General features: G+C 39.0%; 5 protein-coding genes across 7 annotated transcripts; 1 reads left to right on the top strand and 4 right to left on the bottom strand.

Annotated features, from left to right (window-relative positions):
- Nucleotides 1-65,780: 65,780 nt before the first annotated feature.
- On the bottom strand, nucleotides 65,781-74,675 carry LOC119204112 (ankyrin repeat domain-containing protein 33B-like). Its single transcript, XM_037457227.2, has 5 exons — nucleotides 73,657-74,675; nucleotides 71,675-71,804; nucleotides 67,539-67,679; nucleotides 67,204-67,367; nucleotides 65,781-67,100 (listed from the first exon to the last, which is right to left on the bottom strand). Exons 1-5 carry the CDS (start codon nucleotides 74,149-74,151, stop codon nucleotides 66,453-66,455), a joined length of 1,578 nt encoding a protein of 525 aa, XP_037313124.2. The 5' UTR covers nucleotides 74,152-74,675; the 3' UTR covers nucleotides 65,781-66,452.
- Nucleotides 74,676-78,736: 4,061 nt separating this feature from the next.
- Nucleotides 78,737-100,886, bottom strand: LOC119204060 (E3 ubiquitin-protein ligase MARCHF6-like). Of its 3 annotated transcripts, XM_037457225.2 has the most exons (27): nucleotides 100,775-100,886; nucleotides 100,600-100,685; nucleotides 99,924-100,023; nucleotides 99,574-99,647; nucleotides 99,343-99,486; nucleotides 98,888-98,960; nucleotides 98,462-98,642; nucleotides 97,012-97,234; nucleotides 96,311-96,372; nucleotides 96,117-96,149; nucleotides 95,503-95,554; nucleotides 95,315-95,373; nucleotides 95,151-95,231; nucleotides 94,973-95,041; nucleotides 93,334-93,408; nucleotides 93,029-93,163; nucleotides 92,819-92,938; nucleotides 92,105-92,205; nucleotides 91,815-91,952; nucleotides 90,195-90,387; nucleotides 90,009-90,078; nucleotides 89,715-89,896; nucleotides 89,491-89,625; nucleotides 88,603-88,692; nucleotides 87,509-87,641; nucleotides 81,184-81,319; nucleotides 78,737-81,034 (listed from the first exon to the last, which is right to left on the bottom strand). In XM_037457225.2, the coding sequence occupies exons 2-27, from the start codon at nucleotides 100,616-100,618 to the stop codon at nucleotides 80,965-80,967; spliced, it is 2,748 nt and encodes a 915-aa protein (XP_037313122.1). In that variant the 5' UTR covers nucleotides 100,619-100,685; nucleotides 100,775-100,886; the 3' UTR covers nucleotides 78,737-80,964. The 3 variants fall into 3 exon arrangements, with proteins under 3 accessions (XP_037313122.1, XP_037313119.1, XP_037313121.1); XM_037457222.2 differs by lacking the exon at nucleotides 78,737-81,034 and having other exon boundaries at nucleotides 81,045-81,319; XM_037457224.2 differs by lacking the exon at nucleotides 78,737-81,034 and having other exon boundaries at nucleotides 81,045-81,319; nucleotides 96,311-96,369.
- Nucleotides 100,887-101,092: 206 nt separating this feature from the next.
- Nucleotides 101,093-103,057, bottom strand: LOC119204154 (ATP synthase subunit C lysine N-methyltransferase-like). Its single transcript, XM_062557516.1, has 4 exons — nucleotides 102,517-103,057; nucleotides 101,975-102,112; nucleotides 101,792-101,842; nucleotides 101,093-101,700 (listed from the first exon to the last, which is right to left on the bottom strand). The coding sequence occupies exons 1-4, from the start codon at nucleotides 102,799-102,801 to the stop codon at nucleotides 101,479-101,481; spliced, it is 696 nt and encodes a 231-aa protein (XP_062413500.1). The 5' UTR covers nucleotides 102,802-103,057; the 3' UTR covers nucleotides 101,093-101,478.
- A 93-nt stretch (nucleotides 103,058-103,150) lies between these two features.
- Nucleotides 103,151-112,421, bottom strand: LOC119204096 (neuropilin and tolloid-like protein 1). The gene is made up of 10 exons (XM_037457226.2): nucleotides 112,288-112,421; nucleotides 112,021-112,086; nucleotides 111,483-111,617; nucleotides 111,135-111,383; nucleotides 107,068-107,109; nucleotides 106,824-106,951; nucleotides 105,952-106,180; nucleotides 105,448-105,561; nucleotides 105,223-105,367; nucleotides 103,151-104,195 (listed from the first exon to the last, which is right to left on the bottom strand). Exons 1-10 carry the CDS (start codon nucleotides 112,313-112,315, stop codon nucleotides 103,697-103,699), a joined length of 1,635 nt encoding a protein of 544 aa, XP_037313123.1. The 5' UTR covers nucleotides 112,316-112,421; the 3' UTR covers nucleotides 103,151-103,696.
- Nucleotides 112,422-114,784: 2,363 nt separating this feature from the next.
- LOC119204138 (cysteine-rich secretory protein LCCL domain-containing 1-like) lies at nucleotides 114,785-127,053 on the top strand. The gene is made up of 15 exons (XM_037457229.2): nucleotides 114,785-115,007; nucleotides 115,660-115,966; nucleotides 119,907-120,025; nucleotides 120,471-120,603; nucleotides 122,599-122,714; nucleotides 123,234-123,334; nucleotides 123,508-123,675; nucleotides 123,783-123,843; nucleotides 124,099-124,165; nucleotides 124,558-124,688; nucleotides 124,828-124,871; nucleotides 124,954-125,026; nucleotides 125,490-125,559; nucleotides 125,806-125,939; nucleotides 126,155-127,053. The coding sequence occupies exons 2-15, from the start codon at nucleotides 115,706-115,708 to the stop codon at nucleotides 126,204-126,206; spliced, it is 1,530 nt and encodes a 509-aa protein (XP_037313126.1). The 5' UTR covers nucleotides 114,785-115,007; nucleotides 115,660-115,705; the 3' UTR covers nucleotides 126,207-127,053.
- The last annotated feature ends 17,126 nt before the right edge of the window (nucleotides 127,054-144,179 follow it).

The following is a 144,179-nucleotide window of genomic DNA, read 5'->3' as shown; positions in this document are numbered from 1 at the left end:
GCTTACACTGTTTCTAACAAGCAAATGACCTTGTTTCATCAGTATCATTATGGTATGAAGGATTAGGTATAGTTTTAGAAGCTGATTCACTCAACTACGTTTTGACCATTTTTGTTACTTTTAAAGGGTTTGCAGGAGGAGAAAACTGCTAAAACGGACTGTAAGAGGAATACTTTAACTTAAACTGTTTCTATCAAGCAAATGACCTTGTTTCATCATTATAATTATGGTATGAAGGATTAGGTATAGTTTTAGAACCTGATTCACTCAACTACATTTTGATCATTTTTGTTACTTTCAAAGCTTTTGCAGGAGGAGAAAACTGCTAAAACGGACTGTAAGAGGAATGCTTTAGCTTAAACTGTTTCTATCATGCAAATGACCTTGTTTCATCATTATTATTATGGTATGAAGGATTAGGTATAGTTTTAGAAGCTGATTCACTTAACAACGTTTTGACCATTTTTGTTACTTTTAAAGCTTTTGCAGAAGGAGAAAGCTGCTAAAACGGACAGTATGAAGAATGCTTTAGCTGACACTGTTTCTATCGAGCAAATGACCTTGTTTCATCATTATCATTATGGTATGAAGGATTAGGTCTAGTTTTAGAACCTGATTCACTTAACAACGTTTTGATCATTTTTGTTACTTTTCAAGCTTTTGCAGGAGTAAACAGCTAAAAACGGACTGTAAGAGTAATGCTTTAGCTTACACTGTTTCTATCAGGCAAATTACCTGTTTTCACCATTATCATTATGGTAAAGGATTAGGTCTAGTTTTAGAACCTGATTCACTCAACTACGTTTTGATCATTTTTGTTACTTTCAAAGCTTTTGCAGAAGGAGAAAACTCCTAAACAGACTCTAATGAATAAAGCTTTGGCTTACACTGTTTCTAACAAGCAAATGACCTTGTTTCATCAGTATCCTTATGGTATGAAGGATTAGGTATAGTTTTAGAAGCTGATTCACTCAACTACGTTTTGACCATTTTTGTTACTTTTAAAGGGTTTGCAGGAGGAGAAAACTGCTAAAACGGACTGTAAGAGGAATACTTTAACTTAAACTGTTTCTATCAAGCAAATGACCTTGTTTCATCATTATAATTATGGTATGAAGGATTAGGTATAGTTTTAGAAGCTGATTCACTCAACTACGTTTTGACCATTTTTGTTACTTTTAAAGGGTTTGCAGGAGGAGAAAACTGCTAAAACGGACTGTAAGAGGAATACTTTAACTTAAACTGTTTCTATCAAGCAAATGACCTTGTTTCACCATTATCATTATGGTAAAGGATTAGGTCTAGTTTTAGAACCTGATTCACTCAACTACGTTTTGATCATTTTTGTTACTTTCAAAGCTTTTGCAGAAGGAGAAAACTGCTTAAACGGACTCTAATGAATAATGCTTTGGCTTACACTGTTTCTAACAAGCAAATGACCTTGTTTCATCATTATCATTATGGTATGAAGGATTAGGTATAGTTTTAGAAGCTGATTCACTTAACAACGTTTTGATCATTTTTGTTACTTTCAAAGCTTTTGCAGAAGGAGAAAACTTCTTAAACGGACTCTAATGAATAATGCTTTGGCTTACACTGTTTCTAACAAGCAAATGACCTTGTTTCATCATTATCATTATGGTATGAAGGATTAGGTATAGTTTTAGAACCTGATTCACTTAACAACGTTTTGACCATTTTTGTTACTTTTAAAGCTTTTGCAGAAGGAGAAAGCTGCTAAAACGGACAGTATGAAGAATGCTTTAGCTGACACTGTTTCTATCGAGCAAATGACCTTGTTTCATCATTATCATTATGGTATGAAGGATTAGGTCTAGTTTTAGAACCTGATTCACTTAACAACGTTTTGATCATTTTTGTTACTTTTGAAGCTTTTGCAGGAGTAAACAGCTAAAAACGGACTGTAAGAGTAATGCTTTAGCTTACACTGTTTCTATCAGGCAAATTACCTGTTTTCACCATTATCATTATGGTAAAGGATTAGGTCTAGTTTTAGAACCTGATTCACTCAACTACGTTTTGATCATTTTTGTTACTTTCAAAGCTTTTGCAGAAGGAGAAAACTCCTAAACAGACTCTAATGAATAAAGCTTTGGCTTACACTGTTTCTAACAAGCAAATGACCTTGTTTCATCAGTATCCTTATGGTATGAAGGATTAGGTATAGTTTTAGAAGCTGATTCACTCAACTACGTTTTGACCATTTTTGTTACTTTTAAAGGGTTTGCAGGAGGAGAAAACTGCTAAAACGGACTGTAAGAGGAATACTTTAACTTAAACTGTTTCTATCAAGCAAATGACCTTGTTTCATCAGTATCATTATGGTATGAAGGATTAGGTATAGTTTTAGAAGCTGATTCACTCAACTACGTTTTGATCATTTTTGTTACTTTCAAAGCTTTTGCAGAAGGAGAAAACTGCTTAAACGGACTGTAAGAGGAATGCTTGAGCTTAAACTGTTTCTATCAGGCAAATTACCTGTTTTCACCATTATCATTATGGTAAAGGATTAGGTCTAGTTTTAGAACCTGATTCACTCAACTACGTTTTGATCATTTTTGTTACTTTCAAAGCTTTTGCAGAAGGAGAAAACTGCTTAAACGGACTCTAATGAATAATGCTTTGGCTTACACTGTTTCTAACAAGCAAATGACCTTGTTTCATCATTATCATTATGGTATGAAGGATTAGGTATAGTTTTAGAACCTGATTCACTCAACTACGTTTTGATCATTTTTGTTACTTTCAAAGCTTTTGCAGAAGGAGAAAACTCCTAAACAGACTCTAATGAATAATGCTTTGGCTTACACTGTTTCTAACAAGCAAATGACCTTGTTTCATCATTATAATTATGGTATGAAGGATTAGGTATAGTTTTAGAAGCTGATTCACTTAACAACGTTTTGACCATTTTTGTTACTTTTAAAGCTTTTGCAGAAGGAGAAAGCTGCTAAAACGGACAGTATGAAGAATGCTTTAGCTGACACTGTTTCTATCGAGCAAATGACCCTTTTTCATCATTATCATTATGGTATGAAGGATTAGGTATAGTTTTAGAACCTGATTCACTCAACTACGTTTTGATCATTTTTGTTACTTTCAAAGCTTTTGCAGAAGGAGAAAACTCCTAAACGGACTCTAATGAATAAAGCTTTGGCTTACACTGTTTCTAACAAGCAAATGACCTTGTTTCATCAGTATCATTATGGTATGAAGGATTAGGTATAGTTTTAGAAGCTGATTCACTCAACTACGTTTTGACCATTTTTGTTACTTTTAAAGGGTTTGCAGGAGGAGAAAACTGCTAAAACGGACTGTAAGAGGAATACTTTAACTTAAACTGTTTCTATCAAGCAAATGACCTTGTTTCATCATTATAATTATGGTATGAAGGATTAGGTATAGTTTTAGAACCTGATTCACTCAACTACATTTTGATCATTTTTGTTACTTTCAAAGCTTTTGCAGGAGGAGAAAACTGCTAAAACGGACTGTAAGAGGAATGCTTTAGCTTAAACTGTTTCTATCATGCAAATGACCTTGTTTCATCATTATTATTATGGTATGAAGGATTAGGTATAGTTTTAGAAGCTGATTCACTTAACAACGTTTTGACCATTTTTGTTACTTTTAAAGCTTTTGCAGAAGGAGAAAGCTGCTAAAACGGACAGTATGAAGAATGCTTTAGCTGACACTGTTTCTATCGAGCAAATGACCTTGTTTCATCATTATCATTATGGTATGAAGGATTAGGTCTAGTTTTAGAACCTGATTCACTTAACAACGTTTTGATCATTTTTGTTACTTTTGAAGCTTTTGCAGGAGTAAACAGCTAAAAACGGACTGTAAGAGTAATGCTTTAGCTTACACTGTTTCTATCAGGCAAATTACCTGTTTTCACCATTATCATTATGGTAAAGGATTAGGTCTAGTTTTAGAACCTGATTCACTCAACTACGTTTTGATCATTTTTGTTACTTTCAAAGCTTTTGCAGAAGGAGAAAACTCCTAAACAGACTCTAATGAATAAAGCTTTGGCTTACACTGTTTCTAACAAGCAAATGACCTTGTTTCATCAGTATCCTTATGGTATGAAGGATTAGGTATAGTTTTAGAAGCTGATTCACTCAACTACGTTTTGACCATTTTTGTTACTTTTAAAGGGTTTGCAGGAGGAGAAAACTGCTAAAACGGACTGTAAGAGGAATACTTTAACTTAAACTGTTTCTATCAAGCAAATGACCTTGTTTCATCATTATAATTATGGTATGAAGGATTAGGTATAGTTTTAGAAGCTGATTCACTCAACTACGTTTTGACCATTTTTGTTACTTTTAAAGGGTTTGCAGGAGGAGAAAACTGCTAAAACGGACTGTAAGAGGAATACTTTAACTTAAACTGTTTCTATCAAGCAAATGACCTTGTTTCACCATTATCATTATGGTAAAGGATTAGGTCTAGTTTTAGAACCTGATTCACTCAACTACGTTTTGATCATTTTTGTTACTTTCAAAGCTTTTGCAGAAGGAGAAAACTGCTTAAACGGACTCTAATGAATAATGCTTTGGCTTACACTGTTTCTAACAAGCAAATGACCTTGTTTCATCATTATCATTATGGTATGAAGGATTAGGTATAGTTTTAGAAGCTGATTCACTTAACAACGTTTTGATCATTTTTGTTACTTTCAAAGCTTTTGCAGAAGGAGAAAACTTCTTAAACGGACTCTAATGAATAATGCTTTGGCTTACACTGTTTCTAACAAGCAAATGACCTTGTTTCATCATTATCATTATGGTATGAAGGATTAGGTATAGTTTTAGAACCTGATTCACTTAACAACGTTTTGACCATTTTTGTTACTTTTAAAGCTTTTGCAGAAGGAGAAAGCTGCTAAAACGGACAGTATGAAGAATGCTTTAGCTGACACTGTTTCTATCGAGCAAATGACCTTGTTTCATCATTATCATTATGGTATGAAGGATTAGGTCTAGTTTTAGAACCTGATTCACTTAACAACGTTTTGATCATTTTTGTTACTTTTGAAGCTTTTGCAGGAGTAAACAGCTAAAAACGGACTGTAAGAGTAATGCTTTAGCTTACACTGTTTCTATCAGGCAAATTACCTGTTTTCACCATTATCATTATGGTAAAGGATTAGGTCTAGTTTTAGAACCTGATTCACTCAACTACGTTTTGATCATTTTTGTTACTTTCAAAGCTTTTGCAGAAGGAGAAAACTCCTAAACAGACTCTAATGAATAAAGCTTTGGCTTACACTGTTTCTAACAAGCAAATGACCTTGTTTCATCAGTATCCTTATGGTATGAAGGATTAGGTATAGTTTTAGAAGCTGATTCACTCAACTACGTTTTGACCATTTTTGTTACTTTTAAAGGGTTTGCAGGAGGAGAAAACTGCTAAAACGGACTGTAAGAGGAATACTTTAACTTAAACTGTTTCTATCAAGCAAATGACCTTGTTTCATCAGTATCATTATGGTATGAAGGATTAGGTATAGTTTTAGAAGCTGATTCACTCAACTACGTTTTGATCATTTTTGTTACTTTCAAAGCTTTTGCAGAAGGAGAAAACTGCTTAAACGGACTGTAAGAGGAATGCTTGAGCTTAAACTGTTTCTATCAGGCAAATTACCTGTTTTCACCATTATCATTATGGTAAAGGATTAGGTCTAGTTTTAGAACCTGATTCACTCAACTACGTTTTGATCATTTTTGTTACTTTCAAAGCTTTTGCAGAAGGAGAAAACTGCTTAAACGGACTCTAATGAATAATGCTTTGGCTTACACTGTTTCTAACAAGCAAATGACCTTGTTTCATCATTATCATTATGGTATGAAGGATTAGGTATAGTTTTAGAACCTGATTCACTCAACTACGTTTTGATCATTTTTGTTACTTTCAAAGCTTTTGCAGAAGGAGAAAACTCCTAAACAGACTCTAATGAATAATGCTTTGGCTTACACTGTTTCTAACAAGCAAATGACCTTGTTTCATCATTATAATTATGGTATGAAGGATTAGGTATAGTTTTAGAAGCTGATTCACTTAACAACGTTTTGACCATTTTTGTTACTTTTAAAGCTTTTGCAGAAGGAGAAAGCTGCTAAAACGGACAGTATGAAGAATGCTTTAGCTGACACTGTTTCTATCGAGCAAATGACCCTTTTTCATCATTATCATTATGGTATGAAGGATTAGGTATAGTTTTAGAACCTGATTCACTCAACTACGTTTTGATCATTTTTGTTACTTTCAAAGCTTTTGCAGAAGGAGAAAACTCCTAAACGGACTCTAATGAATAAAGCTTTGGCTTACACTGTTTCTAACAAGCAAATGACCTTGTTTCATCAGTATCATTATGGTATGAAGGATTAGGTATAGTTTTAGAAGCTGATTCACTCAACTACGTTTTGACCATTTTTGTTACTTTTAAAGGGTTTGCAGGAGGAGAAAACTGCTAAAACGGACTGTAAGAGGAATACTTTAACTTAAACTGTTTCTATCAAGCAAATGACCTTGTTTCATCATTATAATTATGGTATGAAGGATTAGGTATAGTTTTAGAACCTGATTCACTCAACTACATTTTGATCATTTTTGTTACTTTCAAAGCTTTTGCAGGAGGAGAAAACTGCTAAAACGGACTGTAAGAGGAATGCTTTAGCTTAAACTGTTTCTATCATGCAAATGACCTTGTTTCATCATTATTATTATGGTATGAAGGATTAGGTATAGTTTTAGAAGCTGATTCACTTAACAACGTTTTGACCATTTTTGTTACTTTTAAAGCTTTTGCAGAAGGAGAAAGCTGCTAAAACGGACAGTATGAAGAATGCTTTAGCTGACACTGTTTCTATCGAGCAAATGACCTTGTTTCATCATTATCATTATGGTATGAAGGATTAGGTCTAGTTTTAGAACCTGATTCACTTAACAACGTTTTGATCATTTTTGTTACTTTTGAAGCTTTTGCAGGAGTAAACAGCTAAAAACGGACTGTAAGAGTAATGCTTTAGCTTACACTGTTTCTATCAGGCAAATTACCTGTTTTCACCATTATCATTATGGTAAAGGATTAGGTCTAGTTTTAGAACCTGATTCACTCAACTACGTTTTGATCATTTTTGTTACTTTCAAAGCTTTTGCAGAAGGAGAAAACTCCTAAACAGACTCTAATGAATAAAGCTTTGGCTTACACTGTTTCTAACAAGCAAATGACCTTGTTTCATCAGTATCCTTATGGTATGAAGGATTAGGTATAGTTTTAGAAGCTGATTCACTCAACTACGTTTTGACCATTTTTGTTACTTTTAAAGGGTTTGCAGGAGGAGAAAACTGCTAAAACGGACTGTAAGAGGAATACTTTAACTTAAACTGTTTCTATCAAGCAAATGACCTTGTTTCATCATTATAATTATGGTATGAAGGATTAGGTATAGTTTTAGAAGCTGATTCACTCAACTACGTTTTGACCATTTTTGTTACTTTTAAAGGGTTTGCAGGAGGAGAAAACTGCTAAAACGGACTGTAAGAGGAATACTTTAACTTAAACTGTTTCTATCAAGCAAATGACCTTGTTTCATCATTATAATTATGGTATGAAGGATTAGGTATAGTTTTAGAAGCTGATTCACTCAACTACGTTTTGACCATTTTTGTTACTTTTAAAGGGTTTGCAGGAGGAGAAAACTGCTAAAACGGACTGTAAGAGGAATACTTTAACTTAAACTGTTTCTATCAAGCAAATGACCTTGTTTCACCATTATCATTATGGTAAAGGATTAGGTCTAGTTTTAGAACCTGATTCACTCAACTACGTTTTGATCATTTTTGTTACTTTCAAAGCTTTTGCAGAAGGAGAAAACTGCTTAAACGGACTCTAATGAATAATGCTTTGGCTTACACTGTTTCTAACAAGCAAATGACCTTGTTTCATCATTATCATTATGGTATGAAGGATTAGGTATAGTTTTAGAACCTGATTCACTCAACTACGTTTTGATCATTTTTGTTACTTTCAAAGCTTTTGCAGAAGGAGAAAACTCCTAAACAGACTCTAATGAATAATGCTTTGGCTTACACTGTTTCTAACAAGCAAATGACCTTGTTTCATCATTATAATTATGGTATGAAGGATTAGGTATAGTTTTAGAAGCTGATTCACTTAACAACGTTTTGACCATTTTTGTTACTTTTAAAGCTTTTGCAGAAGGAGAAAGCTGCTAAAACGGACAGTATGAAGAATGCTTTAGCTGACACTGTTTCTATCGAGCAAATGACCCTTTTTCATCATTATCATTATGGTATGAAGGATTAGGTATAGTTTTAGAACCTGATTCACTCAACTACGTTTTGATCATTTTTGTTACTTTCAAAGCTTTTGCAGAAGGAGAAAACTCCTAAACGGACTCTAATGAATAAAGCTTTGGCTTACACTGTTTCTAACAAGCAAATGACCTTGTTTCATCAGTATCATTATGGTATGAAGGATTAGGTATAGTTTTAGAAGCTGATTCACTCAACTACGTTTTGATCATTTTTGTTACTTTCAAAGCTTTTGCAGAAGGAGAAAACTGCTTAAACGGACTGTAAGAGGAATGCTTGAGCTTAAACTGTTTCTATCAGGCAAATTACCTGTTTTCACCATTATCATTATGGTAAAGGATTAGGTCTAGTTTTAGAACCTGATTCACTCAACTACGTTTTGATCATTTTTGTTACTTTCAAAGCTTTTGCAGAAGGAGAAAACTGCTTAAACGGACTCTAATGAATAATGCTTTGGCTTACACTGTTTCTAACAAGCAAATGACCTTGTTTCATCATTATCATTATGGTATGAAGGATTAGGTATAGTTTTAGAACCTGATTCACTCAACTACGTTTTGATCATTTTTGTTACTTTCAAAGCTTTTGCAGAAGGAGAAAACTCCTAAACAGACTCTAATGAATAATGCTTTGGCTTACACTGTTTCTAACAAGCAAATGACCTTGTTTCATCATTATAATTATGGTATGAAGGATTAGGTATAGTTTTAGAAGCTGATTCACTTAACAACGTTTTGACCATTTTTGTTACTTTTAAAGCTTTTGCAGAAGGAGAAAGCTGCTAAAACGGACAGTATGAAGAATGCTTTAGCTGACACTGTTTCTATCGAGCAAATGACCCTTTTTCATCATTATCATTATGGTATGAAGGATTAGGTATAGTTTTAGAACCTGATTCACTCAACTACGTTTTGATCATTTTTGTTACTTTCAAAGCTTTTGCAGAAGGAGAAAACTCCTAAACGGACTCTAATGAATAAAGCTTTGGCTTACACTGTTTCTAACAAGCAAATGACCTTGTTTCATCAGTATCATTATGGTATGAAGGATTAGGTATAGTTTTAGAAGCTGATTCACTCAACTACGTTTTGACCATTTTTGTTACTTTTAAAGGGTTTGCAGGAGGAGAAAACTGCTAAAACGGACTGTAAGAGGAATACTTTAACTTAAACTGTTTCTATCAAGCAAATGACCTTGTTTCATCATTATATTATGGTATGAAGGATTAGGTATAGTTTTAGAACCTGATTCACTCAACTACATTTTGATCATTTTTGTTACTTTCAAAGCTTTTGCAGGAGGAGAAAACTGCTAAAACGGACTGTAAGAGGAATGCTTTAGCTTAAACTGTTTCTATCATGCAAATGACCTTGTTTCATCATTATTATTATGGTATGAAGGATTAGGTATAGTTTTAGAAGCTGATTCACTTAACAACGTTTTGACCATTTTTGTTACTTTTAAAGCTTTTGCAGAAGGAGAAAGCTGCTAAAACGGACAGTATGAAGAATGCTTTAGCTGACACTGTTTCTATCAAGCAAATGACCTTTTTTCATCATTATCATTATGGTATGAAGGATTAGGTCTAGTTTTAGAACCTGATTCACTCAACTACGTTTTGATCATTTTTGTTACTTTCAAAGCTTTTGCAGAAGGAGAAAACTGCTTAAACGGACTCTAATGAATAATGCTTTGGCTTACACTGTTTCTAACAAGCAAATGACCTTGTTTCATCATTATCATTATGGTATGAAGGATTAGGTATAGTTTTAGAAGCTGATTCACTTAACAACGTTTTGATCATTTTTGTTACTTTCAAAGCTTTTGCAGAAGGAGAAAACTCCTAAACAGACTCTAATGAATAATGCTTTGGCTTACACTGTTTCTAACAAGCAAATGACCTTGTTTCATCATTATCATTTTGGTATGAAGGATTAGGTATAGTTTTAGAAGCTGATTCACTTAACAACGTTTTGACCATTTTTGTTACTTTTAAAGCTTTTGCAGAAGGAGAAAGCTGCTAAAACGGACAGTATGAAGAATGCTTTAGCTGACACTGTTTCTATCGAGCAAATGACCTTTTTTCATCATTATCATTATGGTATGAAGGATTAGGTATAGTTTTAGAACCTTATTCACTCAACTACGTTTTGATCATTTTTGTTACTTTCAAAGCTTTTGCAGAAGGAGAAAACTGCTTAAACGGACTGTAAGAGGAATGCTTGAGCTTAAACTGTTTCTATCGTGCAAATGACCTTGTTTCATCATTATCATTATGGTATGAAGGATTAGGTCTAGTTTTAGAACCTGATTCACTTAACAACGTTTTGATCATTTTTGTTACTTTTGAAGCTTTTGCAGGAGTAAACAGCTAAAAACGGACTGTAAGAGTAATGCTTTAGCTTACACTGTTTCTATCAGGCAAATTACCTGTTTTCACCATTATCATTATGGTAAAGGATTAGGTCTAGTTTTAGAACCTGATTCACTCAACTACGTTTTGATCATTTTTGTTACTTTCAAAGCTTTTGCAGAAGGAGAAAACTCCTAAACAGACTCTAATGAATAAAGCTTTGGCTTACACTGTTTCTAACAAGCAAATGACCTTGTTTCATCAGTATCCTTATGGTATGAAGGATTAGGTATAGTTTTAGAAGCTGATTCACTCAACTACGTTTTGACCATTTTTGTTACTTTTAAAGGGTTTGCAGGAGGAGAAAACTGCTAAAACGGACTGTAAGAGGAATACTTTAACTTAAACTGTTTCTATCAAGCAAATGACCTTGTTTCATCATTATAATTATGGTATGAAGGATTAGGTATAGTTTTAGAAGCTGATTCACTCAACTACGTTTTGACCATTTTTGTTACTTTTAAAGGGTTTGCAGGAGGAGAAAACTGCTAAAACGGACTGTAAGAGGAATGCTTGAGCTTAAACTGTTTCTATCAGGCAAATTACCTGTTTTCACCATTATCATTATGGTAAAGGATTAGGTCTAGTTTTAGAACCTGATTCACTCAACTACGTTTTGATCATTTTTGTTACTTTCAAAGCTTTTGCAGAAGGAGAAAACTGCTTAAACGGACTCTAATGAATAATGCTTTGGCTTACACTGTTTCTAACAAGCAAATGACCTTGTTTCATCATTATCATTATGGTATGAAGGATTAGGTATAGTTTTAGAACCTGATTCACTCAACTACGTTTTGATCATTTTTGTTACTTTCAAAGCTTTTGCAGAAGGAGAAAACTCCTAAACAGACTCTAATGAATAATGCTTTGGCTTACACTGTTTCTAACAAGCAAATGACCTTGTTTCATCATTATCATTATGGTATGAAGGATTAGGTATAGTTTTAGAAGCTGATTCACTTAACAACGTTTTGACCATTTTTGTTACTTTTAAAGCTTTTGCAGAAGGAGAAAGCTGCTAAAACGGACAGTATGAAGAATGCTTTAGCTGACACTGTTTCTATCGAGCAAATGACCCTTTTTCATCATTATCATTATGGTATGAAGGATTAGGTATAGTTTTAGAACCTGATTCACTCAACTACGTTTTGATCATTTTTGTTACTTTCAAAGCTTTTGCAGAAGGAGAAAACTCCTAAACGGACTCTAATGAATAAAGCTTTGGCTTACACTGTTTCTAACAAGCAAATGACCTTGTTTCATCAGTATCATTATGGTATGAAGGATTAGGTATAGTTTTAGAAGCTGATTCACTCAACTACGTTTTGACCATTTTTGTTACTTTTAAAGGGTTTGCAGGAGGAGAAAACTGCTAAAACGGACTGTAAGAGGAATACTTTAACTTAAACTGTTTCTATCAAGCAAATGACCTTGTTTCATCATTATAATTATGGTATGAAGGATTAGGTATAGTTTTAGAACCTGATTCACTCAACTACGTTTTGATCATTTTTGTTACTTTCAAAGCTTTTGCAGGAGGAGAAAACTGCTAAAACGGACTGTAAGAGGAATGCTTTAGCTTAAACTGTTTCTATCATGCAAATGACCTTGTTTCATCATTATTATTATGGTATGAAGGATTAGGTATAGTTTTAGAAGCTGATTCACTTAACAACGTTTTGACCATTTTTGTTACTTTTAAAGCTTTTGCAGAAGGAGAAAGCTGCTAAAACGGACAGTATGAAGAATGCTTTAGCTGACACTGTTTCTATCAAGCAAATGACCTTTTTTCATCATTATCATTATGGTATGAAGGATTAGGTCTAGTTTTAGAACCTGATTCACTCAACTACGTTTTCATCATTTTTGTTACTTTCAAAGCTTTTGCAGAAGGAGAAAACTGCTTAAACGGACTGTAAGAGGAATGCTTGAGCTTAAACTGTTTCTATCGTGCAAATGACCTTGTTTCATCATTATCATTATGGTATGAAGGATTAGGTCTAGTTTTAGAACCTGATTCACTTAACAACGTTTTGATCATTTTTGTTACTTTTGAAGCTTTTGCAGGAGTAAACAGCTAAAAACGGACTGTAAGAGTAATGCTTTAGCTTACACTGTTTCTATCAGGCAAATTACCTGTTTTCACCATTATCATTATGGTAAAGGATTAGGTCTAGTTTTAGAACCTGATTCACTCAACTACGTTTTGATCATTTTTGTTACTTTCAAAGCTTTTGCAGAAGGAGAAAACTCCTAAACAGACTCTAATGAATAAAGCTTTGGCTTACACTGTTTCTAACAAGCAAATGACCTTGTTTCATCAGTATCCTTATGGTATGAAGGATTAGGTATAGTTTTAGAAGCTGATTCACTCAACTACGTTTTGACCATTTTTGTTACTTTTAAAGGGTTTGCAGGAGGAGAAAACTGCTAAAACGGACTGTAAGAGGAATACTTTAACTTAAACTGTTTCTATCAAGCAAATGACCTTGTTTCATCATTATAATTATGGTATGAAGGATTAGGTATAGTTTTAGAACCTGATTCACTCAACTACGTTTTGATCATTTTTGTTACTTTCAAAGCTTTTGCAGAAGGAGAAAACTCCTAAACGGACTCTAATGAATAAAGCTTTGGCTTACACTGTTTCTAACAAGCAAATGACCTTGTTTCATCAGTATCATTATGGTATGAAGGATTAGGTCTAGTTTTAGAACCTGATTCACTCAACTACGTTTTGATCATTTTTGTTACTTTCAAAGCTTTTGCAGAAGGAGAAAACTGCTTAAACGGACTGTAAGAGGAATGCTTGAGCTTAAACTGTTTCTATCAGGCAAATTACCTGTTTTCACCATTATCATTATGGTAAAGGATTAGGTCTAGTTTTAGAACCTGATTCACTCAACTACGTTTTGATCATTTTTGTTACTTTCAAAGCTTTTGCAGAAGGAGAAAACTGCTTAAACGGACTCTAATGAATAATGCTTTGGCTTACACTGTTTCTAACAAGCAAATTACCTTGTTTCATCATTATCATTATGGTATGAAGGATTAGGTATAGTTTTAGAAGCTGATTCACTTAACAACGTTTTGATCATTTTTGTTACTTTCAAAGCTTTTGCAGAAGGAGAAAACTCCTAAACAGACTCTAATGAATAATGCTTTGGCTTACACTGTTTCTAACAAGCAAATGACCTTGTTTCATCATTATCATTATGGTATGAAGGATTAGGTATAGTTTTAGAAGCTGATTCACTTAACAACGTTTTGACCATTTTTGTTACTTTTAAAGCTTTTGCAGAAGGAGAAAGCTGCTAAAACGGACAGTATGAAGAATGCTTTAGCTGACACTGTTTCTATCGAGCAAATGACCTTTTTTCATCATTATCATTATGGTATGAAGGATTAGGTATAGTTTTAGAACCTTATTCACTCAACTACGTTTTGATCATTTTTGTTACTTTCAAAGCTTTTGCAGAAGGAGAAAACTGCTTAAACGGACTGTAAGAGGAATGCTTGAGCTTAAACTGTTTCTATCGTGCAAATGACCTTGTTTCATCATTATCATTATGGTATGAAGGATTAGGTCTAGTTTTAGAACCTGATTCACTTAACAACGTTTTGATCATTTTTGTTACTTTTGAAGCTTTTGCAGGATTAAACAGCTAAAAACGGACTGTAAGAGTAATGCTTTAGCTTACACTGTTTCTATCAGGCAAATTACCTGTTTTCACCATTATCATTATGGTAAAGGATTAGGTTTGTTTTAGAACCTGATTCACTCAACTACGTTTTGATCATTTTTGTTACTTTCAAAGCTTTTGCAGAAGGAGAAAACTGCTAAAACGGACTGTAAGAGGAATACTTTAACTTAAACTGTTTCTATCAAGCAAATGACCTTGTTTCATCATTATAATTATGGTATGAAGGATTAGGTATAGTTTTAGAACCTGATTCACTCAACTACGTTTTGATCATTTTTGTTACTTTCAAAGCTTTTGCAGAAGGAGAAAACTCCTAAACGGACTCTAATGAATAAAGCTTTGGCTTACACTGTTTCTAACAAGCAAATGACCTTGTTTCATCAGTATCATTATGGTATGAAGGATTAGGTCTAGTTTTAGAACCTGATTCACTCAACTACGTTTTGATCATTTTTGTTACTTTCAAAGCTTTTGCAGAAGGAGAAAACTGCTTAAACGGACTCTAATGAATAATGCTTTGGCTTACACTGTTTCTAACAAGCAAATGACCTTGTTTCATCATTATCATTATGGTATGAAGGATTAGGTATAGTTTTAGAACCTGATTCACTCAACTACGTTTTGATCATTTTTGTTACTTTCAAAGCTTTTGCAGAAGGAGAAAACTCCTAAACAGACTCTAATGAATAAAGCTTTGGCTTACACTGTTTCTAACAAGCAAATGACCTTGTTTCATCAGTATCATTATGGTATGAAGGATTAGGTATAGTTTTAGAAGCTGATTCACTCAACTACGTTTTGATCATTTTTGTTACTTTCAAAGCTTTTGCAGAAGGAGAAAACTGCTTAAACGGACTCTAATGAATAATGCTTTGGCTTACACTGTTTCTAACAAGCAAATGACCTTGTTTCATCATTATCATTATGCTATGAAGGATTAGGTATAGTTTTAGAACCTGATTCACTCAACTACGTTTTGATCATTTTTGTTACTTTCAAAGCTTTTGCAGAAGGAGAAAACTGCTTAAACGGACTGTAAGAGGAATGCTTGAGCTTAAACTGTTTCTATCGTGCAAATGACCTTGTTTCATCATTATCATTATGGTATGAAGGATTAGGTCTAGTTTTAGAAGCTGATTCACTCAACTACGTTTTGACCATTTTTGTTACTTTTAAAGGGTTTGCAGGAGGAGAAAACTGCTAAATTGGACTGTAAGAAGAATACTTTAACTTAAACTGTTTCTATCAAGCAAATGACCTTGTTTCATCATTATAATTATGGTATGAAGGATTAGGTATAGTTTTAGAAGCTGATTCACTTAACAACGTTTTGACCATTTTTGTTACTTTTAAAGCTTTTGCAGAAGGAGAAAGCTGCTAAAACGGACAGTATGAAGAATGCTTTAACTTAAACTGTTTCTATCAAGCAAATGACCTTGTTTCATCATTATAATTATGGTATGAAGGATTAGGTATAGTTTTAGAAGCTGATTCACTCAACTACGTTTTGACCATTTTTGTTACTTTTAAAGGGTTTGCAGGAGGAGAAAACTGCTAAAACGGACTGTAAGAGGAATACTTTAACTTAAACTGTTTCTATCAAGCAAATGACCTTGTTTCATCAATTTAATTATGGTATGAAGGATTAGGTATAGTTTTAGAACCTGATTCACTCAACTACATTTTGATCATTTTTGTTACTTTCAAAGCTTTTGCAGGACGAGAAAACTGCTAAAACGGACTGTAAGAGGAATGCTTTAGCTTAAACTGTTTCTATCATGCAAATGACCTTGTTTCATCATTATTATTATGGTATGAAGGATTAGGTATAGTTTTAGAAGCTGATTCACTTAACAACGTTTTGACCATTTTTGTTACTTTTAAAGCTTTTGCAGAAGGAGAAAGCTGCTAAAACGGACAGTATGAAGAATGCTTTAGCTGACACTGTTTCTATCGAGCAAATGACCTTGTTTCATCATTATCATTATGGTATGAAGGATTAGGTCTAGTTTTAGAACCTGATTCACTTAACAACGTTTTGATCATTTTTGTTACTTTTGAAGCTTTTGCAGGAGTAAACAGCTAAAAACGGACTGTAAGAGTAATGCTTTAGCTTACACTGTTTCTATCAGGCAAATTACCTGTTTTCACCATTATCATTATGGTAAAGGATTAGGTCTAGTTTTAGAACCTGATTCACTCAACTACGTTTTGATCATTTTTGTTACTTTCAAAGCTTTTGCAGAAGGAGAAAACTCCTAAACAGACTCTAATGAATAAAGCTTTGGCTTACACTGTTTCTAACAAGCAAATGACCTTGTTTCATCAGTATCCTTATGGTATGAAGGATTAGGTATAGTTTTAGAAGCTGATTCACTCAACTACGTTTTGACCATTTTTGTTACTTTTAAAGGGTTTGCAGGAGGAGAAAACTGCTAAAACGGACTGTAAGAGGAATACTTTAACTTAAACTGTTTCTATCAAGCAAATGACCTTGTTTCATCATTATAATTATGGTATGAAGGATTAGGTATAGTTTTAGAAGCTGATTCACTCAACTACGTTTTGACCATTTTTGTTACTTTTAAAGGGTTTGCAGGAGGAGAAAACTGCTAAAACGGACTGTAAGAGGAATACTTTAACTTAAACTGTTTCTATCAAGCAAATGACCTTGTTTCATCATTATAATTATGGTATGAAGGATTAGGTATAGTTTTAGAAGCTGATTCACTTAACAACGTTTTGACCATTTTTGTTACTTTTAAAGCTTTTGCAGGATGAGAAAACTGCTAAAACGGACTGTAAGAGGAATGCTTTAGCTTAAACTGTTTCTATCATGCAAATGACCTTGTTTCATCATTATTATTATGGTATGAAGGATTAGGTATAGTTTTAGAAGCTGATTCACTTAACAACGTTTTGACCATTTTTGTTACTTTTAAAGCTTTTGCAGAAGGAGAAAGCTGCTAAAACGGACAGTATGAAGAATGCTTTAGCTGACACTGTTTCTATCAAGCAAATGACCTTTTTTCATCATTATCATTATGGTATGAAGGATTAGGTCTAGTTTTAGAACCTGATTCACTCAACTACGTTTTGATCATTTTTGTTACTTTCAAAGCTTTTGCAGAAGGAGAAAACTGCTTAAACGGACTGTAAGAGGAATGCTTGAGCTTAAACTGTTTCTATCGTGCAAATGACCTTGTTTCATCATTATCATTATGGTATGAAGGATTAGGTCTAGTTTTAGAACCTGATTCACTTAACAACGTTTTGATCATTTTTGTTACTTTTGAAGCTTTTGCAGGAGTAAACAGCTAAAAACGGACTGTAAGAGTAATGCTTTAGCTTACACTGTTTCTATCAGGCAAATTACCTGTTTTCACCATTATCATTATGGTAAAGGATTAGGTCTAGTTTTAGAACCTGATTCACTCAACTACGTTTTGATCATTTTTGTTACTTTCAAAGCTTTTGCAGAAGGAGAAAACTCCTAAACAGACTCTAATGAATAAAGCTTTGGCTTACACTGTTTCTAACAAGCAAATGACCTTGTTTCATCAGTATCCTTATGGTATGAAGGATTAGGTATAGTTTTAGAAGCTGATTCACTCAACTACGTTTTGACCATTTTTGTTACTTTTAAAGGGTTTGCAGGAGGAGAAAACTGCTAAAACGGACTGTAAGAGGAATACTTTAACTTAAACTGTTTCTATCAAGCAAATGACCTTGTTTCATCATTATAATTATGGTATGAAGGATTAGGTATAGTTTTAGAAGCTGATTCACTCAACTACGTTTTGACCATTTTTGTTACTTTTAAAGGGTTTGCAGGAGGAGAAAACTGCTAAAACGGACTGTAAGAGGAATACTTTAACTTAAACTGTTTCTATCAAGCAAATGACCTTGTTTCATCATTATAATTATGGTATGAAGGATTAGGTATAGTTTTAGAACCTGATTCACTCAACTACGTTTTGATCATTTTTGTTACTTTTAAAGGGTTTGCAGGAGGAGAAAACTGCTAAAAAGGACTGTAAGAGGAATACTTTAACTTAAACTGTTTCTATCAAGCAAATGACCTTGTTTCATCATTATAATTATGGTATGAAGGATTAGGTATAGTTTTAGAACCTGATTCACTCAACTACGTTTTGATCATTTTTGTTACTTTCAAAGCTTTTGCAGAAGGAGAAAACTCCTAAACGGACTCTAATGAATAAAGCTTTGGCTTACACTGTTTCTAACAAGCAAATGACCTTGTTTCATCAGTATCATTATGGTATGAAGGATTAGGTCTAGTTTTAGAACCTGATTCACTGAACTACGTTTTGATCATTTTTGTTACTTTCAAAGCTTTTGCAGAAGGAGAAAACTGCTTAAACGGACTGTAAGAGGAATGCTTGAGCTTAAACTGTTTCTATCAAGCAAATGACCTTGTTTCATCAGTATCATTATGGTATGAAGGATTAGGTCTAGTTTTAGAACCTGATTCACTGAACTACGTTTTGATCATTTTTGTTACTTTCAAAGCTTTTGCAGAAGGAGAAAACTGCTTAAACGGACTGTAAGAGGAATGCTTGAGCTTAAACTGTTTCTATCAAGCAAATGACCTTGTTTCATCATTATAATTATGGTATGAAGGATTAGGTATAGTTTTAGAACCTGATTCACTCAACTACGTTTTGATCATTTTTGTTACTTTCAAAGCTTTTGCAGAAGGAGAAAACTCCTAAACGGACTGTAAGAGGAATGCTTGAGCTTAAACTGTTTCTATCAAGCAAATGACCTTGTTTCATCAGTATCCTTATGGTATGAAGGATTAGGTATAGTTTTAGAAGCTGATTCACTCAACTACGTTTTGACCATTTTTGTTACTTTTAAAGGGTTTGCAGGAGGAGAAAACTGCTAAAACGGACTGTAAGAGGAATACTTTAACTTAAACTGTTTCTATCAAGCAAATGACCTTGTTTCATCATTATAATTATGGTATGAAGGATTAGGTATAGTTTTAGAACCTGATTCACTCAACTACGTTTTGATCATTTTTGTTACTTTCAAAGCTTTTGCAGAAGGAGAAAACTGCTTAAACGGACTGTAAGAGGAATGCTTGAGCTTAAACTGTTTCTATCAAGCAAATGACCTTGTTTCATCAGTATCATTATGGTATGAAGGATTAGGTCTAGTTTTAGAACCTGATTCACTGAACTACGTTTTGATCATTTTTGTTACTTTCAAAGCTTTTGCAGAAGGAGAAAACTCCTAAACGGACTCTAATGAATAAAGCTTTGGCTTACACTGTTTCTAACAAGCAAATGACCTTGTTTCATCAGTATCATTATGGTATGAAGGATTAGGTATAGTTTTAGAAGCTGATTCACTCAACTACGTTTTGACCATTTTTGTTACTTTTAAAGGGTTTGCAGGAGGAGAAAACTGCTAAAACGGACTGTAAGAGGAATACTTTAACTTAAACTGTTTCTATCAAGCAAATGACCTTGTTTCATCATTATATTATGGTATGAAGGATTAGGTATAGTTTTAGAACCTGATTCACTCAACTACATTTTGATCATTTTTGTTACTTTCAAAGCTTTTGCAGGAGGAGAAAACTGCTAAAACGGACTGTAAGAGGAATGCTTTAGCTTAAACTGTTTCTATCATGCAAATGACCTTGTTTCATCATTATTATTATGGTATGAAGGATTAGGTATAGTTTTAGAAGCTGATTCACTTAACAACGTTTTGACCATTTTTGTTACTTTTAAAGCTTTTGCAGAAGGAGAAAGCTGCTAAAACGGACAGTATGAAGAATGCTTTAGCTGACACTGTTTCTATCAAGCAAATGACCTTTTTTCATCATTATCATTATGGTATGAAGGATTAGGTCTAGTTTTAGAACCTGATTCACTCAACTACGTTTTGATCATTTTTGTTACTTTCAAAGCTTTTGCAGAAGGAGAAAACTGCTTAAACGGACTCTAATGAATAATGCTTTGGCTTACACTGTTTCTAACAAGCAAATGACCTTGTTTCATCATTATCATTATGGTATGAAGGATTAGGTATAGTTTTAGAAGCTGATTCACTTAACAACGTTTTGATCATTTTTGTTACTTTCAAAGCTTTTGCAGAAGGAGAAAACTCCTAAACAGACTCTAATGAATAATGCTTTGGCTTACACTGTTTCTAACAAGCAAATGACCTTGTTTCATCATTATCATTATGGTATGAAGGATTAGGTATAGTTTTAGAAGCTGATTCACTTAACAACGTTTTGACCATTTTTGTTACTTTTAAAGCTTTTGCAGAAGGAGAAAGCTGCTAAAACGGACAGTATGAAGAATGCTTTAGCTGACACTGTTTCTATCGAGCAAATGACCTTTTTTCATCATTATCATTATGGTATGAAGGATTAGGTATAGTTTTAGAACCTTATTCACTCAACTACGTTTTGATCATTTTTGTTACTTTCAAAGCTTTTGCAGAAGGAGAAAACTGCTTAAACGGACTGTAAGAGGAATGCTTGAGCTTAAACTGTTTCTATCGTGCAAATGACCTTGTTTCATCATTATCATTATGGTATGAAGGATTAGGTCTAGTTTTAGAACCTGATTCACTTAACAACGTTTTGATCATTTTTGTTACTTTTGAAGCTTTTGCAGGAGTAAACAGCTAAAAACGGACTGTAAGAGTAATGCTTTAGCTTACACTGTTTCTATCAGGCAAATTACCTGTTTTCACCATTATCATTATGGTAAAGGATTAGGTCTAGTTTTAGAACCTGATTCACTCAACTACGTTTTGATCATTTTTGTTACTTTCAAAGCTTTTGCAGAAGGAGAAAACTCCTAAACAGACTCTAATGAATAAAGCTTTGGCTTACACTGTTTCTAACAAGCAAATGACCTTGTTTCATCAGTATCCTTATGGTATGAAGGATTAGGTATAGTTTTAGAAGCTGATTCACTCAACTACGTTTTGACCATTTTTGTTACTTTTAAAGGGTTTGCAGGAGGAGAAAACTGCTAAAACGGACTGTAAGAGGAATACTTTAACTTAAACTGTTTCTATCAAGCAAATGACCTTGTTTCATCATTATAATTATGGTATGAAGGATTAGGTATAGTTTTAGAAGCTGATTCACTCAACTACGTTTTGACCATTTTTGTTACTTTTAAAGGGTTTGCAGGAGGAGAAAACTGCTAAAACGGACTGTAAGAGGAATGCTTGAGCTTAAACTGTTTCTATCAGGCAAATTACCTGTTTTCACCATTATCATTATGGTAAAGGATTAGGTCTAGTTTTAGAACCTGATTCACTCAACTACGTTTTGATCATTTTTGTTACTTTCAAAGCTTTTGCAGAAGGAGAAAACTGCTTAAACGGACTCTAATGAATAATGCTTTGGCTTACACTGTTTCTAACAAGCAAATGACCTTGTTTCATCATTATCATTATGGTATGAAGGATTAGGTATAGTTTTAGAACCTGATTCACTCAACTACGTTTTGATCATTTTTGTTACTTTCAAAGCTTTTGCAGAAGGAGAAAACTCCTAAACAGACTCTAATGAATAATGCTTTGGCTTACACTGTTTCTAACAAGCAAATGACCTTGTTTCATCATTATCATTATGGTATGAAGGATTAGGTATAGTTTTAGAAGCTGATTCACTTAACAACGTTTTGACCATTTTTGTTACTTTTAAAGCTTTTGCAGAAGGAGAAAGCTGCTAAAACGGACAGTATGAAGAATGCTTTAGCTGACACTGTTTCTATCGAGCAAATGACCCTTTTTCATCATTATCATTATGGTATGAAGGATTAGGTATAGTTTTAGAACCTGATTCACTCAACTACGTTTTGATCATTTTTGTTACTTTCAAAGCTTTTGCAGAAGGAGAAAACTCCTAAACGGACTCTAATGAATAAAGCTTTGGCTTACACTGTTTCTAACAAGCAAATGACCTTGTTTCATCAGTATCATTATGGTATGAAGGATTAGGTATAGTTTTAGAAGCTGATTCACTCAACTACGTTTTGACCATTTTTGTTACTTTTAAAGGGTTTGCAGGAGGAGAAAACTGCTAAAACGGACTGTAAGAGGAATACTTTAACTTAAACTGTTTCTATCAAGCAAATGACCTTGTTTCATCATTATAATTATGGTATGAAGGATTAGGTATAGTTTTAGAACCTGATTCACTCAACTACGTTTTGATCATTTTTGTTACTTTCAAAGCTTTTGCAGGAGGAGAAAACTGCTAAAACGGACTGTAAGAGGAATGCTTTAGCTTAAACTGTTTCTATCATGCAAATGACCTTGTTTCATCATTATTATTATGGTATGAAGGATTAGGTATAGTTTTAGAAGCTGATTCACTTAACAACGTTTTGACCATTTTTGTTACTTTTAAAGCTTTTGCAGAAGGAGAAAGCTGCTAAAACGGACAGTATGAAGAATGCTTTAGCTGACACTGTTTCTATCAAGCAAATGACCTTTTTTCATCATTATCATTATGGTATGAAGGATTAGGTCTAGTTTTAGAACCTGATTCACTCAACTACGTTTTCATCATTTTTGTTACTTTCAAAGCTTTTGCAGAAGGAGAAAACTGCTTAAACGGACTGTAAGAGGAATGCTTGAGCTTAAACTGTTTCTATCGTGCAAATGACCTTGTTTCATCATTATCATTATGGTATGAAGGATTAGGTCTAGTTTTAGAACCTGATTCACTTAACAACGTTTTGATCATTTTTGTTACTTTTGAAGCTTTTGCAGGAGTAAACAGCTAAAAACGGACTGTAAGAGTAATGCTTTAGCTTACACTGTTTCTATCAGGCAAATTACCTGTTTTCACCATTATCATTATGGTAAAGGATTAGGTCTAGTTTTAGAACCTGATTCACTCAACTACGTTTTGATCATTTTTGTTACTTTCAAAGCTTTTGCAGAAGGAGAAAACTCCTAAACAGACTCTAATGAATAAAGCTTTGGCTTACACTGTTTCTAACAAGCAAATGACCTTGTTTCATCAGTATCCTTATGGTATGAAGGATTAGGTATAGTTTTAGAAGCTGATTCACTCAACTACGTTTTGACCATTTTTGTTACTTTTAAAGGGTTTGCAGGAGGAGAAAACTGCTAAAACGGACTGTAAGAGGAATACTTTAACTTAAACTGTTTCTATCAAGCAAATGACCTTGTTTCATCATTATAATTATGGTATGAAGGATTAGGTATAGTTTTAGAACCTGATTCACTCAACTACGTTTTGATCATTTTTGTTACTTTCAAAGCTTTTGCAGAAGGAGAAAACTCCTAAACGGACTCTAATGAATAAAGCTTTGGCTTACACTGTTTCTAACAAGCAAATGACCTTGTTTCATCAGTATCATTATGGTATGAAGGATTAGGTCTAGTTTTAGAACCTGATTCACTCAACTACGTTTTGATCATTTTTGTTACTTTCAAAGCTTTTGCAGAAGGAGAAAACTGCTTAAACGGACTGTAAGAGGAATGCTTGAGCTTAAACTGTTTCTATCAGGCAAATTACCTGTTTTCACCATTATCATTATGGTAAAGGATTAGGTCTAGTTTTAGAACCTGATTCACTCAACTACGTTTTGATCATTTTTGTTACTTTCAAAGCTTTTGCAGAAGGAGAAAACTGCTTAAACGGACTCTAATGAATAATGCTTTGGCTTACACTGTTTCTAACAAGCAAATTACCTTGTTTCATCATTATCATTATGGTATGAAGGATTAGGTATAGTTTTAGAAGCTGATTCACTTAACAACGTTATGATCATTTTTGTTACTTTCAAAGCTTTTGCAGAAGGAGAAAACTCCTAAACAGACTCTAATGAATAATGCTTTGGCTTACACTGTTTCTAACAAGCAAATGACCTTGTTTCATCATTATCATTATGGTATGAAGGATTAGGTATAGTTTTAGAAGCTGATTCACTTAACAACGTTTTGACCATTTTTGTTACTTTTAAAGCTTTTGCAGAAGGAGAAAGCTGCTAAAACGGACAGTATGAAGAATGCTTTAGCTGACACTGTTTCTATCGAGCAAATGACCTTTTTTCATCATTATCATTATGGTATGAAGGATTAGGTATAGTTTTAGAACCTTATTCACTCAACTACGTTTTGATCATTTTTGTTACTTTCAAAGCTTTTGCAGAAGGAGAAAACTGCTTAAACGGACTGTAAGAGGAATGCTTGAGCTTAAACTGTTTCTATCGTGCAAATGACCTTGTTTCATCATTATCATTATGGTATGAAGGATTAGGTCTAGTTTTAGAACCTGATTCACTTAACAACGTTTTGATCATTTTTGTTACTTTTGAAGCTTTTGCAGGATTAAACAGCTAAAAACGGACTGTAAGAGTAATGCTTTAGCTTACACTGTTTCTATCAGGCAAATTACCTGTTTTCACCATTATCATTATGGTAAAGGATTAGGTTTGTTTTAGAACCTGATTCACTCAACTACGTTTTGATCATTTTTGTTACTTTCAAAGCTTTTGCAGAAGGAGAAAACTGCTAAAACGGACTGTAAGAGGAATACTTTAACTTAAACTGTTTCTATCAAGCAAATGACCTTGTTTCATCATTATAATTATGGTATGAAGGATTAGGTATAGTTTTAGAACCTGATTCACTCAACTACGTTTTGATCATTTTTGTTACTTTCAAAGCTTTTGCAGAAGGAGAAAACTCCTAAACGGACTCTAATGAATAAAGCTTTGGCTTACACTGTTTCTAACAAGCAAATGACCTTGTTTCATCAGTATCATTATGGTATGAAGGATTAGGTCTAGTTTTAGAACCTGATTCACTCAACTACGTTTTGATCATTTTTGTTACTTTCAAAGCTTTTGCAGAAGGAGAAAACTGCTTAAACGGACTCTAATGAATAATGCTTTGGCTTACACTGTTTCTAACAAGCAAATGACCTTGTTTCATCATTATCATTATGGTATGAAGGATTAGGTATAGTTTTAGAACCTGATTCACTCAACTACGTTTTGATCATTTTTGTTACTTTCAAAGCTTTTGCAGAAGGAGAAAACTCCTAAACAGACTCTAATGAATAAAGCTTTGGCTTACACTGTTTCTAACAAGCAAATGACCTTGTTTCATCAGTATCATTATGGTATGAAGGATTAGGTATAGTTTTAGAAGCTGATTCACTCAACTACGTTTTGATCATTTTTGTTACTTTCAAAGCTTTTGCAGAAGGAGAAAACTGCTTAAACGGACTCTAATGAATAATGCTTTGGCTTACACTGTTTCTAACAAGCAAATGACCTTGTTTCATCATTATCATTATGCTATGAAGGATTAGGTATAGTTTTAGAACCTGATTCACTCAACTACGTTTTGATCATTTTTGTTACTTTCAAAGCTTTTGCAGAAGGAGAAAACTGCTTAAACGGACTGTAAGAGGAATGCTTGAGCTTAAACTGTTTCTATCGTGCAAATGACCTTGTTTCATCATTATCATTATGGTATGAAGGATTAGGTCTAGTTTTAGAAGCTGATTCACTCAACTACGTTTTGACCATTTTTGTTACTTTTAAAGGGTTTGCAGGAGGAGAAAACTGCTAAATTGGACTGTAAGAAGAATACTTTAACTTAAACTGTTTCTATCAAGCAAATGACCTTGTTTCATCATTATAATTATGGTATGAAGGATTAGGTATAGTTTTAGAAGCTGATTCACTTAACAACGTTTTGACCATTTTTGTTACTTTTAAAGCTTTTGCAGAAGGAGAAAGCTGCTAAAACGGACAGTATGAAGAATGCTTTAACTTAAACTGTTTCTATCAAGCAAATGACCTTGTTTCATCATTATAATTATGGTATGAAGGATTAGGTATAGTTTTAGAAGCTGATTCACTCAACTACGTTTTGACCATTTTTGTTACTTTTAAAGGGTTTGCAGGAGGAGAAAACTGCTAAAACGGACTGTAAGAGGAATACTTTAACTTAAACTGTTTCTATCAAGCAAATGACCTTGTTTCATCAATTTAATTATGGTATGAAGGATTAGGTATAGTTTTAGAACCTGATTCACTCAACTACATTTTGATCATTTTTGTTACTTTCAAAGCTTTTGCAGGACGAGAAAACTGCTAAAACGGACTGTAAGAGGAATGCTTTAGCTTAAACTGTTTCTATCATGCAAATGACCTTGTTTCATCATTATTATTATGGTATGAAGGATTAGGTATAGTTTTAGAAGCTGATTCACTTAACAACGTTTTGACCATTTTTGTTACTTTTAAAGCTTTTGCAGAAGGAGAAAGCTGCTAAAACGGACAGTATGAAGAATGCTTTAGCTGACACTGTTTCTATCGAGCAAATGACCTTGTTTCATCATTATCATTATGGTATGAAGGATTAGGTCTAGTTTTAGAACCTGATTCACTTAACAACGTTTTGATCATTTTTGTTACTTTTGAAGCTTTTGCAGGAGTAAACAGCTAAAAACGGACTGTAAGAGTAATGCTTTAGCTTACACTGTTTCTATCAGGCAAATTACCTGTTTTCACCATTATCATTATGGTAAAGGATTAGGTCTAGTTTTAGAACCTGATTCACTCAACTACGTTTTGATCATTTTTGTTACTTTCAAAGCTTTTGCAGAAGGAGAAAACTCCTAAACAGACTCTAATGAATAAAGCTTTGGCTTACACTGTTTCTAACAAGCAAATGACCTTGTTTCATCAGTATCCTTATGGTATGAAGGATTAGGTATAGTTTTAGAAGCTGATTCACTCAACTACGTTTTGACCATTTTTGTTACTTTTAAAGGGTTTGCAGGAGGAGAAAACTGCTAAAACGGACTGTAAGAGGAATACTTTAACTTAAACTGTTTCTATCAAGCAAATGACCTTGTTTCATCATTATAATTATGGTATGAAGGATTAGGTATAGTTTTAGAAGCTGATTCACTCAACTACGTTTTGACCATTTTTGTTACTTTTAAAGGGTTTGCAGGAGGAGAAAACTGCTAAAACGGACTGTAAGAGGAATACTTTAACTTAAACTGTTTCTATCAAGCAAATGACCTTGTTTCATCATTATAATTATGGTATGAAGGATTAGGTATAGTTTTAGAAGCTGATTCACTTAACAACGTTTTGACCATTTTTGTTACTTTTAAAGCTTTTGCAGGATGAGAAAACTGCTAAAACGGACTGTAAGAGGAATGCTTTAGCTTAAACTGTTTCTATCATGCAAATGACCTTGTTTCATCATTATTATTATGGTATGAAGGATTAGGTATAGTTTTAGAAGCTGATTCACTTAACAACGTTTTGACCATTTTTGTTACTTTTAAAGCTTTTGCAGAAGGAGAAAGCTGCTAAAACGGACAGTATGAAGAATGCTTTAGCTGACACTGTTTCTATCAAGCAAATGACCTTTTTTCATCATTATCATTATGGTATGAAGGATTAGGTCTAGTTTTAGAACCTGATTCACTCAACTACGTTTTGATCATTTTTGTTACTTTCAAAGCTTTTGCAGAAGGAGAAAACTGCTTAAACGGACTGTAAGAGGAATGCTTGAGCTTAAACTGTTTCTATCGTGCAAATGACCTTGTTTCATCATTATCATTATGGTATGAAGGATTAGGTCTAGTTTTAGAACCTGATTCACTTAACAACGTTTTGATCATTTTTGTTACTTTTGAAGCTTTTGCAGGAGTAAACAGCTAAAAACGGACTGTAAGAGTAATGCTTTAGCTTACACTGTTTCTATCAGGCAAATTACCTGTTTTCACCATTATCATTATGGTAAAGGATTAGGTCTAGTTTTAGAACCTGATTCACTCAACTACGTTTTGATCATTTTTGTTACTTTCAAAGCTTTTGCAGAAGGAGAAAACTCCTAAACAGACTCTAATGAATAAAGCTTTGGCTTACACTGTTTCTAACAAGCAAATGACCTTGTTTCATCAGTATCCTTATGGTATGAAGGATTAGGTATAGTTTTAGAAGCTGATTCACTCAACTACGTTTTGACCATTTTTGTTACTTTTAAAGGGTTTGCAGGAGGAGAAAACTGCTAAAACGGACTGTAAGAGGAATACTTTAACTTAAACTGTTTCTATCAAGCAAATGACCTTGTTTCATCATTATAATTATGGTATGAAGGATTAGGTATAGTTTTAGAAGCTGATTCACTCAACTACGTTTTGACCATTTTTGTTACTTTTAAAGGGTTTGCAGGAGGAGAAAACTGCTAAAACGGACTGTAAGAGGAATACTTTAACTTAAACTGTTTCTATCAAGCAAATGACCTTGTTTCATCATTATAATTATGGTATGAAGGATTAGGTATAGTTTTAGAACCTGATTCACTCAACTACGTTTTGATCATTTTTGTTACTTTTAAAGGGTTTGCAGGAGGAGAAAACTGCTAAAAAGGACTGTAAGAGGAATACTTTAACTTAAACTGTTTCTATCAAGCAAATGACCTTGTTTCATCATTATAATTATGGTATGAAGGATTAGGTATAGTTTTAGAACCTGATTCACTCAACTACGTTTTGATCATTTTTGTTACTTTCAAAGCTTTTGCAGAAGGAGAAAACTCCTAAACGGACTCTAATGAATAAAGCTTTGGCTTACACTGTTTCTAACAAGCAAATGACCTTGTTTCATCAGTATCATTATGGTATGAAGGATTAGGTCTAGTTTTAGAACCTGATTCACTGAACTACGTTTTGATCATTTTTGTTACTTTCAAAGCTTTTGCAGAAGGAGAAAACTGCTTAAACGGACTGTAAGAGGAATGCTTGAGCTTAAACTGTTTCTATCAAGCAAATGACCTTGTTTCATCAGTATCATTATGGTATGAAGGATTAGGTCTAGTTTTAGAACCTGATTCACTGAACTACGTTTTGATCATTTTTGTTACTTTCAAAGCTTTTGCAGAAGGAGAAAACTGCTTAAACGGACTGTAAGAGGAATGCTTGAGCTTAAACTGTTTCTATCAAGCAAATGACCTTGTTTCATCATTATAATTATGGTATGAAGGATTAGGTATAGTTTTAGAACCTGATTCACTCAACTACGTTTTGATCATTTTTGTTACTTTCAAAGCTTTTGCAGAAGGAGAAAACTCCTAAACGGACTGTAAGAGGAATGCTTGAGCTTAAACTGTTTCTATCAAGCAAATGACCTTGTTTCATCAGTATCCTTATGGTATGAAGGATTAGGTATAGTTTTAGAAGCTGATTCACTCAACTACGTTTTGACCATTTTTGTTACTTTTAAAGGGTTTGCAGGAGGAGAAAACTGCTAAAACGGACTGTAAGAGGAATACTTTAACTTAAACTGTTTCTATCAAGCAAATGACCTTGTTTCATCATTATAATTATGGTATGAAGGATTAGGTATAGTTTTAGAACCTGATTCACTCAACTACGTTTTGATCATTTTTGTTACTTTCAAAGCTTTTGCAGAAGGAGAAAACTGCTTAAACGGACTGTAAGAGGAATGCTTGAGCTTAAACTGTTTCTATCAAGCAAATGACCTTGTTTCATCAGTATCATTATGGTATGAAGGATTAGGTCTAGTTTTAGAACCTGATTCACTGAACTACGTTTTGATCATTTTTGTTACTTTCAAAGCTTTTGCAGAAGGAGAAAACTGCTTAAACGGACTGTAAGAGGAATGCTTGAGCTTAAACTGTTTCTATCAAGCAAATGACCTTGTTTCATCATTATAATTATGGTATGAAGGATTAGGTCTAGTTTTAGAACCTGATTCACTGAACTACGTTTTGATCATTTTTGTTACTTTCAAAGCTTTTGCAGAAGGAGAAAACTGCTTAAACGGACTGTAAGAGGAATGCTTGAGCTTAAACTGTTTCTATCAAGCAAATGACCTTGTTTCATCATTATCATTATGGTATGAAGGATTAGGTATAGTTTTAGAACCTGATTCACTCAACTACGTTTTGATCATTTTTGTTACTTTCAAAGCTTTTGCAGAAGGAGAAAACTCCTAAACGGACTCTAATGAATAAAGCTTTGGCTTACACTGTTTCTAACAAGCAAATGACCTTGTTTCATCAGTATCATTATGGTATGAAGGATTAGGTCTAGTTTTAGAACCTGATTCACTGAACTACGTTTTGATCATTTTTGTTACTTTCAAAGCTTTTGCAGAAGGAGAAAACTGCTTAAACGGACTGTAAGAGTAATGCTTTAGCTTACACTGTTTCTATCAGGCAAATTACCTGTTTTCACCATTATCATTATGGTAAAGGATTAGGTCTAGTTTTAGAACCTGATTCACTCAACTACGTTTTGATCATTTTTGTTACTTTCAAAGCTTTTGCAGAAGGAGAAAACTCCTAAACAGACTCTAATGAATAAAGCTTTGGCTTACACTGTTTCTAACAAGCAAATGACCTTGTTTCATCATTATCATTATGGTATGAAGGATTAGGTCTAGTTTTAGAACCTGATTCACTTAACAACGTTTTGATCATTTTTGTTACTTTTGAAGCTTTTGCAGGAGTAAACAGCTAAAAACGGACTGTAAGAGTAATGCTTTAGCTTACACTGTTTCTATCAGGCAAATTACCTGTTTTCACCATTATCATTATGGTAAAGGATTAGGTCTAGTTTTAGAACCTGATTCACTCAACTACGTTTTGATCATTTTTGTTACTTTCAAAGCTTTTGCAGAAGGAGAAAACTCCGAAACAGACTCTAATGAATAAAGCTTTGGCTTACACTGTTTCTAACAAGCAAATGACCTTGTTTCATCAGTATCCTTATGGTATGAAGGATTAGGTATAGTTTTAGAAGCTGATTCACTCAACTACGTTTTGACCATTTTTGTTACTTTTAAAGGGTTTGCAGGAGGAGAAAACTGCTAAAACGGACTGTAAGAGGAATACTTTAACTTAAACTGTTTCTATCAAGCAAATGACCTTGTTTCATCATTTTAATTATGGTATGAAGGATTAGGTATAGTTTTAGAACCTGATTCACTCAACTACGTTTTGATCATTTTTGTTACTTTCAAAGCTTTTGCAGAAGGAGAAAACTGCTTAAACGGACTGTAAGAGGAATGCTTGAGCTTAAACTGTTTCTATCGTGCAAATGACCTTGTTTCATCATTATCATTATGGTATGAAGGATTAGGTCTAGTTTTAGAACCTGATTCACTTAACAACGTTTTGATCATTTTTGTTACTTTTGAAGCTTTTGCAGAAGGAGTAAACAGCTAAAACGGACTGTAAGAGTAATGCTTTAGCTTACACTGTTTCTATCAGGCAAATTACCTGTTTTCACCATTATCATTATGGTAAAGGATTAGGTCTAGTTTTAGAACCTGATTCACTCAACTACGTTTTGATCATTTTTGTTACTTTCAAAGCTTTTGCAGAAGGAGAAAACTGCTTAAACGGACTCTAATGAATAATGCTTTGGCTTACACTGTTTCTATCAAGCAAATGACCTTGTTTCATCATTATAATTATGGTATGAAGGATTAGGTATAGTTTTAGAACCTGATTCACTCAACTACGTTTTGATCATTTTTGTTACTTTCAAAGCTTTTGCAGAAGGAGAAAACTCCTAAACGGACTCTAATGAATAAAGCTTTGGCTTACACTGTTTCTAACAAGCAAATGACCTTGTTTCATCAGTATCATTATGGTATGAAGGATTAGGTCTAGTTTTAGAACCTGATTCACTCAACTACGTTTTGATCATTTTTGTTACTTTCAAAGCTTTTGCAGAAGGAGAAAACTGCTTAAACGGACTGTAAGAGGAATGCTTGAGCTTAAACTGTTTCTATCAGGCAAATTACCTGTTTTCACCATTATCATTATGGTAAAGGATTAGGTCTAGTTTTAGAACCTGATTCACTCAACTACGTTTTGATCATTTTTGTTACTTTCAAAGCTTTTGCAGAAGGAGAAAACTGCTTAAACGGACTCTAATGAATAATGCTTTGGCTTACACTGTTTCTAACAAGCAAATTACCTTGTTTCATCATTATCATTATGGTATGAAGGATTAGGTATAGTTTTAGAAGCTGATTCACTTAACAACGTTATGATCATTTTTGTTACTTTCAAAGCTTTTGCAGAAGGAGAAAACTCCTAAACAGACTCTAATGAATAATGCTTTGGCTTACACTGTTTCTAACAAGCAAATGACCTTGTTTCATCATTATCATTATGGTATGAAGGATTAGGTATAGTTTTAGAAGCTGATTCACTTAACAACGTTTTGACCATTTTTGTTACTTTTAAAGCTTTTGCAGAAGGAGAAAGCTGCTAAAACGGACAGTATGAAGAATGCTTTAGCTGACACTGTTTCTATCGAGCAAATGACCTTTTTTCATCATTATCATTATGGTATGAAGGATTAGGTATAGTTTTAGAACCTTATTCACTCAACTACGTTTTGATCATTTTTGTTACTTTCAAAGCTTTTGCAGAAGGAGAAAACTGCTTAAACGGACTGTAAGAGGAATGCTTGAGCTTAAACTGTTTCTATCGTGCAAATGACCTTGTTTCATCATTATCATTATGGTATGAAGGATTAGGTCTAGTTTTAGAACCTGATTCACTTAACAACGTTTTGATCATTTTTGTTACTTTTGAAGCTTTTGCAGGATTAAACAGCTAAAAACGGACTGTAAGAGTAATGCTTTAGCTTACACTGTTTCTATCAGGCAAATTACCTGTTTTCACCATTATCATTATGGTAAAGGATTAGGTTTGTTTTAGAACCTGATTCACTCAACTACGTTTTGATCATTTTTGTTACTTTCAAAGCTTTTGCAGAAGGAGAAAACTGCTAAAACGGACTGTAAGAGGAATACTTTAACTTAAACTGTTTCTATCAAGCAAATGACCTTGTTTCATCATTATAATTATGGTATGAAGGATTAGGTATAGTTTTAGAACCTGATTCACTCAACTACGTTTTGATCATTTTTGTTACTTTCAAAGCTTTTGCAGAAGGAGAAAACTCCTAAACGGACTCTAATGAATAAAGCTTTGGCTTACACTGTTTCTAACAAGCAAATGACCTTGTTTCATCAGTATCATTATGGTATGAAGGATTAGGTCTAGTTTTAGAACCTGATTCACTCAACTACGTTTTGATCATTTTTGTTACTTTCAAAGCTTTTGCAGAAGGAGAAAACTGCTTAAACGGACTCTAATGAATAATGCTTTGGCTTACACTGTTTCTAACAAGCAAATGACCTTGTTTCATCATTATCATTATGGTATGAAGGATTAGGTATAGTTTTAGAACCTGATTCACTCAACTACGTTTTGATCATTTTTGTTACTTTCAAAGCTTTTGCAGAAGGAGAAAACTCCTAAACAGACTCTAATGAATAAAGCTTTGGCTTACACTGTTTCTAACAAGCAAATGACCTTGTTTCATCAGTATCATTATGGTATGAAGGATTAGGTATAGTTTTAGAAGCTGATTCACTCAACTACGTTTTGATCATTTTTGTTACTTTCAAAGCTTTTGCAGAAGGAGAAAACTGCTTAAACGGACTCTAATGAATAATGCTTTGGCTTACACTGTTTCTAACAAGCAAATGACCTTGTTTCATCATTATCATTATGCTATGAAGGATTAGGTATAGTTTTAGAACCTGATTCACTCAACTACGTTTTGATCATTTTTGTTACTTTCAAAGCTTTTGCAGAAGGAGAAAACTGCTTAAACGGACTGTAAGAGGAATGCTTGAGCTTAAACTGTTTCTATCGTGCAAATGACCTTGTTTCATCATTATCATTATGGTATGAAGGATTAGGTCTAGTTTTAGAAGCTGATTCACTCAACTACGTTTTGACCATTTTTGTTACTTTTAAAGGGTTTGCAGGAGGAGAAAACTGCTAAATTGGACTGTAAGAAGAATACTTTAACTTAAACTGTTTCTATCAAGCAAATGACCTTGTTTCATCATTATAATTATGGTATGAAGGATTAGGTATAGTTTTAGAAGCTGATTCACTTAACAACGTTTTGACCATTTTTGTTACTTTTAAAGCTTTTGCAGAAGGAGAAAGCTGCTAAAACGGACAGTATGAAGAATGCTTTAACTTAAACTGTTTCTATCAAGCAAATGACCTTGTTTCATCATTATAATTATGGTATGAAGGATTAGGTATAGTTTTAGAAGCTGATTCACTCAACTACGTTTTGACCATTTTTGTTACTTTTAAAGGGTTTGCAGGAGGAGAAAACTGCTAAAACGGACTGTAAGAGGAATACTTTAACTTAAACTGTTTCTATCAAGCAAATGACCTTGTTTCATCAATTTAATTATGGTATGAAGGATTAGGTATAGTTTTAGAACCTGATTCACTCAACTACATTTTGATCATTTTTGTTACTTTCAAAGCTTTTGCAGGACGAGAAAACTGCTAAAACGGACTGTAAGAGGAATGCTTTAGCTTAAACTGTTTCTATCATGCAAATGACCTTGTTTCATCATTATTATTATGGTATGAAGGATTAGGTATAGTTTTAGAAGCTGATTCACTTAACAACGTTTTGACCATTTTTGTTACTTTTAAAGCTTTTGCAGAAGGAGAAAGCTGCTAAAACGGACAGTATGAAGAATGCTTTAGCTGACACTGTTTCTATCGAGCAAATGACCTTGTTTCATCATTATCATTATGGTATGAAGGATTAGGTCTAGTTTTAGAACCTGATTCACTTAACAACGTTTTGATCATTTTTGTTACTTTTGAAGCTTTTGCAGGAGTAAACAGCTAAAAACGGACTGTAAGAGTAATGCTTTAGCTTACACTGTTTCTATCAGGCAAATTACCTGTTTTCACCATTATCATTATGGTAAAGGATTAGGTCTAGTTTTAGAACCTGATTCACTCAACTACGTTTTGATCATTTTTGTTACTTTCAAAGCTTTTGCAGAAGGAGAAAACTCCTAAACAGACTCTAATGAATAAAGCTTTGGCTTACACTGTTTCTAACAAGCAAATGACCTTGTTTCATCAGTATCCTTATGGTATGAAGGATTAGGTATAGTTTTAGAAGCTGATTCACTCAACTACGTTTTGACCATTTTTGTTACTTTTAAAGGGTTTGCAGGAGGAGAAAACTGCTAAAACGGACTGTAAGAGGAATACTTTAACTTAAACTGTTTCTATCAAGCAAATGACCTTGTTTCATCATTATAATTATGGTATGAAGGATTAGGTATAGTTTTAGAAGCTGATTCACTCAACTACGTTTTGACCATTTTTGTTACTTTTAAAGGGTTTGCAGGAGGAGAAAACTGCTAAAACGGACTGTAAGAGGAATACTTTAACTTAAACTGTTTCTATCAAGCAAATGACCTTGTTTCATCATTATAATTATGGTATGAAGGATTAGGTATAGTTTTAGAAGCTGATTCACTTAACAACGTTTTGACCATTTTTGTTACTTTTAAAGCTTTTGCAGGATGAGAAAACTGCTAAAACGGACTGTAAGAGGAATGCTTTAGCTTAAACTGTTTCTATCATGCAAATGACCTTGTTTCATCATTATTATTATGGTATGAAGGATTAGGTATAGTTTTAGAAGCTGATTCACTTAACAACGTTTTGACCATTTTTGTTACTTTTAAAGCTTTTGCAGAAGGAGAAAGCTGCTAAAACGGACAGTATGAAGAATGCTTTAGCTGACACTGTTTCTATCAAGCAAATGACCTTTTTTCATCATTATCATTATGGTATGAAGGATTAGGTCTAGTTTTAGAACCTGATTCACTCAACTACGTTTTGATCATTTTTGTTACTTTCAAAGCTTTTGCAGAAGGAGAAAACTGCTTAAACGGACTGTAAGAGGAATGCTTGAGCTTAAACTGTTTCTATCGTGCAAATGACCTTGTTTCATCATTATCATTATGGTATGAAGGATTAGGTCTAGTTTTAGAACCTGATTCACTTAACAACGTTTTGATCATTTTTGTTACTTTTGAAGCTTTTGCAGGAGTAAACAGCTAAAAACGGACTGTAAGAGTAATGCTTTAGCTTACACTGTTTCTATCAGGCAAATTACCTGTTTTCACCATTATCATTATGGTAAAGGATTAGGTCTAGTTTTAGAACCTGATTCACTCAACTACGTTTTGATCATTTTTGTTACTTTCAAAGCTTTTGCAGAAGGAGAAAACTCCTAAACAGACTCTAATGAATAAAGCTTTGGCTTACACTGTTTCTAACAAGCAAATGACCTTGTTTCATCAGTATCCTTATGGTATGAAGGATTAGGTATAGTTTTAGAAGCTGATTCACTCAACTACGTTTTGACCATTTTTGTTACTTTTAAAGGGTTTGCAGGAGGAGAAAACTGCTAAAACGGACTGTAAGAGGAATACTTTAACTTAAACTGTTTCTATCAAGCAAATGACCTTGTTTCATCATTATAATTATGGTATGAAGGATTAGGTATAGTTTTAGAAGCTGATTCACTCAACTACGTTTTGACCATTTTTGTTACTTTTAAAGGGTTTGCAGGAGGAGAAAACTGCTAAAACGGACTGTAAGAGGAATACTTTAACTTAAACTGTTTCTATCAAGCAAATGACCTTGTTTCATCATTATAATTATGGTATGAAGGATTAGGTATAGTTTTAGAACCTGATTCACTCAACTACGTTTTGATCATTTTTGTTACTTTTAAAGGGTTTGCAGGAGGAGAAAACTGCTAAAAAGGACTGTAAGAGGAATACTTTAACTTAAACTGTTTCTATCAAGCAAATGACCTTGTTTCATCATTATAATTATGGTATGAAGGATTAGGTATAGTTTTAGAACCTGATTCACTCAACTACGTTTTGATCATTTTTGTTACTTTCAAAGCTTTTGCAGAAGGAGAAAACTCCTAAACGGACTCTAATGAATAAAGCTTTGGCTTACACTGTTTCTAACAAGCAAATGACCTTGTTTCATCAGTATCATTATGGTATGAAGGATTAGGTCTAGTTTTAGAACCTGATTCACTGAACTACGTTTTGATCATTTTTGTTACTTTCAAAGCTTTTGCAGAAGGAGAAAACTGCTTAAACGGACTGTAAGAGGAATGCTTGAGCTTAAACTGTTTCTATCAAGCAAATGACCTTGTTTCATCAGTATCATTATGGTATGAAGGATTAGGTCTAGTTTTAGAACCTGATTCACTGAACTACGTTTTGATCATTTTTGTTACTTTCAAAGCTTTTGCAGAAGGAGAAAACTGCTTAAACGGACTGTAAGAGGAATGCTTGAGCTTAAACTGTTTCTATCAAGCAAATGACCTTGTTTCATCATTATAATTATGGTATGAAGGATTAGGTATAGTTTTAGAACCTGATTCACTCAACTACGTTTTGATCATTTTTGTTACTTTCAAAGCTTTTGCAGAAGGAGAAAACTCCTAAACGGACTGTAAGAGGAATGCTTGAGCTTAAACTGTTTCTATCAAGCAAATGACCTTGTTTCATCAGTATCCTTATGGTATGAAGGATTAGGTATAGTTTTAGAAGCTGATTCACTCAACTACGTTTTGACCATTTTTGTTACTTTTAAAGGGTTTGCAGGAGGAGAAAACTGCTAAAACGGACTGTAAGAGGAATACTTTAACTTAAACTGTTTCTATCAAGCAAATGACCTTGTTTCATCATTATAATTATGGTATGAAGGATTAGGTATAGTTTTAGAACCTGATTCACTCAACTACGTTTTGATCATTTTTGTTACTTTCAAAGCTTTTGCAGAAGGAGAAAACTGCTTAAACGGACTGTAAGAGGAATGCTTGAGCTTAAACTGTTTCTATCAAGCAAATGACCTTGTTTCATCAGTATCATTATGGTATGAAGGATTAGGTCTAGTTTTAGAACCTGATTCACTGAACTACGTTTTGATCATTTTTGTTACTTTCAAAGCTTTTGCAGAAGGAGAAAACTGCTTAAACGGACTGTAAGAGGAATGCTTGAGCTTAAACTGTTTCTATCAAGCAAATGACCTTGTTTCATCATTATAATTATGGTATGAAGGATTAGGTCTAGTTTTAGAACCTGATTCACTGAACTACGTTTTGATCATTTTTGTTACTTTCAAAGCTTTTGCAGAAGGAGAAAACTGCTTAAACGGACTGTAAGAGGAATGCTTGAGCTTAAACTGTTTCTATCAAGCAAATGACCTTGTTTCATCATTATCATTATGGTATGAAGGATTAGGTATAGTTTTAGAACCTGATTCACTCAACTACGTTTTGATCATTTTTGTTACTTTCAAAGCTTTTGCAGAAGGAGAAAACTCCTAAACGGACTCTAATGAATAAAGCTTTGGCTTACACTGTTTCTAACAAGCAAATGACCTTGTTTCATCAGTATCATTATGGTATGAAGGATTAGGTCTAGTTTTAGAACCTGATTCACTGAACTACGTTTTGATCATTTTTGTTACTTTCAAAGCTTTTGCAGAAGGAGAAAACTGCTTAAACGGACTGTAAGAGTAATGCTTTAGCTTACACTGTTTCTATCAGGCAAATTACCTGTTTTCACCATTATCATTATGGTAAAGGATTAGGTCTAGTTTTAGAACCTGATTCACTCAACTACGTTTTGATCATTTTTGTTACTTTCAAAGCTTTTGCAGAAGGAGAAAACTCCTAAACAGACTCTAATGAATAAAGCTTTGGCTTACACTGTTTCTAACAAGCAAATGACCTTGTTTCATCATTATCATTATGGTATGAAGGATTAGGTCTAGTTTTAGAACCTGATTCACTTAACAACGTTTTGATCATTTTTGTTACTTTTGAAGCTTTTGCAGGAGTAAACAGCTAAAAACGGACTGTAAGAGTAATGCTTTAGCTTACACTGTTTCTATCAGGCAAATTACCTGTTTTCACCATTATCATTATGGTAAAGGATTAGGTCTAGTTTTAGAACCTGATTCACTCAACTACGTTTTGATCATTTTTGTTACTTTCAAAGCTTTTGCAGAAGGAGAAAACTCCGAAACAGACTCTAATGAATAAAGCTTTGGCTTACACTGTTTCTAACAAGCAAATGACCTTGTTTCATCAGTATCCTTATGGTATGAAGGATTAGGTATAGTTTTAGAAGCTGATTCACTCAACTACGTTTTGACCATTTTTGTTACTTTTAAAGGGTTTGCAGGAGGAGAAAACTGCTAAAACGGACTGTAAGAGGAATACTTTAACTTAAACTGTTTCTATCAAGCAAATGACCTTGTTTCATCATTTTAATTATGGTATGAAGGATTAGGTATAGTTTTAGAACCTGATTCACTCAACTACGTTTTGATCATTTTTGTTACTTTCAAAGCTTTTGCAGAAGGAGAAAACTGCTTAAACGGACTGTAAGAGGAATGCTTGAGCTTAAACTGTTTCTATCGTGCAAATGACCTTGTTTCATCATTATCATTATGGTATGAAGGATTAGGTCTAGTTTTAGAACCTGATTCACTTAACAACGTTTTGATCATTTTTGTTACTTTTGAAGCTTTTGCAGAAGGAGTAAACAGCTAAAACGGACTGTAAGAGTAATGCTTTAGCTTACACTGTTTCTATCAGGCAAATTACCTGTTTTCACCATTATCATTATGGTAAAGGATTAGGTCTAGTTTTAGAACCTGATTCACTCAACTACGTTTTGATCATTTTTGTTACTTTCAAAGCTTTTGCAGAAGGAGAAAACTGCTTAAACGGACTCTAATGAATAATGCTTTGGCTTACACTGTTTCTAACAAGCAAATGACCTTGTTTCATCATTATCATTATGGTATGAAGGATTAGGTATAGTTTTAGAAGCTGATTCACTCAACTACGTTTTGATCATTTTTGTTACTTTTAAAGCTTTTGCAGAAGGAGAAAGCTGCTAAAACGGACAGTATGAAGAATGCTTTAGCTGACACTGTTTCTATCGAGCAAATGACCTTTTTCATCATTATCATTATGGTATGAAGGATTAGGTCTAGTTTTAGAACCTGATTCACTCAACAACGTTTTGATCATTTTTGTTACTTTCAAAGCTTTTGCAGAAGGAGAAAACTCCTAAACGGACTCTAATGAATAAAGCTTTGGCTTACACTGTTTCTAACAAGCAAATGACCTTGTTTCATCAGTATCATTATGGTATGAAGGATTAGGTATAGTTTTAGAAGCTGATTCACTCAACTACGTTTTGACCATTTTTGTTACTTTTAAAGGGTTTGCAGGAGGAGAAAACTGCTAAAACGGACTGTAAGAGGAATACTTTAACTTAAACTGTTTCTATCAAGCAAATGACCTTGTTTCATCATTATAATTATGGTATGAAGGATTAGGTATAGTTTTAGAACCTGATTCACTTAACAACGTTTTGACCATTTTTGTTACTTTTAAAGCTTTTGCAGAAGGAGAAAGCTGCTAAAACGGACAGTATGAAGAATGCTTTAGCTGACACTGTTTCTATCGAGCAAATGACCTTTTTTCATCATTATCATTATGGTATGAAGGATTAGGTCTAGTTTTAGAACCTGATTCACTAAACAACGTTTTGATCATTTTTGTTACTTTTGAAGCTTTTGCAGAAGGAGTAAACAGCTAAAACGGACTCTAATGAATAATGCTTTGGCTTACACTGTTTCTAACAAGCAAATGACCTTGTTTCATCATTATCATTATGGTATGAAGGATTAGGTCTAGTTTTAGAACCTGATTCACTCAACTACGTTTTGATCATTTTTGTTACTTTCAAAGCTTTTGCAGAAGGAGAAAACTGCTTAAACGGACTGTAAGAGGAATGCTTGAGCTTAAACTGTTTCTATCGTGCAAATGACCTTGTTTCATCATTATCATTATGGTATGAAGGATTAGGTCTAGTTTTAGAACCTGATTCACTTAACAACGTTTTGATCATTTTTGTTACTTTTGAAGCTTTTGCAGAAGGAGTAAACAGCTAAAACGGACTGTAAGAGTCATGCTTTAGCTTACACTGTTTCTATCAGGCAAATTACCTGTTTTCACCATTATCATTATGGTAAAGGATTAGGTCTAGTTTTAGAACCTGATTCACTCAACTACGTTTTGATCATTTTTGTTACTTTCAAAGCTTTTGCAGAAGGAGAAAACTGCTTAAACGGACTCTAATGAATAATGCTTTGGCTTACACTGTTTCTAACAAGCAAATGACCTTGTTTCATCATTATCATTATGGTATGAAGGATTAGGTATAGTTTTAGAAGCTGATTCACTCAACTATGTTTTGATCATTTTTGTTACTTTTAAAGCTTTTGCAGAAGGAGAAAGCTGCTAAAACGGACAGTATGAAGAATGCTTTAGCTGACACTGTTTCTATCGAGCAAATGACCTTTTTCATCATTATCATTATGGTATGAAGGATTAGGTCTAGTTTTAGAACCTGATTCACTCAACTACGTTTTGATCATTTTTGTTACTTTCAAAGCTTTTGCAGAAGGAGAAAACTCCTAAACGGACTCTAATGAATAAAGCTTTGGCTTACACTGTTTCTAACAAGCAAATGACCTTGTTTCATCAGTATCATTATGGTATGAAGGATTAGGTATAGTTTTAGAAGCTGATTCACTCAACTACGTTTTGATCATTTTTGTTACTTTCAAAGCTTTTGCAGAAGGAGAAAACTGCTTAAACGGACTGTAAGAGGAATGCTTGAGCTTAAACTGTTTCTATCAGGCAAATTACCTGTTTTCACCATTATCATTATAGTAAAGGATTAGGTCTAGTTTTAGAACCTGATTCACTCAACTACGTTTTGATCATTTTTGTTACTTTCAAAGCTTTTGCAGAAGGAGAAAACTCCTAAACAGACTCTAATGAATAATGCTTTGGCTTACACTGTTTCTAACAAGCAAATGACCTTGTTTCATCATTATCATTATGGTATGAAGGATTAGGTATAGTTTTAGAACCTGATTCACTCAACTACGTTTTGATCATTTTTGTTACTTTCAAAGCTTTTGCAGAAGGAGAAAACTCCTAAACAGACTCTAATGAATAATGCTTTGGCTTACACTGTTTCTAACAAGCAAATGACCTTGTTTCATCATTATAATTATGGTATGAAGGATTAGGTATAGTTTTAGAAGCTGATTCACTTAACAACGTTTTGACCATTTTTGTTACTTTTAAAGCTTTTGCAGAAGGAGAAAGCTGCTAAAACGGACAGTATGAAGAATGCTTTAGCTGACACTGTTTCTATCGAGCAAATGACCCTTTTTCATCATTATCATTATGGTATGAAGGATTAGGTATAGTTTTAGAACCTGATTCACTCAACTACGTTTTGATCATTTTTGTTACTTTTAAAGCTTTTGCAGAAGGAGAAAGCTGCTAAAACGGACAGTATGAAGAATGCTTTAGCTGACACTGTTTCTATCGAGCAAATGACCCTTTTTCATCATTATCATTATGGTATGAAGGATTAGGTATAGTTTTAGAAGCTGATTCACTCAACTACGTTTTGACCATTTTTGTTACTTTTAAAGGGTTTGCAGGAGGAGAAAACTGCTAAAACGGACTGTAAGAGGAATACTTTAACTTAAACTGTTTCTATCAAGCAAATGACCTTGTTTCATCATTATAATTATGGTATGAAGGATTAGGTATAGTTTTAGAACCTGATTCACTCAACTACGTTTTGATCATTTTTGTTACTTTCAAAGCTTTTGCAGAAGGAGAAAACTCCTAAACGGACTCTAATGAATAAAGCTTTGGCTTACACTGTTTCTAACAAGCAAATGACCTTGTTTCATCAGTATCATTATGGTATGAAGGATTAGGTCTAGTTTTAGAACCTGATTCACTGAACTACGTTTTGATCATTTTTGATACTTTCAAAGCTTTTGCAGAAGGCGAAAACTGCTTAAACGGACTGTAAGAGGAATGCTTGAGCTTAAACTGTTTCTATCAAGCAAATGACCTTGTTTCATCAGTATCATTATGGTATGAAGGATTAGGTCTAGTTTTAGAACCTGATTCACTGAACTACGTTTTGATCATTTTTGTTACTTTCAAAGCTTTTGCAGAAGGAGAAAACTGCTTAAACGGACTGTAAGAGGAATGCTTGAGCTTAAACTGTTTCTATCAAGCAAATGACCTTGTTTCATCATTATAATTATGGTATGAAGGATTAGGTCTAGTTTTAGAACCTGATTCACTCAACTACGTTTTGATCATTTTTGTTACTTTCAAAGCTTTTGCAGAAGGAGAAAACTCCTAAACAGACTCTAATGAATAATGCTTTGGCTTACACTGTTTCTAACAAGCAAATGACCTTGTTTCACCATTATCATTATGGTATGAAGGATTAGGTCTAGTTTTAGAACCTGATTCACTTAACAACGTTTTGATCATTTTTGTTACTTTTGAAGCTTTTGCAGGAGTAAACAGCTAAAAACGGACTGTAAGAGTAATGCTTTAGCTTACACTGTTTCTATCAGGCAAATTACCTGTTTTCACCATTATCATTATGGTAAAGGATTAGGTCTAGTTTTAGAACCTGATTCACTCAACTACGTTTTGATCATTTTTGTTACTTTCAAAGCTTTTGCAGAAGGAGAAAACTCCTAAACAGACTCTAATGAATGAAGCTTTGGCTTACACTGTTTCTAACAAGCAAATGACCTTGTTTCATCATTATCCTTATGGTATGAAGGATTAGGTATAGTTTTAGAAGCTGATTCACTCAACTACGTTTTGACCATTTTTGTTACTTTTAAAGGGTTTGCAGGAGGAGAAAACTGCTAAAACGGACTGTAAGAGGAATACTTTAACTTAAACTGTTTCTATCAAGCAAATGACCTTGTTTCATCATTATAATTATGGTATGAAGGATTAGGTATAGTTTTAGAACCTGATTTACTCAACTACGTTTTGATCATTTTTGTTACTTTCAAAGCTTTTGCAGAAGGAGAAAACTGCTTAAACGGACTGTAAGAGGAATGCTTGAGCTTAAACTGTTTCTATCGTGCAAATGACCTTGTTTCATCATTATCATTATGGTATGAAGGATTAGGTCTAGTTTTAGAACCAGATTCACTCAACTACGTTTTGATCATTTTTGTTACTTTCAAAGCTTTTGCAGAAGGAGAAAACTGCTTAAACGGACTCTAATGAATAATGCTTTGGCTTACACTGTTTCTAACAAGCAAATGACCTTGTTTCATCATTATCATTATGGTATGAAGGATTAGGTATAGTTTTAGAAGCTGATTCACTCAACTACGTTTTGATCATTTTTGTTACTTTTAAAGCTTTTGCAGAAGGAGAAAGCTGCTAAAACGGACAGTATGAAGAATGCTTTAGCTGACACTGTTTCTATCGAGCAAATGACCTTTTTCATCATTATCATTATGGTATGAAGGATTAGGTCTAGTTTTAGAACCTGATTCACTCAACAACGTTTTGATCATTTTTGTTACTTTCAAAGCTTTTGCAGAAGGAGAAAACTCCTAAACGGACTCTAATGAATAAAGCTTTGGCTTACACTGTTTCTAACAAGCAAATGACCTTGTTTCATCAGTATCATTATGGTATGAAGGATTAGGTATAGTTTTAGAAGCTGATTCACTCAACTACGTTTTGACCATTTTTGTTACTTTTAAAGGGTTTGCAGGAGGAGAAAACTGCTAAAACGGACTGTAAGAGGAATACTTTAACTTAAACTGTTTCTATCAAGCAAATGACCTTGTTTCATCATTATAATTATGGTATGAAGGATTAGGTATAGTTTTAGAACCTGATTCACTTAACAACGTTTTGACCATTTTTGTTACTTTTAAAGCTTTTGCAGAAGGAGAAAGCTGCTAAAACGGACAGTATGAAGAATGCTTTAGCTGACACTGTTTCTATCGAGCAAATGACCTTTTTTCATCATTATCATTATGGTATGAAGGATTAGGTCTAGTTTTAGAACCTGATTCACTAAACAACGTTTTGATCATTTTTGTTACTTTTGAAGCTTTTGCAGAAGGAGTAAACAGCTAAAACGGACTCTAATGAATAATGCTTTGGCTTACACTGTTTCTAACAAGCAAATGACCTTGTTTCATCATTATCATTATGGTATGAAGGATTAGGTCTAGTTTTAGAACCTGATTCACTCAACTACGTTTTGATCATTTTTGTTACTTTCAAAGCTTTTGCAGAAGGAGAAAACTGCTTAAACGGACTGTAAGAGGAATGCTTGAGCTTAAACTGTTTCTATCGTGCAAATGACCTTGTTTCATCATTATCATTATGGTATGAAGGATTAGGTCTAGTTTTAGAACCTGATTCACTTAACAACGTTTTGATCATTTTTGTTACTTTTGAAGCTTTTGCAGAAGGAGTAAACAGCTAAAACGGACTGTAAGAGTCATGCTTTAGCTTACACTGTTTCTATCAGGCAAATTACCTGTTTTCACCATTATCATTATGGTAAAGGATTAGGTCTAGTTTTAGAACCTGATTCACTCAACTACGTTTTGATCATTTTTGTTACTTTCAAAGCTTTTGCAGAAGGAGAAAACTGCTTAAACGGACTCTAATGAATAATGCTTTGGCTTACACTGTTTCTAACAAGCAAATGACCTTGTTTCATCATTATCATTATGGTATGAAGGATTAGGTATAGTTTTAGAAGCTGATTCACTCAACTATGTTTTGATCATTTTTGTTACTTTTAAAGCTTTTGCAGAAGGAGAAAGCTGCTAAAACGGACAGTATGAAGAATGCTTTAGCTGACACTGTTTCTATCGAGCAAATGACCTTTTTCATCATTATCATTATGGTATGAAGGATTAGGTCTAGTTTTAGAACCTGATTCACTCAACTACGTTTTGATCATTTTTGTTACTTTCAAAGCTTTTGCAGAAGGAGAAAGCTGCTAAAACGGACAGTATGAAGAATGCTTTAGCTGACACTGTTTCTATCAAGCAAATGACCTTGTTTCATCATTATAATTATGGTATGAAGGATTAGGTATAGTTTTAGAACCTGATTTACTCAACTACGTTTTGATCATTTTTGTTACTTTCAAAGCTTTTGCAGAAGGAGAAAACTGCTTAAACGGACTGTAAGAGGAATGCTTGAGCTTAAACTGTTTCTATCGTGCAAATGACCTTGTTTCATCATTATCATTATGGTATGAAGGATTAGGTCTAGTTTTAGAACCTGATTCACTCAACTACGTTTTGATCATTTTTGTTACTTTCAAAGCTTTTGCAGAAGGAGAAAACTGCTTAAACGGACTCTAATGAATAATGCTTTGGCTTACACTGTTTCTAACAAGCAAATGACCTTGTTTCATCATTATCATTATGGTATGAAGGATTAGGTATAGTTTTAGAAGCTGATTCACTCAACTACGTTTTGATCATTTTTGTTACTTTTAAAGCTTTTGCAGAAGGAGAAAGCTGCTAAAACGGACAGTATGAAGAATGCTTTAGCTGACACTGTTTCTATCGAGCAAATGACCTTTTTCATCATTATCATTATGGTATGAAGGATTAGGTCTAGTTTTAGAACCTGATTCACTCAACAACGTTTTGATCATTTTTGTTACTTTCAAAGCTTTTGCAGAAGGAGAAAACTCCTAAACGGACTCTAATGAATAAAGCTTTGGCTTACACTGTTTCTAACAAGCAAATGACCTTGTTTCATCAGTATCATTATGGTATGAAGGATTAGGTATAGTTTTAGAAGCTGATTCACTCAACTACGTTTTGACCATTTTTGTTACTTTTAAAGGGTTTGCAGGAGGAGAAAACTGCTAAAACGGACTGTAAGAGGAATACTTTAACTTAAACTGTTTCTATCAAGCAAATGACCTTGTTTCATCATTATAATTATGGTATGAAGGATTAGGTATAGTTTTAGAACCTGATTCACTTAACAACGTTTTGACCATTTTTGTTACTTTTAAAGCTTTTGCAGAAGGAGAAAGCTGCTAAAACGGACAGTATGAAGAATGCTTTAGCTGACACTGTTTCTATCGAGCAAATGACCTTTTTTCATCATTATCATTATGGTATGAAGGATTAGGTCTAGTTTTAGAACCTGATTCACTAAACAACGTTTTGATCATTTTTGTTACTTTTGAAGCTTTTGCAGAAGGAGTAAACAGCTAAAACGGACTCTAATGAATAATGCTTTGGCTTACACTGTTTCTAACAAGCAAATGACCTTGTTTCATCATTATCATTATGGTATGAAGGATTAGGTCTAGTTTTAGAACCTGATTCACTCAACTACGTTTTGATCATTTTTGTTACTTTCAAAGCTTTTGCAGAAGGAGAAAACTGCTTAAACGGACTGTAAGAGGAATGCTTGAGCTTAAACTGTTTCTATCGTGCAAATGACCTTGTTTCATCATTATCATTATGGTATGAAGGATTAGGTCTAGTTTTAGAACCTGATTCACTTAACAACGTTTTGATCATTTTTGTTACTTTTGAAGCTTTTGCAGAAGGAGTAAACAGCTAAAACGGACTGTAAGAGTCATGCTTTAGCTTACACTGTTTCTATCAGGCAAATTACCTCTTTTCACCATTATCATTATGGTAAAGGATTAGGTCTAGTTTTAGAACCTGATTCACTCAACTACGTTTTGATCATTTTTGTTACTTTCAAAGCTTTTGCAGAAGGAGAAAACTGCTTAAACGGACTCTAATGAATAATGCTTTGGCTTACACTGTTTCTAACAAGCAAATGACCTTGTTTCATCATTATCATTATGGTATGAAGGATTAGGTATAGTTTTAGAAGCTGATTCACTCAACTATGTTTTGATCATTTTTGTTACTTTTAAAGCTTTTGCAGAAGGAGAAAGCTGCTAAAACGGACAGTATGAAGAATGCTTTAGCTGACACTGTTTCTATCGAGCAAATGACCTTTTTCATCATTATCATTATGGTATGAAGGATTAGGTCTAGTTTTAGAACCTGATTCACTCAACTACGTTTTGATCATTTTTGTTACTTTCAAAGCTTTTGCAGAAGGAGAAAACTCCTAAACGGACTCTAATGAATAAAGCTTTGGCTTACACTGTTTCTAACAAGCAAATGACCTTGTTTCATCAGTATCATTATGGTATGAAGGATTAGGTATAGTTTTAGAAGCTGATTCACTCAACTACGTTTTGATCATTTTTGTTACTTTCAAAGCTTTTGCAGAAGGAGAAAACTGCTTAAACGGACTGTAAGAGGAATGCTTGAGCTTAAACTGTTTCTATCAGGCAAATTACCTGTTTTCACCATTATCATTATGGTAAAGGATTAGGTCTAGTTTTAGAACCTGATTCACTCAACTACGTTTTGATCATTTTTGTTACTTTCAAAGCTTTTGCAGAAGGAGAAAACTCCTAAACAGACTCTAATGAATAATGCTTTGGCTTACACTGTTTCTAACAAGCAAATGACCTTGTTTCATCATTATCATTATGGTATGAAGGATTAGGTATAGTTTTAGAACCTGATTCACTCAACTACGTTTTGATCATTTTTGTTACTTTCAAAGCTTTTGCAGAAGGAGAAAACTCCTAAACAGACTCTAATGAATAATGCTTTGGCTTACACTGTTTCTAACAAGCAAATGACCTTGTTTCATCATTATAATTATGGTATGAAGGATTAGGTATAGTTTTAGAAGCTGATTCACTTAACAACGTTTTGACCATTTTTGTTACTTTTAAAGCTTTTGCAGAAGGAGAAAGCTGCTAAAACGGACAGTATGAAGAATGCTTTAGCTGACACTGTTTCTATCGAGCAAATGACCTTTTTTCATCATTATCATTATGGTATGAAGGATTAGGTCTAGTTTTAGAACCTGATTCACTAAACAACGTTTTGATCATTTTTGTTACTTTTGAAGCTTTTGCAGAAGGAGTAAACAGCTAAAACGGACTCTAATGAATAATGCTTTGGCTTACACTGTTTCTAACAAGCAAATGACCTTGTTTCATCATTATCATTATGGTATGAAGGATTAGGTCTAGTTTTAGAACCTGATTCACTCAACTACGTTTTGATCATTTTTGTTACTTTCAAAGCTTTTGCAGAAGGAGAAAACTGCTTAAACGGACTGTAAGAGGAATGCTTGAGCTTAAACTGTTTCTATCGTGCAAATGACCTTGTTTCATCATTATCATTATGGTATGAAGGATTAGGTCTAGTTTTAGAACCTGATTCACTTAACAACGTTTTGATCATTTTTGTTACTTTTGAAGCTTTTGCAGAAGGAGTAAACAGCTAAAACGGACTGTAAGAGTCATGCTTTAGCTTACACTGTTTCTATCAGGCAAATTACCTGTTTTCACCATTATCATTATGGTAAAGGATTAGGTCTAGTTTTAGAACCTGATTCACTCAACTACGTTTTGATAATTTTTGTTACTTTCAAAGCTTTTGCAGAAGGAGAAAACTGCTTAAACGGACTCTAATGAATAATGCTTTGGCTTACACTGTTTCTAACAAGCAAATGACCTTGTTTCATCATTATCATTATGGTATGAAGGATTAGGTATAGTTTTAGAAGCTGATTCACTCAACTATGTTTTGATCATTTTTGTTACTTTTAAAGCTTTTGCAGAAGGAGAAAGCTGCTAAAACGGACAGTATGAAGAATGCTTTAGCTGACACTGTTTCTATCGAGCAAATGACCTTTTTCATCATTATCATTATGGTATGAAGGATTAGGTCTAGTTTTAGAACCTGATTCACTCAACTACGTTTTGATCATTTTTGTTACTTTCAAAGCTTTTGCAGAAGGAGAAAACTCCTAAACGGACTCTAATGAATAAAGCTTTGGCTTACACTGTTTCTAACAAGCAAATGACCTTGTTTCATCAGTATCATTATGGTATGAAGGATTAGGTATAGTTTTAGAAGCTGATTCACTCAACTACGTTTTGATCATTTTTGTTACTTTCAAAGCTTTTGCAGAAGGAGAAAACTGCTTAAACGGACTGTAAGAGGAATGCTTGAGCTTAAACTGTTTCTATCAGGCAAATTACCTGTTTTCACCATTATCATTATGGTAAAGGATTAGGTCTAGTTTTAGAACCTGATTCACTCAACTACGTTTTGATCATTTTTGTTACTTTCAAAGCTTTTGCAGAAGGAGAAAACTCCTAAACAGACTCTAATGAATAATGCTTTGGCTTACACTGTTTCTAACAAGCAAATGACCTTGTTTCATCATTATCATTATGGTATGAAGGATTAGGTATAGTTTTAGAACCTGATTCACTCAACTACGTTTTGATCATTTTTGTTACTTTCAAAGCTTTTGCAGAAGGAGAAAACTCCTAAACAGACTCTAATGAATAATGCTTTGGCTTACACTGTTTCTAACAAGCAAATGACCTTGTTTCATCATTATAATTATGGTATGAAGGATTAGGTATAGTTTTAGAAGCTGATTCACTTAACAACGTTTTGACCATTTTTGTTACTTTTAAAGCTTTTGCAGAAGGAGAAAGCTGCTAAAACGGACAGTATGAAGAATGCTTTAGCTGACACTGTTTCTATCGAGCAAATGACCCTTTTTCATCATTATCATTATGGTATGAAGGATTAGGTATAGTTTTAGAACCTGATTCACTCAACTACGTTTTGATCATTTTTGTTACTTTCAAAGCTTTTGCAGAAGGAGAAAACTCCTAAACGGACTCTAATGAATAAAGCTTTGGCTTACACTGTTTCTAACAAGCAAATGACCTTGTTTCATCAGTATCATTATGGTATGAAGGATTAGGTATAGTTTTAGAAGCTGATTCACTTAACAACGTTTTGACCATTTTTGTTACTTTTAAAGCTTTTGCAGAAGGAGAAAGCTGCTAAAACGGACAGTATGAAGAATGCTTTAGCTGACACTGTTTCTATCAAGCAAATGACCTTTTTTCATCATTATCATTATGGTATGAAGGATTAGGTCTAGTTTTAGAACCTGATTCACTCAACTACGTTTTGATCATTTTTGTTACTTTCAAAGCTTTTGCAGAAGGAGAAAACTGCTTAAACGGACTGTAAGAGGAATGCTTGAGCTTAAACTGTTTCTATCGTGCAAATGACCTTGTTTCATCATTATCATTATGGTATGAAGGATTAGGTCTAGTTTTAGAACCTGATTCACTTAACAACGTTTTGATCATTTTTGTTACTTTTGAAGCTTTTGCAGGAGTAAACAGCTAAAAACGGACTGTAAGAGTAATGCTTTAGCTTACACTGTTTCTATCAGGCAAATTACCTGTTTTCACCATTATCATTATGGTAAAGGATTAGGTCTAGTTTTAGAACCTGATTCACTCAACTACGTTTTGATCATTTTTGTTACTTTCAAAGCTTTTGCAGAAGGAGAAAACTCCTAAACAGACTCTAATGAATAAAGCTTTGGCTTACACTGTTTCTAACAAGCAAATGACCTTGTTTCATCAGTATCCTTATGGTATGAAGGATTAGGTATAGTTTTAGAAGCTGATTCACTCAACTACGTTTTGACCATTTTTGTTACTTTTAAAGGGTTTGCAGGAGGAGAAAACTGCTAAAACGGACTGTAAGAGGAATACTTTAACTTAAACTGTTTCTATCAAGCAAATGACCTTGTTTCATCATTATAATTATGGTATGAAGGATTAGGTATAGTTTTAGAAGCTGATTCACTCAACTACGTTTTGACCATTTTTGTTACTTTTAAAGGGTTTGCAGGAGGAGAAAACTGCTAAAACGGACTGTAAGAGGAATACTTTAACTTAAACTGTTTCTATCAAGCAAATGACCTTGTTTCATCATTATAATTATGGTATGAAGGATTAGGTATAGTTTTAGAACCTGATTCACTCAACTACGTTTTGATCATTTTTGTTACTTTCAAAGCTTTTGCAGAAGGAGAAAACTCCTAAACGGACTCTAATGAATAAAGCTTTGGCTTACACTGTTTCTAACAAGCAAATGACCTTGTTTCATCAGTATCATTATGGTATGAAGGATTAGGTATAGTTTTAGAACCTGATTCACTCAACTACGTTTTGATCATTTTTGTTACTTTCAAAGCTTTTGCAGAAGGAGAAAACTGCTTAAACGGACTGTAAGAGGAATGCTTGAGCTTAAACTGTTTCTATCAGGCAAATTACCTGTTTTCACCATTATCATTATGGTAAAGGATTAGGTCTAGTTTTAGAACCTGATTCACTCAACTACGTTTTGATCATTTTTGTTACTTTCAAAGCTTTTGCAGAAGGAGAAAACTGCTTAAACGGACTCTAATGAATAATGCTTTGGCTTACACTGTTTCTAACAAGCAAATGACCTTGTTTCATCATTATCATTATGGTATGAAGGATTAGGTATAGTTTTAGAAGCTGATTCACTTAACAACGTTTTGATCATTTTTGTTACTTTCAAAGCTTTTGCAGAAGGAGAAAACTCCTAAACAGACTCTAATGAATAATGCTTTGGCTTACACTGTTTCTAACAAGCAAATGACCTTGTTTCATCATTATCATTATGGTATGAAGGATTAGGTAGAGTTTTAGAAGCTGATTCACTTAACAACGTTTTGACCATTTTTGTTACTTTTAAAGCTTTTGCAGAAGGAGAAAGCTGCTAAAACGGACAGTATGAAGAATGCTTTAGCTGACACTGTTTCTATCGAGCAAATGACCTTTTTTCATAATTATCATTATGGTATGAAGGATTAGGTCTAGTTTTAGAACCTGATTGTCTCAACTACGTTTTGATCATTTTTGTTACTTTCAAAGCTTTTGCAGAAGGAGAAAACTGCTTAAACGGACTGTAAGAGGAATGCTTGAGCTTAAACTGTTTCTATCGTGCAAATGACCTTGTTTCATCATTATAATTATGGTATGAAGGATTAGGTATAGTTTTAGAACCTGATTCACTCAACTACGTTTTGATCATTTTTGTTACTTTCAAAGCTTTTGCAGAAGGAGAAAACTCCTAAACGGACTCTAATGAATAAAGCTTTGGCTTACACTGTTTCTAACAAGCAAATGACCTTGTTTCATCATTATCATTATGGTATGAAGGATTAGGTATAGTTTTAGAAGCTGATTCACTCAACTACGTTTTGACCATTTTTGTTACTTTTAAAGGGTTTGCAGGAGGAGAAAACTGCTAAAACGGACTGTAAGAGGAATACTTTAACTTAAACTGTTTCTATCAAGCAAATGACCTTGTTTCATCATTATAATTATTGTATGAAGGATTAGGTATAGTTTTAGAACCTGATTCACTCAACTACGTTTTGACCATTTTTGTTACTTTTAAAGGGTTTGCAGGAGGAGAAAACTGCTAAAACGGACTGTAAGAGGAATACTTTAACTTAAACTGTTTCTATCAAGCAAATGACCTTGTTTCATCATTATAATTATGGTATGAAGGATTAGGTATAGTTTTAGAAGCTGATTCACTCAACTACGTTTTGACCATTTTTGTTACTTTTAAAGGGTTTGCAGGAGGAGAAAACTGCTAAAACGGACTGTAAGAGGAATACTTTAACTTAAACTGTTTCTATCAAGCAAATGACCTTGTTTCATCATTATCATTATGGTATGAAGGATTAGGTCTAGTTTTAGAACCTGATTCACTCAACTACGTTTTGATCATTTTTGTTACTTTCAAAGCTTTTGCAGAAGGAGAAAACTGCTTAAACGGACTGTAAGAGGAATGCTTCAGCTTAAACTGTTTCTATCATGCAAATGACCTTGTTTCATCATTATCATTATGGTATGAAGGATTAGGTATATTTTTAGAAGCTGATTCACTTAACAACGTTTTGATCATTTTTGTTACTTTTAAAGCTTTTGCCGAAGGAGTTAAACAGCTAAAATTGGACTGTAAGAGTAATGCTTTAGCTTACACTGTTTCTATCAAGCAAATGACCTTGTTTCATCATTATAATTATTGTATGAAGGATTAGGTATAGTTTTAGAACCTGATTCACTCAACTACGTTTTGACCATTTTTGTTACTTTTAAAGGGTTTGCAGGAGGAGAAAACTGCTAAAACGGACTGTAAGAGGAATACTTTAACTTAAACTGTTTCTATCAAGCAAATGACCTTGTTTCATCATTATCATTATGGTATGAAGGATTAGGTATAGTTTTAGAACCTGATTCACTCAACTACGTTTTGACCATTTTTGTTACTTTTAAAGCTTTTGCAGAAGGAGTAAACAGCTAAAACGGACTGTAAGAGGAATGCTTCAGTTTAAACTGTTTCTATCATGCAAATGACCTTGTTTCATCATTATCATTATGGTATGAAGGATTAGGTATATTTTTAGAAGCTGATTCACTTAACAACGTTTTGACCATTTTTGTTACTTTTAAAGCTTTTGCCGAAGGAGTTAAACAGCTAAAATTGGACTGTAAGAGTAATGCTTTAGCTTACACTGTTTCTATCAAGCAAATTACCTGTTTTCACCATTATCATTATGGTATGAAGGATTAGGTATAGTTTTAGAAGCTGATTCACTCAACTACGTTTTGATCATTTTTGTTACTTTCAAAGCTTTTGCAGGAGGAGAAAACAAAAACGGCCTGTAAGAGGAAGGCTTTAGCTTACACTGTTTCTAACAAGCAAATGACCTTGTTTCATCATTATCATTATGGTATGAAGGAGTAGGTATAGTTTTAGAAGCTGATTCACTTAACAACGTTTTGACCATTTTTGTTAATTTTGAAGCTTTTGCAGAAGGAGTAAACAGCTAAAACGGCCTTTAAGAGGAAGGCTTTAGCTTACACTGTTTCTAACAAGCAAATGACCTTGTTTCATCATTATCATTATGGTATGAAGGATTAGGTTTAGTTTTAGAACCTGATTCACTCAACTACGTTTTGATCATTTTTGTTACTTTCAAAGCTTTTGCAGGAGGAGAAAATGCTAAAACGGACTGTAAGAGGAATGCTTTAGCTTATACTGTTTCTATCAAGCAAATGACCTTGGTTCATCATTATCATTATGGTATGAAGGAGTAGGTATAGTTTTAGAACCTGATTCACTCAACTACGTTTTGATCATTTTTGTTACTTTCAAAGCTTTTGCAGAATTAGAAAACTGCTAAAACGGACTCTAATGAATAATGCTTTGGCTTACACTGTTTCTATCAAGCAAATTACCTTTTTTCATCATTATCATTATGGTATGAAGGATTAGGTCTAGTTTTAGAACCTGATTCACTCAACAACGTTTTGATCATTTTTGTCAATTTTGAAGCTTTTGCAGAAGGAGTAAACAGCTAAAACGGACTGTAAGAGGAATGCTTTAGCTTAAACTGTTTCTATCATGCAAATGACCTTGTTTCATCATTATTGTTGGGTTCTGAAGGCCGAAGGGGAGACCAGCTTCCCTTTGTTCTCGTCCAGGCAGGGTATGGTGAATCAAAAGTCAACTAGCTCGGGTTTTAAGAATCAAAAAGTATTTAATAACTAAACAAAGAGTAAGGCCTACAATTACAAAGTGAAGAACAATGTGAATAGTGATATATTTCGCGAAATAGAGATTTCCCCGGCCAAGTCAAAAGTGACTCCTCAGGCTAGAGGAAAAATCTGCCTGTTCTTCTCCCGGTTCGATGATTTGAAGCTCCGGGGGGGGGGTGGTCTTCTGGGTGTATTCGAATGTCATTGGCTCCTTCAATGTATCTCCTCCTGGTCCAGCCTTTTCACATCAAGGTGTGAACTGCCACGTGTGACTCTGGATCCCCCTCTCTGTCTCTCTCTCCCTCACATTCCAATGCATCACAACATATAAGATCACAGTACTTAATGGTTTATCACAGTTTATCTGGTGCAACACATTGCCTCATGCGGCTGTCTTGCATCCAATTGCTAAATTAATACCTGACAGGAGAAAAAACTCCTACAAAAAACCCTCTCTGGGGAAAAGTAGAAGAAATCCATCAGGACAGAAATTAGCTTCTGTCCCCAGGTTTTAACATTACATCATGACAGGATGTTAATGTGTACAGTATTTATATGATTTATATGACTTTAAATTGTTATTGTCTATAATACATTCACTTTATTTAACATACAAATGTAATATCTACTAACATCACACAACTACAATTCTATACTAAACATTGATACATGTAACATAGTTCCCACCGCTAGGGGTGCACTTCTACTTAAATTCCTAACATTATCATTATGGTATGAAGGATTAGGTATAGTTTTAGAAGCTGATTCACTCAACTACGTTTTGATCATTTTTGTTACTTTCAAAGCTTTTGCAGGAGGAGAAAACAAAAACGGCCTGTAAGAGGAAGGCTTTAGCTTACACTGTTTCTAACAAGCAAATGACCTTGTTTCATCATTATCATTATGGTATGAAGGATTAGGTTTAGTTTTAGAACCTGATTCACTCAACTACGTTTTGATCATTTTTGTTACTTTCAAAGCTTTTGCAGAAGGAGAAAACTGCTAAAACGGACTCTAATGAATAATGCTTTGGGTTACACTGTTTCTATCAAGCAAATGACCTTGGTTCATCATTATCATTATGGTATGAAGGAGTAGGTATAGTTTTAGAAGCTGATTCACTTAACAACGTTTTGACCATTTTTGTTAATTTTAAAGCTTTTGCAGAAGGAGTAAACAGCTAAAACGGCCTTTAAGAGGAAGGCTTTAGCTTACACTGTTTCTAACAAGCACATGACCTTGTTTCATCATTATCATTATGGTATGAAGGATTAGGTTTAGTTTTAGAACCTGATTCACTCAACTACGTTTTGATCATTTTTGTTACTTTCAAAGCTTTTGCAGAAGGAGAAAACTGCTAAAACGGACTCTAATGAATAATGCTTTGGCTTACACTGTTTCTATCAAGCAAATGACCTTGGTTCATCATTATCATTATGGTATGAAGGAGTAGGTATAGTTTTAGAAGCTGATTCACTTAACAACGTTTTGACCATTTTTGTTAATTTTGAAGCTTTTGCAGGAGGAGAAAACAAAAACGGACTGTAAGAGGAATGCTTTAGCCTACACTGTTTCTATCAAGCAAATGACCTTTTTTCATCATTATGGTATGTAGGATTAGGTCTAGTTTTAGAACCTGATTCACTCAACAACGTTTTGATCATTATTGTCAATTTTGAAGCTTTTGCCGAAGGAGTAAACAGCTAAAAACGGACTGTAAGAGTAATGCTTTAGCTTACACTGTTTCTATCAAGCAAATTACCCGTTTTCACCATTATCATTATGGTATGAAGGAGATTAGGTCTAGTTTTAGAACCTGATTCACTCAACTACGTTTTGATCATTTTTGTTACTTTCAAAGCTTTTGCAGAATTAGAAAACTGCTAAAACGGACTCTAATGAATAATGCTTTGGCTTACACTGTTTCTATCGAGCAAATTACCTTTTTTCATCATTATCATTATGGTATGAAGGATTAGGTCTAGTTTTAGAACCTGATTCACTCAACAACGTTTCTATCATTTTTGTCAATTTTGAAGCTTTTGCAGAAGGAGTAAACAGCTAAAACGGACTGTAAGAGGAATGCTTTAGCTTAAACTGTTTCTATCATGCAAATGACCTTGTTTCATCATTATCATTATGGTATGAAGGATTAGGTATAGTTTTAGAAGCTGATTCACTTAACAACGTTTTGACCATTTTTGTTACTTTTAAAGCTTTTGCAGGAGGAGAAAACAACAAAAACGGACTGTAAGAGGAATGCTTTAGCCTACACTGTTTCTATCAAGCAAATGACCTTTTTTCATCATTATGGTATGTAGGATTAGGTCTAGTTTTAGAACCTGATTCACTCAACTACGTTTTGATCATTTTTGTTACTTTCAAAGCTTTTGCAGAATTAGAAAACTGCTAAAACGGACTCTAATGAATAATGCTTTGGCTTACACTGTTTCTATCAAGCAAATTACCTTTTTTCATCATTATCATTATGGTATGAAGGATTAGGTATAGTTTTAGAAGCTGATTCACTTAACAACGTTTTGACCATTTTTGTTACTTTTAAAGCTTTTGCAGAAGGAGAAAACTGCTAAAAACGGACTGTAAGAGTAATGCTTTAGCTTACACTGTTTCTATCAAGCAAATTACCTGTTTTCACCATTATCATTATGGTATGAAGGATTAGGTCTAGTTTTAGAACCTGATTCACTCAACTACGTTTTGATCATTTTTGTTACTTTCAAAGCTTTTGCAGAAGGAGAAAAAAACAAAAACGGCCTGTAAGAGGAATGCTTTAGTCTACACTGTTTCTATCAAGCAAATGACCTTGTTTCATCATTATCATTATGGTATGAAGGATTAGGTTTAGTTTTAGAAGCTGATTCACTTAACAACATTTTGACCATTTTTGTTACTTTTAAAGCTTTTGCAGAAGGAGAAAACTTCTAAAACGGACTCTAATGAATAATGCTTTGGCTTACACTGTTTCTAACAAGCAAATGACCTTGTTTCATCATTATCATTATGGTATGAAGGATTAGGTTTAGTTTTAGAACCTGATTCACTCAACAACGTTTTGATCATTATTGTCAATTTTGAAGCTTTTGCCGAAGGAGTAAACAGCCTAAAACGGACTGTAAGAGTAATGCTTTAGCTTACACTGTTTCTATCAAGCAAATTACCTGTTTTCACCATTATCATTATGGTATGAAGGATTAGGTCTAGTTTTAGAACCTGATTCACTCAACTACGTTTTGATCATTTTTGTTACTTTCAAAGCTTTTGCAGAATTAGAAAACTGCTAAAACGGACTCTAATGAATAATGCTTTGGCTTACACTGTTTCTATCAAGCAAATTACCTTGTTTCATCATTATAATTATGGTATGAAGGATTAGGTATAGTTTTAGAAGCTGATTCACTTAACAACGTTTTGACCATTTTTGTTACTTTCAAAGCTTTTGCAGAAGGTAAAAACGGTAAATCGGACTGGATGAAGAATGCTTTAGCTCTGATTCTTAACTGGCGGGTCCCGTTTTTAGTGGCCTTTGTTATGTCTTGGCTTTGTTATTCTGCTCTTTAAAATATAAAAAAGAATAGGAGAAGAGTGCACAAATAGTTATAAATCTGTTTTTATGTACATGTTCGAAAAAAATAAATTCATTTATTCATTAACACAATCCCAAGGTTTAAATGATTAGAAAGCATTGGTATGGACCTTATTGAACTGGATTAATGTAAAGAAAAGCATTATTGTTTGACAAAAGCACAGGGTGTTTAACAAAGGCAAAAAGCCACAACAGAAGAAAGTAGATGTTTTGCTTTGTTTTTAACAGTACACACTCTGTCAACAAAGTGACAACGCATCTGATTTTGCTGTTCCTTGGGAATGGCTAATTTAAGACCGTGCGGGTGGCCTGGGTCGGGGTGATGCTGGGGCTTGGCATGTGGCTGGTGGTTGCCTGGGTCGGGTTGACGCTGGGGCTTTGCATGTGGCTGGTGGTGGCCTGGGTCGGGGTGACGCTGGGGCTTGGCATGTGGTTGGTGGTGGCCTGGGTCGGGGGGGCCGCTTGGGCTGGTGGTGGCCTGGGTCGGGGTGACGCTGGGACTTGGCATGTGGGTGGTGGTGGCCTGGGTCGGGGTGTGCATAGCGTGGCTTTGGAGAGGACTGGAACGGGGAGGTTCTTCAGATCCTTTTCACATCCGTGCTTAGACTTTGCATTGAGTGGGAAGCGAGTTTGCCTTGACACAGGCCTGCAAGCAACGTTGGAATGGTCCTTAGTGCGTGGCTGCGGCATTGTGGAAATTGGGAAGAAGGCCTCTGCTTGTTCTTGTGAGCCACAGTTTGCCTATTATTGACACTGTGTGTCTTAAGGCTTTTTAATGAAACCGGAGCACCCGGAGAAAATCATAACGGACATGCCATGCGGAGAACATGCAAAGCCACTCAATGAGGCACATGAATGTGAACCCAGAACCCAACCGGAGCCACCTTGCTGTTCCTTGAGAATGGCTAATTTAAGACCGTGCGGGTGGCCTGGGTCGGGGTGACGCTGGGGCTTGGCATGTGGCTGGTGGTGGCCTGGGTCGGGGCGACGCTGGGGCTTGGCATGTGGCTGGTTGTGGCCTGGGTCGGGGTGACGCTGGGGCTTGGCATGTGGCTGGTGGTGGCCTGGGTCGGGGTGACGCTGGGGCTGGTGGTGGCCTGGGTCGGGGTGACGCTGGGACTTGGCATGTGGCTGGTGGTGGCCTGGGTTGGGGTGTGCATAGCGTGGCTTTGGAGAGGACTGGAACGGGGAGGTTCTTCAGATCCTTTTCACCTCCATGCTTAGACTTGGCATTGAGTGGGAAGCGAGTTTGCCTTGACACAGGCCTGCAAGCAACCTTGGATTGGTCTTCAGTTTTCAAATGTGCAAGTTTGGGGGTTCTAGTCACTTGGTCCTGAGTGGATGACTGGGCCATTTTGGAATTGGGTGGGTAACAGTTGATGGGTTTGGCGCCATTCTGCTTCCTGCGCTCGTCCTTGGATTTGTCTTCAGTGCGGCGCTGTTTGCTTGTGCAAATGGGGGACAAGTGAACCCTCTTTTCTCCAAACTCCCTCTTGCACTCGTCCTTGGATTTGTCTTCAGTGCGGCGCTGATTGCTTGTGCAAATGGCAAGTGAACACGCTTTTCTCCAACTTCACACTTGAGCTTCCTCAGGGCCATTGTCAGCTCCTTGTTCTCATTGATCACTTTCTTGTAGTCAGACTCGAACGCCAGGATTTGTCCCTGTGTTCCCTGCAACTGTTTTTTTAGTTGTCTGTTGTCCCACTGACACTGCTGGAACTTCAGTATGGCGTCATCCGGCCTGCGTGCCAACTTGCACTTCAGGTCCTCGATCTCGGCATCCTTTTGTCCAAGAATGTTTTTCTGAAAGTAACTCAAATTATTTTTTTGTAGCTTTTTCTGAACCATAATAACGCGATGTTTGTGGACTACCGGACGGTAGAAGACTACCGGCCTTAACTTTCCTTTGCGAAGAACACTCAAATGATATTTTAATAAATCATTCTCCGTCTGGAGTATAGAGACTGGATCTGAAGTGTCCCTATTACTTTTTTCTTGCGAGACCTTTGTAACTTTCTGGAGGTTGACCTGGATGTGTAGTTGTTCTTTTTCATTTTCTAAGTGCAAAATCTTTTTTTCTAACTTTGCGACTTCCGTCGGGACCTCGTTCAGTCTGGCTGCTGCCAGCAAGTGGGCCTGGGATCTGTTCAAGTTCTCATACATTTTCTTTGCTTCTGCAAGCTGCAAGATTTTTTTTTCCAACATTTCTTTCAAGTCATTGCAAGCTAGGTTAGCCTTGGTAAGCTGTTTATTCCTTTCGTCAGCATCAAAATTCAAGGTTATGACCCTCTCCTGCAGACTCTGAAATTCTTTGCGGTTTTGAAGGAGTTCCACCTCAAGTTTTGCTGGCCAAGATTTCTCTCTTTTGTCATTGTGGATCGTTTCCAGTTTATGCCTTTTCTCCAAATCAGTAAGCAAATGCCTGACATTCCCAATCTCTTGTTCTCTGGATTTAATGTCCTCGGTGAGCATTTTCAACTTAGTTTTTAATGTCAATATCTGGTCAATTAAGCACTGCTGATCCTCCTTCATTTTCCTAATTTGGTCTGTCTGCTTCGTCGCCTCATTTTCATGTTTTTCTAATTCCGTTGTCTGCTTTGCCAGATTTTCTTGCAGGCTACTCACTTCTACCTGAAGCTTCTTATTCAACGTTAAATAGTTGGCATTTTGACTTTTCATGCCATTGTACGTTTCAGTCAGGTCATTTATTCGTCGCTCATTAGCTTTCCCTTTTGTGTATCTTACTAAGAGTTCCTTTGTTATTTTTTCACATTCAGTTTTCGCTACACGCAATTGGTCCTTTACAGAGGTCAGCTCATTATCCACGTTTTTATTTTTAGCAAGCTGTTGTTTCACACTGCTCAATACATCATTTAATTTAATGGTGTCTGCGTGCATCGTTTTGATCTTCAGGCTCTGTTCTTCAAATTTTTGGACAGCAAAAGATTTATATTTTGCCAACTTTTCGAACTGTGCTTTCAATCCATCGAAGTCCTTGTTGGCATTCTTCGAGACTGTATCCTTGAGCGTCTGCAATTCCTCTTCCCTCTGCTTCCGGAGCGAATTTTCCACAATCCATTTATTTTCAAACTTTGTGTTTTTTTCCAAGGCGTTTGAATATTTCATCTGAAGTTGATGTTTCTCAAGCTCCCACTTTTCTTGATCAATATTCCGTTGTTTTTTGGTCCAATCTAAGTCCTCAGTTAGCTGAGATATACACAATTCCTGTTCAGCGGCATGTTTTTGGACTTTACTAAGGTCACTCTCAACAACAGCAAAACTGACAAGCTTTTTTTGGAGAAACCTAATTTGGGCCATCAGCCATTAGTCTGTATACTTTCCTTTCTCAATCCGAGACATTTTTAAAGCTTTTTCTAAACAAATGATGTGATTTTTGTATCTACCTGTGGTTCCTTCCTCAGCTCCAAACTATGTCGACTGCCAGACAAAGCCAATGTGACTCGTGACACGCTTACGATATCAGAGGCGTTGCCATGGAGAGGTAACACGTCATACGTTAGTGCAGACGTCATTTCCGTTCCTATTATCGCCGTCTCGGACAGGTTGCGCTGTTGTCGCCACTATCGCTTAGCTGAAATTGTCCTTCGTCATCTTTTTAATTTCACAATGTGTGTAATCGTTATGCTAACGTTAGTTAGTTGTCCGGTTTATTCACAAAACAACGGAGAGCTGAGAAGGCTTTTAGACGCCTGTATTTTGTGGGATGTGGGGTTCTCTCTGTGTGTCTTCTTGTATTTACTTTTTAGCTTGTAGAATAGATGTCCGCTTGTAGGACAGATGGCGTGACCGGATCGGCCCTTATAAGGCAGACAATGTGAATGGTGGAAGAGAGAGCACAGGAAAAATGAAGATAAAATTGTATCTGAGATAACACACCTGCGACCAAAGGGAGAGCCAGTTTGAACCCATTTTCAGGGCAAGGCCGAAGGCTGCAGGAGAGAGTACCAGACACTCATTGTTCGGGGGAAGGCATTTGTTACAGAAGGATGAACTGGGTTGAACCAACGTTCAAGGGCACCAGAGGGATTAAAACAGGTCAGTGTCAGAAGGCAGGCAGACTTTGGAAGGGATTTGCTTGCGATGCGTATTTCATTGTCTCCAGATATATCTGCGGAGAATTGCTCATGTACAACTTTTTCTCTTCTAAATAAATGTTAAACTTTTTAACTAATTTCCTGTAGTGGATTCTTCTAGTCAACCAACTCGGGTGTGTCACGGTTTGGTCTCCCTTCCTGTTTTAGTTTGAAGTTTCATGTTCCTTGTGGTCCTGGGTTAACTTCACTTCCTGCCTTGTCTTGTGATTGCTTGAGTGTTTCCACCTGTGTCCAATCACCTGCACCTCCCTTGTGTATTTAAGCCCTGTGTGCCAGTTGTTCTTTGTCGCGTCATTGTCCATGTCAGTCCTCGTTGGTGCACGTTTTTGGCTTCTGTTTAATTCTATGGTGAATAAAGATCACCTTCTGAAAACTCTGCGTTTGAGTCCTGCCTGCCTGCCTGCCTCACTTCAACCTGCTGCACCCTCGACACATCTGACAGGGTGGATAAGGAATATCCTAACAATTTTCATACACGCCGATGAGTCTTTCCTCCGGGTTTGTATATACCGGGTAAGCCCAACGTTTCTGTAACCCGTCAGTAAAGAATAACGTTGAAGCCAGACAAAGCAGCAGGTGCTGCTGCAGGGACGACAGCTGATACGTTGCACAGTATTCACGGAATTAAATAGTTTTTTTCCTGATGACATAATGTGACTGCCTGAGATATTGTCTGCAAATTACCCATTTTAATCATTGCAATTTAAATAGAACTTATTATATAGAACTTATATACATATATATATAATATATATATATATATAATAAGAATAAAGGCTCTGAGTCAAATATTTCTTTCTCCGTTTATTTCCTTTCAAGGGAAGAAAGGTCACAGCAGCTACGTGCTCAGTAGATTGCCTGGCCCTTCACATCAGGGGTGTTGAGTGTTGAGTAAGCTAGATCACTGGTGTCTAACTCAATCACAGAGAGGGCCAAAATTAAAAACTGCCACGAATATCAAGACAGATAGTTATGATAGACATGATAATTACTCATAGGCCGGATCTAATTTTATCGCGGTGCCGGACAGAGATTAGATGACTAAAGATGGAAACCATGATTGCGATCGCAAGGAATATTATAAACTTCGGCAGTGTTTACCAACTTTAGCTGTTAAGAAAATTTAACGTGCACGGAATATGGTGGTGTCCGCCGATGTCAAAAGGAGGGTCGTTTGGTGAAGAAAGTGAGCCGATATTAGGCCAGCGCAACTCCATTAGTCCACCAGGGATTTCCCTCGTACCCCCTATGGCCCGTCCACCTCTGAACCAGAACGATGTCTCCGCCCCCTTTCAATTCAAGCGTCCCAGTGAGAACCGGAAGTCATAGCAGAAATCAGTGGATTTGATCTTTCAAACATGTGTTTTTTTCCCCCTGTGACATGTCACTATGTCTCCTGAAAAGGGCCGTTGCGGAGGTTGCACCAAAGTCATGAATTGGATCCGCTTTGTACGAATAAAATGTATGTAATTTTAATTACTGTAAAGTCTTTACTGTAAAGTTGTGACGCCTTAAAGAAAAAGTTGCCAGCATTCATTTGGGAGGTCACCTTGGAATATGGATGTTGCCGTGTTAGTGGTTTTTGCTGAACAATAAATTGAACTTTCCATATTTGGACTGTGGAGAGACGTAGAGACGCTGGAGTTGGCTCTAGTAGCGACCCGTTTATGTTCCTAAACCATACTCCACTTTTTTTTGGTCTATTTGACTCTCAATGGACCATTTACTAAATAAAATCTGTTTTAAAAACTTGAAACCATATTGAGACCATAGACCCTCTTCAAAATGTGATTTCTTTGTATGACTGGTGGAGATGCCCCCTGCTGGCCATAAGAGAGAATACAAGTTTTAAGACACTTTTGCATGGAGGTTGCCACCTGATATTTACACACTGAAAAAGAATCACATTTCGCAGTAGTATATTTGAGTTCATTGTATTTAGTATGAAGCTCCCCTCCCTTTTCTTTATTACTGACACTAAAATGCAAAATTCAAATGCATATAATGTGGCCCTCCATTTCTCACAGCAGGAGATGTAGGAGTGGAGCTTTTCATGTGACTTATTTTGAAATTCAGAAAGTCACAGTCCAGCACTGAGCTGTTTATTTTTGGCTCTGTCTATCTGTCTCACAGCCCTCACAAAGCCTGTGTGATCTGGCTTCTACCTGTCGGACCTGTTGGCATCAGTGTATGATGGTTTCTTGGCTTCTTCCCTGCATGTTTTCATGTGGTAGCAGCCATCAACCAATCTCTATTTGGCCTTGTCAGAGTACCCCCATTGGTAGTCCTCTTTTTGTTTTGCTTTTTGGTTTTTTTGGTGTTTCACTTTGTCCACCCTTTGCCTTCCCCTGTGTAACTTCTGTCTCACTTCCTCTGAAAATTTTTCTCATATTTGTATGGCTTGATAGCAAATGATCTGTGCAGGAAATCTCGAGCTTAAGACGAGAACTTAATTCAAAAGATATCGAGAAAATTATTCTTTTTTTATTTGGCCACATGCCACTGAACTAATTACAGTTATAAATTCTATATTGGATCACCCCCCAAATCTCCTTCTGCCACATTGCATTATAAATTACGAATAAAAGCAGAGAATCAAGGCAAAAAAATGTATCTGCAATTGCAGTAAACAATACAAATGAGCACTCAATTCTTCAGGTAATTTTTTATAGGACTGTGACCTGCGATTGCAAGGCTTTCCAACAAGACACACTGAAGCTTTGTGAGTTTGTCCTGCTTGCTGAGCTGATCCCCCATCTCCCATCATCTGCTTATCAGAGGTAACACTCGTCTCCTCTCCTCTTCTTCCTGCCTCCTCCCAATCCTCTTCATCTTGTAGTTCCATTTGGGGATCTGGAGGTCGTTGTGATAACCGCTCTGTTTGAGTTTCTCCGGTACGAAGCTGGGAGCCGGGGCTTTGCAGAGCCTCACCTTGGGAACCACAATGCCGGGCCTCACGCTGCTCCTCCTCAGCATATTCAGAGGCAGGAGGCTCGCTCGCCTCATGGCCACCGCGGCTACGTCACTCAGCAGCTGAGTCTGCAGGCTGGCCCTGCGATCCCTTGCCTTGGGAATGAGGAGGACTCGCGAGTTCTGGAAAAAATTCTTGTAGTTGTTCAGTCTATCTGGGCCCAGGCGCTTTAGCTCCGACACCCGCTGCCTCCTCAGGATCTCTTGCACAGCTGGCCGACGCTTCCCGATGCACGGTGGGCTGCCCGGGCACACCGTGTGGCAAGCCGTGGCTATGGCCGGGCTGGAGAGAGCGGTGGTGAGCTGGACCATGTGGTCAAGGACGCCTTCATCCACGGGGTTCACTTTGTTGTTTATGTAAATCCTATACGAGCAGCAGGACAGGACGTTGATCAAACGCCTCCGGTAGGACTTGGGCTCCTGGGCCTGGGCCACCAGCTCCTGCACAAGAAGATCAAACGGTATAGTTCAAAGGAATCCCGAGTTTAAAGCGTTGTGTGCTGCATTCATTAGTAGGGCTGTGGTCATGATAGATTTATTACACCTCCAACGGGGGCCACTCCAGGGAGAAGGAGTCACAGAACTGCTCAGCACATGGCTTTGACATCAGCCGATGCATCAGATGTGCTGTCTCGTATCGACCAGTGAAGAGAGCCCAATCCCTGGGAGTCAAACTGCGGCCGTTGTCCCGAGCTTGGATATCACCACCTGGAAATATTAGGATTTCATCTGTAATTCGTGCCGTAATCTTCTCTACGGGTATCACTAGCACGTTTTATACTCGTAGCACTGAGCTGCTCGTAAGTAGGATAAAGCTTTCATGTCATTATCCAGAGTGACGGTCCATTGTACTTAATCAATAAGTCGCATGCGTTTTACCAGCCAGCATGAGAGCCCTGACGCACTCTGCCTGGCCCTGCATGGCAGCCTTCATCAAAGCTGTGAAACCGTGACAGTTCCTTCTCTCAATGTCCATCCCGGGGAAATAGTTGAGTAGGTAGTTTGAGATGAACACGTAACCTGCAGACCAGAGAGAGACGTATGTCACGCATGATTGTTTCTTCTTTTTGCCACGAGCAAAGCTTCTTTGCTTATGAATCACATCGCCTTTGTCTTTTTTTAAATTAAACCAACAAAGAACCTCCCATCACCTGTAGTACGTATACTGTCATTTAAGCACACTGCACCTTAACTGCTTCTTTTGCATTTCTGGTTAGATGTAACTGCATTTTGTTGTCCTACTTGTACTTTGTGCATTAACAAATAAAGTTGAATCTGAATCTCTGTACAAATCTGTACAAATGTGTGGTAGGCCTACAGTTAAATACATTCTTATTAACAGCTTTTAGCAGTGAATGTTTGAGCATGCTAGCAGTAAGGCTCCGGGGTCTGTTTTCCATTTTTGTACTTCCGTCATGCAGCAACCGCCAAGTCATATTCCATGTATGTCTGACATATAATGGCAATAAACGTTTCCTGGTTTTCACCAGGTTTTCAACATTAGATAGAAGATCAGGGTACTTCCATCTAAATTTTGTACCCCCCCCCCCCCCCCCCCCCCACCACCACCCACCACTAATGTTGTTCTCTTTACACATCCAGAATGCTTTGTCAGCCGCTCTGGGGATCGAATGAGTCACTTCATTTTTGATGATGGGATGCTAATGAGTTCCTAATTGAGTAAATCCTTTCTAAATCCAGAACGAGACAGCCTGATCTACTTAAATTCCTCGAAGTGAGCACAAGTGACCAATACGTACAAGGAATCTATTTAAGAGGTACGCGCACAAGCAGAAGCATGGGGGTAATGTAAGGGTGAGGTGGATGCTTACTACTTGCAGTTCACCTCAGAGGAACTTTGTTTTAATATAATAACTAATAACTACTTGCAGTGAAGGGTTTTAACAGAAGCACCATCCCTCATAACACAATTTGTAGTGGGAGGCAGAAACATAAAAGTCAAAAGACAGATTGACTTTATGCAATACTACAAATAGAATGGGGAACAGAACCAGAACAACAAGAATCAGGAGAGTACAATTTCAAAACCAGTGCTACAAGTAGGTAGCATCTTAATTGCTAGTAAAGTGCTATCTAGTCTGGCAGAGGTGTTTTTAGTGTTTAGCTTTCTGTGAGGGAGCAACAAGCTGATTGATGCAGAGTGGAGTGAGCGGGCAAAGACGTAAGGTTTGACCATGACCTAAACTGATCTGTTGTTCACACGGTACCATTATAATACCATATTGGTACTCAATCACTCACTGAAAATAAATGATCTGATCAAGACTGATGTGAGAGAAGACTTGTGTCCCGGGCATTATTGTGCATAACGGGTGTTACATGTTAATATAATAATGTGATAATAGCTGACCTTGTTAGAATAACATAGTGTTTGCATTATAACAAAAGACATTTTAGTCAGCAAAACAGTGTCATAAGTGTTAGTTTTTTAAATAATTAGTTTTACAACAAATATAATGAATGAATTGCAGTGCACTGCAAGTCACAAAATCAAACCCTGATAATCCCAACACAATAGTATCATGAACATGAAATGACCATGACCATGTGTTTTCAATTATGCTTCAAGCATTCCAAGTATTGTTCTTCTTTTCTTTAATCAACTTATTCTTCTACTATTTCTTCCGCCGCACGTTTCAACTCCTTCACACTTTCAGCTATTAAGACCATTCAAATATTAAAATGTTCAGCTCCTTCAGGAGAGCGGTGCTATGACTTTTCAGCTTTTTAGCTCTTATAATTGAATTAATATAAATTAAAAACATCAACCTTTTTAACATGGTTTCCAATGGATTAAATTTTCAAATCCTTTCAAAACTTCTTCAACTTTCAACTTTTTCAGCTTTTCCAATCTTTCAGCTAGAGACACCATTTAAACTTTAAAATGTTGACAAGTCTTAACAATTTCATTAAAAAACAGCTTGTTGATATCTATTATAGTTTTTTCATAATCATTAATTATGTTTCATTAGTTTTGGGGTTTCTTTCGAATTTAGAGTGGAGTTGTCCAGATTGTCCCGGGATTTAGAGTGAGCGCCGTGTCAGGATTCAGTAAAAAAAAAAGAGGCACTTTTATCTTTACGGCCACAATATTCACTTTTCAGCCTTCATTTAAAAAGAAAACATTAGCCGTGCTTGTGCTGTTGGACTCGTATAAGTTTGGAATCTCAGAGTTATTTACTTTTTGCGTGAGGAGCCTGATTGTGAGACAAAGTCTGCCCCGAGCCCCATAAAGCTTCCATACAAATCTGCCGACATTTTAAAAAAAACACACAGACGTACACTTTTTGTAAACAGCTGTTTGAGCAGTTTTAAAACACATAGAGACATAAAAACTACACTCATGCGTTCGGTAGAGTCTTGGGTCTCTCAAAATGTCCTTATTTTTTGGCTACCCCAAATAGTTTTGCTCCAGGAAGCATTTGTTTGAGGTGTGGATTTTGTCTAAATCTCTTCACTCTCTTTGCTGTGAGCTCATTAGCGACCAGCTGGTGATCGATGGCCATAAAGACATAGCTCAGGAGTCATCCACTGTGCAGGGACGTGTAGGTTTAACCGTGTTTAGCTAACCGTACATGGACGTGCGTGTCGTGAGTTGGGACGGAGACCCCGGACGAGCAGACCGTAAGTAATGTGGAGGCTGGACGGTAAGATATTTCAAACATGTGAGAGCGATAAGTGCTAGAGTGCTAGCTAGCTAAACTGCTAATGAGGCTACTCCCCGCTGGAGACTTAAACCGGGGGTGTGACGTTGTTCCTTCGGTGTTGTCATTAAGCTGCAGGCACGTGAGTTTATTTTCTTACGCGAGTGATACTATTAATAACCTTTTCGCGGACCACAAGAAGGTCCGTAGGTTAATAAGCACGTCAAAAGTTACGGTGGACCAGCCGGGGTTAGGGGGGAGGAGGGGGTCTGCTGGTGGGCGAAACTGCGCACTGAGGAGTGAACAATTGTAATCGAGATGGGGGCTGTAGTATTTGTGTGTGTCCACTAACATTTAATTGTCCAAGTGAAACACGTAGTATTAGTCATTGGCGCTGTATGCGTCCATCTTTATTTCACAAAACCGCGCATCTCTATGACGTCATCAAAACATGACGGTTAACTTATCCGGAAGTATCCAGGGGCGTTTTTGATGGGACTGCCACGAAGCTCTCAGTAATTTCTACACTATTTGCAAACTTTTGAGGCACTCACCAACCATGCAAAATGTTTTTATATTTTATTTTGACTTGTTGCCAGGATCTTCTCCTGTCTTGTTTATTCTGTGCACATGGGCAGGTGCCGTTGTGTCATCAGTGTATTAATGGGTGAGAGATGTCATCTAGTATTAAAGCGCTTTGAGTAGTCAGAAGACTAGAAAAGCGGTGTACAAGTCCATTTACCAAGTTCATTTAGTTTGAATGAAAAAGATTCAGCAATGTTTAAAAGTAATTTAAGCATTTATTAGTTCTGTATTTTGTCAAATTCATAGACTCTTCCCCCATTTCTGTTTTTTCCAATTCTTTCAAGTTCATTTCAGCATGTTTCATTTCTGTACTTTAAGCAACTTTTTGAAATTAATTTCAGCTTTCTGCATTCCAACGCATTTTCAGCAGGAAATGCATTTTCTAGTTCCAAATGAGATCGTTGTAGAGGAAGCCCTTCGGGTGACGTCCCTCTCCTTACTGTAGGGTAAATCTGAGGCTGCTAACTTAACAAAGACTGGGAAAATGGATGTCTCATTTGACAAACTTTTTACTTCCACTTTTAAGTTTCCTTTGGAGTGGTTATGACAACGTTGACTGAGGAATAGTTTGGGAAATAAACTACGGATTAATGCATTTACATTTTGGTTTTCAAACAAAAAAAGATGCAACATATGCCAGCAGTTTTTTTTACCATCAAACATTAGCGGGCTAGCTATTGTTCTCAGTCTGAATACTAAGACAACATGTCACAAAATACTTGCTCTAACAATCCTGTTATACGATGACCTGAGGTACGTGTTTACCTGCTTGTGCTGCAATAATGAGAGCAGTGTTGCCCTCGTTGTCCTGCCAGTTGACATCAAGATACGGGCACTGAGAAAGGGCCATGACCACATCCACGTAACCATGGTAGCACGCCATAATCAAACCTGACTTGAAAACAGAAAAACAAGAGCGTTTGAGTTTCTTTTTCTGATTTTATTTTTGCTTTTAAAAACACCAAAATATCTCTTTGGGGCTACAGGAGAGGGTATTTGTAGTTTTCACAGTACATAACAGACAGTAAGTCTCAGTCTAACAAAAAGAACAGGTGACAGACTGATGTTCATTCAGACTCTGACCGGCCGGTCAGATCGGTCAGATCTTCACCAGCTAGACACACTGTAGTATGAGTATTATGTAGCAAGTGCAGATAGTGACCAGCGAAAAATAAATTAGGTTTTATTGTGGTAGTTAATGTATACCATGTTAAAGAGCCTCCCTGAGGACACAACCCGATTGTGTGCACACGTTCTAGTCCACCATGGATTAAGTTGGGAGTAAAATATTGTGTATGGTCTAAAATTGTGTTCATGCACACACAACACATTGTGACAAGATCCTGCGGACCACAACTGGTGGTGGTGGTGTGTTGATTGGAAATAATTATCCAGAAAAAGTATTCACAAATCACTTTATGATACCGGGTGTAACTTCGGTCTATGGCAAGTACAGTGGGTCAAATATAGATTACATAGTTACCTGTTAAAATGAAGTCACTGTTTGCAATAGACACCCCAATCCAGAGAGAAAGACTGGATTGCTGACATACTAAAGTAAACAGAGCAACCAAGGTTCAAAAGGCTTAAGATTCTTAAGATTATTTTAAATACAGTGTTTTCGCGACTATAAAGGTGCACTCAAAATCCTTTTTTTTTCTCAAAAAACGACAGTGCGCCTTATAATCCGGAGCGCCATATATATGGATTAATTGATTGATCCATACTGCTTAACAAGGATCCATTGGAGGGAAAGTCTGGTGCCACAGTCCATTAGACTAAGAATTATCAACTATTCTTGGCCTCAATAGATTATTAATAGAAAATGTCACACCATGCACATTTCCATGGAAACCCATACTGAGTCTCAAAGTGTTCTTACTGTTGCAGTACTCCAGTACAACTGTCAGCACGCAGCATCTTTTATCTATTATCAACTGGTCAGGTCAAGGTCTTGGGGAGCCCTTTGAAGGCTGAGCCCTGACGACAAGCTGCTGCCAGATACTGTCTCCGTGCAGTTTGCACTGCCCATCTGTTACCATAAGATTAACCAACCGCTTCAGGATTTGACCCTCAGCGACCTGCTGGTATTCAGGACCAGGACCAGCTGGCCTGGTGCAAAACCCTAAAGTGACTGCTGGTGAGAGGAACAGCCAACTTCCCTCCAGGTAGTGATTTTTTTTTTTCATCTTAGTTTTTTACCTTAACAAGAAAAGCTGTTATGTACATAAAACAGTGAAATAAATTCAATATATTCTTTGCTGATCTGAACTAATAACCACAACATTTCAAAGAGTGACCGATCAGCATTTCAGGCATTTACAAAAGGTTATATGCATGCTGGGAAACCGCAACAGCGCCTATATCTTTATGAACTAAAGTAGTGTATGTAAAGTAAAACACAATGATAGTCAACTGACGCTGTTGTGTAAACTATCCTAGTGAATGGTGGGTTTGCCAAAGCTTTGACCAAAGGTATATGTACAACCAATTGTAAAGTATTACATTTTATCTGCACCTCCCAAACTGTGTGGAGCTTACCTAATTTACATTCACACTGGTACGTTGCTTTTGAAGGCTGATTATCGTGATGAAACACCATTTTCAGAATAGTAACCTTTTAATAGCCAAATAAGGTATCTAATGGAAAAGCATTGTGATAGTTTTGGTTGCAAATGGGGAATAGTCAACATAATGGCTGTTCAACATAAATATTGTATTAAAATGCACAAAACCGAGACACCTACTCTTCTGTTCCGATCCGTCTCCTTCACTTCCTCTTGGGTCACTCCTTGTCTAATCATAATCTTGACGATGATGGCGTTGTTGTTGCAGCAGGCGTTAAAGAATGAAATGGGTTCTGGGCCGTCGGGAGAAAACGAGCAGTACATTTGGGATGCAACACAATTGTCGTGTGGATAGAATGAATCGTTTGAGGCGATGCTCTGCGTGTCCGAGCGATCCGGAAGGGAATCAAAGTCCAACTCCTCAAACTCCTGGTAGATTTCATCATCATCCTCCCAATAGTTTGGCCTGTAATCTAGCTCCCTTTCCTCAGTATCTTCCTCCCCTGACACTTCACACTCATCGCCATTTTCGTCAACATCGGTGATGGCCATGGAAGGTTTATCCATTGCCACTCTATTAGTCCGAAAAGAAACCTCACCCAGACTCCCGCCTTGTGACACTCCATTCTCCAGCACCTTCAAACCAGCACTGTGTTCTTCGGTTTGTAACACCATTTAAATTGTCCTCAACCCCACTTTATAGAAAAAGTTCTCTTGGGGTTGCCACGACATCTTCAGGAAGACATAGAGCCCATCGGCCCACCACAATACATTGATTTGTCTGTCTCGGCCTCGGTCAAGTTGAGCAAGAGATAGTGTTCAGCACTTACGGTCTCAATTCTCTGTTGAATAAATCTTCTCTGGGAACCACAGAGATTAAGATTTCCCAGAACTCCCCAAGCCATTGTCATCAAGAAAGGTTTGACCCTATGCATATTCTGAGGAAGTTGCTCAGGTTTGGTGAAGTGTCACATGTTCCGTCAGCGTCGCAATTAAGAAATAAAAATGAAGAAGATGAAGAAGTGGACTTTGTCAAACCACAAAGTTCCCATGAGTTACGATTTGGGGAGATGTCACCATGATCCTTCTCGATAGCAACAAAAGGTCTCGTCCAACAAATCTCTCCACCGTGCCTTGAGAACCCAGACATGCAGCTTGAATGTTTGATGAAAGGTTAAAGCTGAAAGAACAGGCAGCCGTCTCACCGCTAACGGCAACTAATCGCGTTTCCCCCCGGAGACGCGGTGAGCTTCTTTTGATGATGACCAGCAACGGGATGAGACATTCTCTTGTACTGAGCCACGATAATCCCATTAGTCTCTCTCTCTCTCTAGCTCTTGCATGTGTGTTCGCCTCCCTTGAGACAGGCGGTTTCAACATTTTCTGTTAAGAATACAGTAAGGTGTAAAATATAATGGTACAGGCACAGAGGCAATGTATTGACTTTAATATGTGTAGACTTTCTACACAGGGATAACTAAGTAAGCCAGTGTGTTCTTTTCACAAGACATCAAACCCCTGAAACACACAGGTTATGCAAACTAAACTCAACACCTACCTGAACATCCACGCCATGCTCATTAATGACTGACATATATTTTTAGAGAATGTCATCAGTGCAACAGGTCAAGCCACCCTGCCAGTCTAAATTGGATTTTACAACCTTATGACCTCCTCTATGTTCGGAGTACATTGGAGTGGTTTAGGGTATGGAAGTAAATCTGTGCCATCGGGGGTTGAAATAAAAAGTTGATTGAATTTCTAGCACTGAATATTTATGCATTGAAATTATGTACCTGAATGTTTTTCAACATTAAAACACCGCAAAAAAATTCAACCTAAAAAAAAAAAATGTTGAAATATTCGAAATGGAGGCTACAATATTCAACCGCAAAAAATTCAACCTTGGCACACCAATATGCGGAGGCTACAATATTCAACCCAAATAAATTCAACCTTGGCACACCAACATCCGGGACACTAAGGAACAGCAATCGATTCTAGATTCAAGATCAGGAGCGTGCGTCAAGCTAAAGGAGCGAGCACCCAAAACACCTTCGGCTTTGGATTGTAAACATGTCCAATAATAACGGGGCTTTAACTCTTCTTCATGTCATCAGTGTGGCAACGTATGAAGAAATACATAAAAGAACATATAATGTTCACCCTAAACCAAAACGTTTGCTTGCCACTGACGATATACAACTCTATTAAAATATACAAATCAACTGTAAACCCTTAAGCTCGGTTGGCCGAGTGGGTAGCACAGCAGCTCTGTGGCACTACGTTATTTTGCGCGACACGGTTCGAATCCCGGTTGTGGCGGACTTTTAATAAATGTTCTTTTATGTATTTCTTCATACGTGGCAGTGACGTAGTGCTCACTTATACAATCGTAATCGCTGCAATGGATATGGGATGCATTTTTGAACATTTTCAGAACAATATGTTTGCAAATGTGTGACGACTCAAGTGACGGAGGCAGACAACACCTGCCTGCCGGGGGGAAACAAACACGCACCCGTAGCCAAACCAGTAGGTTCAAAAACCAGTAGGCACGTAACACCGGGGGAAAACAAACACGCACCCGTAGCCAAACCAGTAGTTCAAAAACCAGTAGGCACGTAACACCGTCACTGAAAAATGGGTTCTCGTTTCAGACTTTACGAGCAAATACAGGATCCCTTTGAGATAAATTCTAAAGCCTCGCATTAAGACGTACATCCCTTTATGTAAGACTCTGCGCTACTTGCAGGTCGCTGTGTTGTGCCAGATCCTCAATAAAGTTTACCCATGGTCATGAAGACTCATTTAACGTTACGTGGACTTTGAATGTCGCTTAATACCCAACTGAGATCGGCTTGTGCCGCTGTGAAAAAGGATCCTTCCACCGACGCTACTGCGGTTATTCCTGCATGTCCTGTCGGGTTCATGCGTCTGCACGCTCCGCTAAAGCCGCTGCCGCTGCCCCCCCCCACTACGATACAGCGGCTCATCTGCCTCTTCAAGCGCGTTCCTGGTTTTCAAAACTCCGCCAATCACTCCTAACAGCTTGTCCAAGGATCTCAGCATTATTAAATTAATTCAAAACTAGAAGAAGAGGCGTATTGTGAGCGGCTGTACGCTCTCGTTTAACTTCCGCTTAGTTCATGTCCAACACAGTCTGTTAATGTACAAATGTCAGCTGTCTATTACGGAATCTTACAGACACAAACCACACTGATGACATGAAGAAGAGTTAAAGCCCCGTTATTATTGGACATGTTTACAATCCAAAGCCGAAGGTGTTTTGGGTGCTCGCTCCTTTAGCTTGACGCACGCTCCTGATCTTGAATCTAGAATCGATTGCTGTTCCTTAGTGTCCCGGATGTTGGTGTGCCAAGGTTGAATTTATTTGGGTTGAATATTGTAGCCTCCGCATATTGGTGTGCCAAGGTTGAATTTTTTGCGGTTGAATATTGTAGCCTCCATTTCGAATATTTCAACATTTTTTTTTTTTAGGTTGAATTTTTTTGCGGTGTTTTAATGCTGAAAAACATTCAGGTACATAATTTCAATGCATAAATATTCAGTGCTAGAAATTCAATCAACTTTTTATTTCAACCCCCGATGGCACAGATTTACTTCCATATTAGGGCCCTTAACTTGCGTCCAGGTAACACTTTTCAGTGCAATTCCAATCCAATCACCAAAAAGTTGTGTAATACTTGGATCTCTCTACAGCAATGGTGCCCAAACTGAGAGTTGCAGCTTCATTACCAAACGTAACACACAGCCACAGTGTAAAAAAAAAAAAAGGAACAAAAGCAAAACCAATATGAGGATGACCTGCGTTGTGGTTGAATGCCGCTCCCACAGCGGCTCATGTTACAAGTGGACGAGCGAAGGAGGGAAGGAGAAAGAGGGAAAGAAAAAAGATTTAGTGCAACACAGAAAAATGGTTTGAAAATGTTAAACAAAAAATCATTAAACAGCATATTTAATCTTTACAAACAGGAGACAGAATTGACACATAAGTCCGGCTACTCGAAAGTCTTCATATTTTCAGAGTGGGAACATATAGTTGGAAAAGATCATAATGATAATTTGCTCGTCAAGACAAGGTCGATTCATTTTTATTACAATATGTGGGAGACATAAAAGTAATTTGAATAATGGATAACAAAGTAAACAAACATGTGTCAGTGATGTCAGCAAGAGTGGAGAGGGGGGTCCGTAGACGGGTCATGTGTCTTTATGCCTGGAAGCACAGCAGATTCAGGAGTGGCTCAAACATCCTAAAACACAGTTGAATGAATCACGCAAACCCCCCCGCATCACCCAACGGCTTTGCAGTTTGGAGTAGGGGCTCACGGCAAGGCACGGGCCGGCGCATGTCACTCCCGGCTCCCCAGCCCTGTGGGCCTCCAACCCCTAAGTGCGAAGCTAGCTAGCGCTCCAGCCTAAGGCCGCTCAGGTGTCTTCCCAGGAGGGGCTTGAGGCCGTGTGTGTCTCTACGTGGACCCGAGGCCCGTCAGGTTCGAGGCTAGTCCATGAGATCCCATGTGTCACGAGACTGCGCACCCACATGAAACCTCATGTGTTTTGCCCCCGTTGAGGGACTGTTTTTCTCCCTTCCTCTTTTGTTCCAGTGGGCCTCTAATCCGCAAGTATGAAGCCCTCCTTCCTCTAGTATGTGGGTCCGAGGCCCGTCAGGTTCTAGGCTAGTCCATGAGGTCCCATGTGTCACGAGACTGCGCACCCACATGAAACCTCATGTGTTTTGCCCCTGTTGAGGGACTGTTTTTCTCCCTTCTTCTTTTGTTCCAGTGAGCCTCCAACCCGTAAGTATACAGCCCTCCTCTCTCTCCCATGTGGATCCGAGGCCCGTCAGGTTTGAGGCTAGTCCATGAGGTCCCATGTGTCACGAGACTGCGCACCCACATGAAACCTCATGTGTTTTGCCCCTGTTGAGGGACTGTTTTTCTCCCTTCTTTTTGTCCCAGTGGGCCTCCAACCCGTAAGTATGAAGCCCTCCTTTCTCCCCTCTCTTTTTTACGTGGATCCGAGGCCCGTCAGGTTCCAGGCTAGTCCATGAGGTCCCATGTGTCACGAGACACTGTCCTCTCGTGGAAGGGAGGATTCATTACAATGGACGAGGACTATTTCATCACTAGTCAACATTATAGATGGATATTAATACTGCCAAACTGTGCGTTTCATTACTTCATATCATCATTTTGTCTGCAGTGTAAGGAATGAATAGCTTAGTCTGATCTAGTCATTTCAACTATTTATTATCGCGTCATATTATGTATCTAACAGATAACAGACATTACAATAATCCTTCATGTTACAGTACATGCCAATGCTGCTTTTGCACTTATAAAAATAGAAATCGGTCACTTCCAAAAAATTGAAATTCAAGATCAGAATTTGAAATGTGCAGCTCAGTTCAAGAAAATACTTAAAAGATCACTTTTTAACATCGTATTTATATACAATGAGAGTATTCCACAAAGCAGCACTTAAGTTAATGTATATCACAATCCATATCAATAGAAAACAAGTTTTTTCCAACGTTGAGTGACACCCACAGCAGTGACTTGTCTTTTTGGGAGGAAATGAAATGTGATGGTGTTGCAATGGAACCTGAATAGTTTGGAAAACGTGCATAATTAAAACATTTGCATGAAAAATTAGTTTCCTTTAAAACAAATCAAAGGCATCTATCTTTCTATGTTAAAAAAAGCCCTCAATCGTTTCATGAACCATCCCAATGAGCGTCTAACCCCCGTCCCCTGTCCCCAGTGGCATTAGTGTATGCCGCTAATCATTGTTTGTTATTGGAGAAGAGACGTGGCCTGCTGTGTGGGACGTGAAGAGTCATGCCGTTCAGACTGCACATGTGCAAACTAGTGCTGCACACCAGTGGTTAAAAGCTCATGCACCACATTGTCTTGTCCCTGATAATGCTACAATATGATCCGCAAATCTCTACCGTTATTTGTTGGCTAGATTGGCTTTTAAAGTTAAAAGAAGTTACATTGGCATGGGTTTGAGGTCCACAGGGAAAAACAAAACTAAAAAGTATTGGGCAAGGTGAAATTAAAGTCAGTCAAATTCATTTTATTGTCAAATTTAGATATAAGAGAGCGGGAATTATGAGCCGTTTAAGTTAGTTTTTTCAAACACTGGTATTTGATCGGTACTTTACAGTGACTGTTATTACGATTCAGATATCACAACATTTAATCAAAAGCAATCAACAAAAGTCTGTTGCATGACCGTAACAAAACTGGAATAACATGATTTCATCTATATTAAACTGCCAATCATCTCTATACGTAGCTCTGATTTTTGAATTTTATCTGCGTACATTAACATGCGCATTAGTAGCTAACTTGATGACAAGATTAGATTGGGTCGGCCAGATTCAGCTCAGCATCTGGCAGATCGATTGAGTGAGTGATTAATCAGAGTAACGACACGGATCAGAAAAAGGTGAAGTGGTTAAAACTTTAAAAAGGGAAAAATGAGGCGATTTGCTACCCCAGTAACTTTATCTGTCCGCATAGATCACCCTCCTCGTCCAATGACAATCTGCCTTTTGATGTTCATAGAGTTGTTTCCCAACAGGACATTTGATCTTTGAAAAATTCTCTCAGAATAAATATTAAAGATCATTGTCACAGGCGCGTTCCGAATTGGTCGGAAGGTGTTCTTAAAATATTCTTTGTTGAAACCTGTCCTCAACTGAAGCTGAATTTTCTCAGATATTACACAACCGTTTTTGAAATTCACAGGAAAAGATCAAGAAAAAATACTTTTCCGGTCTTTATCCAGATTATCAATAATAAATCTACATCGTCACTCAAAGAAATAGCAGGACCAAAAAAAAGAAAAACCCTTTCAGAAACAATTAAAAAAACATAAATCAATATTGCTACATCTTTATCAGACGACCTTGATTTGATAAGTTGAGTCATCTGAGACGAATAAACTACCAACTCTGAAATGTCAAAAAGTGTCATTGAGAGACGCTCAGGGGTTTGTTAGACAATATCTCACATCAAACATTCAAAAGGAAAGCACAACCTGAGGTAAAAGCTATGTTCAACTGACCGACCTCACCAACTTAAAAGAATATAATTACAACTTCCCAGGTGAGCTGCGTTGACAGATTGGACAGGAGGTACACGGTTACCAGCTTTGTAGCTTCAACTGTGCAGATGTTTTTGCAGGTTGGCTCACAACCTTTATCAGAAAAGCACATTTTCCAGGGAGAGTTTTGAGACTATTTTGTCCTCAACCTTCAGCAGTTTGTCTCCTGTCGCCAGTGGCAACTAGACTGCAGTCAAAGTGGTAACAGTTGGTTTTTGAAGCTGGCTTCTGCCGGCAAAGCACGTAGAGAAGCAAAAGAAAATAACGCTTTCACCGCGGGAGCTGATGGTGGCGCTCGCAGCTGGGCAGATTGCTGTAGTGTCGCTGGAGCCCACAGCGGCACGCCTACAAGGGGGTCGACATCCTCCTGCCGGTCTTGCGTTCGTAGTTCACAAGCCGCTGTCCGACCAGGTATCTGAGGACAAACGGGAGACACAGTTGTTTGGTAATCATTGCAAAGCAAACCACGCCCAGCGGATTGCCCGATTAGCTGGCCCTTCCACATCTACTGGCATCAAGCGTCTCCCGGATGTGCTCGCCACAAGTCGTCGTTGGTCTACTGACTTGTCGTTCTTTATGTGTTCGTAGAGGCGTTTGAACTGCTGGATCTGGAAGGACAGGATGGACAGCAGAACGACCACCATCAGCAGGAAGGGATAGATCCTCCTCTCCACCAGCGTCTGCATCTCTGGCTGCACACCTGCAACGGAAGGAGGGGGAGGGAAGAGAAAGGGGAGATAAAACACGTGTGCATGTCTGTGATGGATTATCTCTGGGGACAGATGGACTTGAGCTAACAGAGTAAATGGAAGACACAAAACTAAAATCAATGGCAGTTGGGCTGTGCCTAATGACCAAACCCCTGATTACAGTGAGGCCTGGCAATCCTGTATTGACTGGTTGTTGACATGCTAGTGTGTCCAAGTCCACATCAAAGACAAAAAAAATTGGCTCTTTGCGTAGGCGCTGCATAATGAGGATTTTTCACATGAGCCCTGTGTCCAATTAGGGAAGGCCCTGCAGTGACCTGATGATATCAAAGTGATGATATTCCTTCTTTGGGGATTAATCGGATCCGCTGCCATTCCTAATAAAGTATACAATGTATTTAATGGACGTAAAATGATTCACTTCAAATCATTACTGGTTGCAACTCATGGCAGATGGTTAACAGTTTGAAGAACGTACAGTATAATGAATGTCAATAAAAGGCAGCAACAACAGTAGTGTTATTTCTCCATTCAGGGCTGTAATCTAGTCCCAACTAGAAAATGCATTTCCTGCTGAAAATGCGTTGGAATGCAAAAAGCTGAAATTAATTTCAAAAAGTTGCTTAAAGTACAGAAATGAAACAAGCTGAAATTATTCTAAACATTGCTGAAAGAATAGAAAAAGCTGAAATACATAAATGAGAAAAGCTGAAATGAACTTGAAAGAATTGCAAAAAAACTGAAATGGGAGAAGCTTCTATGAATTTGAAAACACAGAAATAATAAAAGCTGAGAATTAAAAAATACATTTTTTGTAGTAATATAAGGTTTAGTACTATAGTTGTAATTGTGGTACTAGTGGTACTAGCAGCAGTAGAAGTAAGTACTAGTTTCACTAGTATAGAGCTGCAACTAACGATTATTTTAATAATCGATTCATCTGTCGATTATTTGTTCGATTAATCGATGAATCGGATAAAAGTATAAAAAATTTAAAAACATTAATTTCCAACCCTTTATTGAAAAATAGAACTGACTGTGCACTTTCTAAATATGTTTTGCACTAACAGATTGCTCCTTGAACATCCCTAAGTAAGCAAATAAATGGACTAACACAAAAAACATACACACATCGCATGATGTATACTTTACAGCCGCCAAATTAAATATATTAGGCACAAAATCATGAATCATCGCCGTGGTGCTCCCGTGCCAGGCCATGTCGCTTTTGCATATCTTACAATCAGACATGTCAACCCTCCCGAATATCAAAGCCCCTCCCAAAAAACATCCCGGACTGACCTTTATCCTGATTTCCACCCGGACAACAATATTGCTGCACCATCCGTCACTGGGCGCGCAGTTTCAGACCGAACAATAATAAAGGTTACATCTTGAAGTCGAGCGCGGCGATTAGAACGGCAAAAGATGATACTGGCGCTGCAAAGAAAACCGCTGCACCCCCCCCCGTTGCCCGCTAGGACCCGCACCCCCCATTTCAGTGTGAAATACCTGGGAGGATTTAGATCGCATTGGTTTCTCTGCCTCCGCATGTTTCAGAACAGTATTACGGGTCTCTCCGATGGTCTTTCCTTTACCTCAGCTCTGCTCTTTTTTATTTATTTTTCTTAGCAACGCTCTGCTGAGCGGAGACTTTTTTCTTCTGCTCTGCTGCGCGAGCGCTCAACTTTTTTTTCCTCAGCTCTGCGCGGCGCACGCAACTTTCTTTTAATACTCAAACATAATAGTCGCGCGACACAACGAAACGATGATGAAATTTGTTGCCAACGCTTTTAATAATCGATTTTAATCGATTTCATCGATTCGTTGTTGCAGCCCTACACTAGTATTTGAAAGCAATTGTGGTGTACCTATTGTTGAGGTACATATAATCATTGAGGCTTTTATTTTGAAATAATGGAATTGGGTGGGGGGGGTTGGGAGACAGAATGTTTGTTATTCAAAGCAAATGGACTTGGTAAAATAGATTTGTACAGCGCTCTTCTAGTCTTCTGACCACTCAAAGCGCCTTAACACCACATAACATCATTCACCCATTCACACACCAATGACAGGACCTACCATACACAGTGGCACCTGCCCAACCAGTAACTAACATTCACACACACTGTAGTCACAGCTAGAGGAACAATGCTGGGAATAAGCGTCTTGCCCAAGGACACATTGACATGCAGGTTAGCCAGGCCTGGGATCAGACCGCCAACCCTCTGATTGGAGGACGGCCGCCCACGCTCCCCACTTACCCACAGTCGCCCTAAGCTAATAAATCTAAAGTTATTAATTGATGGGCCTCATCAAACATTACAGTAAGAATAACCTCCATTGGGGTTGAAATACTAGTAGTACTAGTAATATTAGTAGTAGTAAAAGTCATTTAGTAATAATACCAGTTGAAATACTAGAAGTACTAGAAATATTAGTAGTGGTTGTAGTACTATTTGAAAGCGCAATAAGTATTCAACGAAACAGCTGAATCCTAAGCTTCATGGCTAAATTACAGATAATCATTGCAGCTTTTATTTTGAAATGATGGTATTGGGGGAGTGGGTGGGGGGTTGAGAGACAGAATATATTAGAAGGCCTCATCAAACATTACAGTAAGAACTCCCTCCATGGGGGTTGCTTTGAAATGATGAGAGAAGGTGGAGAGAAGGAGGTCATGTCATGCTGCACTAATCAGCTAATAAGGATCAGCTGTGAGTCACAGAAAGAGCCCCAGCTCGTTGGCGCGGCAACGGAGCAGCTGCACTTAGCTCACAGACAGTTAATGAGAACCCACACCTCAAACAAATGCTTCCTGGAGCAAAACTATTTGGAGTAGCCAAAAAATAATGACATTTTGAGAGACACAAGACTCTACCGAACGTTTGCGTGTAGTTTTTATGTCTCTATGTGTTTTAAAACTGCTCTACCAGCAGTTTACAAAACATAGACCCTCTCTTGTCTTCTGACTTTGCGCGCACTGTAAATTCAAAAAGGACCCCAAAACTAATGAAACATAATTAGTGATTATGAAAAAGGTATAATAGATATCAACAAGCTGTTTTTTTATGAAATTGTTAAGACTTGTGACAACATTTTAAAGTTTAAATGGTGTCTCTAGCTGAAAGATTGGAAAAGTTGAAAAAGTTGAAAGTTGAAGAGGTTTTAAGAGGATTTGAAAATTTAATCCATTGGAAACCATGTTAAAAAGGTTGACGATTTTAATTTATATTAACTCAATTATAAGAGCTAAAAATCTGAAGAGTCATAGCAAACCTCTCCTGAAGGAGCTGAACATTTTAATATTTGAATGGTCTTAATAGCTGAAAGTGTGAAGGAGTTGAATGGTGCGGCGGAAGAAATAGAATAAGCGTGTTGAATAAGTTGAACTAGAAAATGCATTTCCTGCTGAAAATGCGTTGGAATGCAAAAAGCTGAAATTAATTTCAAAAAGTTGCTTAAAGTACAGAAATTAAACAAGCTGAAATTATTCTAAACATTGCTGAAAGAATAGAAAAAGCTGAAATACATTTAAAAATGGCTGAAAATACAGAAATGAGAAAAGCTGAAATGAACTTGAAAGAATATAAAAAAAAACAGAAATGGGAGAAGCTTCTATGAATTTGAAATCACAGAAATAATAAAAGCTGAAATTAATTTCAAAAAGTTGCTTAAAATGCAACAAGCTGAAATTATTCTAAACATTGCTGAAATAGAAAAGGCTGAAATACATTTAAAAATTGCTGAAAATACAGAAATGAGAAAAGCTGAAATGAACTTGAAAGAATTGGAAAAAACAGAAATGGGGGAAGCTTCTATGAATTTGACAAAATACAGAACTAATAAATGCTTAAATTACTTCTAAACATTGCTGAATCTTTTTCATTCAAACTAAATGAACTTGGTAAATGGACTTGTACACCGCTTTTCTAGTCTTCTGACTGCTCAAAGCGCTTTAATACTAGATGACATCTCTCACCCATTAATACACTGATGACACAACCTACCATACACAGTGGCACCTGCCAATGTGCACAGAATAAACAAGACAGGAGAAGATCCTGGCAACAAGTCAAAATAAAATATAAAAACATTTTGCATGGTTGGTGAGTGCCTCAAAAGTTTGCAAATAGTGTAGAAATTACTGAGAGCTTCGTGGCGGTCCCATCAAAAACGCCCCTGGATACTTCCGGATAAGTTAACCGTCATGTCTTGATGATGTCATAGAGATGCGCGGTTTTGTGAAATAAAGATGGACGCATACAGCGCCAATGACTAAAATAAGTACTACATGTTTCACTTGGACAATTAAATGTTAGTGGACACACACAAATACTACAGCCCCCATCTCGATTACAATTGTTCACTCCTCAGTGCGCAGTTTCGCCCACCTTCGGACCCCCTCCTCCCCCCTAACCCCGGCTGGTCCACCGTAACTTTTGACGTGCTTATTAACCGACGGACTTTCTTGCGGTCCGATGAAGGTTATTAATAGTATATTAAGTTGACGCTTTGTTGCGTAAAATAAAGACCAAACGATCTCCTGTCATTCGCGTAAGAAAATAAACGCACGTGCCTGCAGCTTAATGACAACACCGAAGGAACAACGTCACACCCACGGTTTAAGTTTCCAGAGGGGAGTAGCCTCGTTAGCAGTTTAGCTAGCACTCTAGCACTTATCGCTCTCACATGTTTGAAATATCTTACCGTCCAGCCTCCACATTACTTACGGTCTGCTCGTCCGGGGTCTCCGTCCCAACTCAAGACACGCGCGTCCATAAGTACCGTTATCTAACCACGGTTAAACCTACATGTCCATGTACCGTTAACTAACCACGGTTCAACCTGCACGTCCCTGAGCTACGTCTTTATGGCCATCGATCAACAGCTGGTCGCTAATTAGCTCACAGCGAAGAGAGTGAAGAGATTTAGACAAAATCCACACCTCAAACAAATGCTTCCTGGAGCAAAACTATATGGGGTAGCCAAAAAATAATGACATTTTGAGAGACCCAGGACCCTACCAAACGCATGAGTGTAGTTTTTATGTCTCTATGTGTTTTAAAACGGCTCAAACAGCCGTTTACAAAAAGTGTATATCAACAAGCTGTTTTTTTTATGAAATTGTTAAGACTTGTGTCAACATTTTAAAGTTTAAATGGTGTCTCTAGCTGAAAGATTGGAAAAGCTGAAAAAGTTGAAAGTTGAACAAGTTTTGAGAGGATTTGAAAATTTAATCCATGTTAAAAAGTTTGATGTTTTTAATTTAGATTAATTCAATTATAAGAGCTAAAAAGATGAAAAGTCATAGCACACCTCTCCTGAAGGAGCTGAACATTTTAATATTTGAATGGTGTTAATAGCTGAAAGTGTGAAGGAGTTGAAAGGTGCGGCGGAAGAAATAGAAGAATAAGTTGATTAAAGAAAAGAAGAACAATACTTGGAATGCTTGAAGCATTCCAACTAATAATAAAAAGATGAAGGCGGAATAAAGATTAGGATAACAATACTTGGAATGCATAACTGCATTCCAACAATAAAGATTCAAAGAACAATACTTTGAATGCTTGAAGCATTCCAACTAATAAGGCGGAATAAAGAAAAGAAGAACAATACTTGGAATGCTTGAAGCATTCCAACTAAATATGGCGGAATAAAGAAAAGAACAATTCTTGGAATGCTTGAAGCATTCCAACTAATAATAAGTTGAATAAAGATTCAAAGAACAATACTTGGAATGCTTGAAGCATTCCAACTGCTTGAAGCATTCCAACTAATAAGGCGGAATAAAGATTAGAAGAACAATACTTGGAATGCTTGAAGCATTCCAACTAAATAAGGCGGAATAAAGAAAAGAAGAACAATACTTGAAGCATTCCAACTAATTACCATCCTTTGGTAGAGTTTTTTATGGGCGGGGTTATCTTGTGTGGTGCATAAACTTCTTATAATAAAAAAAAAGTTTAAATTGAGAACTCTACACTCAACTGATAGTCCATTTTTGTTATTTCAGAGTAATCCTACCATAAAAAAGGTACCGTCAGATATCCAACATTTATGTAAAACACTAATGGATATAAAAATAGTTCATATTCTTTATGAAACCCTCTTTGACCCCACTAAAGGAAGCTCAAATCATACTCAAGCGAGGCATGAGAGCCTGTTAGGAGACTCACCCAGGAGCGGTGTAATGCCTTTAGAGATGGTGTACGGCACACTGAGGGACAGCAGCAGGACGCAGATGACTGGGGCGGCCAGCCCGCGCACGATGAAATGGAGATCAATGTTCCGAATACCGTTGGCATACACCTGCAGGAGAGGGACGGTTTGTTTGACTTCATCCCAACGCCTGTTCAATTATTTTTCTCATTAGTTCTTTGAATATGCATCTACTGAAAGGTTTTCAAAGGTTGGCTTTACAAAGTGAACAATATCTTTCATTGAAAAAAAATGTCAGCAATTTGTTTTTTGTGCCGTTGTGACATACAATTACGCACAATACTTCCACAGTGTTTAGTGTAGAAAAACGCCAATCAAACACCTGTCCAGGTGGCTACAGATACATCCATAAGTACACATATATAGATACATACACACCGTACAAGTACACCTCCAGGATTGCTAGGTGTGAGAACAATGCGGCTTGTTTTTTAACCACAATTTGAAATCTTTATTTAAAACATTAAAATTGTTTTGCATTTTCAATTCTGTTGGTAGACTGTTCCATGATTTTGCTCGTTGAATAGAGGGGACTGGTTATCCAAATGAGGTGTTGTGCATAGCAATGCGACAGTCACCGTCTGGTAACAAATGCATTGAGCGGGGGAGAGGAGAATGACCATGAAGGCATGTAAACATGAGCTTTAAGCTGGAATAGCTTATAACGCTTTTCAAAGCTGAACATTGTGTTTTTGCAGGATGTGACAATGCTGCTACCTGATGTTTTTTGTCCAGTCTATTTAATGTCTGGTTAAATTGATATGATGGGTTGTATTGTTGTTTGTGAGGCTTGTGCCCAGGTAGTGATGCCCTATGATTGGTGTGAGAATATCACGGCGTGCACGTAGAGCTGTGCTGAATAGCAGAGACCGTCTGAGGAATCTGAAGCAGTCGAGATCGCATTCAACTTTTTTATCGATATTACATAGTTAGGAGTCTAGGCTGATTCCTAAGTACGTCACATGGTCAATCTCACTGATTATCTCATTCTATTTGCACCATAAATCTTGCATTTTCGAATTAAATGAAGCTAGAAGGATGTGCAACTGACCTGCTCAATGACTGTTTTGAGCCACCACTGGGGGCCCATCAGTGTGATGGCAGCAATGATTTTAGCATGGAGAACTCCCAGGGCCCAGTCCTGCCAGACACACACACAAACACAGACTCAAACAGCCAGTTAACGGTTCAGAATCTGCTCATCTGTCGATTCTGGGGGCATTACAATTATTGCAAGTTTTCACTTAATACAATTTGCCAAAATCAAAATGTTTATTGTTCCTAGCAGCCTTAAGGAAAAAAAAAAGTAAAAACAGAAAACAGTTATGCAATTATGTAACCAAAGAATAAGTAAACAAGTTCTGTGTATCAAGTAATTTTTCACTTGATACACAGGTTTAATATCCAATCCTACTGACAACACTGCACGCCTCAACATTCAAATCACTTGTGGATCAACTATTACTCAGATGGAATACCAAATGGGGTGTGAGAATTATGATCAGAAAGCTCACGGTTTGGATTGTGTAGTGTGGATCGGATCAGCAAGAAAGAAAAAAAGGGGCGAAAGAAAGAAGAATTCTAAATGTCACCCTTTTACATTGTTATAGTCCTCTATAGGGATATTTGCTTAATAATTTAATTCAAATGATCAGGAATAGAAGAATTTTAATTAATCGAATCATCTTGGCCTTATAAGCTGCATACAACATAGGACTTCCAAAAAGGATTTTCCAATACATTTTATATCTTCAAACTGTACTTATCCAAAAAATACAGTTTTAAAAGATAACATTTGGGCACATCATGACCCACTATTCATTTTAACTGATAGAGCGCTGCTGAAGATGAATAAAAATCGCCGGTTATACTTTATTTCACGCTGTGAACAGTAAACCTTGGTCCATAACACGGTGGCATACAATCTCCATCCTCCTACCTGCCAGGGGTAGAAGAGAGGGGTCTGGTCTAGTTGGACTCTGAGAGGCGCAACGACCACAAGCTCAAACAGCAGGCCCAAGAGCAGCGGAATAACCCCGGCCAAGAGCGCGGCCACCACAACGGTCTTCAGGATCTGTTTGTCAGGATCACATCATGTCAAGATGCATCTATTTGCCACATAAAGAGTAGAGTTCAGCTGGGAGGACCAGAGACTAACATTACCGTGAGTGTCCACTCGTGGACTTTAATCATGATCATGTTCCGTCCATGTGGCATCCAGGAGAGCATCATGGTGGCACCTCGAATAGACAGCCAGCAAATGTACAGACCACTGGCCGCTGTGTACAGCTCATGAATCATGGCACTGCCCATCCAGAAAGACATGAGCCAGCGGCCCGCAAACACTGCGTGGGAAGGAAAGGGAGACTGGTACAGTATGGAGGTGTAAAGAATGACTGGGAGAAGGAGGGATGTAAATGGCTGAATGAAAAATGCCTGTTTCAGCCCACAACTTACCTGGTAGTGTGAGGCAGATCAGACTGGCCAGTAACAGCGTCACACACATGAAGGAAACCAGCAAAATGATCTTGACAACCATAAAGAACAACAAAATCACAACGTGCAGGAGACATTAAAAGCAGCCCAGGCTGTAACAGTGGCCAGATGTACGTATGCGTGGACAGGAGCACAGCTGGGAGTCACCTTGAGGGGGAAGTTGACAGGACGGTGGTACGACTGGAAACCGAGAGGGCCTCCCTGCTGCAGAATGGCCTGATGGGCAGCGTGAAGCCCCTCCCCTAAACCAGGGATCCTGTCATCCCGACCAGGAGGGTTGTTGTCGTTTGGCTGGTGGTCCTCGTCTTCATGGTCCCCCAGCAAGTAGGAGTGAAGGTCACTGTGGGGAAGCGGCTAGTGAGTCATTATTTTGTCTTACTGCCGCAACTGAAGATATTTGTGGGACACACAGAGCAAAATATAGTCTGAGGTATTTCCTGCCAGCTCACATGAAGACTGAGCTGCTTTTCCTGTAGCTCACAATTGATCAATTATACTAGACTGAAGTACATACATCTGCTAACATTAAGCATATATCCGGGAATAACATTTCAGCATATTGTAATTCAAGTGGCCCAAGAGAAAGCTAGACTTCTTGTTTTTGAGTTGTAGCAAATAGAGTCCATGACTGTGTTGGCAAAGCGTGTCAGAAATGGTTAGAGATTGTTGCTAATACTCCAGGGGTGTCAAACTCATTTCAGGTTCGGGCCAGAAACTGCCCACTTCGAGCGAACGCGGGCCACTGACGATCGCCGCGAACAGCTGACGGGGGGGCGCTGGGGGTCCGACGACGAGTTCGACATATGTAACCTAGACAAATAACATTTTTGTTTATTTGTCTATGAAATAAAATTTTTGTTTATTTGTCTAGGAATTTTTTGGTTCCGACCGCCCACTTCCATTATCTCGTTATTGATTAAAAACAAAAAAGGAGAAAACGGCCACCCACTTTCGTTTTTAGAAACGAGTGTCTTAGTTTCGTTTCGTGGGCCCGGGAATGCGCGACGACACACAGAGAGTGCATTGTGGGATTTGTAGTATTATGGTGATGCGTGCGATATACCGGCGGGCCAGCTCCAATAGTAAATTGATTTGATTATGCGGGCCAAATACAATTCATTCGGATGTGGCCCACGGCCCTTGAGTTTGACACACATGCTCTAGTCCTTGGCTATTGTCTGCAGCTAGCTTAGCCTTGTGACTCAGAGCATACAAAGTAGAATTTTCCTCTCTAGTTGGCGTCAAGATGAATTCCAATGCTTTTCTTGGCAAGATGTCCATGTTTGTCAAGGAGCCACTACCCACTTTGTTCAGGCCCTTCGCCCCGGCCAATGGTTATCCTGACTCCAACCCCTCTCCCTTATCAATGGTCTCTGCCTCACTCAGCTATGTGGCAATAAATGCAGTCAGTCATAACTATGACTGTAGTTTAGCCTTTAGCATGAGCCGTTTGCCATGACTTGAAAATCCTTACCTTGCGAGCCAAAAAATGTTGGCACCCCTGGTGTACAGCATGTAAATATGCCGAGCATGTGTGATTTGAGAGGGGAGGGCGTGGGCTGCATTTTGGAATTTGACTGTTGTCTTTGCCTTATCCAGCAAACAGCTCTACCTGGGGTACAACTTTGAGAACAATATGCTGAAAGCTACTATTTTTGCCCATTGGCCACAAATGAACGGCCTCCTCTGAGCAGCAACACAGTTCTACTTTTATTCCAATAATGCATTCGAAGTTAAAGTGTGTGTGTGTGTGTGTCTCGTGCGTACAGCATGTATCCTGCTGTGAACGTCCAGGCGTGGACAAGGCGTTTCAGCCACTGGCGAGTGTGACCCTGCTCCAGTAAAGCCGGCAGAACGACCTGAAGCAACAGCAGCTCGAGGGACAGCTCGCTGACGGGGGCGTCGCTGCAGACACAACACATGAACCACACACATTACGTTCACAACACACCAGCAGTGTAAGGGGAAGTAGCAGCTCTTAGTTGTGCCATAGTTGAGAGTAGACATAGCTTTAATACACAGAGGGAGAGACACTAATGAGGTGCTGGAATATGTACCTGTAAAGCATGACGTTGTAGGGCAGGAAGGATGGGAAGAGCAGTTTGATGATTCTGATTGGAAGCCACAGCATCAACAGAACTATGGAGCCAAACACCACCTGGAAATGGAAAGACACACACGAGTAAGTGTTCGTTAGTAGAGATGTACCCCCGTTCTACCACACAAATACAGAAAGTTAAAATATGCATTGGACAACCGTTCAACCGATCTTTATCTTAGGCCACTGGCTAATGAATTTGCCTCAATTGTCATGTAATACTTTAGAAAGATTAGAAAAAGTTATTTTAACTCATCATTAGGAAGTTAATGTTGATTACAAGTTGTAATGGCTATTGTAATGGCAATGTTGAAGACATCACTCTTTCCCTAAAAGCCCAATTTCCCTATTCAAATCTGCTACAAATACCTAAGAAAATGAAGACCATCTACGGGTCAAAAGAAGCATTCTAAACCAGTGCAACCAAAACAGGAAGATAATTCCTTGACAGCTATCAGTACCAATCCCAAAGTAGCAGAAATGGTTATTTAAATATCTGTTTTTAATGATGCGGGGGGGAAAAGTGAGAGTTGGAAATAGGCCTATTGCCACTTAAAGTATGTTGTGTTCTTGTCTCTGAAGCCTGCAATATATTTCCAAGCATATTTAGCACCAAAGGAAAGAGAATATGTTATGGATATGCCACTGCAGGTTAGGAGGATACTTGACTGACCACAGAGAGTATAAACCTTCGCAGATGTCTGTAGATGGGCAGGTGGATCATCTCTTGGACTGGGTTGAAGTCTGGATCGTTCAGGTTCCTGAGGAACCACAGCACACCAGGCCGGAGAACCTGACAAAAACATGCGCAACATTAGATCCAGCTCTAGAATGTATGAGAGTCAGGTTACAAAATTGTGAGGAGTCAAAGTCCTGTGCTGACCTCTCGGAGCAGAAGGATGAAGGACGCAAAGTAGAAGACGTAGACCATGCCAACCAGCCAGTGGAGGAACATGGTGGTGCCGGGAGCCAAGTCAAAACTCTGCTCCCTGTCTTTAAGAGTCGCGTCAAACATCTCCTGCAACCCAAAAGGACATGCTTCGCTGTGTGTGTTCAAAATCTGAATTTGAAAAGAATTTAACAAATATAATAATTTGCATTTCATTCATTCGTTTGGTCCTTGAGGGCCAGTGCGTGACAGCATCACCAGGACCCTTTGAGTTTTTTCTGCACAGACTATCGTCTTACCAGCGAGCAAATGTCCAGCCACCAACCACAAATCAGCGGGAACAAGCCTATCTCCATGACAACCAGCAGGGACACCTGAGACACACAAAAATACAAATGAAATTCACGTCTGTTCTTTCCTATAAAACAGGTTGTTCTTTGAACATTGAGGGAGGTCACAATTGCTCACCTCAGCAGGGACCAGCCAGACATGATTTTATCGCGTATCATTTATTTACTAAATAATTAGTAAATGCAAATTATTTAAATTACTGAGAAGACTATATAGACCAGAGATGCTCACGAGTCCCAAAGCTCGAGTCCGAGTCGAGTTTGAAGTCTTTCGAGGACGAGTCTGAAGTCGAGTCTGAAGTCACCGTGTGTTCGACTCGAGTCCGAGTCTCAAACTCGAGTCCCCATCTCTTATCAACGTCCCTTTTACCGTAAAAAAAACATACCAACAACTTTTTACTCCTCCTTTACTCTTTACTTAAATGTTTTTTTTGGTGGTTTTTCCCATAAAATGAAAATACGAAGCGTAGCCGCTAAACCGGAAGTACATAGATTTTAACAGTAAGAATCGACGCAACCGTCTGTAATGACAGCGGTTACCAGGGTAACGAGGAGAAAAGTTCATGAACGGATATAAATACATAATCCTGGTCTGACGGGATGTGTTAGCAGCAGTAGTTGACTACACACACTGCTCTTGGCTCTGATATTTTTTGTCCACGTATTGTTTTGCTTCAGTGAGCAGAACAGAGACAGTTAAAGGTGATCGCAGAGTAAACGGTCCGCCGCTGGAACGCATACGTCCCGACGTCAGCGAACCGTCGGTCGGACCGCCAGCGGCACCAGCGGCACCACCGCCTTCCCGTCAGCGCCACCCAGCAGCGGCATTCGACATCTTTCTCGTGTGTGGCCGCGCGTGCGCAGCCAGCAATATGTGTCAATGTACGCGTTACGTAGGCAGGTAACGGAGGGAGCGATATAGCGAGCTCATCAGATTTTTCCTAAAATTAAACATTGTTCACGAGTCCCAAAGCTCGAGTCCGAGTCGAGTCTGAAGTCTTTCGAGGACGAGTCTGAAGTCGAGTCGGAAGTCACCGTGTGTGCGACTCGAGTCGCACTCGAGTCCGAGTCTCCAACTCGAGTCCTCATCTCTGATATAGACACCTTGTTATTATAATTTGGAACTTAGAAACGCAAGAAAGTCCATCTTCTCTTACATCATAATTAAAAACAATACATGTGCCATATTTGCTACCATCGACTGGCTAAACTCTCGAGTGGCTGCTGAGCTCCAATCCAGCTGGACATCCACTTTTCCTTTATAAAAATCAGACAATTAAACAAGCAGCCAGTGTCCCCATACCCAAACACAGGATATGTTGTATTCTGATCTCAGAATAACATTGGTTCAAACACACACACACACAATTTCTTTGAGAGGGCAGGCCTGCTTATTTTCTTCAGCATATTTTAAAAACATATAAATTTCAAACTAATTTTGCATGAATGACATAAACATGGAGTGTGGGAAAATGTTTCCCCACCCCACACACACCAAAGCTGTAACCCCAGGGGAAACACTGCCTTCTGATTACTTTGCAGGTTTGCAAAGGTTAGCAAAAACACCCTCGTTGCATCTTCAACTTACCTTAACAACAATGTAGCAGACACCCAAGAGGCGTCTGGAGCGCTGGAACCTCACCAATGAAGCAAACAACTTAAGGAGGTTTGGTCAAGGACTAACACCAGAAAAGACAGAAAACTTTTTGTGTTTAAATTTATGTGTCATTTCATACATAAAATAATGTTCTGTATATGGAGGATACATGGCAGACGATGAGCGCTCCAGCCAGGAGGACGTAACCCAGGATGGTGGTGACAAGGCCATCAAAGTGTGAAGCTTTGACCTGCAAACACATAATATCAAACAAATTCCATCACTGCATGTAAAACCACAATATTAGGAATAGTGTGAAAAAAATGCACTTACATAATCTTCAAAGCCCATTCCTACTACTGAGAAATGGCCAATGTGGTACGGGCAGAAGGCTAAAAAGGAAACACATCTGTAGTTTAGTGGACTGAAAACAGTCAAATAAATATAGTAACAATATTAAATAATACACCGAAGGCTTAATTGTGAAAAAGGTAGGGACAGATTATATGGGTTTCACTCACCGAAGACCAGGATGAAGAGTGTGTTGAGAGACACCACCCAGAACACGTGCTCCTGAAGAAGACACACGCAACAATCGTCTTAATTTCTGTCTTTACAGCAATGGAGCCAATGGAGACTGAGAAGCACCGCATTAACATAGAGGCGCATTGAGGTTGTCAAAAGGGTAATTTGGGTATTTCGAATTTCAGCTCTGTCTGGTTGTTCTAATTGTGGTCACTCCAAGTTACAACATGAATTAATTTCAACCGGAGATGTGAATGTAACAAAAGAAGTAAAGATTAAGTACGGAGGCACTGACAAAACAACATTACGGCCGAGGGAAACGTGTGTGAGGAAACTGCTTCCTGCTCTCCACAAGGTCCCGCTGCAGAGACTCCTACCTGCTGATGCCAGATGTAGATTCAGATGCAGTTAGCCTGGCTTTTCTGGAGTGCTACTTTGAAGTGATGGAAAATGAAAGCTGTAGGAGGCTCTTGCAGCTTTCCCCGCCACATGAAGCAATGCACAGTTCATTGTTTCGGGGAATCTCTGTGGTGGACGCGGTGAGTGCAAAGTCACCATCCAGAGAAAGAATGGCCACATTTATAGGGAAAACGCTATCACACACACCTACCAAGAAAACTAAGGAGCCATCCAGTCCCAGCATCTGTGACACAAAAAAAGTTTTCATAATTATCTTTAATACACCTACATGGTAATATGAATAGGTTCACCAACTGCTGCTGCTATTATTAATAGTGGCATCTGAAAGTTCTGCTAAAACGACAAAGAGGATTAGGGGAGTGAGACAAAGAAGTGGTTCCCCACCCTTTCCCAGGTCAGCTCCTCTGCTGCACGGTCCCACTCCAGGGCGTTCCAGTTCAAATCTTCTGCAAAGAACGAAGGGGAACAACTGAGAATGGGGATGACGCCCACAGCGTACCACAGGAAATATGGTTCTGGAGCTTGGTTACCTCGTCGGCTACTTTTCATCTATGTACTCTGCTACATTACGTGTCATTTAGCTGACGCTTTTATCCAAAGCGACTTACAATAAGTGCATTTCCACATAGAAATACAAACTCAGAAGAACAAGTAACAAGAAAGTACAAGTTTCATCAAATAAGCAGTTTCTAATCATGTTACAGAAAAGTGCCATTTTAAGTGCAATTTTAATGCTACGATTTGTTAGTGCTACAGTTTGCTAGTGTTTTAGTCGAGGTAGAGTCTGAAGAGGTGTGTCTTGAGTTTCGATGGAAGATGTAAAGGCTCTCCGCAGCCCTGATGTCATCAGAGAGCTCATTCCACCATCTGAGAGCCAGGACAGCAAAGAGTCGCGATCTCGCCGAGTGCTTTTCTCTCAGTGATGGAGGAACAAGCAGCTTGGCAGCTGGTACACACCAGTTCACACAAAGCCAAGCATGTGCTCACAGACAGAATAAACACTTTAATTTTATGATATGCAAAAAGGTTGAAATGCCTGCCCTTTTAAGTCTGTCACTCTTCCTTGTTCTCGTGTTCACACCAACCTTGTCCTCCATTGTTGGCTTCGCCAGCATCCTCTTCCCGGTCCTCCTCTTCGTCGTCCTCATTATCCTCCCCATCTTCGTCCTCGAGTTCAGCCTCGTCCCTGTGGTTTCCGGCCTCCTGTGGGTCGGCGGCTGCCTGTCCCTCCTGGTGGGCCTCTGCAGGTCGCCGGGCTTCCGCGTCCGCAGCAGCTTGGGCGTTGATGCCGATGTCGGCACCGGGAACCTGTAGTTTTTATGAAATAACAAAAAAGACACATTACAGTTCTTCCCTTACAGTACAACTCGTCTGCACTCACGTTAAGGAGTTTATGTGGCTGCATTTTTATTATTATTGTTAACCACAGGCATAGTTACATAACATTACATGCTATTTAGCTGACGCTTTTATCCAAAGCGACTTACATTGCATTATAACCTGTGCATTACATTTTTGCATGGGGAGCAATTAGGGGTTAGGTGTCTTGCTCAGGGACACTTGGCGCCGCCAGGATTCGAACCACCAACCTTGCGCCCCCCAGCGCACTGCACTACTCCATGCGCCACCATCGCCCAAAGTTAGTGGCAAATTACAAAAAGGACAGGTTGACATGGTTTGAGGATGAATTTCTACCTCACCAAGAGATTTTCTCTTGAACTGTTTCTCATTAAGAATATCAACAGCAAAGGCAGGCACTCTTTTACACAGTTGCATGTGTGTAAAGTAAAGCCCACGCTCCAAGATAACTTTCCCTGAAGGGTTTCTCTGAGAGAAACAAACAAAAACTTTAAGATGAAGATTTAAGGTGAGATTTAACTGATATTTGTATCACAACTAGCATTTAACGTCTCCAGTTTGTTTGGCATCAACAACCAGTCATTTTGCAGTGTGCATTCATGCCTTTACCAAATCTTTGCAGTTCTTGATTGTATCATCTTAAACGCAAAAAATATTTAATAAGCGTAACCATTCTTGGGATTTGGCTGGAAGCGTGCAATGAAAGGTTGGTTCATTCTGGAGTCCAGGTTGATGATTAAACACAATTTGAACAAATTCCCCCAGGTTGTTACGGTTATATTGCTTTCACAAGGAGATGAATTTGAGGTCAGAGTGACCATAGGCCACAAAAATCGGATATCGACTACATTATAGAGGGGGCGATCGTGGCGCATGGAGTAGTGTGATGCGCAAGGTTGGTGGCTTGAATCCCAGCTGCCCCATGTGCCATGTCAAAGTGTAAGCAAGATACCCAACCCCTAATTGCTCCCCATGCAATTGTAATGTGTGGGTTATAATGAAAGTTATAATGTAAGTCGCTTTGAATAAAAGAGTCAGCTCAATTCCATTTAATGTAATACTGCTTCCACAAGGAGAGGAATGTGAGGCCACAAAAATCAGATCCTTGTGTACCGGTGTAAGTTAGCATATAATTTGTAGATATCCTAGCTAGCTTTGTGTGCAAAGACATCTCACCTCACCAGCTGGTGCTGGACCATTGGGCTGGTTTTGAACTAGGGGCGGTTGATTCTGCTCCAACCACTGGGGGGGGCCTCCGTGGACAATCTGCTCTCTGAGCCACACCAGGCTAATGAAGGCGCACAGCGTGCAAGTGACCACAAAACAGCCCTGGAGGCAGTCTGCGAGCAGGTTCTGCCTGCAAGGAAGTGTTGGCACATGTGGGTGTTTTCATGTCCATCACAGCATATTTACACATCACTTTGCTGCAAAGCGCCAGACAGAAAGGGAAAGAAAAGATGGCATTGTGGATAACTAAAATTGGATCACCAATAAGATCTTAAGTTTTAATTGTCGTAGGACTACAGACTGAGCTACAATAAAGAGGAGTGTGGGAGTGAATAGCAAGAGCAAGACCAAGACCAGAGAGTAGCTCAAACTTACGTTGAAAGCATATCTAATGGCAGTGTGAGGAGAGAGCTTACGGAGCCGGTAAATAAACACTTGTAGATACGGCCTGTTAAAAAAAGAAAAGAATATATAAATGCAATAAATTTGGAACGTTGACAAATGGTCTGAATTGTATTACACCCCATGCTGAATAAAACTTACATGAATAAATAAACATTGCTTTGTTCCATTAGTCCCTTTATAAAAGCAGTCATTCGGTCAAAAACACTCACTTATTACTGCGAGGTGGGTTCAATAGTTTTATTTAGGTTTTTATCCACCTTTTGACATTTTCAAGCATCAGTGCTTGAAAATGTCAAAAACTTGCTTAACATTCATTTTTTCAACTCAACCATTGCCTAAACTTTGTTGCAAATTACGGTCACAACAATATGCCATAGCTGATCAAATCTCCATTCCATCCATTATTAGCATTCAGAGTGACTCACATGCTGTGAGAGGTACTACGCCTAGCCAGGCGAAGGCCACTAGGGTGTAGTGGAACCAGTATCTGATGGCTGTCCCAACACTGCTGACCAGCCCTGCAAAGATGTCCTGAACTGGCAAGCGAGATGGCATGTCTGGAGAGTAGACTGCAAAAGTCACAACGAGGTAGTTAGACAAAATGAGCAAACAACAAATTGTTGCATTTTAAGATCAGTGACAACCAAGAAACTTACTTGGTGTGAATGCAAACCGGTGCTTGCATAATTCACAGTATTCCTTTCTGCTGTGTTTCAACCACTGCAGTAAGCTGTTAACACAATAAGGACACAAGAGTTTGTGCTTTTTCATCCTGTGTGCGCAAGACCCTTCCTACATGGTTCTGCAGGGAAATCAAACAACTTTTTCCATGATTCTCTCTCAGCTGAAATGTAAGTGCCTCCAAAAACACTTTGTATGCCTAATCGTTAATGTTGTTTTTCAGATGTTACGTTTTTGATTATTTAGCCCTCAACAGCATTTGGGAAGAAAAAAAACTTGTTGACAAGCTGGACAGACATCAAAAGCATAGTAGAGAGAAACTCACCATTCCTGATGGATGAACTTGATGCTGCCGGTGCAGACACAGGGGTGGTAGAGCGGCTTGTCCTGGGTGGCCTCCGACCGGCACACACGACAGATGTCCCCTGCCCAACAGGCACACAAGGACATGGCTCATCAGCTTACTAAATATTTTAATTCATCAACTAGGGACATTAGATTTATATGAATTTCCACTGAATATCAGATTGTTTTATGGATTCAGACAAAATGTTTATTTTCTTCGAAGGGAGAACTGTAACCTGGTTTTAAAAGTGACCCCAGTGTTAACTAACGTTACGTTAACGGAGTTATTTAATCAGCTAACTAAGCAAACTTTAGGAATGAGATTGGCCTCTATGATATCAACCACCACGTCCAAATTGTGGTAGCGTTAGACACGGTGTTTATTTAAGCAAGCAGAACCCCATATTGCTCCCTGTGTTTACCTCAGCTGACAGCCGACGTAACGGCTGCCGCTAATGCTAGCGTTTCATAGCTAACGGGAGCTAATTGGCTAGTTAGCGGTTTCTTTAACACAGAAAAGTGAACATTTGTCCGAGTGTAGGAAAGTGGGTCATTTCCACAAGCTGCACGTACGAATGAGTTAGCGTGTGAGTGTCGTTTGTATCACAGTTGTTAGTCAACACGCATGTTTATCAAGTTGATATTAAGTTAGCTACCCTCCTCAGCGGTGTCCATCTTGAGCGGCTAGCGGGACGGCTCTGCTCCACAGTCAGTCCGTGAGCAAGCGATGACTGGCAGCCATCTACCATTGAAACATGTCAAGTTAGTTTTCAGTTTAAGCTCTTACTTATCTTTAGCGTGACCATACGTGTCCTAAAAAAACATTTTCACCTCACACAGCGTAAGCTTGCGGTCAGGACATGCTCAGCCACTACTACAGCTGGTGCGATATGTTCACGACTAGGAGGCAGTCATCCGCAGGCCTCATTTCATTTATAAATACAAAAGGCGCCCCCCCCCCCCCCGAAAAAAGGTCCCAGAGCACGAGTTTTTTTTTTCTCGGTGTGGTTAGCAATATTCTGTCAACAACTTTGTAAAATGTCGTCTATCTAAAAAATATAATAGTAATACAATAATACTCAAATATATAAAAATAAACGTTTCATTAATAATCAACTCATGCAATAAATCACTATTTGCACCAATTCGTTCTGCTTTCTCAAGTGAAGGTTGCCATTTGTGTTCCCTTTTATTCCTCTTCTGGTTTTGAACATCAAACATGTACAGTACATGAAATGTCTGGCTGATCATTCACCAGCTTTAAGCATGAGTGAGCAGGAATACAAACATGATGGGACTCATAACAGACTTTGACATCAGTGTAATCACTCATTGAGGCCATTGTCAATCAGTTTCTTTTCACAACTTGCTTCATTCTCACACTTTTCAAATTGATTTGTAATGACTACAGTTTTCCCCAGCCATATCAGGTCCATCCCAGGTTAGAAATTGCATGGGTTTAAAAAATAAATACAAAAAGAACAAGGGTTCCAAGGTGTGATGACAAATCAACAACAAGATCTGGGTGCTGCTAATTATGTATATGAATCTAGTTTGTTGTCATGTTTTGGTGTTGTCTTCCTTTCCATTCCATGTTGCAAGCGTGATTTAAATGTCTTGGCATCGTACACCCACACGGTGTCTATGCCCTCGCCGGCAGTACGTTCAGGGACCCAAGTGGGGAAGGGAAAGCGGCAGGCCACAACCTGAGCTGTACTCGGCAACTCGCACGCCAGCTTCAGCTCCAGCTGATCCATCTGCAGATAAAGACATCAAGAATAAGGGATATCAAGAGCAGCGCTTTGCGATTCTGAAAACTTACATTGGAAGATAAAGAAAATAACTCACCATTTGAGGGACTCCAAATATTACAACATTGGAGTACTGAGCAAAACTGACCTAGCAAAAGAATCGTAAATATTTAGAGACACAGAGGAAGATGGCCAGTGTGTTTAATATCCACTGATGTCTGTAACAAGGAAAATATTTGCTCGCTGCTACTAGTTACTATGACAATCGTGTCTCACTGACCTTCCACAAGTCCGAGAGGTGGAAGGATGTGGAACTGTGGACTCCCTCTCTAATGGCCTTGTAGCGAGAGTACCACACCAGCCAGGGGTTCAGCTCAAAGCCAGACGCTTGAAAACCACGCTTGGCCGCCGCAATCACCTGCAAGGAGGAGGGAGGACGAAGAGAAACGCAACGGATCAGCATCAAAGTATCAACAGCGACTACAGTAGCAGTAGAATGAAGAGAAAGTATGGTATTTATTTTGAGTTTTTGTCTGCGACACAACTCATACATAACATCTCAGTGAGATTAGTTAAAGTAGTATGAGAACTCGTCCACTCTCCTTCAATAGAAATGAATGATAATGTTGGTGATATGCAAATTACAAAGTCTCAATTTCCCTGCAGCGACATTGTGTTTTTTCCCTTTTTTATATTTTAGATTTAGGCCTTATTATATTATAAAGTATGTATTCAATCAATATATTGGCTTGTCATGGTGTTCGGGTAAGATGTTTTATTGGACTTTTGGGGCTCCAGGGGGTGAGACAACGTAGCACTTACTATCCTTCCATCTCCACTGCCGATGTCCACTAGTTTGCCGGATCTGGCTCGCAGCACCCCGAGCACATTCTTCACTTGAGCCGTGGTCGCCGGGACGAACGGGAGGCACACTTTTCTCAGGGCAGGCGCGAGAAACGGAGCCGCCACCGCGTACAGGGCGACCAGCGACCCTCCCAGCACGCCCGTGACCACGACACCTAGACGACTCCTGCTCCTCTTCTCCTCGACAGCACCCGAGGGTGCTGCTGCCGCTGCAGGGTGCAGATGAAGACCGTCTGGTGGCATGTCGCTAGCTTAACGGAAACCATTCACGTTGTATTTATACGGAAGGTTACTTAAGCTGAACTGGACCAAGGGCAGCCCCGGGACTCAAGTTATACTTCACCTAACCAAGCTAGCGACTCAATGTAAATGCCATGAAATAAATATGTATCATTCAGTCCACACCTGCTCATTCTGCAAAGCCAAAATCACAAAAAGAGTATCAACAAAACATAACGTTAACTATCCACTGAAAGGCAATGGTATGTTGACACTACGTTTTAATGTGCGCAGCGCTTCGTCTTCCGACAGGGTCAAAATAAATCGAACAAAGGTTCCTCTTGGATTTACCTCGGACACATTGCAATGTCATCCGGCCATCCAGACTAGAAGAAGACAAATATGTTTAATGAAAATATTAAGAGACAGACACCAAGAAAAAAGGGACAAATCTTACACAAAAAACAATAATTAATAAACACATTAAAACAAAAAAATCAATAAATAATATATCAATTGACACAGCAACATGCAATATATGCCTATATTATTTGAAGTAATGGTCAACACAACAAGGAGTTTGTTGATGGAAGTGGAATGGCCTGAGAATGGCAACATGTTCTTTCCTTGGGTGGTGTCATGATGTCCAAACATAGAGAAAACACTACAAGACATCATTCATAAAATCATTTTCAATATAAACAAGGGGCATAGCAGGAGCTGAAATGTCAAATCCCAACTGTTAATTTCCCGACACTCCCAATCCAAAGCAACAGTTGCACCTAAACTCTTAGACAGAGGAATATTTTATTATAGATAAAGCTCCAGTCCACCCTATTCATGTTGCAATGTAAAACTTTCATTTTATTTGTGACAGAAACCCTAACAAGCTGAACCTACATCTTTATTTGTCGCCTTATTAGAAGTCGTTAGAAAGTGTACGGTGGACAGCGTGGTCCAGCCCCGACAAGCCTCTGTGTATCTGGTGGTGGTGCATGTGGTGCAGGCTGTTGGCGGGACAATCATCCACCATCGAATCCTCCTCCTCCGCCCTGTACCCTTCTGCCCCGTCCTGAGAATAGCTATGCTTCATCACCAGGATGCTCCTTCGTCCCGTCGCCGCGGCGGGCTGGGGGAGGCCCGGTGACTGCTGGCCCACCATCGCCTGCGGCTCGGCCGCGACGGTGGCGTCCCTCCCGCTCAGGTTGCTGCGGCTGCCGTGGAAGCTTCCTTGGAAGGATCCGCAGTGGTGGTCGCGGATGCACTTGGAGGAGGAGCGGCGGAGCTTGTGGTGCTTCTCGTAGTCCTCGGCCATGGCGGCATCGGTCAGGTCACCGGACAGGTCGCGGCGCAGAGTGCAGAGTTCGTAGTGGGGGGGCTCAAAGCCAGGGTGGAGGAGGGCAGGGTCAAAGTCATCTCTGTGGAAAACACACACACATATATGATGCACATAGTGTTAAGAAAAACACAACTGTTGGTAAAACTTAAATAATGGTTCACCTTAAGCCGGTATAGACGACAGAAAGTCTGTTCTCTCTCGCAACAGAGGCACATCGTGTCCTGGGTCATCTGATAATCACGATGTTTGTGTGTCCATTTTTATAAACTCTTAACACTTCGTTTTTGTCCTCAGCCCTCCCCCCATGTTTATTTTCCAACTATATATTCCTGTTCCCCAAAAGAAAACCATTGAGTAGCCTTGACCAACGACTTTTAGAATTTACAATTCTGTCTCCTGCTTGCAAGCAATATTTATTAAATATCCTGTTTAATCATTTTACCCCGGTATCCAGTAATCATTTTTTGACCAAGAACCAACTCTGATTGTAGAGTTACACAACCTAACAAAATACAAATAAATAAGGTTAGCGCCTCTGATTCGTGCACTCATGCTCTAAACTACACACATACATTTAATTTGAACAAATCTTTGATAACAGCAGCATCTGAAAACGTTTTATATTGATATAAATTCCTATGGTTTTTACACAATAGACGCTAGAGGCCTTGGCCTTTTAGCTACATGCCTTTAGGAATATTGGGAACTGTTACAGTGGCGACACAATATTGAGGCCAATGTCTGCAAATGATAAAAGACTTTCTTTCTAAAGCTGCACTCATGTTGTTGATTTTTACTTGGAGACAGTGAAAAAAGTCCAAAGACAATATTGACCAGAGCTTGAACCACATTTCTTGGCAAAAAAACTAAAGTGACGCTCTAACTAACTACAATCTACCCATTTACTTGACAACAGTTATAAGCAGTGGTGGAACTGGTACTAAGATCTCCTTCCTAAGTAAAATGAATAATACAAAAATGTAAATAGGTCTATGTACTCAAATCCTCTGACATACGTATAGTCAAGTTGACTATATGTTAGAATTGAGAGTGCTAAAGAACCACACCATCGTGCCACCAAATACGAATAAGTGCAGAAACCTCACCTGCGGATGATGTATTTCTTGCGTGGCTGTTTGACCTGGATGATGACCGAGATGACGAGTAGGATGACGACCAGGCCACAGGTCACCGTAATGATGGTGATGTTAGTGTTATCCAGTGTGTCCAGGATGCTGGCTTTCCTCTTCTCTAGTTGGGGAGATAACACGCAGAGGAATAACGGATGTGTAACGTATGCACGGCTGCTCTCTCAGCCTTTGTCAGGGTACCTTTGCAGTGATTCTCGTCCCATGGGTAGACGCAGTTCTGGATTCCGTTGCAGACCAGGGTGCGGTTGATGCACATGTTGCTGTGGCAAAAGAAGGTTTCAGCGTCACACGGAGCTGGAAGAGAAAAGGCCTGAGTAATGCAACTGTAGTCGACAGATTATTCGTTAGTTGATACCCAGTGGCTCAACTTGCTCGTGTAATGTAATGTATGTAATATTTCAACCTGGTGCAGAAATGTGCATTGCTGTTTACCACATTACATTACCAGATGGAAGCAGAGTATTTTTACAATCATTTTGTTTACTCTTCTAGCTTGGCCAATGGAGCAAGTTAGCAACATATCACACGTTCTCAATGTAGAAAGTTATTTTCACACTAAGCACAGATAAGTATCCAAAGTGCCTCTGGAAAAGCTATATAATTGAATTGCTGGTACTTCTACTCTCACATGTGATGGTGCGTGCCTGAATAAGGGGGCTTCCAGATGAATGGAGATTCACTCACGCTCATGGAAAGTTGTGAAGAGGATCCTGAATTTGCTCTTCCTGCTTCCCTCGTCTGCCCACAGTCTCACCACACCCACCGAGGACACCAGCATGATATCATTGGCCACAGTGGAGCAGAATTTATTCTTCAGGTGTTCAACAGAACTGCTGCCATCGTAGATGGCAACAAAGTTCCGCTTGCATTCATTAGAGTTGTGCATCTCATACTCCAGAAAGCGCATGTAGATCTGTGGGTTAAATCCGGAAAGCTTTTGAGCTTCTAGGAAAAAGTTAAAGTTAAACAGATATTTCTAGGATGTCCAACTGATTCATCTGCAAAAAACAGGAATAATAGATGAAGCTAGAATCTACAGCTACAGATCCCAACGTTACCTGCCGTTCGAGAAAGAAGACCATTCAATTAAGTCCCTGTAAAGCTGGGTGAGTCTTTGTTTACTTTTGCATTCAAAGGGCAAAAGCTGAACATAGTTAATGATGAGCTAAAAGTAGCTTTGAGAAACATTTAGGTTGTCTGTTATCCAGGATCAATCTTCGACCAACAAACAATTGAGTGTACGGGGGAGAGGTCAGGGCTGGCCAATGCTATGCTAGGAGTAGCCAGTGCATGTTTAATGGGCAGGACTGTACCTGTACTCCTGTTAACACAATGACACCCCTATTCCCCATGTTAGCATTTTAGCAGATCATTTACGATACAGAAAATGAGTATGAGCGATTCGTCAGAGGTAGAAAAAAATGAAAGAAAGTTTTTTTTATGAGGAGGACAAAATGGCGTCTGATTAAGTTAAATTCACAAACAAATATAAACCATGAATGAAAAACATTTACATTTCACTCCACCACATAACAACACCAAGAACATGTACAGACCCTTGATTTCGGCGGAGCCTTGATGTACCACCGGCAGTCCACAGCCTCAGTGGGCAGCGCTCGGCCCTCCCCGGTTATCTGTACGGATTCCACATAGCCTTCCGGACCGCTCATCTCAAACTCACATACTGTTATCAATGTGAAATTGTAAAAAAGGTTTTCGTCAATCTTATCCCTCCACTAAAACCAAAGATTCAGGAGGTCTAATAGGAAACTGTGACATAACAAGGAATGAAATGCTCACTTGGCAGAGGTGGCAGTTCTCCAAGCCCCTTGAACTCTGGATCTAAAAGCAGAACAGAATGACTTTGCAAACATATTATTTTTTTTCAGCATTTACTCAATCATTCCACATTCAGGAAGCTCTCCACATATGTGGAACACGAAAGGGTTCCCACATTATTATTGATAGAGGTGAGTACCAAATGTGTCCTCTTTATATTTTTTTATTTTTACCTGGATGTGATTTTAAACTGCTAACTTCTAAATATAAAGCTTCACTGAAGTATTTGAAATGCATGCAAGCAATACTCTACATTTAGTCTCGCCTAGGGAAAATAATCAGGTGGACAAAAAATACCACAGAATAAAAACAATAATGTTAAAGACATATTGCAAAACCAAATCACAGCTGGCCAAGGCTTACCCGTAATCTATGTACAAGCACATTCCCCTTGCTCTCATTTAAACTCCCCAGATGCCCTTCATAAAAAAAAAAGAAAAACACACACTATTTCTTTTCCCTTTCTGACAGAATGAGACAGGGAAGAGAAATTGTGCTCTAAACCATTGTTCTGATGAATCTACTTGCTAGATGGATTATACATCCTGATATCCTGGTTTAGTTCGGGGGGGATTAAACACAACCAGCAGTGGCAACCTTGTGGTAAAAATATCCTCTGAGTTTTCTAAATTGTCTTAGAGACACTTAGTTTGACATTATAAATGTGAAACATCAAATAACCTCAATTAAATACAAAATAAGACACCTTGAAACTTGTTTAAACCCAATTAAAACCAGGAAAAGAGGAGAGTGAATTGCTTCTAAAATCATAATTTCCCACATCTTCCATGTCATCATCGGCAATGCAACACATTATTAATCCTCGGCCGTTTTTTAGCTCGACCTCTTTTTCAGGCTTGTCCCGATTATTACCATTCCTACATGTATGAGCATAATAATATCATATGTAATAAATATATAAATCCTTCCTTATCTTAATAGTATTCCCCTTCATGAAGGTGAGCATTACAATGGTATGCTATTGACGATTTGGATGTTTAATTTTCCAGAAACTTTGTGCCTTTAAAACTACTGCAGTCAGTAACAATGTTCCTCAGAATAGATTTTCTCTTGCAGGCCTTCACGAGCGGAATTAGACCGGAGATTAGCATTTGGAAGAAACTCATTACATTTGGTGTAAACAAACCAAAGCAGCTTTCCCTGATCTACCAATAATGAATTAAATGGATGGTTCATGTAGTAGTATATTGAAGACACTTTTATTTTGCTATATTTGTTGTAATGTATTGACAGCAATAAATCAAATGTTCAAAGAAACGGTGGCTGTTACAGAACTGCTCAAATCAAATGATTGGACAGATTACCTGTAGTGGTCAATTTTGAGGTGGGTAAATCTTGTGATCAGACAGACCTCGACGTGATGCAATGACTCTGTCTAGCTGACCTGGCTATATTATCATTATCAATGACAATTGTAGTTCATTAAATTTCAAGAAAAAAGTAAAGAAAAGTATGTGTAGGCCTCATAAAAATGAAGAGGGTGATAGAAAAGAGAGGACCTCTATAGCAGTGGTCCCCAACTACAGGACCGCGGCTAATTAATCATTTTTGAGGGGTGATCGAATTTCTGATCATGAATAATACATACTGATCCTTACACAGGTTCACACACATATTCAAACTCCGAGTTCTACATGGTAATCTACACACACATATATAGCCTCATAGTTAGATGCTATTTGGGCTTGTTTTATGTAGTTGAAGTATGAAATTGAGACAATTATTTTAGCCATCAAGATCTTATCAGATGATGCACTCCATGAAGCCTGCTGCCGGCAGGCACATCTAAACAAATTAAATCTGATTGATTGGGGTGATGAGGCACTTGATTATATTTTGTACGGCCCCAAATCGCAAATTGGCCTCAGAGGGCTTCACAGTCTGTAAACATGTGACATGTGCCAAAACCCTCTCATACATATATGGTACAGGAAAAAAAAAAAAAAATGAAAACACACTTTGATGGGGAGAAAAAGGGGATGAAACCTCACGGAGTGCGACAGGAGGATCCCTCTCCCGGGACGGACAGACTGTGATGGATGTCATGTGTACAGAATGAAAAACGTAAAAGATGTTTTAAAATGACATTGAGTTATATGGGATTATTCCAACGGCAGATTACATGGTGCATGGAATTTTGGTGAGAGAGAACTTTGCCGCTTGATTTAGCACATTTATCTCCACTATAAAAGAGTTGACAAGATTGTCATTCGGATGATTCTTCATGTCCAAATATTTCTCAAAATGCTGTGTGCTTGGTGACTTAACACTGAAAAGAGGCACTGCAGAATTCTGTGTGAAACATTGCACTGAACCCACGACATGCACAGTCAGACATCAGCCCCCACCCCTAAGCACCATGTAAGAAAGAAAGAAAGATGGTGGGATGGGATGCAGATTAATCTTTGCCCCACAGTCAGTGTAGGTGGCCTATAAAATCTATTGCTAATGAAGCCTTTGCCTCGGACTCCCTTAAGCCGCTGCTGTGGCTCAGTGCTGACAAGCTGTATTCCCCTGAAGACAAGCTTTCATTAACTTGTGTGTGTGTGCAGCTTAGGGAACGAGTGACACACAAATGGAAGTGAGTGTATTTTTCGCAGCAGCGTACCACCAGACCAATATGTGGCATTGCATGCAAACGCGTGTCAACATGTGCTTTAATTGGGACACAAAGTGTATTGTGTAATAGAGGGAGTTAATAGAAGGGCAATGCAAAACTCACTGCATGGTGGTGGATTGGGTGAGAGTGCCAAGGAAAGGAGTTAAAGTGCTTAGAGTTGTAGTAATAATCTAAACATCATCCCTGCCAGCCAGCCAGAGCGCCAGCTGGTACCATACAAGATCAACAATATAGCCAAAATGTTTTTATGTGACATTAGCGCAACAAAGTCCACGTAGGGGGAAGGTCGGGGTGGATGGACAAGTCAACAAACATCTGTAAACGTTCTCTTTTCCAAACATGACCACAGTCATCTCCACATAATTAGTACTAATTACTGTGATTACCTTACATTACAGAGGCTCTTATTTCACACAGACATACCCAGCAATTCAACAAGTTCTTATTTTGGATTCAACTATAGCCAAAACAATGTGTGATATTATCCAATAAATATATAATGTATCGTTCAGTCATTATTTTGCATTCTCTAAATAGATTAATTAAATGGCCAATATCATCAAGTCAGTACATGATGAATATCAACAGCCAACCCTTATCCCCAAAAGAAAGGAAACCTTGGCGGTTAGATTTTCTAAAGCCACTTGAATTTCAATGCAAATTTTTGACAAATGTGCACAGATTCTGAAACTGAATTTGGGTGTTTCACTTTCACGTTCTTCTATAAATGAGATTATGTGACCAAAGAACACGTTGGATACCCCATTTCCCTTTGTCTTGTTTGTATAACAACTTCTTAGAGGTCACAACAAACATTTAATTGGCGAAGGTATAACTTGTTTGGTTAGGCCGAAGAAGAACACAAACTGTGATAATCCTGAGAGGGCAGATATGCATGCATTATGTATTGGGAGATGTGAAAGGTTTCTGGCCACTTTACTGTGTAAATGTCTTCCCATTCAGTTGTCAATGCATGTTTAGCAGACTCACCGCAATGCAAGCTGTCGTTTTTAGCTGTTTTTGTGTGCACCTTAAGTAAGTATGTTCAATATTCTCCACCAACTACCAAGGAAAATGTCTTGTCTCTTTAGTTGCTTAATGTAGCTGCTTAGTATGTCTGTACTGGGCTACTAGTTGAGTTCATGATGACAAGAAACATAATTTACATCAAACATAGCCATGTCATCCATTGTTAAAATATGGAAAAATAAATCAGCACAGCGGACAGGACAGAGGTCTCCAGCAAATACGAGCTCATTCGTCTGGCAAACATTTGCAATGAAACATTCCCATGCAGCACTCTGTGCATATCAAATGTGTGCGAGCTCGGATCCTCGGGAGATTTCTTTGTACATCCTATTCTACCGTTTTATCTTCCATCGCTCACCTTGGGTAAAGTTATACCGGGCGGAGAATCCGATGGCCTCCAGCTCACCATCCGCCACAAACTTGATGTACAGGTACCTCCCGCTGGAGCGGACACTGGCCGGGCTGTCTTCCCCGCAGAAGCGGCCGAGGATGGGGGAGAAACCGAACGGCCCGTCACGGACCTCGATGTGGTCGAACTTGCACTCCCAGGACGGCTCGATGGAGTACTTGTCATCGAAGAACAAGTCGATGCACTGTCGGGGAGAGGCTGCGGCGGGGTGAGAGAAGGACAGGGACGTGGGGGGAATAAAGTCAGGAGGGGCTAAAAAGTCAGTAAGAGGCAAAGAGCGACCAGAGAAGGCCTCACCTTCTATGATGTAGACACATTCCCTCTCAGGAGGGTATTTCTGAGGGTAGTTAGGAGACGTGAAATACCCCCACTCAGGCTCCTTTACCCAGGTCCCACACTGCCCTGCTGGTGTCACATCCGAGGTGTTCTTCCCTGGAGAAAGGCAAGACCACAACACTGCTCTACAGCTCTTTGTATTGATTGGTTATTTCTTTTTTCATAAGCTCAGAACACAATTCAGACTGTGGATTGGTTGTTGTATTTATTACTTTTTTTCTGTGTTCAAATAAGGTTTTAGTCAAACATCTGTTCTTGTTAGCATTATATTGTGGGAAACTAATATAGATATAAAAAGGCACAATCAACTAGTATTCTGTGCTTATCGATGTGAACAATATGATAACATATTTATGTTATTAGATACCTTTCTGTTGCTCAAAGTAATACGTGAATTGCACTCATCTTTCTTTTCTCCACAAAGTGAAAATGTTGTCTTAAAGTCTTAAAAATGGTTCAAAGTGAAGAATGACCGGTGTGTCAGGGTGGAATGATGTACCTTGAGCTTTTATTTCTGTAGCTGAGGCCCCTGACAGCTCAAGTGAGAGGAGGCTTGCTGCTAAAACTGAGAAAAAAAGAAAATTTCCAATTATACTATTTGTCAGAAAAGTGCTCAAACTCTCAGAAATATAAAGTTTTAAAGGATAGACAAGTAATACAAGTAGCTACACCATGAAGAGGAAGGACACCATTTCTTTAAAGTCATTTAGAGCGTCTACAATAAAATGTTTGAATATAAAAATACATTTTACAGCTATGAACTCACCGATTGGCAGCAGAAGTTTGTGCTCCATTTCTGTTCCCTGGAGATGAGGATCTCAGGCACAAATACTGCCATGAAATAGTCGTAGATAAAACATCTCTTCCTTTGGTAAAACTGTCCTTCACAACATGCGCCACAAAGAGTTTCTCCCTCCCTCTCTCCCTCTCTCTCTCCCTCCCTCAGAGCTCAAAGGATTACTGTGCAAACCTTCGCAATATTTGCTCCACCTTTAGGCTGCATTAATCCTCTCAGCCGATATTAGGTCCCGTTCAAACTGGGCCGAGGCATCCGAGAACTGCCTTGCGTGTGTGCTGTTTGGTAAATGGACTGTACTCGTTTGGCCCTTTTATGGTCTTGACTCGTTTAAACATTCACTCATACTGAATACAGCACAGGCAGCCCGTTGGAGCAGTTCAAGTGTCTTAACACATGGAAATGAACTTGGGGTCCCAATAAATGACTCTTGAAACAGATTTGAACACTCATTAAAAGCCAACTCTTTTGTGTTTGATTTATTTTAGAAAAGTGGAAAAATGTTGTTTCCTCCCCAAATGCTATAAAGTGGAACCTGAAGCTAACCTAAAGTGGAACCTATAAAGTTTGAACACTAAGTTTAATCACAAACATGTTCCATGGTCCTCTTTGTACAATTTTTTCTTCTGACGGGAGTTCTTCTAAATTCCCGCACAAGGCTTTTATACAAGACCATTACTGCAAACTAGAGACCGTGATTCTGTTACATTTGCTTTTTTTCCTGTGTGAACTCCACACAGAGTGGATGTTCGCTTGTGTTTCCCCTTCAGAGAGCCTGGAGCTTCAGCCCAGCAGCCACACAAGGAGTTCACAAGGTGTGGCAAAGCGACAGTTCATGTAAGTTTTCTTGTCTCTTGCTCGTTTAAGGTCTCAAAGGGGATGAACGCTACCGCATGGCGTGCACATCAAGCTCAAAGACCACTGATACAAGGATGCTTCGCTGAAGTTTAAAAAAATGTAATTATGTTTAATGATATGCTCTTCTTCAGCCACCAGGGGGCAGCAGATGCTTAAAGAAATGATAACACTATTAAGACGTTGAAAATATCCTTGCATCAATCGGTATAATCTCCAAAGCAAATCAAAGTTGTCTGATACTTAAATGCACACTATATAATATTACACTATACACAATATAAATATTTATTTGAAACTGGGGATGTTACCTATTAGGATGACGCTACAAGGACAAATCCGTTGTATAAGATAAGAATAATGATGGATTCACTTCGGCTGGCCAGAGGAGCACCCGTTGGCAGACAGTCTCTCTTTCGCATATCCTTTTGTGTTTGACCATATGAAACATAAACAGAAGGCAGAAGGCATAACGGGTTAATTGATGGGTTTATGTGAGAGTATTTTGAAAATATATTGCGTATTTAACCGAACAGACAGAACCTAAGAATCAATCATTGTGAAAAATTGAGATCTAACCTTTACGTACATATTCACGCAGACCCACACTTACTGTGTGACCTGTTGACATGCCTCTTTTGTGTTTGCTGTTATGCGCATTGTTGTGTTTCCACATTGTCCGCCTTACTTTTGGACCTCAGTGCCGATTCAACAGTCTTCTTTGTGCTGATGGTCAAATAGGAACAGAGCTTGTTTGGGCAAAGGAAGCAGTGAGAGAGAGGGCACACACACACACACACACACACACACATACACACAGACACACAAACACACACATCGGCCACAAACTTTCACAAATGTTCTAGTGTATGTAAAAGGCAGATGAATCATTGCTTTGTGGTCGCGTCGCAGGGGAATACTGGCCACCCTGCTGGCTGCTGCTGTCAGTCTCTCTCTCTCTCACACACTCACACACAGACACACACACACACACACACACACACACACACGCACACACACACACACACACACACACGCACATAGCAAAGGACACTGATGTGATCTCAGATCAGCCCTCCAGGAAAACAAATGTTCATGAATGGGATCTTTGATGGATTTGTGAAAATGATTGTTACTGTACAATAATTAAAGTTATGACTGCAAATTGTGTAAAATAGGCTTAGTGACACCAGAACAAAAGGCTCTACTAGTGAATATGAAAATAAATCAAATATCAGTGAATTGTTGACCTTTATCCTTATGAATCTTTATAATCTATTATATCTTACGTATTGTTAGGTAGTTATGACAGAGTGTTACTGTGCACAAAAAGTTTAAAAAAAGCAAAATGTGCAATTCTTTCTTGAACTGGAGTAGGCTGGTCTCACAAATACCATGTGTTTACCTTCATGTCACTTTTAGTGCGATCAGGTGCCTCCTCAAAAAGATCAACTATGGAGTTCCAACACACGTGTGTGTGTGTGTGTTCGAGTTAGATGGGGGTGCGGTAAGGTGGAGCGTGCGAGAGGGTTTGTGGAGGCGTGGTTCCGTGCGTTGCGCGTTGCCAAGCTAAACGCAAATTTGGCATATAAACGCAAAATGAGTAGCCAGTAGCGCGCTGAGCCAGTCGAGGAATTCAACAGGTACCTATTGACATTTCCCTCTTTCTCTCTGTCATTCCTCCAGCTCGGATGTACCGACTGCACTGCACTCATTCTGTGTATGGAGTGGATGGAATTAAAGACTCCACGGATTGGAAAAAGTTCACTCTGCAGTAATCTCTAACATCTGGAATATTGCACCTGGGAGATATTTTGATTTGGAGCAATTTAAAGGTAAACCTATGCATGTCATGACCTGGTCAATATTATTTAGGACCTGCTCGTGCAAAGTTGTCACTCACAAATTAGCCCATCACTTTTGGATTTTGTCGTCTCTAAAATACTTCTTTTACTCAAATATAAAATGTCATTCTCAAAATGGTCATTAAAAGAAAAAAATAGAACATAACAAATATGCATTTGTTTATCAAAAATCTGCCTCCCTTCCAGTGGATGTTGGCATGTGCAGTAGAGTAAGTTGCATGCCCTTTAAATCTGTGAAAACTAGATTCACACTGGTCCTACTGTGTGTAGTGATGCAGTGACCTGCAGATGCACTCAGGCTGCTGAAAGCTGTATTAGACTCAGTGTTTGAAGTGGAGTCCCCCTATGATTAGCGCATTATTTAAACAGAGACAGAGGACAGATTCAAGGTGCCTTTGAAAAAGATGCCGTAGTTCAGCATAACATGCTAGCAAGGGGAGAAATTAATGTGTGCAATGATCAACATAAACTGCCAAATAGTGAGCTACTGTAATAATGCAATGAGCTGTGCATTGGGGCAAAAAAAAGCTGCGCCGAAAACTTGGGTCTCATGTGCATCACTGTAATAGAGCTGAAATCCAAACTCTATTCTACTTAAATATTCTCTTTCCTTGTTTTGCAGCCATACAAAAAGTGTTCTCAATTCAGCACCAGGATACCGCCTTGTCATGAAGAGGTCTATTCCTTTCACGGGCCCGGTCGGAGCAGCTGGCTTGTTCCTGTGTTTGACCCAGACCGCCCTGGCCATCGTCCTCACCAACTCCACGCAGCTGGAGTCCATCCTGGAGAAGTACAGGGACGAGGAGTGGTGGGGCGCCAGGTCGAGGGGGAGGAGGGCCATCAGCGAGGGGGACATGCACCTCATTCTGGACTTGCACAACAAGCTGCGGGGGCAGGTTCACCCTCCTGCCTCCAACATGGAGTACATGGTAGGTACTGAGGACAGCGGTAGAATCCCACCACATTTATGTACAATCAATTGACAAAAATTCCACCCTGCCTAAATTTCTATTCAAGAGTCAGAATGAATTAATTGTAAGTTAATTTGGATCAACTATTAATGAAAAGCTGATCAATCAAACTCAAGCAACCATAACAGGGCAAAGAAAATCATTCTTGGGGTGAGATTGCTTCAGGTTCGGGGTAAAGATATTAAGCGTAAGCCAATCAGATGCAGCGTAGGGGCGATAATGACCTTGTGACCTCATTGGACAAACTTACAAAAAAACACCCAAATAAAAATGGAAGGAGTGGGTTCCACAATGTGTTTTCCCACGTAATGTCAGCTGCAATTGTTAGCATGTTCAGCTAACTAGCTTACAGATAGTAACCCAGTACTACTTCCTGGGAAGAAAAGCACAAACTGATTAATTCTCTGGTAAAAAATCTTCGTTTTAATAATGGCGGAATTATGCTATGAAACTGGAAATGTGAGACTCCTGAAAGGATTCAGTTAGCAGACCAATCACAGCCTTGCAGGCTGCGTGAGCTCGCGTAGCTTTTGACGCAAGTTTAGAAAAAAGGGTCGACACACGCAAGCACTCAAGAGGGGTTGAAAAGGCAGCAAGGGGCTCTTGCATCTGTGTGTCCTTGCGTTTCTCTGAAAACGCAGAAGCATAAACTAGGCTTTAGGCTAAAGCTAGGAACATGCTCATATTACCTGAGGGGGCGTTACATTTTCTAAACACATTGGCTAGTCCACATGCAACTTATGCTGAGCAATGGAACAGGTCAATACTAGAAGTTATGAGCTCTATCTGTTTTGTACACATCATCATAGCAATGACACCTTTTTGTCTGTTGCCTGTTAGCCTCGTTCTTGAATCCTCACTCAGACTGCAGGTCTATCTCTGCTAGATAAAGGGAGTAGTGAAGGAACGGTTGGAGAGAACAATCCAAAGCCCCCATCTGGCTAGCTGCGGCATCTGCCTCCTGCTCGCCTGGCCTCACTGACCCTGGCCCATTTCCAGCCTTCAGCCCCCGCAGTGTTATCCTGCCCTCCTACCAACCTTTCCTCCCCCCTTCCTTCCTCGCTTCCTGCCCTGCGTCTCCTGACTCTGCCTATCCATTCCTCCTCCTGCTGATTCTCTTTCTTCCTGCACTTCTGATCTTCGGACTCACAAAGGTTCCCCTCTGGCCGTGGCCGAAGGTTATTGTTTATTTGATTCTCCGAGCTTCTCATTTTGGGCGCCACGGCGGTGAATCTATTTCAAACATCTCATGCAACGCCATTTGGAGTAGGGGCACAAGTGTAAACGTGTGTCATGTACAATCGAGGGTTTCTTCAGCCAGGGATACTGTTACTGATGATAATGATGTGGTATCGCTGCTTCTGATGAGGGGCAAGTATTTGGTTTTCAAATTGCAGCACTTTGCAGCTTGGACTTCTTAATCCCATGTAAAAAGTCTTTAAAACACTTTTACGTCAATTTGATTTAAAGCACGTAATTTCTCGCCTAGCATATTTTCCTATGACTTCTTTTAAGGGTTCCTATAATCACAACCACTTGCAACTTGAATTACAGAAGTAACTACAGAGGTTTTGTCTACATTGAATTCTCAATGCATTCTTCCTTTATCTGCTGTAATATTGCACGTAGTTTTGTCAACAGAGGTGGTCCTGGAAACAGTTTTTTTATTCCGAGAACATAATGCTCTTTGGAATGCTAAACAACATTGTTACCGTGACCTTTCTCCAGAAGGCTGCCAGACAGCCCATCTTCCTCCCTGCTGGACAATTGAGTGTGATGAGTAACAACAAGCACGCAGAGAGAATAATGACCTGGTAGAGATCTGGTAGTACGCACTGTAGATTTTTCACAGTGAAATGTTGAAGCTGAAGTGCCGTCTAATGAGCACGCTCAGGGTTCAGTGTGCTACAAACTATGTTCTACAAAGTAAAAGATTAAACCGGTAAAGAAGGCAGAGAGATGATAAAGTCTCCAAATAAGAAGCACACATCTTTAGAGAGGTATATGCTGTTGCACTTGGTGCAACACAGGAAAAGGGAAAACATACTATATTGTTACTATGTTACATGTTACTATACTATGTAACATGTAACATATTATTTTTACATTAAAATCTTCTTCAGCCCCCCATAATTTGGCTTTAAAAAAACTTTTAGACTTTTAAATTTTTAAACATGTTTATTTTGGGGAATCTTTACCTACAGTAAAGTTTTAAAAATGTTTATTTAGTCATTCACCAAACCTTCTGTGAGTAACCTTCTGGTTTGTATGCATTTACACTGCTCAAAAAAATGAATCAGATCTCAACATGAAAATCTATGTTGGATATCTATATGTAGTTTAATGTCTTTGGAACGAAAGGATGCCACATCTTTTGATGGAACTAAACGTTTCAGCCTACAGAGGGGTTCATTTCATTCCCGGAAGATCAGGGAGAAAATGGGGTGTCAGTTTTTTCCATATTTCCTAAAATGTGTAGAGGTCTGTGCGTCCCTCCATGGATATGCCTCCACAGACATTCACTGACCCACACCTGTTGTTAATTCCATCAACACCACTGCAGCTGAAAGTGATTAAGAACCCCCTCTGCTACTTACCTGACCAGATTATTATCAGAGAAGTGCCATTGCATTCATGCCATCATCCTTTTATTTTTTTGTGCAGTGCCACTCTCCTTGCCACTCCCCTGGGACTAAGCCCCCCCCTTTCTTTGCATCCTAGAAACGCTCCTGAAGCTGGGTTCAGTCTGCCCATAAAATTACTTGTGCCCTGTAAATGTTCGTTCCACATGCCATTCACTTCAACTATAACCTGCACAATAGGAAAATTCATGCATCCATGTTTACTTGAATTTTTCAACAAGCAATACATAAAAATCAAATGATCACATGAAAAGATAGCATTGCGTGTCAACCTTGCAGGAGAATAGAGCGGAAAACCACCCAAGTGATGGTATCCTGGCGTCAGAGAAGTAAAGGGCCATGATATCCCATCTCCAGTCAGGCCTGAACAGCAAGCAGAGCCACAGTGAATGGGCAACAGTGTGCATGGTGTGTCAGTGCTACCAAACACATGGAACACATTATGGTGAGATAAGAGCAGTTACAACTCCACACTCAAGCATTGTCCCATTGGTTTTTGACGGGCCATAATGCAACCAAACAGCACGCTAGTGGTGGAACACAGTGCAGCTTTTCTTCTACCCCCTCCACAAATTCAACAGTAAATTGAACCTTGCTGCAACATTTGAATTGCTCAACCTTATACCTACGATTTGCATTGTTCAAAATAGCTTTCAGGTAATTTAACTTTAATTGAGCAAAAAGAAAAACTGTGGTAGAAACAGTGATAGCTGGTAGCACTCATTTGTCAGCTTTTAGTTTTAAACTACCAAAACGTACTGGAAATCCGCTATGAAAGAACCACATTCAATAGTAGCACAAGGCTGCAAGTTTATGTGGTGGTGGTGATACCTCTCTGTTTTCTTCTCTCTCATGTATGTGTGTGTGAGTGTGTGCGTGTGTGTGTGTGTATGTGTGTGCATTTGTAAATGTGTGTAGGAGAGGCGAAGTATGTAAGGCATGGAATTTATGGTGCGTTTTGATCAAAAAGCACGATGAAATATCTGAGAAGGTGCAATGAGTACCACATAAGGCCACAACTACGGTAAGTGGCCAATTAGGCCACTTAAACCATGAGGTTAATCTAGAGTAGAGTTTCAGGTCTGCAAACATCTGTCAGAGGCAAAGCTGCTCTAGGAGAAATCTAATATTACCAAAACTAATGCTTTGAGAAACAACTGAAATGAGTATATTAACTGCTTACCCTAGCAGAGTTCATATACTTTAAATAACCTTTTAATCCAGACCCTGTGTGATGTTCTGTGTGTGTACCTCAGGTATGGGATACCGAGCTGGAGAGGAGCGCGGAACACTGGGCGCATACCTGCCGATGGGAACATGGGCCGAGCCACATGTTGACACAAATAGGCCAGAACCTTGGAACGCACTGGGGCAGGTGTGTATATACAGAAGAGGAGGGAACTTATCACGAGAAGATGTAGAATATCCTTTAATGCATGTTTTTTCTCATTGGGCTTCCAGCTAACTCAAATACAAAACTCTCTTAGACCCTCAGAGCAACGGTTGTATAATTGTAGTGTTACTGAGTCAGATGATGTTACATCCATCCAAGTTGCGTAAGACACATATTTATTTTTAAACCAAAACAGGAGCCTAACCAGGTAGTTTTGTGACCTAAACCAAACTGCATTGCAAGGAAACAACGCTCAGGGCTTCTGACCAAGCACCAACATGTCCAGTAGAGCTGAGATCACATTGGACGGACACAATTGCAAAATAGCCCATGAAAAATTGCCATCTTCTAGAGGCCAAAAAAACAGGCAGAATTGTCTTATTGGTCTTTCTCAAGTGCTATGCAGACATTTTCTGTGTGACTTTAGGGATCGCCCCCCTACCTACCATGTCCAGGCCTGGTATGATGAGGTGAAGTACTACAGCTATCCTTACTCCCAGGAATGCAACCCACACTGCCCATTCAGATGTTCAGGACCTGTTTGTACTCACTACACTCAGGTGAGAATGTTGTGTCTTTAAGGGTTATCAATTGTTTAGTATCATTTTAGGCTTGTACTAAAAACATGCAAATCATTTTGTTTTGAAAAACCTTTATCATAGTTCAGCTATGGCCACAATAAGTGTTTTTAGTTACACAGGCTGATAAAACCTCTAAGAAGAGATACAGTCTTTGACACTGGTGGGAAATAACTTCCATGAGTATATCACTAATTTCCTTCATCAGATCTTTTTTTTTCTTTTTTTTTTTTTTTAAGTAATAATGTGCACATTTCTTCAGTAAATAATATACATAAGTACAAATAATAATAATAAAGTGCAAATTTTAAAGTGCAAATAACCATACATAAGTACAAACTGCACAGTAGAATTTACTTTACCATCTCTATAAAAGAGACCATTCTGCTATCCGATAGAACTACAGGTATATTACAAACATTTTCACTACCATCAGTTGTCAAAGGCCCTACAGAGGCACACGCCTGCATTTCCTAGCTGCAAAATCAGCTATCAGGTCATCATATGCCAGTTTCTGAGCCACGTCCCCATTGATGCTGATGACAGCCAGACCACTTGAACGTTCCCTAATCACATCACGTTCATCAATAATCAGAAATACCATTTCTAGCTAGCTAGCAAATTGCTAGTATTATTGCTAACGGTAACAGAAACGGTAACGTCAATGATAACAAAAACGTAAATGATAACATAAAAAACAAATGATAACAAAAACGGTAACGGTAACAGAAAACTTCGGGTGGCCCGCGGACGAGTACCGAATATGGCCCACCGGCGATCCGTGCGGACATTATGAGCGCGAGTATGTGTGGCCAGCCGGCCGCCCGTTGACCGTTAGCAACGGTCCTCACAAGACAAAGTTTGGGGAGCCCTGACCCCTGAAGACATTGTCTTGGCTGAGAGCTATGCGCGAGCATCAACCCGCTGTCTCTTCTTTTTTCTTTTTTACGCCCCCGACTCTTGATGCCTTTTCAAAGCCATTTCAAAGCTGTCTGCCACATTTGAGATTTGAGGCATAATCGAACATAATCAAACCACTGGGAGGTGGGGGGAGGGGGGGCCGCACAGGAGGTTCCCCTTTTTCTCGACTAATTTGGTCTATGCCTATTACTTTTGTATTGCTCCCGCATATTAACATGCTTTAGACATATTTTATTTGTTATTTATACTAGTAGCCTACTGTGATGATATTTTACGTCCCAGATTTTTTGATGCCCCCCCAGGCACTTGGTGTCCTACTTGCAGTGCGTGATGTGCGTGTGCGGAGCGCCGGCGCTGAAAACAATACTCTTTTCTTCAATCGATACAAGTTAATCGATTTTGCATTTGTTACTGTGATAGCTGCGCAATTACTGCTTTTATTCACAAAAAGGATCTTCTGCTTTTTTAAAATGAAGTGCCGTTCTCTAGCAAGCAATAAAATAAATAAATCCAAAAGAAGTGTTTAACAAATCTATTGAAGGTAAACAGGATTGAAGTGCAAAGCTTGAGCTTTGTGTAGCTCTTCTGGTTAACCAACTTAGTTGTGGGTAGTTTTTATAGTGAATATTACCAAACCCCCTCAGGACTCCACATAAAAGGGAGGAAGACAGGGGAAGAGAGGAATTATGGGGCCGGAACAGGAGGAGCGGGTTCGGCCAGTACTTCTGGATATGCAGGAAGTGGTAAGGTAGAAAAGTGGTCCTGCCAATCTGTCAGAGGAAGATTAGGGGTACTTTGTGAAAAGCGTGTGGCTGAAATCAAACCAAATAAATAACAGGCCATGCTACTGACAATGGTTGTGAAAAGATTAATATGGCATTCAGACAAGGCACTTCAATGTTGCATACCAAATACCAAATGTGTCTTTGGTGAAGCTTCCTCATGACAGTGGTTGTACTCGTGCCTCATGTGGCATATCCTTGATCTGAAAGCACTGACAAATGTGAGAGGACCACTAAACACGCGTCTTTGGTTGTGTGTGTGTGTTTTTTTCAGTTGGTGTGGGCGACCAGCAATCGTATCGGCTGTGCCATCAATGTGTGCTACAACATGAACGTGTGGGGGATGATCTGGACTAAAGCTGTCTACCTGGTCTGCAACTACTCTCCACCGTACGTTTCTGCTTATTATATATTATAACATATTTATAATGTAACAAAATCATAATATAAGGGGTTATCTCAGTTATTCATTATTTTTTGTAAAAACTCCAAACAAGAGATACAAACAAGATAGAAACTGTTCAAAGGCCTATTTTTCAAATTATGAAAAATATTGTGGTGGTGTGGTGGTTAGCACCGTCACCTCACAGCACGAAGGTCATGGGCTCAACTGCACCCAGCGGCCTCTCTGTGTGGAGTCTGCATGTTCTCCTTGTGTCTGGGTGGGTTCTCTCTGGTTCTCCGGCTTCCTCCCACAGTCCAAAGACCTGCTCTGGAGATTAGGTTGATTGGGAACTCTAAATTGCCTTGTAGGTGTGTGGATGTGAGTGTGAATGATTGTTGGTCTCTGTGTTGCCCTGCGATTGGCTGGTGACCGATCCAGGGTGGGATGGACTCTGTGTGCGACCCTGTGTGCAGGATAAGCGGTTTGAAGATGGATGGATGGATTATACTGTCTGTTTTTTTCAGAGGCAACTGGTGGGGTCATGCTCCATACAAATATGGAACTCCCTGTTCTGCATGTCCAGCTAGCTATGCTGGAGGCTGCAGGGACAATCTCTGCTACAAAGGTGCGTCTTGGTCTTGAGTTGTGGTTTGGTCTGACATGTTTGATTGTCTAATATACTTTTGTACTATACCCCAATAGTTTTTTTTAACCAATTTTACTAAAAGAAACACATACCCCGTTGATAATCCTGCTCAATCTAAGACGAAGAATATGTTTTGATCTATTGCATGTCAGATGGTGGAGTTGACAGGCGCCCGTCTCCTGAGATTGAGGAGACCAACTACATTGAACCAGAACCGGAGCCAGTTATGGACAGGGAACCCCGACCCAGGGCCCAGACACCAAACCCCTCACCCAATGACAACCTTGAGCGAAACCAGGTTGTCAGCACAGAGCAGATGTGTAAGGGTGCCATACCACATCTGTTTTAATGGTGCAGCGATTTGACTGCAGGTTAATAGTCGTATCAAAATCACATCGTGAAAGGCCTTCTTTTGTTTGTATATTAGGTCAACAGGTCGACTGTGAGACCAAGCTGAGAGATCAGTGCAAGGGGACAACCTGCAACAGGTAAGAATGCTGAGAAAACGTGATGACACTTCAATGGACAGATGTCAAAATAATAAAATCAATTCTGAGAAACATCCGATACAAAAATAAGTATATTAGATAGTTGAGTATAGTCAAAATTATCAGGACATTTAAGATATATAATTTAATTCTCTTTTTATTTTTCATTTTAAAGCACTGAATTTAGTAATATTAATGTGTTTGTATTTAAAACAAAGCTACAGACATGTTTACTTTAGTGTTTCCTGTCCATAGATATGAATGTCCGCCAGGCTGCCTCGACAGTCCTGGAAGAGTTGTTGGGACGGGATATTATGACATGGTAAAGGTTTCCAGGGGCCATATTTTGTGTCAACTTAAATGAATGTTTCTTTAAAGGTTGTAATGAAATACATATTTTAATTTATTAGATTGGCCGTTTATGGCCACTTTATCCTGTTGAATGGTTTGTTCTATGAAGATTTTTATATCTACATTGGTTTTTTATTGATCCGATTAGTGAAAATTAATTTTATGATATTTCAATTACATTTTGCTACGTTGAGAAACTGTTTTGATAGTTAAGAATTATTTTTTAATTTGTATTTTAAATTTAAAAAATGTAACAATATTCTTGGTAGCTTTCTATTTTTACAGGAAGCACGAAAGTATCTGAAATCAAATAGTACTGGTTTTAAGTGAACTTTAAGTCTAGTTTAATGTCTTTTACTGCAGCAATCCAGCGTGTGTGGAGCCGGTTTACACTCTGGTGTTATTGACAATGGTGGAGGATGGCTGGATGTGACCAGAGTGGGCAGAAAGCAGCAATTCACAGAGTCATACAAGAATGGCATCCAATCAATTCGGTATGAAATAGACTCTGTATTTGGTCTCAATCTATTGTAGTACTAAGCAAAAAATGAGTTTGATTGAGTCCGGATATAATATTGTCAGCACTAATGCAAAACAAACAATAATTTCACGAAGCTTTCTTTAAATTTACAGGAAAAATAGAAGCGCAAATTCCTTCAAAATAGAGTCGGTGCCCGGTAAGGAAACCTTATTTTTCACTCTCAAGACACAAATACAGTCACATGTAATTTTGCTGTGATTCTTTTTCTATTCTCCTAGTCAAGGCACTATCATGCGACACGACTGTTGCACTGTTCTGTCCTTTCAAGAAACCTGTACGGCACTGTCCCAGGTAATATTCTGCATTACATTTATTCACTCAGGAGTCTGAAAACACCTCAATGTTTGAATTAATTTGCAATTGGCTAATGCCGCGTTTCCACCGAGCTCTACGGTACGGTGCGGGTCGGGTCGGTACGGGTCGGGTCTGTTAACCATGATTTGGCGAGCGTTTCCACCGCCAACAGTAGCCTTACTTGATAGGCGTGGTGTATTCCAGAAAGTAGTGGTAATGTCACTTGATAGGCGCGGTATTGGACGAAAAGTAGATTGACGTCATCATTTTAAGTAATGGGGGTTGTCGGTTGTCCATGTGCCCTTACAAATCCAAGAAAAGCAGCAAAACTGGCTATCAATGACAAAAAGATAGCATTTGCAGAATTCCATAATAGTTCTTTAAATAAGACCTTTAGGAACGCACTGTATTTCCAGTTAAAATATCCTCAGAGATAAAGTCATCTCATCTTTTTGCTCAGGTCGTATTGTCCACGGAACTGTCGGCGTGATAGTGTGGCCCGAGTCATTGGGACAAAATACTATTCAGATGTAAGTTCTTATCACTCAGAAATGTGCTTTTACAATTTGTTGATTTTGTTCACAGAATTCGTTTGAAGCTAATATAGAACAGTGTGAATAACATTACACATGACTTTCCTGATTTCTAAAACAACCCATTATATAAAAGACATCTTTTTCTGCACATGTAGTGAGAACAGTTAAATTCCAATGATGAGTACAATGATGAGAACATTGGAAATTCCTCTTTGATGTAACCTCTTTTTTTCGACTCAGAAATCCAGCATCTGCCGAGCAGCTGTTCATGCTGGAGTGATCCAGAACGAGTCGGGGGGGTACCTCGATGTGATGCCTGTGGATAAAAGGAAGCAGTACAGTAGCAGCTATCAGAATGGCATCACCTCAGAAAGGTAGTATCACAAAAGAGTAGTTGAAACACCTTGTCTATTTTATTTGATATTAAGCGGGACCTTTTGAGTTGCAATTTTTATCTGTAACTACCTGTATCAGTGAGATGAGGAAATTTCAATTAGTATTAGAACACTTCTTTGTGTAAGAACATTTTATTGTTTGGAAAACAAAACACAATTTTCACCAATTTTTTTGAATGCCGTGCTTCTTCCAGCCTACTGAACCCAACAGGTGGAAAAGCCTTCAGAGTGTTTGCAGTCATCTGAAAAACACACTCTCAAAAGGACAGAGTACCAGGCAAGATGGCCACTTCACATCCAGCTAACCCCCTCATTATCACCATGCAACCTGTAATTACATTCATTGCTACGATAAATAACTTGAGCCTTGATACTTTGAGTTTAACGCGGCTTTTCTCAAGGTTTCCCCTCTGAGTTTAGTCATGACGAACCCGTGGTACATTGCAGCTAAGGCTGTTTTCACGATGATGCTCTGCGATATCTTTGGCATTACGTCTCATCACTCTTATTTGAGCTGTGTAGCAGCATCGTGTTTGTTTGGAATGACCCATGTGGGTATAGTTCAATATAGTTCAAATAGTTACACATTGAAGATATACTTAATATTATCATACATTTGTTTAAATAATAAATATGAGCTGCCATATATCAGGCAATACACACACAGAAAGAGATTTTTCAAATGTATTTAGTTATTTTTGAGTCTTGGCCTCCATATATCATTCATATCAAATATAACATAGCAACAATGCAAGCAGTAAAATGCATATTGTATATTTTTGTACGTAAAAATGTTGTAAATAATATTGAAAACGTTGCTATGTAATGCTTCCTAATGTTGCCTTTTTCATTAACCTTTTCATTAACATGTTGCCAGCCATACTAAGAGCAATATGAGCAATAATCAGTAGATGCTGAAACAGATTTTGCATGCAAAACATATATTGGTCATTCAAGCTTTTATTTTTTATAAAGCACAATCATTGTATTCATCTGTTTGTAAATAGTGGGATTGTAACATATTGATTCATTTTAAAGCAGCAGTTTAGATTTATATAAATGGACCCTGGCTGGCCAGGAATGTGCATGGCAGAATCACAATCAAAATACTAGTAGAATAAATGTACATGTGTTTATGTGTCACTTCTTATCATTTTAATGAGTAAGTGTTATAAAATGTAAAAACTATTTGGTCCTGCTCAAGATGTGTCAGAACATTTTAGAAAGCCCAAATTACAGGCTTGACTCGCATCAAGACTTTCCTCCTCAGTTCACATTATCTCATATTCTCTGTTTTCATTTTGTGCGGACATATGGTTACAGATAGGTTCAGTGGTCACATTATTTTGATATCAGTCCCTAAAGGTTCCAGAACGGGAGGAATCTCAGCATCGACATTTCAACAACGTCTTAAATTCAGCTGCGGATCAAACTTTACACCAAGATTTCTTTTTAGAAAGCTGCAGGGGTTTCCAGGAACTGTGGGAAACACAGAGGAAGAAAAAGCTGCTTATTTACAGTACAGGGAGATTGTATCTTTCAGTTGGCTTTGCATGTTTCAAAAATGAAACAAAATACTTTTTTGTCCTTCTAATTCAACACATCCAACTCAGAATCTGTTTATTGCACACAACAGTTGCATTGGATTATTCCCCACTTGTTTGAAACATTTCCAACCTCCAGTTCATTAAAAAGCAAAAAAATAATTTCTAAAAAGATATGGATTCATCTTGTCTCATCTCATCTTCAACCTCAGGGGTTGTGGTCACGGGGGAAACAGTTGCAGCAGGGCGGGACCACCTCCACAAGCTTTGACTGGGAGTCCAAAGGCCTTCCCACGCCAGTGGGGAAATGTCATCTCTCCACCTAATCCTGGGTCTTCCTGGGTGGGTTGGCTCTTCCTGACTGGCTTTGCCTGGAAAACCTCCCTAGGTAGCCCAGGGGGAATCCTTACTAGATGCCCAAACCATCTCAACTGGATTATTTCTGTGCAAAGGTGTATCGGCTCTACTCCAAGCTCCTCATGGATGGCTGAGTTTCTCACTTTTTCTCATCTCTAAGGGAGACACCAGCCACCCTCCTGAGGGAACCTATTTCGTCCGCTTGCACCTGCCCCCTAGTTCTTTTTCTAGTGACCTATCCTTCATGACCATAGGTAAGGGCACGTAGGAGCGAAGATTGAACGGTAGATTGAGAGATCTGCCTTCCGGCTCAGCTTCTTTTCGTCACAAAGGTGTGGGGAATACAACCCTCGCTGCTTCGATTCTCCGGGAAAACACCCTCCATCTTCCACTCACTCACGAACAAGACCCCGAGGTGAACTACTTCACTTGGGGTAAGAACACATTCCTTACCTGGAATGGGCAATTCATCGGGTTCCTGCTGCCGCAGATTTAGAGCGACTGATCCTCATACCGACCGCTTCACACTTGGCTGCGAACCGCTGCAGTGAAAGCTGGAGAATCACAGACCCAACGCCTGATTGCATATGTGGCAATACGAGCGACCTATGACACTCCAGGAAAATAATCTCCAGCAACGCCACTTGGGATAGGCCCAAGACCATTCTTATTAAGGCACGCAGAGCCGTTCACCAAATCAGGGGTCCGAGACCATAAGATAATTATAAAAGTATAGTTTTATTTTTGTTTAATACTCTTTTTAAAATGGCAATATGTTTTTTGATAAGGAGTTTGAGGAATATAAAGAAAACAATAAACAAACAATTCAAATCAATAAACCAGCATGCATAATAAAGATGTAAACAAATTCAAACAAAACAATTCAAATCAATAAACCAGCATGCATAATAAAGATGTAAACAAATTCAAACAAAAAAAGGAAAAAACCCACATGCAATATGTCCAACAGTTCACTCAATATAGAGAGCCACAGGTTTTTAGCCGGTATCAAGAACAGTCTCAGTGAGTGGGGGGGGAGGGGAGAGCGTGCCGGGGAAAATTGGCCCATTAATTGGTCGTGGCACCAGGATAGCCCCACAACAGCATGTCCAAGGCTTCAGCCCGGTCCAGCGAATTACAGGTCAAGCTGCCCACAGACCCCGGCGGTGGCACCCACCTTGCGCACACACTCAGACAGCGGCCCACACGAGACACCGAACACCAGCAGTCCAGGCATTCATCCACCCACACGGGGACATCCATGACCCAGACAGGGTCGCACACCACAGCAGAATGTTGACCTAGGGCAGCGGCCAAAACATAAAGCGCGCCACCCGGACACGTCTCCACAGACACACAGCAGGAGAAGACAACAGGACGAGTCCACACACCAGAGGCTTAAGTAATATCCCCGCCTCTCCCAATCAATTAGAATTAGCCCCAGGTGTGATGGTCCAGACCCCTGTGTACAGGAAAGAGGGAGGGGAAAACCCTCATCTGGTCACACCTACCCCTCGTTTTTTGTATCGTCGTCCCGACGGAAAAGAAGGCCCCCTAGGTCAAGACCACGGCCGAAAAATGACCGATTGCAGATTCAACGTTGGGTCTGACGGCCTCCCGACCAGGCCACCAGCCGTACCCCTAACAGGCTGAGGAAGCCGATGAACATTCGAATGATGACCGGCAGTGGGACGGGTGGTGGGACGCATAACTTGCCCACTCGTACTAGGCTGCTCCGAGGCCCAGGCTAATGGCACTTGCGACTGTGACTGAATGGATGGAAGCAATAGGCCCTGGTCCGGCCTAGTTGCTGTGGAAGGTTCCACGGGACCCGGAGCTGGGGCGCCTGGGTCAAGCTGCCCACAGACCCCGGCGGTGGCACCCACCTTGCGCACACACTCAGACAGCGTGGGTGTCGCGATGCACATTCCTTACTTTGTGCAGTGTGTTCACCGGTGCCACTGCATAAACTGCCCCTTCCGATGAAGCGCTCACCACCTGATGAACCTCCGAGTTCCACAGGTCTCGCAGCTTATGACGGCCTCTGGCACCACGATTCCTCACATACACCAGCTGGCCCACCAGCAGCGGCACCTCTCTCACGTGCTGATCATACCGCTCCTTCCGACGACTTGCTGCTGTAAGCAGCCGCTCACGAGCACAATCAAAGGCAACCCTCAACTTTTCCTGGTGCTCTGCCACCCATTCTTGCACCTCCCCCGGCCTTGGTTCTTCCACACGCCCCAAAAGGAAGTCAATGGGCAGCCTTGGTTCTTGGCCAAACATCAAGTAATAAGAGGACTCCCCAGTACTCTGATGAGGTGGTGTATTATAACAGAAGAGGACATAAGGTAGACAAGATGCCCAATCCCGCTTCTGCGTCAAGGGCAATGTTCGGAGAAGGTTGTGCAGTGTTCGATTGAAGCGCTCACACTGCCCATTTCCCGCCGGATGGTAAGGAGTAGTACGAGATGTATTATGTTATCCCATACATCAAGCAAAGTTGTTGAATCAAAGTGCTTTCAAAACTCAAAACAAGCGACTTGGCACACCAAACTTATAGAACCACTCTGCCACAAGAACCTGGGCCACAGTAGAGGCAGTCTGGTCATGTGTAGGCACAGCTACCGTGAACTTACTAAAAACATCTGTCATGACCAACACATTTTCAAACCCATTTCGAGAAGGCTCCAACAGTGTAAAATCAATGGCCAGTATTTCATTTGGTCGAGAGGCAAGCAGATGGCCCATAAAACTATGTGGCACCGGTCCAGAGTCCTTAGCGACCTGACACCGCTCACACTCACGCACCCAATTGCGGATGTCAGTAGACATACCGGGCCAGTAACAACGCTGCCGGACCAACTCTGTGGTCCTTTCAATACCTTGATGGCCATGTTGCTGATGAAGCAGATTCAGGGTTTCAGGCTGGAGAACTGCAGGCAGCAACAGTTGGAGGAATCCCTCCCCGCCATCTGAGCGAAGGACCTGGCGGAACAAGACCCCGTCCCGCTCCACCAGGCGCCCCCACTGTGTTAACATCTTCAAAGGTGGTTTAGAAAGATGCCACCGTTCAACTGCGGTAGGTGGAGATTTTTGTCGCCAGAACACCATAATCTCCTTCAACAAGGGATCATTCTGTTGTAATAACTGGGGATCAGAAGCTGAATGGGCTGGGAGTGCAGAGACCAGGGCTAAAGTGGCTACTACAGGCTACGGAACATCGGTGGGCGGCTCAAGACATTATTCTTCGGGTTTAAATTCTGCTGTCCCGGAAACAACGGGACAGCAGAATTTAAACCCGAAGAATACTGTCTTGAAAGGGCATCAGCATTCCGGTTACTACGACCGGATCTGTACTTGATCTCAAAATTAAAAACTGCAAGCTGAGCCGCCCACCGATGTTCCGTAGCCCCCAGTTTAGCAGACTGGAGATGGCTTAACGGATTATTATCGGTGTACACCGTGCACCTGTGACCCAACAGGTAGTCTCGAAACTTTTCTATCATAGCCCACTTAAGAGCCAAGAACTCCAACTTCATGGAGCTGTAAGTCGCCGTATTACGCTCAGTCTGCCGAAGTCCTCTGCTGGCGTAAGCCACTAGTTTCACCCCACTGTCAGTCTCCTGGGAGAGAACAGCTCCCAGGCCACTATAGCTAGCGTCTACCTCTAAATTGAAGGAACGCGAAAAGTCTGCGATTGCCAACACAGGAGCGGAGACAAGCCGATCTTTCAGTCCCTCAAATCTCTGCTCACATTGCGGAGTCCATACAGCATCCAGAGCCTTACTGGCACCCTTCTTGGACCTCTTGCCCGACGTCTCAGCCACCAAGCGATGCAATGGTCCCGCCAAATGGGCAAACCCCTCGACGAATCGACGATAATAGCTGGCAAACCCCAAAAATGAGCGCAGCTCAGATGTGTTCTGTGGTCGCCTCCACTCAGCCACAGCCTCACACTTCTTTGGGTCAGTAGACACTCCCTGGGATGAGATGACATGACCTAAGTACTGTTGGGTTCTGAAGGCCGAAGGGGAGACCAGCTTCCCTTTGTTCTCGTCCAGGCAGGATACGGTGAATCAAAAGTCAACTAGCTCGGGTTTTAAAAATCAAAAAGTATTTAATAACTAAACAAAGAGTAAGGCCTACAATTACAAAGTGAAAAACAATGTGAATAGTGATATATTTCGCGAAATAGAGATTTCCCCGGCCAAGTCAAAAGTGACTCCTCAGGCTGCAGGAAAAATCTAATCTTCTTGTTCCTTGGTTTGATGATTTGAAGCTCCCGGGGGGGGGGTTGTCTTCGGGGTGTATTTGAATGTCATTGGCTCCTTCAATGTATCTCGTCCTGGTCCAGCCTTTTCACACCTAGGTGTGAATCTGCTGCAGTAACCTGAAACCCTCTCTGTCTCTTCTGTCCCTCACATTCCAATGCATTCTCTTGTAAACATCTGGCTTTATGCCTCAAAGAGTGAAAATAACATCATATACATAGTATGTCTTCATCTTATAACTAGTACACTTCAGTTACAACACAACATATAAGATCACAGTACTTAATGGTTTATCACAGTTTATCTGGTGCAACACATTGCCTCATTCGGCTGTCTTGCATCCAATTTCTTAACTATTACCTGACAGGAGAAAAAACTCCACAAAAAAACCTCTCTGGGGAAAAGTAGGAGAAATCCATTTAGGTAATCCAGGTTTTAACATTACATCATGACAGGATGTTAATGTGTACAGTATTTATATGATTTATATGACTTTAAATTGTTATTGACTATAATACATTCACTTTATTTAACATACAAATGTAATATCTACTATCTAACATCACACAAACTACAATTCTATACTAAACATTGTTACATGTAACATACTTCTCACCGCTAGGGGTGCACTTCTACTTAAATTCCTAACAGTACCCCACTTCTTTCGAACATTTCTCAAGCCTAGCCTTCAAGCCCTCAGTCTGAAGGCGCCTGAGCACCATCTCAAGGCGCTGCAGATGTTGATCTACAGAGGATGAAAACACAATGATGTCTTCGAGATAGAGCAAGAGAGACTGACCCTGCTGATCGCCAAACATCCTCTGCATCAATCGCTGGAAGGTGCCCGGCGCGTTGCACAAGCCGAATGGCATACGATTGAACTCAAAGAGACCGAAGGGGGTACAAAAGGCTGTTTTAGGCTTGTCTTGTTCTGTAACAGGGACTTGATTGTAACCGCTGGCAAGATCGAGAGTTGAAAACCAGCGGGCCCCTGACAGCGCATAGAGACTTTCCTCTATTCGCGGCAAAGGAAATGCATCCTTCAAAGTCTTGCTGTTTAGCAACCGATAGTCCATGCACAAGCGCAGACTTCCGTCCTTTTTCCGCACCAGCACAATTGGTGAAGCGTACGGACTATAGCTCTCCCGTATGACCTGGGACTCAAGCAGCTGATTGATATGAGTCTTCACTGCCTCATACTCAGATGGCGGTAAACGGCGATATCTCTGCCTGACTGGGATCTCATCAAGCAAGGGTATGTTGTGGGAAAGGAGATTGGTACACCCCAAGTCACCTTCATGAGTGGCAAAGACCGAATCATACTTTTTCAGCAAGGAACGTATTTTTTCCCTATCTGGATCAACAAGCGCAGGCAGAGCCACAGACTTCAACCTATCAGGCACAGAGGAAGGAACAGTTTGAGTGTTAACGGTCACCCAAGTGGTCCTATCCTCAGTCACGCCAGCTGGCAGACTGACAACCTGTGCTGTACTTAGATTGCCCAGACCAGGCCGTGGGTAGAGCAGAACAGCCGTTGTCCCCACATTGACCACAGGGACGTACACCGTGCCCCGGACGACCCGCACCAGGCAAGATGAAACAAGCAGCCCAGCGGGTAGCCCAGTCTCAGGAGGCTCCAGCAGAACCGTCTCACCTGCCAGCTGCTCCGAACAAGTACTGGCAACCAACTTCATGTGGCCTCCTGGTACCCGCACAGCTCCCCTACCTCGAACTCTGACTGTGCCAGTAGTGGACACTGATTCTTGACCAACTGATTTATGGCCCTGCTGTAGTGCCACAACAACCGGACGGGGTGTCTGTGAAACTGCAGGTGACTCAAAAAGAGAAGGTCCCAGCGCACCGAAAAGTTTTCTATAGCACCTACGAATAACATTCATCCCCAAGATTCCCGGGGAAGAAGACTCAGTGCCAGGGGGATCCCTCACCACAAGGATTCCACATCAGGGCATGACCTTTCCGCACAACTCTACATCCAATTCTACGACCCTGCACACCAAACTGAAGACCAAGAGCTGAAGGCAGTGAATAGCTACGACCTCGCACACCACCTGGCAAACCCTCACGTTCCCAGCGCATGGCGCATGGCTAGAGCAGAACTTAATTTCTTCCTTTGCCTCTCCCTCCAAATGATCGAAGATGAAAAGAGCCTGTTCAGCAGCAGCTAAGTGTCGAGCACGCATGCACGCCTCCACCTCCTCGACCCATTCAGTTATTCCCAAACCCGTCCTACCGTTAAACATTGGACACCTGCGGTCCCTCGGAATGACCACTAACCGCTCTGTTACAGTGGGGGCAAGGGGTGGGCTCCCGCTGCCGGAAGCCGTCGAACTGGATGCACTGCCACCGGGGTCTGAAGAAGCAGCGCACTCCCGACGGAGTCGCCGTTGTCTGCCTGAAGCTGCAACACAAGTTCTTTTAGCTGCTGTACCTCCTCTTCCATGACAGCTGAGGAAGCTGAACCAAAAGCTCCACAGAGAGATGAGAATTATGGAATGTGAGGTCCCAACCCCACTGAAACTGTTCTTGATCACAAACACAATAATTAAACCGTTTGAACAACAAAACAAATATATATATATATATATATATATATATATATATGTCTCTGCCCCTTTAATGTTTTGATTGATCCTGCCAGCAACGCCACATGTGGCAATATGAGCGACCTATGACACTCCAGGAAAATAATAATCTCCAGCAACGCCACTTGGGATAGGCCCAAGACCATTCTTATTAAGGCACGCAGAGCCGTTCACCAAATCAGGGGTCAGATACCATAAGATAAACAAAAATAAAACTATATTTTTATAATTAACACTCTTTATAAAATGGCAATATGTTCTGTGATACGGAGTTGAGGAACATAAAGAAAATAAACAAACAATTCAAATCAATAAACCAGCATGCATAAAGATGTAAACAAATTCAAACAAAACAATTCAAATCAATAAACCAGCATGCATAAGAAAATGCAAACAAATTCAAACAAAAAAAGGAAAAGACCCACATTCAATCCAACAATGTCCAACAGTTCACTCAATATAGAGCACCAGCAGTCCAGGCATACATCCACCCACACAGGGACATCCATGACCCAGACAGGGTCGCACACCACAGCAGAATGTTGACCTAGGGCAGCGGCCAAAACATAAAGCGCGCCTCCCGGACACGTCTCCACAGACACCCAGCAGGAGAAGACAACAGGACGAGTCCACACACCAGCGCGCCAGCAAAGCAGGCACCTATTTATGGACTCAAGGTTTGTATTTATTGTTTAGAGATAACTAGCACTGCACCTCTGAGTTTGGCTAATGTGCCAAATCAACCAAGAATGAAGCCATTCTTGTTTACATTTAGTCACAAAAACAAGAGCAAAACAACTATTTTGGAGGGCAGTGGAATTGTTCAAAGGCTGAAAAGCAAAAGAAATGGATTGAAGCAGAATCTTTCTTCTGTACACAAATGCCAAAAATAATATTACTCAAATTCAAGATTCACGTTTCAAAGTCCATGGGGAAAAAATACGTTTTTTTTCTACCAACAGCCTGAACTCCACATAAAGGTCTCATACTTTATATATATCACCTCCTACCGTTGAATCGATCAATGAGACTTTTTAGCATTTGTGTATGTCTTTTTTAACTTCCCATTTTTCAGTTGAATTCCAGTGAAACGAGTAAACCGATGTGAAAGTGCTGGGGACCACTGACTGTGCCAGCGGCTGTACACACACAAAGACCAGCTCTGTGTTTTTCTGATCTCGACATCTCAGGATGCATTTCCTTTCACTCTTCTGGACGAGCACAGAAGTGGTCGGGCTAAAAGTCTCTCTACGATGCGGGTAATCATCTTTGGTTGAGCAACTCCAATGAAAATGTCAAACAAGACAATGTTTGTTGCAGTCTGTTGGACGTGCTTAGTCTGATAATTTTCAGAAGTATGACACCTTCTCTGTGCAATTGTGAACATTTGACAAGAAATTGACTCTAAATATGGAGTATGTTCTGCAATAGCATTTGTGACTCCTTTTCCAGAACTCACAAATTATGAGGCAAGATAAATTTGTTGGGTTCTAGCCAGGTCTCCTGAAGAAAAAGTGCAAGCATCGCATTGCTGTCAAAATTCACACAGCCCTGTTACAGAGGCAACCATTGGCGCAGGGCGTGTGATCTGCTGCAGTCAGTTAGCCCGTCTGTCAGTAGGAAAACAGTCATCATGCCAGCCAGTTAGAAAGGTTTCCAAGCATTTGGAGTAGAAGGGCAGGACTTCATTAGTGTGAAATTTAGTTTGTACGTCATAACTCTCAGTCAGATTACTAGTTTTGTCAGACAAATAGCCACCCACATAGCCCAAAAGTCCGTTACAGAAGACCAGCCAAAGGCTTTCCAGGGTTTTCTCGATACTGGTTTCAAGAATAGTTTGACATTTTTGGAAACTTGTCAATTTTTTTTTACGTAATCAGGAATCAGGAATCAGGCAACGTTTATTGCCATAATATGTTGTACATACATGGAAATTGTCTTGGCGGAAGGTGCATGGAGACAGTACAATAAAGACGACATAGTGCAAATAAGATAAAAATAAAATAAAAGTATAAAATATAAGCTATGGGTTAGTACGCTAAAAACTAGAGCTATGGGTTAGTAAGTTAGAGGAGATAAGATAAAATTAGGAATAAAAAGTAAGAGCATTTGGGATCCATACCACTCTAATGTTTACAAGTTAATTTGACTGGAACAACATACATTAACATAAACTATGCACAATATAGAAATATAGCTCATAGTTCATTTTCATCCCCATTGCCGGGCAAGTTAACAGTAAAACAGACAGTAAATTCCATATATCAAACAAGCATTATAAAATAATGTTCATACATAATCACTGGATGCTTCTGGTGTTACAGCGGTAAAAATGAATACTTCTGTAGCGGCTGGGTACAGGAGAAGATCCTATTCCTTACTCGCTAACACAGGATTGCATCTCTTAGGGTGAAGTTCCCGTTTATTACTTTTCACAATATGGTCCATCTGATTTTCCCATACTTTCCTGGTTGGGATATTCTTTAACCTAGCTATCATATTTTACAATGCTGCCTCTGTATCTGTCATGAGTCTACGTACAATTACATTTGTAATGGATGAACTTGCTTCTTGCATGCCTTGAATGTTTGCAAAGTAATAGGGTATCCATCTTCTCATCTTGTACAGCCCCACATCTTATCTCTGTCCCACTGGTATTACAGTAAAATCATGTCTGAGCTAACCACAATGCCTGCTGGGGTAAAACATATATACATGAATAGCTTAAAGAGCTTTATATCACTACCAAAGTGTTTCAGGGTTCTGTTAAGATGGCAAAGTGTTGCACTGCTGTGATGTCTGGGCCCCGTGAGAAGAAATTAAACACAGCGATCCCCCTTTGATGTGTAAAATGGCATCCCAACCGAGGACGTATATCTCCCCTCCAAACCCCCCCCACCCGTTAGTCATACTGATCAGCAAGCCATTGCATAAGTTGAATCCTTAAATAAATCTGCGTCCTTCGAAATGTTCACTCATAATCCAAAGTAAACTGATGCACCCAACTGGCTCTATATGGCTTTGCACCTACACTCAAACCTGACCCGTTAAATAATGCTAGTTACAAGGCTTGCATGCTTAATATGCAACATTTAGGCTGTGAGGGAAAGTATGAGTTTTTTTATAGCAAATGAATAGTCATGGTTGGTATTTGGGTAAGTCTAACAGCACATTCATGTGTTACCAGTTTTAGTATCACAACCTTTTTGAGTGTGTGTGTTGGTCAGTAAAATCCAGAAATGTCAAATAGACGTAGCAATTATGAGGGTTTTTGAGATGTGTTTGAAATTAAATTTGGGCACAGCTGGCTGTGCCTGAAACACACTAGTATGATTGGGCCTTTGTGTGTGTGTGTGTGTGTGTGTGTGTGTGTGTGTGTGTGTGTATATGTTTATGTATGAATACACCTCCATGGAATAATGTGCAGTTCTCTATTTGCCCAGCATATGTTGTGAAGTGAGGCTTTTGCTAAATATATAAATATCAGTCTCATGCTATGTAGCCGGCTCCTCGGGCGGTTAACTCCTGGTTGGACACACAACGTGCATGTGGGCGAACAATCACTGTGAATAGAATGAGAAACAATCTGTGTGTGTGCAGTGTTTAAATGTGTGGTCGGACTTCTTCCTTTCCGCCCTCTACCACTCATAGATTTAGACGTTATTATTTCAACATAGTTTGCAGCTGTGTTTTGCTGGCGAAACATGGTAATCATCTCTCCACTGCTGGCTTCTCTATCGGGCTGAGGTATATATATATATATGTGGACTGTTACACTCTACTTTCTTATGACACAAGACAGATGGGGAAGCTTTTCCAAGTCACAGAATCCCATTGGGTTGGCCCAGCTGTCAATTAATTTGCCCTGATAGAATTATGACTAATTTGGCATAACCCATTCTGATTGAGCAAAGAAAATATAAAAAGACAACGTAGAATGTCAAAGAAACATTTTAAAACTTTGCAGCTATAAATTGGTGCGGTTTCCAGAAAGTGTAGGTGATACAAATTCTCAAACGCTACATGCTACCTGCAGCATCCTAACAGGTTTACAGTTATCGTCTATGACAACCATCATCTTAGTCTACGGTGCGAGCATTTGTTGTCAGAGGATTGACGGTTCGAGGCCCTGCTTACCCGCCCTGGCTACCCGTGTGTCAATGTGACCTTGGGTAAGACACTTACCCCAACATCCCGTTGGGCAGGTGCACTGTGTATGGTAGCTCCTGTCATTTCTGTGGGTGTGAATGATGACATGAAATGTTGAGTTTTTAGCGGACAGATGTCTGCACTATACTGTACTTGTATAAGCACTCTACCAGTAAAGTCCATTTACCAGTACGGCTGAGGCTTAAAGTGACACCTATAGCATTGGCCAAATTGAAATGTTGTTGGTGAGAGATTTAAAGTCTGTCTGTTGCAATCCATCTAATAGTTGTGTCACAGTATCGGGCTGTCGCAGGTTGCAGGGAGGACCCAAACGCAGTTGTTTCCAAACAAAGTGCTCTTTATTCCAAAGACCAAAAACTCACCAGAGACCGTGCACCAACAACGAGTGACATTTAGGCGCCGGGCGGTGCGGCTCCGGCGCCGTCGTGGCAGGGGGGCTCCGGGCGGTGCGGCTCCGGCGTCGTCGTCGTGGCGGGGGGCGCCGAGCGGTGCGGCTCCGGCGTCGTCGTCGTGGCGGGGGGCGCCGAGCGGTGCGGCTCCGGCGTCGTCGTCGTGGCGGGGGGCGCCGGGCGGTGCGGCTCCGGCGTCGTCGTGGCGGGGGGAGCCGGGCGGTGCGGCTCCGGCGTCGTCGTGGCGGGGGGGCCCGAGCGGTGCGGCTCCGGCGTCGTCGAGGCGGGGATCACTGGGCTGAGCCCTGACCCCAATCCCCCTCCAAGGACCGGATTCCAGACGGTCCCCAGAGGGTGGGAAGGGGGGGTCAAGTCGGGCGTTGAGGGGCCGGGACGGGCGGAGACTGAAGTCTGGGGTCCGGGACGGACTGATGGCCTTTTTGTAGGCCATCAGTTGACATGTCAATAGCTCCTTTGGAAATATATTTACTGAGAAAAAATGGTGACGTGTTCAATAATTATTTCACCCGCTGTATCTAATGTCTTTACACAGCTCTCAGCATGGTGACAACTAAGACACAGATCATAGATTATAGTGCCAATGGTGCTAAAAATGCTGACAGGGATACCAGTGTTAGCCTTAGGGGGAACCATATTGAGAACTTAATTTAGTTAAATCAGTACATTCAATGTTTTTTTTGTTTTTGTGACTATACGTCGTCCCAATGAGAAACATGGTTGCTGCCAATTCTCTGCCCACTCGGTGAGTGAGTAGGTGATGACAGGTGACAGAAATATATGGAAGAAACATATCTCACTCAGTCCCACAGTTTCTAAACTCCCTCGACAAACATTCCTTTTGGACTGCGTACAGTAGCTGGTCGCAGTTCAGTGCAGGCCAGCACATCTTAAACCTTGTCTACCGCACAGTCCCCATGTTGTGCTTTTTTCTCTTGAATCTACAAATACCTGCCTTCTTCTTTGCTTTCATGTACGCCCTCCTTCACAAAAGGACTTCCCTTTACCCACCTGACTGTAATTACACTATCTTTGGCAGTCATTTTGTACTCCTTTCCTCTCCTTTTAAATAAGTCTGAATAAGACTAATTACGGGTAAATGGTCAAGGTGTAAGAAGTTACAATTCCTGACTGCTCTCCATTCTGTCCTGTGTATTCGTAGGAAGGGAGGTAAGCTTCCACCTAACAAACTGTTTGCCAGCAGCAGCTTGTCTTTTCTTCCTCCTTAAAATATCCCTTCTACACTTCTCCAGAGACAGTGTTTGATGAGAAGGGTTCTGTCTTCTATGTTTAATTTCAAGGATTTTGCTGTTTTATTTCAAGGAAGATGCTGCTGATCATTGAAATGCTGTCACCCTTTGCAGACGTACAACTTATTTGAAGAAGCTTTTTGAGAGTTTTTGATGAAGGTGAATTTGGGCTTCGTCAATGTTCTACACCGACTACTCACCAAACACATAAACACATGCACACAGACACACATACTGATGCCAAACTCAAAGTATGGGCTTGGCGGCCCTCTCTCTCCTCACGTTTTTTTTGTAACCCACATGCAGAACTCTAGCGCCAACAGAGTGTGGCAGAGGGTCACTGTTTCCCACAGGTTCCACAGACTTTCTTCTTACCCCCTGATCCTGTGCTGTTGGTCCCCACCATAGAATCCCCATAGAAATTTTCCACTTGTACCAAAAATAGTCGTATGACTACAGGCCAAACGAGCTTGTTGCCCCCCTGTTGCTTACAGCTGGCTCAGCACACAGGCCGACAATTTTCATCTTTATAGTTATGAAAATCATTTGTTGTGTTTTTATTTCACTATGACGAAAAGCCAGTTTAAGTAAAACATTTGTTATATTTAACATTTATATTTATATATAACTTTTAAATTTAAATTTAGCATTTATATTTAATCTGAGGAAGATTTTAGAACGTGCAACATTTTACAAACGGCGCACCATACTCCAGAGCCATGGGTTATTATTGAGTTTGTGGGATATTAGAAATAAATCAACCAAGTACATGAATTAACTACAAACAAATTGCATCTAGTGTACATCAGAATACAACCATGATTCTGGAAATATGTAAATATGTATTGCAATAAAGTAATGAGAATATTGTAAAACCACTGTAAAACCAGAAGACGTCATGTGCCCAGAGGCGTGGACACCGCCTACCGCACCAACTCTAACCCACAGTAGAACTTTGTTTGACCAATAGGATAGCACACCTTTTTTATTGTCTATATATATATATATATATATATATAGACAATAAAATATGTATATACACACAGCAAAATCCTTAATTTTATTTTAATAGTTTAATAGTAATTTTTCCAGTGTTCAACAAAAGTGTTAAAGTGCAGAGTTGATATCACACTGCAAAAAGATTAAACTCTTACAGAGCGAATTGTACAAAAGAGCTGGAGTCATTATCCAGTGTCATGATCAGATTCATTTGCAACACACTACAACACTTAGTAGAGTTAAATCAACTCTTTGATTTAGGTTTTAAATGTAACTGCACAGTGTCACACTTCTTGGTATCAGGTTTAACTCCATGTAATATGGCGCATGGATTGGTGACGGTTTGCCAGGAGCACAGGGTTGAGCAATACATCTAACACTGAATTGCTCACTGGGCTAAAATGTAAACACCATGTGTTAAAAATGCAACATAAGTTGATAAAAGCATCAGCTAAATGACGTTGTATTCAACACTAAGCAGATTTAATTTGACACTTAGTGTTGATTTAACACTGACAAGATTGGGACAATAAAAACACCAGCTTAGAGTTAAAAATTGAATCTCGCAGAGTCAATTTAACTCACTACCTACTGGTGTTGAGAAACTAATGCTTGAGTATATATAAGAGTTAAAATGAACTCAATAACAGTGTTAAAATGGCAACACTTGTAAAATTGTTGCATTGACACTGTGGAGTGTGGACCCCATGGGACACTTTAAAAGTGTTAAAATTAACTCCAATAGTGTTAATTTGAGTCTGCCCAGGTTGTGTGTACGCGTGTGTCCCCTTGTTCGGGATTCGTGGGTGGATCAGGGACACAGTGAACTACAATGTAGTCAAAGGACTCGCTGTGGCCTGTGGATCGGAGAAGCCTGCGGATCCTCGGCCGAGGTGTTAACTTTTTAGCGCAAGACTTATTCTTTATTAAATTCTTTTGGTTTTAACTTTTTGATCCAAGATATCCTCTGTTTGTCCTGTGGTTCTTCATTTTGAACATAACAAGTTGGAGCACTTATTTGGTAGACAATGGGTTCAATTGTGGATGTGGATTTTTACAATTGAACATGCAACAACCAAATGATGCTGCAAACTCATTTGGATTGCTGGGACTTTTATTGCCAACATGTGCATGCATTACTGTGACAGGGTTTATAGTTTGTTTTTTCACTCACTTTCCACTGAACCTTATGGATACCTCTTACCACCTTTACATATATGTTACTTATTTCATCTATCTGTCAAACTTGAAGTTTTGGAAGAAGATGATAAAAGTAGCAAAGTAGAACCAAAATTGACTTCTTAGCATGTATCATGTCAACATGTGTGTCATGCTTCCATCAACGCCAATTGGACATGATTTTACCACAAAGATGGATAAAGATGTTTGTGTTAGTGAGTTTCCGTCCAGTGGGAAAGAGACTTCTTGTTCACAACGCAATAATGCTCCATGTACAATGTCTCCGTAAAATGAAGGCCAGATTTCATTACCAAAAGGAAGCGGGTCAACCATGCGAAACAAAAGCGCTTCTGTTCTCCCACAGCTATGGCAATCCACAGTTTAATGCATAGCTCAACAAAAAACTCTGATAGAGCATTATCTAAAAAGGAAAGAGCAGTTCCAATCAATATCAGTAATACTAATTCAAAGCTAGACTTTCATACTAGATAATCGGTAGAAATAATAACACAGCACTGATGCGTTCGCCCTGATGTTGCGCTTTGTGGTTCTAAAGCACAGTGCAGGCAGCAAATGTATTCCCTGTGTGATGACACAAGAGGTCGTCCAAACCCTCAAGCATGTTTGCTTACCTACCTGGTTTTGGACTGAGGGAGTCAGTAAACAGGTAAAAATGCTACATATAGACCCTCGCCACTTAAGAATATAGTCTTGAGGGAGGGCCTGTTCCCGGGTCTGCGTCAGCACTGACCTTTCTGATGTTTGCTAAAAGGATTTGATTTCAACTCAAACTCTCTGGCTTTCCCTTTTCTACAACATTTATACTTGGAGCATCTAAGAGGTATAAAATGACAGTTTTGTCCGCAGAGGAGAAGCTGAGGTAGTTCAGTTGTCGGCCAAGTGATATCATGCCAATGATAAGCCGATTACAAATGAATGTTTGGCATTTTTAAGGTGATTGAAGGTCTTAAATCCTGCTAAAAACATCGACAAACATGAAATGCATGTAAACACGCATGCATTTCATCATCATCATTCAATGAATGCCTTCAACGGTTGTCACAAGTCCTCAATTCACTAAAGTATGCATTTCTGCTCATTGCTACCTCCGGCTGTGAACCATTGCTGACATTCATTCACCAGTTGCTAACAAAGCTAAAAATGTCCTTCCCTCTGCATTGGACATTGACCGAACCTCTCTCTTCACAGTCAACTTAGATGTTAGCCCTACATGGATCTACAGCACACTCTGCTGGCATTACAAGGGCAGACCTCGTTTCTCTCACTTGATGCTGTGAAGGTGATACATTTATTTAAGCATTTCCTTAAAAAACTGGTTTGGAATAAGAGTTATGAGAATGAAAGAAAGAACTAGGGTGAAGGTCAAATGCAATGGAAAGTTCTTCTGGTCTTCTGGTCAAACATCTGAAAATGAA

The sequence above is a fragment of the Pungitius pungitius genome, chromosome 15 (genome assembly GCF_949316345.1).
Source record: "Pungitius pungitius chromosome 15, fPunPun2.1, whole genome shotgun sequence".
Classification (NCBI taxonomy): Eukaryota; Metazoa; Chordata; class Actinopteri; order Perciformes; family Gasterosteidae; genus Pungitius; species Pungitius pungitius.
This window is presented reverse-complemented; position numbering and strand designations above follow the sequence as displayed.

Bases quoted from the DNA above. Each gene is read 5' to 3' on its own strand.
- LOC119204112 (XM_037457227.2), bottom strand. From the start codon at position 74,151: ATGGTGTTACAAACCGAAGAACACAGTGCTGGTTTGAAGGTGCTGGAG. The intron at 71,805-73,656 runs GTAGGTGTCTCG...TCTGTTTTCAAG, and splicing joins AGACGGATCGGAACAGAAGA to TCAGGTTTGATTATGGCGTG. The intron at 67,101-67,203 runs GTGTAATAAATC...CTTCTTGTGCAG, and splicing joins TGGAGTGGCCCCCGTTGGAG to GAGCTGGTGGCCCAGGCCCA.
- LOC119204060 (XM_037457222.2), bottom strand. The intron at 93,409-94,972 runs GTAAGTTGAAGA...TGTGTGTCTCAG, and splicing joins TCTGCTACATTGTTGTTAAG to GTGTCCCTGCTGGTTGTCAT. The intron at 89,626-89,714 runs GTAATGTTAGTC...CCTGACAAACAG, and splicing joins TCCACGAGTGGACACTCACG to ATCCTGAAGACCGTTGTGGT.
- LOC119204154 (XM_062557516.1), bottom strand. From the start codon at position 102,801: ATGCCACCAGACGGTCTTCATCTGCACCCTGCAGCGGCAGCAGCACCC. The intron at 101,843-101,974 runs GTCAGTGAGACA...TTCTTTTGCTAG, and splicing joins ACCTCTCGGACTTGTGGAAG to GTCAGTTTTGCTCAGTACTC. The intron at 101,701-101,791 runs GTGAGTTATTTT...CTTTATCTGCAG, and splicing joins TATTTGGAGTCCCTCAAATG to ATGGATCAGCTGGAGCTGAA.
- LOC119204096 (XM_037457226.2), bottom strand. From the start codon at position 112,315: ATGGAGCACAAACTTCTGCTGCCAATCG. The intron at 111,384-111,482 runs GTGAGGCCTTCT...ACCCCGCCGCAG, and splicing joins ATGTGTCTACATCATAGAAG to CCTCTCCCCGACAGTGCATC. The intron at 104,196-105,222 runs GTGAGGTTTCTG...TGTTTTCCACAG, and splicing joins AAGAAATACATCATCCGCAG to AGATGACTTTGACCCTGCCC.
- LOC119204138 (XM_037457229.2), top strand. From the start codon at position 115,706: ATGAAGAGGTCTATTCCTTTCACGGGCCCGGTCGGAGCAGCTGGCTTG. The intron at 123,844-124,098 runs GTAAGAATGCTG...TCCTGTCCATAG, and splicing joins AAGGGGACAACCTGCAACAG to ATATGAATGTCCGCCAGGCT. The intron at 125,940-126,154 runs GTAGTATCACAA...TGCTTCTTCCAG, and splicing joins AATGGCATCACCTCAGAAAG to CCTACTGAACCCAACAGGTG.